Raw genomic sequence first — 133,854 nt, 5'->3', positions numbered from 1 at the left:
TCCTCTGTCCATGGGATTCTCTAGGCAAGAATACTGGAGTGAGTTGCCATTTCCTCCTCCAGGGGATCTTCCCAAGCTGGAATTGAACCCACATCTCTTATGTCTCCTGCATTGTCAGGAGGGTTCTTTACAATTAGCACCACCCTTATTTGCCCCCAAACATGCCATAGTCCCCTTTGTAGCTGTAGAGAAAGCCTGGAGGGGATGGAACCTAGAGCCAAGAAACAGATGCCTCCAAGGCCAACCCCCGCTCCAGCCCAACCCCCAAACTGCTTTCACTAACACCTACCTGTTCATTTCTACTGAGCACGGAACCCTGGGGACGCCTGGCCATGAGGCAGGTGAACTTGCACCAAAGAAGAGGTGAGAGGGACTTCCCTGGTGGTTCAGTGGTTGGGACTACAGCTTGCAACGCAGGAGACGGGTTCAGTCTCCCGAGTTTGGGGAGCTGGGATCCTGCATGCCTCTTGGCCAAACAACCAACGCATAGAACAGAAGCAGTGTTGTAACAAACCAAATAAAGACTTTAAAAATGACCCACATCAAAAAATAAAAAGAGAGAGAGAGGAAGGTGAGAGACCTCAGGGTCTCTGCCACATGGCCATTAATATTTTACTGTCTCTCAGCTTCAGTAGTCAGAGAAGAAAGATACAAGGAGAAGATGCTGAGCTGAAGTGGAGAAGTCATAAGAGCCCCTGGATCTTATCTTAGTTTCCCAGCCTGCACTTGAGCAACTTAAGAGCTATCGGGCCAGAGAAGAATTCAACATTTGGTCACATTAACAGAAGCACACGACCCAGGTCAAAGGAGGAAAGAGTCCCACCTGCATTTCCTGGCCTGCCCTGGGCTGGGAGGTGTAATTTAAGAAGGGCAATGACAAACCAGGCTCTGTGCAGAGGTCTCTGGCAGCCACAGAATGTGACTGTGACCTGGGCTGGTGTGAAACATTTTCTGGCATCTGAAAGGTTCCCTGTGGAGTCGGGGGCAGGGCAGGTCTAGGTGTGATGGATGGGAGTCAGAAGGGCTTAGATGAAGGAAGTGAGGAAGAGAAGCAAACATTTTTCTGCCCACCAGCTGTGAGGTCAACAGAACAGGTTGTCTTCTGAGGCTGACGGGTCATCTGAAAGGGCCAGGTTAATCTAGACCAGAGTCCTCCAGGGTTCACTTTGCTCCAAGATGCCCGATTTAGTAGTGTAGTGTTAGTCGCTCAGTCATTTCTGACTCTTTGCAACCCCACAGACTGTAGCCCACCAGCTTCCTCTGTCCATGGAATTCTCCAGGCAAGAATTCTGGAGTGGGTTGCCATCTCCTCCTCCAGGGGATCTTCCCGACCCAGGGATTGAACCTGGGTCTCCCGCATTGCAGGTGGACTCTTTACCATCTGAGCCACCAGGGAAGCGTGGACCAGAGTCCTCCAGGGTTCACTTAGCTCCGAGATGCCCTATTTAATAAGAGACTAAGGCCCAGATGTGCACTCTGCCCTCCCTGAAGGTCACACCCTGTCCGCAGAGGAAGTTAAGAGCAGGCCTCAACAGCCTCATTCCTCTACAAGCTCTGCTATTTAACTGCATCTCCCAGCCGCTGTCTTTGTGGTAGTGTTTAGTTGTTTGCACGTTCTCCTGGAGTGAGGTTTGGGGGTCTGGGTGGGGGAGGGGGGCCCCTCTGTTTTCAGTGCCGCGTGGGCTCCATCTGCCTTGGGAGCCAGGTGTACAGACTTGGCTGCCAGTGAGAGGGGGCTGCGGTGAGGAGGTTTGCACTCAGCACCTGACTCTTGTTTTGAAGAAGTAACAGAGCATTTATTGCTTTCTGTAGGGCTGTTACAGCAAAATATCCAAAAATGTTTCTTGATTTAGCTATCTTTTGACTAGCAGTTTCACTCATCGGTGTGTATCTTAAAGAAACACATCCCGGCGTGTATCTTAACAAAATGCATCCCAAAGTGATGTGGCATAGAAATATGCATCAGGTTGTTCCTTGGAGTGTTGCCTGTGAGCCAAAAATTGGAATCAATCCAAATGTTCCTTAAAAAGAGCCAGTTAGATCAAATGCTGTGCAAGGGACTCCATGTAACTGTGAAGAAAAGAACCGATGCCTATTCACTGCCATCAAATGATGACCACTACATCTGCATCTATTTTAACATCTGTATGGATTATTCTCTTTTTATTATTTTTTTATTTTGGCTTCACTGTGAGGCACGTGGGATCTTAATTCCCCGATCAGGACTCGAACCTGAGTCCCCTGCAGTGGATGCACAGAGTCTTGACCACTGGACTGCCTAGAAAGTCCCAGATTATTCTCATTTTAAATGTAATACATGGTCACTGTTAAAATTCAAGCACAGATTTTAAAAAACAGGCAAATGTATGTAAGTTAGAAGTCAGGATTGGGTTCCCTTGGTGCAAGGATGATCATGAGAAGGGAGCAGAGGTTTGGGGTGCACATGTTTTGTTTTTCCATATGGGAGCTGGTCCCAGGGGGTATTCAAGTTGTGAAAAGTCATAGAGCTGTATAGTCATGAGATGTCAACTTTCATATTGTGGCTTAGTCACTAGGTCGTGTCTGACTCTTTCGTGATCCCAAGGACTATAGCCCACCAGGCACCTCTGTCCTTGGAATTTCCCAGGCAAGGATACAGGAGTGGGTTGCCATTTCCTTCCCCAGGGGATCTTCCTGACTCAGGGATTGAACCTGCATCTCCTGCATTGGCAAGCGGATTCTTTGCCACTGAGCCACCTGGGAAGCCCTCAACTTTCATATATAGCTATGGAAATAGGTGTACATTATGCTTTTATAAAGAGATATTTTAAAAGTCGAAATACAGAATGTTGCAGAAATGTGTAAAATTGGTATTTGAAAGTTTCTTATTCTTCCAGAATGTACTTTTTTAAAAAATTTATTAAAAGTTCCACATACTTTTTATTTATTTATTAAAAATTCTGTCTTATCTTTTTAAAAAATTTATTTCTTTTTACTTATTTGGTTGTGCTAGGTATTAGTTGCACTATGTGGGAACTTTTAGTTGCAGCATATGAACTCATAGCTGGAACATGTAGGATCTAGTTCTCTGACAAGGAATGGAAACCAGGCCCCCTACATTGGACCACTGGGCCACAGGGAAGTCCCCCTTCATGTACTTTCTAAACCAAAACTTTAGAATCTTATAAAATATAATGTATAATATAAAACATAGAACATAGAATCGTTTTGCTTGATTTTTTTTCTCTAATAATATATCGAAACCTCTGGACATGTTTGTTCCTACATGCATAGAAAAAGGTCTAGAAAGACAGATTCCAAACTGTTAATGACAGTTACACTGGGGAATTTCCATTTCGGCATCATACATTTCTATGGTCTGCGAATTTTTTTTTTTTTACAATAATCACTTATTACTTTTATAATTGGGGAGAAAGAAAAAGCTTGGAAAAAAGAAACAGCCTCTGTTAAAAGAGGCTCTGGTGATTGTAATATTAAAAAACTGGAATCAGTTTAAATAGCTATCAATGAGGGATTTGTTCCTAAATCATGATTTTTAAAAATCTGTACAATGGAAATCAGTGATACATGCTGAGGTGGCTGGCTAACAGGGTCTTACTCTACCAGCTCTATAACCTTGAGCAAGCTATTTGACCTCTGTGAACCTGTTCTTTCCTTTGAAATGGGGGCTCCAGAGGTTATCTCCTTCTTGATCTTGCTGTTGGCCTTGAATGACCACAGATAGGAGGGTCTGGGGCAATGCTGGTTTCCTCCCCTCCCTTCCTCTCAGTGGGAAGCAAGGATGTCCCCCTCCCCAAGTGGAGGCCAAGTTCAAAGGAGGAAGGAGGCTCTCACATCCCCTTCCCTTACATCCTGACTCAGCCCCACCCCCACCGCCGCCGACTGCTCTCTACCTGTAGGAAGTGAGCAACTTGTTTTCAGAACGTGATCCCCGGCCCCCCAGTGTGGGCTGCAGAGCCAATCCGAATCTACCACCCCAGTCAAAGGGAAAGAGAGAAAGAGCCCTCTGTTTAGGGGCCTTTCCAGGTGTGGAGGACAAAAAGAGGTTTCCTCTGTTGCTTCTTGGGAAACCTCCTCAGATGCGTCACCGACACTCCTTGGTGGCTGTGAGTCACTAGTTCCTGGAGTCCTCCTGCTGCAAAGCTCCGCGTATCAACCCCAACTGAAGGAAACCATAGGCCCCAACACTGATGAGTTTGGGATTCCCAGAAATGCGTGTGACACATGTGATTCTTATCAAACCGAAAGCAGAAGTGCTGAAAAGGGCACTGCTCTCCCTGCGAGGTCTCATTGGCTCTCCGGAGGCCTGTTTTTTTTTTTCCATTAACTGACTGCCTTTTACATGCAGGTCCTCATCTTAGGACTTCCCTGGTAGCTCATTTGGTAAAGAACCCACCTGCAATGCAGGAGACCCAGGTTCAATTCCTGGGTTGGGAAGATCCCTGGAGGAGGGCATGGCAATTCACTCCAGTATTCTTGCCTGGAGAATCCCGTAGACAGGGGAGCCTGGCAGGTTACAGTCCAGGGAGTCACAAAGAGTTGTACACTACTTTGCAACTAAACCACCACCCCATCTTACAGTTTAGCTTTAGTTCCTAAATTTGAATGGACACTACCTATATCTCAATTCATATATGATTATTTTTTACTGATTCTCATTGGAGTATAGTTGCTTTACAGTGTCATGTTAGTTTCTGCCACACAGCAAAGTGAATCAGCTATACATACACATGTATCCCCTCTTTTTTGGATTCCCTTCCCATTTAGGTCACTACAGAGCACTGAGTAGAGTTCCTTGTGCTATAGAGCAGATTTCACTTAGTTATCTATTTGTACGTAGTATCAGTAATGTGGTGGTGGTGGTTTAGATGCTCGGTCGTGTCCGACTCGTTTGTGACCCCATGGACTACAGACCACCAGACTCCTCTGTCCATGGGATTTCCCAGGCAAGAATATTGGAGTGGGTTGCCATTGCCTTCTCCAGGGGATCTTCTCAACCCAGGGACTGAACCCTCATCTCCTGCTTGGCAGGTGTATTCTTTACTACTGAGCCCATCAATACTGTATACATGTCAATTCCAATCTCCCAATTCATCTCACCCCTTTCCCCTGTGGTAGCCTTACATTTGTTCTCTGCATCTGTGTCTCTATCTCTGTTTTGCCAAGAGGTTCATCTGTAACATTTTTCTAGATTCCATACATATGCGTTAATAAATGATACTTTTTCTGACTTACTTCACTGTATGTGACAGTCTCAAGGTTCACATATTATTGATTGCAGACCATCTCCCTTCCAGCCCCTCATTTATGTGAAGAAATCACTCAGTCCTCTCTGTGCAGTTTGTGATGCTCTTCCTTAGTCTGCTTGCTGCTGCTACAAATACATTAACTCCAGCACCTTTGTGTGCTGGCCTGCCCTGTGCTGGGATGAAGGGTGGCCAGGGGGACACTGCCCAGCCCTCCAGACTCATGTGTGCTACAAAAGAGGCTCTAGGCTGAAGCCAGTCCTTCATTTCCTCGAGTGAGGAGACCGAGGGCTGTGGGACCTTCTGGCCCTGTCCTGCCACCTGCCCAGATGCTCAGCATTCCCAAGGTCTAGGACCAGAGTCTACGTGAATAAACAAACAAACAAATAAGAGGCTCATCTGGGAGGCCTCAGGCAGTGGGCCATGTCAGTGGGCCAGAAGCACTGCCCTCTCTCTCTACACACCACCCCCAACCTCCACCAGCACCTCTTCTCCTGGAACCCCTACCCAATGCCTCTGGGCATCCCAGGGTGGCAAGGACTCAACTTCTCCACTTTTTCAATGTTTACTGCCAAGTACAATTGACAAACCCCCTGGAGAACACAAACTCAACATATTAGATGCTAATTGAGCACCTAATGTATGCTTGGCACCAACCCTGAGCTTACGTCATCTTTGGGGGCCAGGACAGAAAGAAGGCTAGCACTTGAGTGATGTCAGAGTGAGTGCCTTTGAGGCGTCACTCACTCCACCCTTGAGCTGGCCCTAGACAGACAGTAAACAAGTCACTGGTAAACACCTAGCTGATGGGAACACAAGGCTATGGCATGAATCACATCCTCACGAAAAGATTCATTCTGGGACTTCTCTGGTGGTCCAGTGGCTAAGACTTCACATTCCCAATGCAGGGGGCTTGAGTTCTTTTCCTTGTCAGGAAACTAGACCCCACATGCTGCAACTAAAGATTCTGTGTGCCCAAACAGATGGAGAAATATACCATGTTCATGGATCAGAAGAATCAATATAGTGAAAACGAGTATATGACCCAAAGCAATCTATAGATTCGATGCAATCCCTATCAAGCTACCAATGGTATTTTTCACAGAACTGGGACAAATACTTTCACAATTTGTATGGAAACACAAAAATCCTTGAAAAGCCAAAGCAATCTTGAGAAAGAAGAATGGAACTGGAGGAATCAACCTGCCTGATTTCAGACTGTATTACAAAGCTACAGTCATCCAGACAGTATGGTACTGGCACAAAGACAGAAATGTAGATCAATGGAACAAAATAGAAAGCCCAGAGATTAATCCATGCACCTATGGACACCTTATCTTTGACAAAGGAGGCAAAAATATACAATGGAAAAAAGATAATCTCTTTAAAAAGTGGTGCTGAGAAAACTGTTCAACCATCTGTAAGAGAATGAAACTAGAACACTTTCTAGCACCATACACAAAAATAAACTCAAAATGGATTAAAGATCTAAATGTAAGGCCAGAAACTATAAAACTCCTAGAGGAAAACATAGGCAGAACACCCTCTGACATGAATCACAGCAAGACCCTCTATGACCCACCTCCCAGAGTAATGGAAATAAAAGAAAAAATAAATAATGGGATCTAATTGAACTTAAAAGCTTTTGCATGATGAAGGAAACTATAAGCAAGGTGAAAAGACAGCCCTCAGAATGGGAGAAAATAATAGCAAAAGAAGCAACTGACAAAGAATTAATCTCAAAAATATACAAGCAGCTTATGCAGCTCAACACCAGAAAAATAAACGACCCAATCAAAAAATGGGCCCAAGAACTAAACAAACATTTCTCCAAAGAAGACATACAGATGGCTAACAAACACATGAAAAGATGCTCAACATCACTCATTGTCAGAGAAATGCAAATCAAAATGAGGTACCATCTCATGCCAGTCAGAATGGCTGTTATCAAAAAGTCTACAAACAATAAATGCTGGAGAGGGTGTGGAGAAAAGGGAACTCTCTTACACTGTTGGTGGGAATGCCCACTAACATAGCCACTATGGAGAACAATGTGGAGATTCCTTAAAAGAAAACTGGAAATAGAACTGCCATACGACCCAGCAATCCCACTGCTGGGCATACACACTGAGGAAACCAGAATTGAAAGAGACTTGTATCATTGCCCAGTGTTCATTGCAATGACATGTTTACAATAGCTAGGATATGGAAGCAACCTAGATGTCCATTGGCAGATGAATGGATAAGAAAGTTGTGGTACATATACACAATGGAATATTACTCAGCTATTAAAAAGAAAGCATTTGAGTCAGTTCTAATAAGGTGAATGAAACTGGAGCCTATTATACAGAGTGAAGTAAGTCAGAAAGAAAAACACCTATACAGTATATTAATGCATATACTTAGAATTTAGAAAGATGGTAATGATGACCCTACATGTGAGACAGAAAAAGAGACACAAATATAAAGAACAGACTTTTGGACTCTGTGGGAGAAGGTGAGGGTGAGATGATTTGAGAAAATAGCATTGAAACATGTATATTACCATATGTGAAATAGATTACCAGTCCAAGTTCGATGCATGGAACAGCACTCAAAGCCGGTGCACTGGGACAACCCAGAGGGCTGCAATGGGGAGGGAAGTAGGAAGGGGGCTCAGAATGGGGAGGACACAACATGTACACCTGTGGCTGATTCATATCAATGTATGGCAGAAACCACCACAATATTGTAAAGTAATTAGCCTCTAATTATAATAAATTAATTTTTAAAAAAAGATTCTGTGTGCTGCAACTAAAGACCTGGGTCAGCCAAATATGTAAATAAATAAACATAAAAAATAAAATAAAAGAGTTTTGTTCCTCTGACAGAAGGGTTTGCAGCTGCTCACAGTAGATTTGTGGAGGTCTCTGCGGTTGGGTGGGGGCAAAGTAAAAAGGGGAGGATTTGAAGTGTTGGCAGGTGGCAGAGGCCCCCCTTCCCCAGTGCATCCCCTCCCCCAGCAGCCCCTCAGCATCCTGTGGGCAGAAAGCTGGTGGCTTGGCTAGATCTGCTGTCAGGGGAGGGCCAGGCCGGGCAAAAGGGATGCTGTGATTCCTGTCTCTGCCCCCTCACCACACTCCAGGCCTCAGCCAAGCCTGGGGGGCCCAGGGAGATTGGGGGATAGGAAGAAAAATGACTCCCACAAGAGAAGCAGGCCTTTGTGGAAGACCTTCTCTGGACCCCACTCAAACTCAGAAACTCAGAACCCCATCTCTGGTGGCCCACCCAGTTGTGTGGAGGGTTGAAGAAAGCAAGAAGAAAAGTGCACTGGGGCTCAAACAAGAGCCAGTCTTTGCTCCAACGGCTGTTCACATCTTCCTGTGCCAGGACTCTATTAGCTCAGCCAGCGCATAAGGAGCTAACTCGTGGAAAAAAGAATGATGCCACTGGGGTTTTATCTATGTAATTTCTGATTGAGTGTGCTCCTGTGTGTATGTGGCAAGTGAAGTGGGTCAGTGTATTTGCCATAGAACATATTCCTGATTATCAACAGACAAGGCCTTTCAATAGACAGGTGTCCTCATACTTAAACCTGGTCAGACTCTGCTGATGTCAACACAAAATCTCCCCACTGCCTCCCTACCCTGCCTTTAGTATTCAACCAAACTAAATTAAGACCTTTGTGTGTATCTGTGTGTTTATGAGAGGAGGGCTAATTCAAACTGTTCTCTGTCTCCTGCTATTACCTCTACAGCAAAATTTCATCTTAATAGAATGAGTTGTGACTCCATCATGGTTAAGAATACTACATTTTCCAGAAAATGGAAATCCATCATTTACATACAAACAGTCACTGGGTGAAAATATAAATGCAGGATACCACTCACTGCTGGAGAGGATGTGGACAACCTCAAAGGCATTGCCCATAGTATCATGAAACACTGGAAACTTCAATAAAACAGTTTGGCGGTATCTAGTAACATCTAGTAGTTACGTACAGACATGAGAGTTGGACCATAATGAAGGCTGAGTACCAAAGAATCAACGCTTTTGAATTGTGGTGCTGGAGAAGACTTGAGAGTCCCTTGAACTGCAAGGAGATCAAACCAGTCATTCCCAAAGGAAATCAACCCTGAATACTCATTGGAAGGACTGATGCTGAAGCTGAAGATCCAGTACTTTGGCCACCTGATGCAAACAGCTAACTCATTGGAAAAGACCCTGATGCTGGGAAAGACTGAAGGCAGGAGGAGAAGGGGGCAACAGAGGATGAGATGGTTGGATGGCATCACCAACCCAATGGACATGAATTTGAGCAAATTCCAGGAGATAGTGGAGGACAGAAAAGCCTGGCATGCTGCAGTCCATGGGGCTGCAAAAAGTAGGACACAACTTAGTGACTGAACAAAAGCAACAACAATCTGATAATGTCTAATATAAATGACATACTCTAACTCAGCACTCCTATGAAGTCAAAGCATATTACCTTAGAATAAATGTGTAAAGATGATTATTGCAGTTTCCTTTATTTGGACAAAATAAAAAGCGGAGACAACCCCAAGCTAATGAGTGGGGAATCACTAAATAAATCGTGATCTATCCACACCCTAAAATATCACATAGCCATCAAAAGAATGACTTACAAGAATGCTCTGGCAAGACCACCAGGGATCCTCAGAAAACAAAAACAGAGTGTATTTAAAATATGATGCTAGGATTTCCCTGGTGGTCCAGTGGTTAGGACTCTGCCCTTCCAATGCAGGGGGCACAGGTTCCATCCCTAGTCAGGGAACTAGCTTTCCATGTGCCGCATGGCCAAAAAACCTCAAAAGATCCTATTTCTATAAAGCAAATAATCACCTGTAGAAAACCCTCTACAAACATAGCTGAGCATATGATTGCATGAGGAGCTATCAATAAATGCCACTATAGAAGGACACCTGCCAGACCACCAACATGAGGCACAAGTGCTAAAAAGCACTGAGGAACTAGTTTTATTTCAATAATGAAAGATTTAAACAAAAGTAACCCTCCTTTTATTTTAATTACCTTGACTGTTAAAATTCAATTTCACAATACATCAGAAAGCACCTAAAAATCAATTTTTTTAATTTATTCAGGCACTGCTCTATTTCTGAAAGGATTTGGGGCTGTTTACAAAGCTATATGCAGGGAGGGAACCATAAGAAAGGATGAACCAGCAATGGGATAGAGCTGTGGCAACATCACAGAAGCCCAACTGCCCTTCAGCGTCTCTAAGCCCGCTTATCTGTGCTGGTAAAACTTGATGTTTCTGTGTCCTTCATCCTCAAATGATATCACCTCTTACTTTCCAGCTTTAGTTTTCCAATCACTCCAGGAAACTTATTTTCTCTTCTAAATTTATCTATAATTACAGTTTGCCTCCCCCCCATGGGCTGTGATGCTCCGGCTGTGGGTTCATGGTGTGAACACTCGGGTCGCTCAGAAGCACGGTGAGATGATAGAGCACAATTTCCACTCATCTGTACTTTTTTCCACAGAAGTAGAATTTGTTACTGCAGTAGCTGAACAAGTTTCTGCATTCAAAAAGATGCATTTCGAGCATATTGGTCCAATGAAGTTGTTGACTTACTGAGATATGGTTCTTTGATCCTTTTAAAAAAGTTATTTTTCTAAAAGCTGGAGAATAAAACGTCCCTCATCTCCCCAAACTCTAATTTGGTAACAACAGTTGTTCAGTCACTAAGTGATGTCGGACTCCTTACGACCCCAAGGACTGCAGCACACCAGGCTTCCCTGTCCTTCATGATCTCCTTTTAAGGAGACCCTTAAAAACTCTTTAAAAACTTAAAAATTCTTAGTTTTTAATTTCTCATCAGGGTCCCCGAATCTAGCTGACTTCTCAAAATGTCAGAATCCCTGAGGCTGATCTTTAGTTTTTTTTCTGTGATGACCCTCCACCCCTGGGGACTGGGGGAGCTTAAGCTTTCACAGAAGCTTTGTTGCTGCTTGGTCATGTTCTGAATTTCTGCTTCCTCACCATGATGGCCTGTTTTTCCCATCCTTATGTCCCAACAGAGGGAAAAATTTGCAGAGTTAGAAGAATGTGACTCAATCATATTTTTAGAATCAGAAAGTTTTCTTTCTCAAAAGTGAGAGCATCTCCCACCTGAAGGAAGTGATGGCTACTAGACACATTCTGGTCAATTTACAATTACTAATCCCAATAATTAAAATACAGCGATTCAAAGAACAGACCCCAGTAGATACATGGATTACATTCTACGAGTGGCCTTCACATATACAGGGAGAGAAAGGATTCTATAATATTCTATAATAAAGGGTGTTGAGACAATTGGTAACTATTAGGGAAGAAGGAAGTTTTAGCCTTTTACATCTTGCACCAAAAGAAATTTCAGGTGGTTTCAATAAGTGAATGTTTCAAAAATTAAAGACAAACTTGTTTCTAATATAGACTGAAGTTGTTTAAACAAGTAAACAAAAAATAGGAATTCATTTTTAAAATGCATTTCACCTGATCATACCAGAAAATAATATTCTAGATAGATGAGAATGCTGATAAATGAGCCTAGTAGTATTCCATGGCTCAGAATGCAGACTGGTGCCACCACTGTGAAGGGCAATTTGTTAACATGTATCAGGAGACATAAGCTGTTTATATTTTTTGACCCAATAATTCCATTTCTATGAATTATATCATGAAAAGGTGATTATGGCTACACAGAGGGATTATTAACAGCAAAGATATGCATCATGCTATTGTAAGCATATTGTAAACATGCTAGAAACTTAAATATCCACCAGTGGAGTAAAAGAATACATCCATATACCGTAAAGAGAGCCCCTAAAACGATGCTGTGCAAGAATGCTTAATAACTGGAAAGATATTCACAATATATTTGCTTGTTTTTTATTTTTTATTGAAGTATAGTTGATTTACAATGTTTCACATGTACAGCAAAGTGATTCAGTTATATGTATATACATATTATTTTTCAGATTCTTTGCCATTATAGGTTATTACAAGATACTGAATATAGTTCCCTGTGCTCTACAGTGGGTCCTGTTGTTTATCTATTTTATATATAGTAGTCTGTATCTGTTAATCTCAAATTTCACATCTATCCCTCTCTTCCTTTTTCCCCTTGGTAACCAAAAGTTTGTTTTCTATGTCTGTACCCAGTGTATTTTCAAATTTAAAAATAAGCTCATGGAACATCAAATGTTATAGGAACCCAATCTTGGAGGAGAGGGGAATTATCTGTGTATAAGAAAGACACATTAAAAAGAGAGTCAGAAAGACTATGTGCCAAAATGCTCAGTCAGATTGTTATAGGGCTTGGGGGAGGGGGCAGATTACAGGTGGTTTTTTCCTTCTTGTTTATGCATGTGAATTGCTTCCAATTGCGTACTACATTTATAGCCAGACAAAACAGTAAGCAATTTTAATTTTTTTAAATATATATGAGGAGAATGTATAATGACAAAAGTTACTGCTTAAAAAATTTTTTTAAAAGCTGTGAAGAATTATCAGAGCAACCAGAACATGGTTCCATTTTTAAGACAGAGAACCTCAAAAGTGCCGTAGCAGAGGTTGCCAGTTATATCTCTGGGCATAGAATTGTATGAATATTTTAATTTTCCTCTTCTCTTTGCTTTGCTATATCCTAAATTTTCTTGTAAAAGATACATGACTTTGAAAATAAGAAAATAATGCTTTTTCAGGCTGTACCTATTTAAAACATACTCATTTTAAACATAATTTTAAAAAATACAGACTTTCATACTTACATGTTGGCTGCAAACATCACAGACTCGCCGTCTCCAGCCGCCCTGAAGATTTCATGTCTCTGAGTCCAGGACTGTCAGAAAGGCATCTTACCCTTTAAACTGAGCTCAAAAACAGCATCCCCCACAGCTGCAAAAATCTCCTTTGAGAGGGAAAAAAAAAATCATCAAAAGAAATTTAAAATTTCCAACATATCAATCAATAAGGTTATGGACTTTACGGGCCTCTTTTAAAAAGTTGTCTGTGGGTCTGACCATACTCGTATACACATTTCTACTTGTTTTCAGAGGAGGGTTGCCTGCCTCCAAGCTCATTTAGAGTTTAAAGTTACCAGATGACCCACGTCTTCACACATTGTTTACTGACGTTCGATTCTACCTCAACTGCCAGTCACTATCTCCACTTATTAAGCACTTATGTGCTTGGTGGGGCTTCCCAGGTGGCTCAGTGGTAAAGAATCTGACTCCAGTGTAGAAGACAGGAGACAAGGGTTGGGAACATCCCCTGGAGAAAGAAATGGCAATCCACTTCAGTATTCTTGCCTGGGAAATGCCATGGACAGAGGACCCTGGAGGGCTACAGTCCATGAGGTCACAAAGAGTCTGAGACAACTGCGTGCAAACACACACACACACATGCATGTGCTTGGTACTGTACTGTTCTACCTGCACTGTCTCAACTAACCCCTTACGCACAGACGCATTCTTGCTATTTTATAAGCAGGACACTAAGCCCAAACTCCATCCAGTCCCCAGGCTGGAAAGTAAATGGCAAGAAAGGACTTTACCCAAATACCACCATCCAGGTGTGATGTCCTGTCCCCCACTCCAACCTATAAGACTAGAACAAGAGTGGTTAAACGTGGGTCCTGCATAAACTTACCCAGTCTCCTCACCATACAAAGTCCCAGAGTCCATGCATGATCCCTGCATAGAAGGTATGCTGTGGGCTCCTTCCCTACTTTACTTGTGGCTGAAGCAGCAGAAAACTGCAAGTAAAATTCAAAAATCTTTGCAACTGGTAAAGTCTGATCCTTCAGATATAGATCTCTATGTTGGGAAAGGAACTGAAAGCCCATAGAATTCAGCTTCCAAAATAATACTGGGTTGGCCATAAGGTGTTACAGAAAAACTCAAATGGATCTTTTCAGCAACCCAATACTTGAACACCCTTCACAACAACCTTGCCAAGAGTTTGTCCACCTCCCATTTGAATATCTTCTGTGACATGGATCTCACATTCTCTGGGCAACCCAACTTACATTTAACCAATTCTGCTGGGTAAACACACTGACTGACACTGCCCTTCAGGTCAGGCACCATAGTAACCATTTTTGTGAGTTATTTTATGACAGGAGATCCTGGTAAGGAACACTGAATAAATAAGCCACCATGAACAGGAAGAATTTGGGAAAGGTCAAAAGAAGATGCCACATGTCCTACCACATCCCAGGATCCTTCTCACTGGAGTCCATCTTGGCTGAGCGATATGCACGCCCCCAGGAGGGACCCTGTGTCAGAATGACTGGCCAGAGACAACCAGGAAACCAATCCCATCACCAAAAAACCTGAGACTGTGAGCCACGTTGCAGAGCAGTTCTCCTGGTTCCCTTACCCGGCTGCTCTCCACCCGGGGGTGCCCCTTACCAATAAAGTCTCTTGCTTTGCCTACGCATGTGTCTTCTTGGACAGTTCATTTCCAAGCGTTAGACAAGAGCCTCCTTTTGGGCCCTGGAAGGGGTCCCCCTTTCTGCAACACTTCCACTGGTGGAATTCCTTTTTTCTCAAAGGAAGTCCCTGCATGCTTCAAGAACCCCTCAAAATTCACAGTTATATCCTCATGTGACCATCTCCATGGCTGATGCCCAGTGTGCCAGCTGTCACCCCATATCTTTCTAGCCCACACAAGGAAGCCAACAGCAACGCAAGTGATACTGTGTTATTATATCAAAGAACAATCTTGACCCTGCTCTCCATTTTAGGAAGTGGGTATTTTTAATTGCCACACTTCACACCCAGCAATGACGCAGTAAGCTACCCATACAGAGAAGGCTGAGAAGGTGAGTTGGGGTTCTTTCCATGTGGTAGGGCTTAAGAGATGCACCCAGATATACAGCCACCCTTCCTGGATCATTTGCTTTCCCAACACACCTGTTGGTGTTCCCCTGCCCCAGAATTTTCAATGGTATCACTATGAGTTGATCCGTGGCCCTTGTTTCCTCTTCACTGACAAGCCCACACATGTCAGATTCTCTGAATATTCCATTGTTTGCAAGAAAATCACCACTTTAAAATAACTCTTTGTTTTGTTGATTGGGAGGAGATATATCCATCACCCTGCCACACCACCAGGGTGGTGAGCTGGCTAAGCAGAGGGCAGGTACAACCGCCTCTTCACTCCTGTGGCCCAGATGGACTCTTCCGACAGCTAGTGGCAGAGCTCAGAAGACAATGCAGGCTACCAGCAGCGCCGCTCCCAAAACCACATTTCCTCCTGGGGTTTCAAGGGCACATCAGTATAAGATAAATGAGACTTCTTTAAAAAACTACCTAAAAACATGAGTGCCTCAGCCTGCTGGGTCTACAGAGTTATCAGAGTTTGGGCAAGCTCTCTTGGATGTTTCCTCCAAGAGCTCCAGCCAGTGACATCCCCCCATGCAGGTACGTGCTCCTGTTCATGGCCGAGCAGTGTCCCCTCCCTGAGGACGGGGTCGTGGCTATTCTCGGTGTGACTTTGCGGGTAGCTGACAGACACATGCTGAGTCGCTTGGCCTGACACAGTAAGGGCAGTAGAGAGTGACAGTGGATGGGCAGGAGGTGAACTGACCCCAACGGAGGTGGTCTTTTCTGGAAAGTTCCCAGGCCTCAGTTATGGTCTGCTGATTACTCAGGCTTAGAGGTAGCACCAAGAACGGTCATGGTACTTTTCTTCTCCTGTATACTTTCTGTTGGTTTCTTCCCAGAGGGGTCTGGCCCATGGGCATCAGCCAGTAAGTAGGAGGCTGAGCAGGCTGGAGCTCAGGCTCCCAGGTCAGGGTCTCCCCCAGAGCCCCAGGGCATCATCCACTAGGACAGAGCACCCAGCACATTCTGACTGCAGTGTGATCATGGCTGATCACAGCGACCGCAAGCCAGCCACAAGCCTCTGTCTTTGCGTGCCTGGGGTTTGCTGTGATAGTTAGGGACCCTGCGGCTGCACTTCAGATGAGGTCGGATTAAAATGTGCAAAGGTCCTTGTACCCTGGACTTTTTCCCAAGGGGAGTTAAAAGGAATGACCCAAGGAGTGCTTCGGTGGGGAGGAGGGGATGCTCAAGGCAGGCCATTGCCGCCCACGAGCAAGGGGAGTCAGGTGGAGTTGCTGCCACCCAGAGTCCCACCTGCACACTGGTTTCTTTTATGTGGGGACGTTATGTAGGGCAGCCCCTTCCCCTCCAGCAGCTGTTTTGTAAGAGGAACAAGTTCACTTAGAAGCACAGATGCCGTGTCCCAGTTCTGTCCTCTGTGGCAGGCCCACAGCTGCCTTAGGCACCTTGGAAGGTCCAAACCGACAGCTCCCAAAGAAACCACTCAGACCTTTGAAACCCAGACTGGAGCTCAATCCTCAGGAAAGACTACTCTTGGTATTATTAGCTTTATTTAATATTAGTAACATGGTTCACATGTTTCAGAAATATCAAAACAACACAAATAATTGATGCTAAGAGGACATTTTAATACATTGTGGTCCATTTACTTGGTGGAAAATTATTCAACACTCAACAACTGTCATAAAGATTTTTTTCTAAGAGACTCAGAGTGTTCATGCAAATAACTAATGGGCTTCCCTGGTGACTCAGATGATAAAGAATCTGCATGCAATGCAGGAGACCAGGGTTCCATCCCTGGGTTGGGAAGATACCCTGGAAAAGGGAATGGCAACCCACTCCAGTATTCTTGCCTGAACAATCCCATCGACAGAGGAGCCTGGAGGGCTAGAACCCTTGAGGCCACAAAGAGTCAGACATAACTGAGTGATTAACATTTTCACTTTCTTTCACAATGGAAAAATAGAACACAACATTGCATTTACAGCAAGTAAAGTCTAGATGAGACTGTAGGTAAGAAGCAAAAGAAAGCACGCCCAAGCATACTCTGAAGAATCTAGAATCTTCTTTTCACCCTCTGTGGTGGACCCTGCTCTCCCTTCCTCTCCCCTCCTCTCCCCACAGGACTCCCTCTGTCGACTCCACCCCACAGTGAAATGATGAACCACACCCTCATGACCCTGGGAGGGAATGGGGGAGTGAGAGAATGAGGGATGAGGGAATAGGACTTTTTTTTCTCTTTCTTATCAATCCTTCATCCGATCACTTATTCAGTCTTCACTCACTTGCTGCTCGACCTTGGGCAAGGTGACCTTTGGTCCCTAAGCCTGTTTTCACTCCTACAAATTAGAACAACCGCCTCCCTGCCCTACATTAGTTACTGTACCCACAACCACCCAGCAGTAAATGAAGGTGTGGAACACAGTGGTGATTCTGGACTCAAGGCCATGCCAGGTAAGAGACTGCACTCATCTGTGCCTCAGCCTTGGTGTCAGAGAAAAGGTGTTCCCAGGTCCCTGGACCCAGAGGTCATGCAGGTACAGCGTGTGGCAGTGTGAACTCCCCACATGAAGTAGTAGCATTTGTTCCTAGTCTTGGCTGTGCACTTGGCCAAGCCCCAGACACTTCTCAACTGGGCATCTTCCTCAAAACTCCCACCACACCTAGAATATACCACTATTCCCCCAGTACCCCAGGTCATCGCCCCCAGGACCCCTACACACACACACACACACACACACACACACACACACACACACACACACACACACACTGCCCAAAGACCGCTTTCTCCTCACACTCTGTGCTCCCCTCCCTCTGCCTGGACACCCCAGGGCTCCTCTCTTCCTCCCCTCATCCTAGGGAGTCATGCCTCCCCCACTCATCCTATGACACTTAGGTTTTCCATAAAGCCCCTCTGCAATTCACTGTCTCCACATGGCTCAGCACATAAACAATCTGCCTGCAATGCAGGAGACATAGGCGATGGAGCTGCACATTCGCTCCTTGGGTCAGGAAGATCCCCTGTAGGAAGGCACGGCAACCCACTCCAGTATTCTTGCCTGGGAAATCCGATGAACAGAGGAGCCTGAAGGGCTACAGTCCATGGGGTCAAAGAATCGACACGACTGAGCGACTAAATACAAACACTCAGTGTAGTTCTCATGCTCTGTCTTTCTTTCTCTGTGTTTTTCCTGTTCTCTCTGCCCCACTACACTGTCAGCCTCAAAGACCACATGTGTTTCTTGAGCTGTGGCTCAGTGCTCTGCCTAGCACTACAGTATTTACATAAATGAGCAAAGATGCAATATGTTTAAAAGGAAAATAAATCAGAGACTTGGTCTGAGCTTTGAAAATGATTGGGGATTTTTAAAAAATGATTCTGGAACATAATAAATGTTACATGATTCACATATATGAGGTTCCTGGAGTAGTCAAATTCATGGAGACAGAAAGTAGAACGATGAGGGGAGGGAGGTTAGTTGTTTAGTCGCTAAGTCTTGTCCAGCTCCTTTGTGACTCTACGGGCTGTAGCCCACCAGGCTTCTCTGTCCATGGGATTTCCCAGGCAAAAATACTGAAGTGGGTTGCCATTTTCTTCTCCAGGGGATCTTCCTGATCCAGGGATCGAACCCGAGTTACCTGCATTAGCAGGTGGATTCTTTACCCTTGAGCCACTGGAGAAGCTCAGGGAGGTTAGTGTTCAACGGGTACATGAGAAAATTCTGAAGAATGGTGCTGCCAATGTTGCAGGGTGAATGTACTTAACACCACTGAACTGTACACTGAACAGTTGACGTGGTAGATTTTGTTATATATATTTTGCCACAATTTTTAAAATTTACAATGGTTGTGGGAAAGACATAAATATACTTAACTGGAAAATTCTGAAACAACATATGAATAAATGACACAGACAATATGAAGCAAAAGCAACACATGTACTACTTGATTAAGCACCCCCAAAAGAAAGAAGCCCAGTTCTGAAGGCTGTTTCAGGGTAGAGTGTGGCTTTGTGCTGAGCATCTCTTCCCAAGAAGGGAAGTGAGTTTGTTTTTTTTGTTTAAGTTTTATTTTTTTATTTTACAGATAAAATTTGTAACCCCTTGCTATAACTGGTACTGGTATTTTTGTTTTTTGTTTGTTTGTTTTTGTTTGTTTGCTTGGTCTTTTAGCTTTTTAAATAGGTTTTGGAAGTTATGAACGAAGTTTGAAAAAAGTTTGTTGAGAATGCTAAATTATGTTGGTGGATTTTCCCCCTCATATTTTTTTTAATTTGAATTAGTTAAATTTTTTTTTCATTTATTTTTATTAGTTGGAGGCTAATTACAATATTGTAGTGGTTTTTGCCATACATTGACTTGAATCAGCCATGGATTTACATGTGTTCCCCATCCTGAATCCCCCTCCCACCTCCCTCCCCATACCATCCCTCTGGGTCAACCCCGTGTACCAGCCCTGAGCACTTGTCTCATGCATCCAACCTGGACTGGAGATCTGTTTCACACTTGATAATATATATGTTTCAACGCTATTCTCTCAGATCATCCCACCTTCGCCTTCTCTCATTGAGTCCAAACGTCTGTTCTATACATCTGTGTCTCTTTTTCTGTCTTGCATGTAGGGTTATCGTTACCATCTTTCTAAATTCCATATATATGCGTTAGTATACTGTATTGGTGTTTATCTTTCTGGCTTACTTCACTCTATATAATGGGCTCCAGTTTCATCCATCTCATTAGAACTGATTCAAATGTATTCTTTTTAATGGCTGAGTAATATTCCATTGTGTATATGTACCACAGCTTTCTTATCTATTCTTCTGCTGATGGGCATCTAGGTTGCAAGTGAGAGATTTTTAAGTCTTCTATTTGTAAAAGTAATGTAATCATGGTACTATACATGGCAGAGACTCAAAAACTAGAAAAAAACAGTGAGGAAGAAGCTTCTTGATGTATTTTCATCTAATGCTTTTAAAACATTTTTTAGTTTTAATCACGCCGAGTGTGGGCTTCCCAATGGTAAAGAATCTGCCTGCTAATGCAGGAGACGCAAGAGACATGGGTTCAATGCCTAGGTCAGGAAGATCCCCTGGAGAAGGAAATGGCAACCCACTCTTGTATTCTTGCCTGGAAAATCCCGTGGACAGAGGAGCCTGGGGAGCGCTTGTCCATGGGGTAGCAAAGAGTCAGGCATGACTGAGCATGCACGAGTTTGTGTTCTATACTGTGTATGTTTTTATTAAACATATACTTATATACATATTTTACACATATGTATATTTTATGCATATGTACATATTTTTACACATATGCATATGTGTGTATATTTATACATATGTATATGCATACATATTTTAATATGTTTTATATGGCTTTATTTATTATATATGTCTTTATACTATAAGCAGTTTCTTATTCTTATATAGTTTTATAATTATGATTCATGATTTTAATGCTTAAAATTATATTAACAGATTATCATAGTTTACTTAATGACCCTTTATTTTTGAACATTCCAGTTGTTTTCAACCTTTAACATCTCTGTTCATACCCTACTGTACCAAGTCTAAGATTATATACAATCTGGAGAATTTTTCCAGATTGGAATTACTGGGCATATGGGTATAAATATTTTTTATAGCTTTTAATACTTGGTATCAATTGCTTTTCAGACCATCAACAAGTTCCAATTCTACACCACTTTCATCCACAATAGGTATCATTTCTCCCCCCTGCTGAGTTATGGGTGGTAAATATTTTTTCAGTATTGTTATGATTTGGTATTAGAAGACTGCCACATTTTCCAAAGCCTTTATCTTTTTAGAGCAACTTTAGGTTCACAGCAAAATTGAAAAGGTACAGGGATTTCCCGCATACTCCCTGCCCCAACACATGACTAACCTCTCCTCTTATCAACATTCCCCACCAGAGTGGTGTATTTGTTACAATTAATGAACCTACAGGGACACAACATTATCATTCAAAGTCCATGGTTTACATTAGGATTCACTCTTGAGGTTGTACATTCTATGAAAGTGAAAGTGAAGTCGCTCAGTCATGTCCAACTCTTTGCAACCCCATGGACTGTAGCCTACCAGGATCCTCAGTCCATGGGATTTTCCAGGCAAGAATACTGGAGTGGGTTGCCATTTCCTTCTCCAGGGGATCTTCCCGACCCAGAGATCGAACCCGGGTCTCCTGCATTGTAGGCAGACGCTTTACCGTCTGAGCTACCAGGGAAGCCCATTCTATAGGTTTGGACAAATGGCATATATCCATCATTATAACGTTATGTAGAGCAGTTTCTTCTGGAAGAAGCACAGGCTGGAATCAAGATTCCTGGGAGAAATATCAATAACCTCAGATATGCAGATGACACCACCCTTATGGCAGAAAGTGAAGAGGAACTAAAAAGACTCTTGATGAAAGTGAAAGAGGAGAGTGAAAAAGTTGGCTTAAAACTCAACATTCAGAAAACTAAGATCATGGCATCTGGTCCCATCACTTCATGGCAAATAGGTGGGGAGACAGTGGAAACAGTGTCAGACTTTTTTGGGGGGGGGGCTCCAAAATCACTACAGATGGTGATTGCAGCCGTGAAATTAAAAGACACTCCTTGGAAGGAAAGTTATGACCAACCTAGACAGCATATTAAAAAGCAGAGACATTACTTTGCCAAAAAGGTCCATCTAGTCAAGGCTATGGTTTTTCCAGTGGTCATGTATGGATGTGAGAGTTGGACTGTGAAGAAAGCTGAGTGCCAAAGAATTGATGATTTTGAACTGTGGTGTTGGAGGGTGTTGGAGGGACTCTTGAGCCCCTTGGACTGCAAGGAGATCCAACCAGTCCATCCTAAAGGAGATCAGTCCTGGGTGTTCATTGGAAGGACTGATGCTGAAGCTGGAACTCTGGAACTCCAATACTCTGACCACCTCATGCGAAGAGTTGACTCATTGGGAAAGACCCTGATGCTGGGAGGGATTGGGGGCAGGAGGAGAAGGGGACAACAGAGGATGAGATGGCTGGATGGTATCACCGACTCAATGGACATGAGTTTGGGTAAACTCCGGGAGTTGGTGATGGACAGGGAGGCCTGATGTGCGGTAATTCATGGGGTCGCAAAGAGTCAGACACGACTGATTGACTAAACTAAACTGAGAGCAGTTTCATTACACTAAAAATCCTCTGTGCTCCGTTTCCTTAATCCGTTTCTCTCCCTTTCCTTAATCCCTGTCAACCACTAATCTTTCTACTGTCTCTATAGTTCTGCCTTTTTCAAAATGTTATATACTTGGAACCTTCTCATATTGGCTCTTTTACTTAGTAATGTGTATTTGTTTCCTCATGTCTTGATAGTTCATTTCTTTTTAGTGCTCTTTTTACTTTGTAGTGCTCAATACTATTCCATGTTATGAATGCACCACAGTTTATCCATTCACCTACTGAAGGGTATGGATGTGAGAGCTGGACTATAAAGAAAGCTGAATGCCGAAGAATTGATGCTTTTGAACTGTGGTGTTGGAGAAGACTCTTGAGAGTCCCTCAGAAAGCAAGGAGATCAAACATGTCCCTCCTAAAGGAAATCAGTCCTGAATATTCATTGGAAGGACTGATGCTGAAGCTGAAACTTTGGCCACCTGATGTGAAGAGCTGACTCATTTGAAAAGACCCTGATGCTGGCAAAGTTTGAAAGCAGGAGGAGAAGGGGACAACAGAGGATGAGATGGTTGGATGGCATCACTGACTCAATGGACATGAGTTTGAGTAAGCTCCGGGAGTTGGTGAAGGACAGGGAAGCCTGGCGTGCTGCTGTCCATGGGATCACAGAGTCAGACACGGCTAAGTGACTGAACTGACCTGACTGAACTGAAGTATATCTTGTCTGTTTTAGCCGCTCAGTCATGTCCAACTCTTTGCAACCCCATGGATTGGAGCCTAGCAGACGCCTCTGTCCGTGGAATTCTCCAGGCCAGAATACTGGAGTGGGTTGCCATTCTCTTCTCCAGGGGATCTTCCTGACCCAGAGATTCAACCTGAGTCCCCTGAATTACAGGCAGATTCTGTGTCGTCTGAGCCACCAGGGAAGCTGGAAGGGTATCTTGATTACTTCCAATCAGGCAATTACAAATAAAACTGCTATAAACATCTCTGTGTAGGTTTTTGTGTGGACATGAGCTTTCAACTCCTTTGGGTAAACCCAAGGAATATGATTGCTGGATCATAGGATTAAAATATGTTTAGTTCTGAAAGAAACTGATAAACTGTTTTCCAAAGTGATTGTACCTGTTGCATTCTCACTAGTTGCTCCACATCCTCACCAGCATTTGATGTTGTCAGTATTAATATTTTGGACTTCGGTCTTTTTAATAAGTGTGTGGTGGTATCTCATTATTGTTTCTATTTGCATTTCCTTGATGGTGTATAATGTGGAGCGTATTTTCTCAGGCTAAATTGCCATCTTCATATATTCTTTGGTGAGGTATCTGTTAAGATTGTGGCCCTTATTTTAACCAGGTTGTTTATTTTCTTATTGTTGAGTTTTTAAAGTACTTAGTATAATTTGGATCACAGTCCTTTATCAGACACATCTTTTGCAAATACTTCTTCCGGTCTGTGGCTTGTCTTGGCACTCTCTAGACATTGTCTTAGCAGAGCTGAAGTTTTTCATTTCAATGAAGTCCATCTTATCATTTACTTCTTTCAAGGATCGTGACTTAGAACACAGGGTTTTAAAACTCTGTGTTTCCCAGGTGGAACAGCTTTCCTTGTAGTACACAGATCTTCCTGCTATTGTGTTTATAGACCTAAAGCACAGAACTTATGTTAGAAACAGTGCAGGAACTCACATATGATTATGAGTGATTCCTGGTGATGTACGGCAGAGACCAGCACAATATTCTAACGCAATTACCCTCCAGTATGTGTGCGTGTGTGTGTGTATGTGTGTGTGTGTGTGTGTTAGTCACACAGTTGTGCCCAACTCTTTGTAACTCCATGGACTGCAGCTCTCCAGACTCCTCTGTCCATGGAATTCTCCAGGCAAGAAAACTGGAGTGGGTTGCCATTTCCTTCTCCAGGGGATCTTCCCCATCCAGGGACTGAACCCTGGCCTCTTGCATTGCAGTCAGATTCTCTACTCTCTGAGCCACCAGGGAAACCTGTACTTAAATTACCACTTGCAAATAATCCTGCCCCAAGGATCTGCTAATTTTGTTTCCAGGCACCAGATACCCACCCTAAGGTTTTTTCTTTTTTCCATTTGCTGCATTGCCTGCATACCAAGGAGGGTATCTGGTGCCTGGAAACAAAATCAGCAAGCCCTTAGGGCAGGATTATTCACCAGCGGTAATCTGAGCATAGGGTTACACTGAGTTGCTCGAGGTGACAGCAAGAGTCTTCGCCAAAGTTGTTGGGCAGAACCCCACCCCACCCCAGCCCCACGCAAGCAGAGGGCAGAGGGACAACCCAGAACCTAAGAGCAGTCAGTAGTTCTCCAAAATAAGAAGAAGCAGAGCTGGGAAAGGCAAAAGAATAACAAAGGCAAGATGGGGTTAGCAGTGGGAAGGGAAGGGTGCAGGAAGCAAGGGGCAGAGAACAAGTGCAACCCCACCCCTTTAAGTGGACTCTGCCTTTTCGGAGGGCTGGTTAATGTGGGGGCTTTCCCCTACTGCGCTAAAAGTCTTGCTAAAAGTGAAACTGTGATTTTCCAAGGGTTCTGAAGTGGTTTGCCCTGGGAGGGAAGATGTTCCACTTAGGGGGTCCACACTGGCTTGAAAACAGTCCTCCAGCTTTCAGTTACCAAGCCCTACGGCAGTGACCCCAACTCACCCTGTGTCCCAGAGTGGGCCAGGGGTGAAGGAACCCTGGAGCACTTCAGCTCAAGTGAGACCTGGCGGGCCTAAATCCCAGTTGCTTCATCACCACAAGATGAAGATGGATAATAAAGCTCCCATCCGGTGGGTCCCCCCAGGTGGCAGCAGTTTTAGTGAGCCCTTTAACACGTGAGGAGACTGAGGCTCAGAGAGGCTCCCCAGCACGGTTGAAATCACACAGCGTTTAATGAATCGAAGTGCTAGGATTCAGCCCCCAGGGACCTGACTCCAATGCTTTACCTACTACACACACGTGCCAGAAACAGCCCAGCTGCTCCTTAAGACTTTGAGGAGATGCAAAGCTGTTAAGTTTGGTGGAAAAACTTGGGAGAAGCCTGTGTAACCTGATCAAAGTCTGAGTAATGGAATTATTTGAGAAGAAATTCTCAAATTAATGAATCCTCAACTTCTCAAATTTCAAATTAATGAAGTCCAGCTACACAGACTGGTTCAGGAAAAGAGGTGAGACTGGAAGGGAGTTGGTGGGAACCCTGGGGGCAGACAGAACTGCTCAGTAGTTAGGACAGAGGCTGGTATCTGGCAGACCTGGGCTGCCACGTGATGCTGGGCAAGTGACCCTGGCTATTATTTCTTTAGTTTTATTGAAATAAGATTGACATAAATTATTGTATTCATTTAAAGTATACAATATAATGATTTGATATATGCATATAGTGAAATGATATAAGTCTAGTTAATGTTCCTCATCTCACATAGTTACAAGTTTTTCTATGATAAGAACTTTTAAGGTCTACTTTCATAACAACTTTCAAATACACAGTACAGTGTTGTTAACTATAGTCACAATGCTGCACACTGCTGCTGCTAAGTCACTTCAGTCGTGTCCGACTCCGTGCGACCCCATAGACGGCAGCCCACTGGGCTCCTCTGTCCCTGGGATTCTCCAGGCAAGAACACTGGAGTGGGTTGCCATTTCCTTCTCCAATGCATGAAAGTGAAAAGTGAAGGTGAAGTTGCTCAGTCGTGTCCCACTCTATGTGACCCCATGGACTACAGCCTACCAGGCTCCTCCGTCCATGGGATTTTCCAGGCAAGAGTACTGGAGTGGGGTGCCATTGCCTTCTCCGATGCTGTACACTACATGCCTGGAATTTATTTATCCTTCCATCTGAACATTCATACTTTTTGATCCCCTTCATCCATATTCCCCACTACTGACCTCTAGTAACTGCTAATCTTTTCTTTGCTTTGTTCAGTGTTTTTAGATTCTACATATAAGTGAGATCATACAGTATTTAGCTTTCTCTGACTTACTGCATTTTGTTAATGCCCTCAAGGCCCATCCATGTTGTTGCAAGTGGTAGGATTTCTTTGTTTTCTGTGGCTGAATACTGTTTCATTGCTTATATATACCACATTTTCTTTATCCATCCATTCATTTAAGGACATTTAAGTTGTTTCCATATCTTGACTACTTTCATAATGCTTAATGAACATGGGGACACCAATAACTTTTCAACATAGTGGTTTCGTTTTCTTTGGATAAATACTCGGAAGTGGAATTGCTGGATCTTATTTTTAGTTATTTAAGGAACCATCATATTCTTTTCCATAGTAGTGCACCAATTTACAGTCCCACCAACAGTGTACAAGAGTTCCCTTTTCTCTAAACATCCTCGGCAACACTTGCTATCTCCTGTCTTTTTGATAATAGCATTCTAACAGAAGCAAGGTGAAATCTCAGAGCGGTTTTGACTGCATTTCCCTGATATAGTAACACTGAGCACCTTTTCATGTACCTATTAGCCGTTCATATGTCTTTGGAAAACTGTCTATTCAGTGTTCCTCTGCCTATTTTTTAACGGGATTATTCAATTTTTTTTGCTATTGAGTTGTATGAATTCTTTAAATATGTGTGCTCAGTCACTTCAGCTGTGTCCAACTCTTTACAACCCTATGGACTGTAGCCCACCAGGCTCCTCTGTCCATGGAATCCTCCAGGCAAGAATACTGGAGTGGATTGCCATGTCCTCCTCCAGGGGATCTTCCTGACCCAGGGATCAAACTCATGTCCTCTGACTGAAGGTGAATTCTTAACCACTGGACCACCAGGGAAGTCCCCAGAAATTTAAGAATATTTTGAACTAAATGAAAATGAAAACACAATTTATCAAAATGTGTGGGATACAGCAAAGGCAGTGCTTAGAGGCAAATTTATAACTTTAAATGCATATATTAAAAAGGAAGGAAGATCTAAAATAAAAAGTCTAAGCTTTCACCTTAGGATATAAGAGAAAGAAGAACAATTTCAGCCTAGAGCAAGCAGAAGAAAAGAAATAAAATTAAAGCAGAAATCAATGAAATTAAAAACAGAGAAATAATCGAGAAAATCAAGGAAACTAAAAGCTGGTTCTTAGAAAAGATCAATAAAATTGATAAATCTCTAACCAGGCTAACCAAGAAAAAAGAAGAGCAGACACAAATTACTAATAGAGAAATGAAAGCAAGGTCATCTCTACTGAGCACATGGACCCTAAAGGGATGCTGAAGGAATACTGTAAATCGATGGAACTACTTGTGTCTGACAAGCCAGGCCATTCCTCCTCTTTCTCAGTCCTGAAAAAAAAAAAAGGACTTCAGCTCCCCATACCTTACCCCACTTCCCCAACAACACTCCCTTTATCTGAGGACCATTAGAACAGGAATCTGTCAATTCCAGGAAAATCACATAATCTCACTGGACTTCACTTTTCCCTGTATTTCAGCTCAACCAGTCCTAAAATGTCACTGTTCTTTGTGCATACTAAGTCGCTTCAATAGTGCCTGACTCTTTGCAACCTACTGGACTGTAGCCTGCCTGGCTCCTCTATCCATGGGATTCTCTAGGCAAGAATACTACAGTGGGTTACCGTGCCCTCCTCCAGGGGATCTTACCAACCCAGGGATCGAACCCAGGTCTCCTGTGGCTCCTGCATTGCAGGTGGATTCTTTACCACTGAGCCACTGAGGAAGTCCCCTCACTGTTCTAAGTATGAGTTAAAGAAATCTCTCCCACAATTGTATAAGCTCTGGGCCCCACGGAACCGCTACCCTCTTGTGTACCACACTGAAAGACTTCTTAGGTGCAGGGGCAGCAAGAAGGGAGGCAGTCAGGGTGGATTCACGGTATCAGGTTTGAAAGGATGGATTTTTATTTTTCAAAAAGGTGTTTTATGGCAGAATAAATATAATTGCTGGGCTTCTCAGGTGGTACTAGTGGCAAAGAACGCCCACCAATGCAGGAGACTCGGGTTAGGTCTCTGGGTTGGAAAAATCTCCTGGAGAAAAAATGGTAACCCACTACAGTATTCTTGCCTGGGAAATCCTATGGGCAGAGGAGGTTGGCGGGCTACAGTCCATGAAGCCTCAGAGTCAGACATGACTGAGCCACTGAACACTTACTGCTACTAAACGTAATTCTAAAATGTAAGAGCTGGAAGAGACTAACCTCCACAAATGAAAAGTTAGAAAAAAAGCAGCATAAAGGGGCAAGAACAGACAAGCCACTCACAAAAAAAGAAAACAGAACTGACTAGACCTACAGGAAAAAAAAAAAGGTCAACCTCAATAAAAATCAAAGCAAAAATTTTTTAAAGCATTTGCGATTCTTACTGTCTTATTTATTTGTGTTCTTTTTATAACTTTTGCTGACCATGTGCAGCCAACAGTGTGCATTTGTCAAATCCTTAAGAGGCAAATTTGGTTTTCAAGGCCATTTCCTTCTGAAAATCCAGACCAAGAAAATAACTCAAAATGTATAAAAAGATACATATACCACTATGCATATTTCTTTATCAGCTTAAGAGCCATGTGGTTTTTACACCAATAATATTACTCTAAAATAAGAAAATAAAATGGTCAAAGGGTATAAACTTCTAGCTATAAGATGAATAAGTTTTGGGGAAATACTGTACAGCCTGGTGACTATACTTCATAATACTCTCTTGCATGTTTGAAAGTGGCTAAGAGAGTAGATCTTAAATGTTCTCAATGCACACACAGAAAGAAATGTAACTATATGAAGTGATAAATGTGTTAACTAACTTTATTGTGCTTTTGAAATATATATGTATATCAAACCATCATATTGTTTACATCTTAAACTTACATAACGTTATATGTCAATCATATCTCAATAAAGCTTGAACAAAAAATTTTTAATTAATTAATTAACCCTTGGACTGCAAGGAGATCCAACCAGTCCCTCCTAAAGGAGATCAGTCCTGGGTGTTCATTGGAAGGACTGATGGTGAAGCTGAAACTCCAATACTTTGGCCACCTCATGCGAAGAGTTGACTCATTGGAAAAGACCCTGATGCTGGGAGGGATTGGGGGCAGGAGGAGAAGGGGATGACAGAGGATGAGATGGTTGGATGGCATCACCGACTCGATGGACATGAGTTTGAATAAACTCCGGGAGTTGGTGATGACAGGGAGGCCTGGCATGCTGCAATTCATGGGGTCGCAAAGAGTCAGACACAACTGAGCAACTGAACTGAACTGAACTGAATTGAATTAATATGTAAGGCAGAATCTATTAGAAATATACATGAAAGTGAAAGTGAGGTCGCTCAGTCATGTCCGACTCTTTGCGATCCCATGGACTGTAGCCTACCAGGCTCCTCCGTCCATGGGATTCTCCAGGCAAGAAGACTGGAATTGGTTGCCATTTCCTTCTCCAGGGGATCTTCCTGACCCCGGGATCAAACCCAGGTCTCCCACATTCCAGGCAGACACTTTAACCTCTGAGCCACAAGGGAAGCCCCAGAAATATAAATAGGAACCGGTAAATTCATAAACATATTCTGAAAATTTACAGCTCTTTCAGAAATTAACAAATCAAGTAGATTAAAATCAAGAACATAGCAAATATGTTATATTTGCAAAGAGTATATTTACTAACCTTGATCTAATATAGTTTTGTATTCAGTCAGTCAAAACTATACCTAAAGTTATTTTAAAAATTAACCATCAATCAAAAGCTCAGTAAATTCCAAAAGTGTAAATACAAGCCACATCTTCAGATCACCAGACAATAAAATGAAAAGCAAATGGGAAAAAAATCTACAAACTTAAAAAATTGTAACATTTTCAACAAACATTCAGGATAATTAAAAAACAAAAATTTAAATTACACATTATTTGGAAACCACTGTATCATAATGAACCTAACCTAAATGCCCTACTAACTGGGTGGGGAGTGATTGGGCAAAACATGAGCAGAGTATTATGCAGAGATCAGGTGAGATTCATGAAGAACATGTGAGAAGAGAACTGTGTATGTAAAAGAATTGTAAACAGCATCCTTTTTACAATAGAATAGAAAATATGACAATAATGGGAAATTTTTGGGGGGGGGAATTTTTAAATGTATAAATATAGGATTCAAAGGAAAGACCACAAAATAAATAAATACACCAAAAACATTAAGACAGATTGCTTCCCTGGTGGCTCAGACAGTAAAGAATCTACCTGCAATGAAGGAGACCAGGGTTTGATCCCTAGATGGGGAAGATCGCCTGGAGAAGAGGATGGCAACCCACTCCAGTATTCTTGCCTGGAGAATTCCACGGACAGAGGAGTCTGGTGGGCTACAGTCCATGCGGCTGCAAAGGGTAGATGGGACTGAACGACTCAACAGACACATATAGCTCCATAATGGCACTATGAGCAATTACGTTTTCTTTTGTATTCCTCCCCCTCCCCCAAAAATGTTTTAACCTAGAAGAACAGGCAAACCTTTCGGGGGTTAAATATTGATGGCATCCATCTGGGGCAGAGAGTAATTTAGGGATGTGTCAGTGCAGGGGGGAGGGATGGGGAGGCACCCGCTGCACCCACCTGACCCCCACCCCTTCTCCATTTCTGTATCTAATCAGCTCAGGGTTCATGTCAGCAACCAGACACAGAGCCTGACAGCACCAGAAGAAACAGGCCGGGCCTGCGTACTTGCTGGTTCCTAACAGCAGGACAGGATTTGACCGAGGGTCTCTGGTTCTGAGCTCTGCCCAGACCAGCGCGGGGCTGGGCCTTCCATGTAAACTAAAGCCAAGAGCCGAACGAAATCGGTGAACCGGGCCAAGGAACCTCAGAGAAGCCCTGGCCCCTGTAACCTCCCACCTAGCGCTCTGGACCTTTCCCTTCTCCAGGACCAACCCGAGCCCAGCGCCGCCTACACCTTTGCTTGCACGGCCACCTCGGCGTCCCACGGGCGCAAGCAACTGGGGACCTGCGCTCCACCTGTCCCCAGGACATCCCGAGTCCCTGCCCCATCGATTTCCTGTCCGGTGCCTCCCTCCTTCCTTCCCCTCGGCCCGATCCCCACCCCGACTCAGAGATGCAGGTCCGGATGAGCAGTCGAGAGTACCCCATCCGTGTCCCCTCTGCTCTTATGTCCCGCCGTCTGTGCCAGGGGACCAACAGACAGCGGTCGAGTGGGTCCTCGGCGGAACTCCCAGAGCTGGGGATGACCTAGGATGTACGGTCAGGTCTCTTTTCATTTTTGACAAGTGAGGGAAGGAGATTTGGGAGAACTTGCAGCCTCGCACAGAGAAGAAAGAGGTTCTCAATTTGAGGACTCCTTTCCATCCTTAATGGAAAAGGGCATGGCAGCCCAGTCCGGTGTTCTTGCCTGGAAAATCCCATGGACAGAGGAGCCTGGCAGGCTACACTCCAGAGGGTCACAAAGAGTAGGATACGACTGAAGCGACTTAGCATGCATGCATTCATTCCACCCTTAAAGCATCAACATTTTATTTCTAAGGACAGGGACTTACTGGTAGATATTGAGGGAATGGGGAGGTTAGGAGTCTACAGGAAGCATATCCTGGCCCCCCCTCTATCTGGAGCCAGAAATTCCATCTTTAACCAGTCTTTTGATCCCCAGTCAAATCCAAGTCTTACCCTCCATCCCACTCCACTCCATCCCCCAGGGAAGGAAGAAAACAGGAATTCTAGGGGCCTGTAATAGGACTCCTGGGAGTCGGGGTGGGAATCCTGAGAAAGGTGACGTCCAAAGTCACTGCTGGGAGACAGCTGAGTGGGGGCATTGAAGATGGCTGGTCCCCAGCTGGCTGGAAGGGAACATGAACCAGCTTCAGTTTTGCAGGTGAGCAGGCACGAACTAAATTCAAAATTCTTCCCTCCTTTGTTGTTGTTCAGTTGCTCAGTCATGTCCGACTCTTTGTGACCCCATGGACTGCAGCATGCCAGCCTTCCCTGATCTTCATCATCTCCCAGAGTTTGCTCAAACTCATGTCGAATAAGTCGGTGATGCCATCCAACTATCTCATTCTCTGTTGCTCCCTTCTCCTCCTGCCTTCAATCTTTCCCAGCATCAGGGTCTTTTCCATTGAGTCAGCTCTTCACATCAAGTGGCCAAAGTACTGGAGTTTCAGCTTCAGCATCAGTCCTTCCAGTGAATATTCAGGGTTGATTTCTTTTAGTATTGACTGGTTTGATCTCCTTGCAGTCCAAAGGACTCTCAAGAGTCTTCTCCAACACCACAGTTCAAAAGCATCAATTCTTTGGCACTTAGCCTTCTTTATGGTCCAACTCTCACATCCTTAAATGACGACTGGAAAAAGCATAGCTTTGACTGAAGAGACCTTCATAGGCAAAGTAATGTCTCTGTTTTTTAATATGCTGTCTATGTTTGTCATAGCTTTTCTTCCAAGAGTAAGCGCCCTCCTTCCCCTCCCCAACTCTCAACCAGGCCCAAACTAGAGCAACGCCGCCCCCTGCAGGACAGAGCGGGGCATTAGACTTTATCCTGAGCGAGCAACGCTCGGGCTTGGTAGGCAGCGTCATGGATTACTTGGTCCCGGCTCAGTCGCAGTCTCCTGAATTAAATTGCTCACCCTCCCTGAGCCTCCGATTTTCTTCCTCTATAACGTAAAAATGTGTTGGATGGTCTCTTCTCTGAGCTCACTTCCAGGTCCAGATTCTAGATCCTTCCTTTCTCCTGCCCCCACCTCGGCCCCACCCAGGGCCCCTCAGACGCTTCATCTTTCCGACCGCAGGGTCCTGCCCACCCACCACTGCGCCCCAGTTTCTACCCACGCTGGGCTCTGTGCCCTACGCGTGCAGCCGCACAAGGTCAGGACTTGACCCCGTTTGGGGCCACTGTTTTCCTGGAGTAAGAGCATAAACGTGCTGCCTACCTCTGATCAGGACTGTCTGTCTCCAGAAAGAAAAAAAAAAGGAGTTCTTAGGAGAAACGGTGGAGGGGGATCACCGATTGACCTTGGATCCATCGGCGTGGCTCTTTTAGACTTCTGCCAAGTCTGGCCCAGAGAACTGTACAGAACAGAATGACCAAGAAAAGAAGGGAGCGTGAACCGGCCCCGCCTCCTCTCCAGCATCAACTATGCCTCCACAGCCCTGCCGGGTGCTGGCTTCCCCAGACACGCTGCGAGCTGCTTCGGCCGGCCGTCGGCCTCGGCAACACTGCCTGCCAGCAGCTTGGCTCCCCACCCTCCCCACCCCACCAATCCCGTCACGCCTGCTTCTTCGCCTCCAGGAAGACTGAGTTCAGGCACAGCTGGCTCTGCCGCCCTGATCGCCCTCCCCAGGCCCCAGCCCACCTGACTGGGGGCGGCAGGCGGCTGGGCTCCCAGTGCGCCCGTCCGGGGGCTGCACCCACCACATCCTGGCACCCTCATCGTGGTATCATCACGTGTTCCCTTGTCTGTCCCCACACCCACACCCCAGCTCCCTGTACTTTTCTCCACTGCACAACCGCGGGGGAGGGGGGGGGGGCGCCGCCTCTGCCTTCCCAGTAAGAGCCAGACTGGAGCACAGGGGAGATCGTAGTTCATGCCCCGGTCTCTGGACATAAGCAGGGACATTCCTGAAGGGCGCTTTACCCCAGTGTCTGAGGTGTGGAGTGAGCAGCTCATCTCTCTCCTTCCTGCTAAACTGAGAAGGTGCAAACCGCCCTGAGAAATCCTCTAACCCGCATCATTTGAAACCCAACAAACGCAGAGGACTTGGGGGGCAGGGGAAGCTGGAGGACCAGTAGAGAATGGAGGGGAATGCCTTCAACTTCCCTTATATTTTCTTTCCTTTCCCAGCTCCGCCTTTTCTGCCTTTTCCCCGCCTCTTTCCAGGTCCACTCCTCCCTCCTCTTCTTCCCTGAGAAGGCTCTGATAAATGGGTCACCATGCTGCAGGAGCTGCTGGGGGCCTTTTAGAGGGCCCGCCCTCTGGTTCTGGTGGTTAGCACTGGAAACAGTCATTCTCCCCTCCTGCAATGTTTCCACTGCTTTGCCCTCTGGCTTCCACAGCTCACCCCACGGGTGACCCAAGAACACAACTCAGATCCCCCTGGAAAGTTGCCCGGGGGGCTGACCACCCGCAAAGTCACGGTTTGTAAAATGTGACCATGTAAGACTTACTGGTTGAGCTGAGATTACTTCATGGATGCGCCAAATAAAAGAATTAACCCTCTTGTGTAAAAAGAAAATTTTCCACTGCCTTTTTAAAGTTTCTATTTTGGGTAACCTGTTTCCAGGCAACAAATCATCTCACCAAAAAGAGAAGGAGGAAGAGGAGGTGAAAAAGGAGGAGGTGGGGGGAGGAAGTTGGGGAGAGGAGAGAAAGAAAGGAGCCTTTTAATAGTTTATTTTGCCCCACCAAGTTTTTTGGAAGAGCCTCAACTGTGAATACAGCAGGACTCGGGATTCTGTGAACAGACAGAAGAGCTGAAGTCTCATTTGCTTGTTGAAATTAGTAGTAAACAACTGATTGAAAAGAAAGCAGGTTCTTTAAGCACCAATGAAATTTGCATTTTAAGTGATATGAGTTCTGAAAGGCAGGGACAGCACCTAGTGTGAGGGAGTTCCTTAAACATTGTTGACCCTCAAAGACAAAGAAAGCAAATGGGCCATTTGGGAAAGAAGCTAAACAGCCAACATCTGACAAAAGGTTCAATCTCAACCATATTTAAGGGGATACAGATTGAAACAACAATAAGATACCAACTCACACTTATCAGATTGGTTGAATTGAAAAGACAGGCAAAACCAAGAATTAGAAAGCCTGTGGGTAAACAGAAATTCATCCATAGCTTGGTGTGAGTATAAGCGGGTACCATTACTTTGTGAAATAGCTATGAAATCGCTATTGAAATAGCTGTGAAAGAACTTTTTTAATAGCTATGGGGGCAAGATGGAGTAGGAAATGGCACCCTACTCCAGTATTCTTGCCTGGACAGAGGAGCCTCACAAGCTACAAGTCCATAGGACTGCAAAGAGTTGGACACGACTGAGCAACTGAGCACACACATGGGGGTAAGAGAAGGCGATGCTTCAAGTCATCATTCCTCTCAAGGCCAGTGTCTTTCCTTAAGTCATTCCTTTTCCAGGTGGATACACTAGAGAAAATCAGGTATATGGACTCTAGGGAGTATATATAGACAGATGTTCCCTGCAGTGTTGTTTACAATGGCAAAACCTATAAACAGCCAAAAGGTTCATCAACAGAGGATTAGAAAAATAAAGAGTGGCATTTGTCATCAAATCTTCTCTTCAGTTCAATTCAGTCTTTCAGTCAGTCCGACTCTTTGCGACCCCATGGACTGCAGTACGCCAGGCTTCCCTGTCCATCACCAACTCCCGGAGTTTACCCAAACTCATGTCCATTGAGTCGGTGATGCCATCCAACCATCTCATACTTCTCCTCCTGCCTTCAATCTTTCCCAGCATCAGGGTCGTTTCAAATGAGTCAGTTCTTCACATGAGGTGGCCAAAGTATTCGAGTTTCAGCTTCAGCATCAGTCCTTCCAATGAATATTCAGGACTGATTTCTTTTAGGATGGACTGGTTGGATCTCCTTGCTGTCCAAGGGACTCTCAAGAGTCTTCTCCAACACTACAGTTCAAAAGCATCAATTCTTCGGTGCTCAGCTTTCTTTATAGTCCAACTTTCACATCCATATATGACTACTGGAAAAACCATAGCTTTGACTAGACAGATATTTTTTGACAAAGTAATGTCTCTGCTTTTTAATGTGCTGTCTAGGTTGGTCATAACTTTCCTTCCAAGGAGCAAGTGTTTTTTAATTTCATGGCTACAGTCACCATCATAAGTGATTTTGAAACCCCCCCAAAAAAAGTCTGTCACTGTTTCCACTGTTTCCCCATCTATTTGTCGTGACATGATGGGACCAGATGCCATGATCTTAGTTTTCTGAATGTTGAGCTTTAAGCCAACTTTTTCACTTTCTTCTTTCAGTTTCATTAAGAGGCTCTTTAGTTCTTCTTTGCTTTCGCCATAACGGTTGTGTTATCTGCATATCTGTAGTTATTGATATTTCTCCTGGCAATCTTGATTACAGTTTTTGCTTCATCCAGTTCAGCATTTCTCATGATGTACTCTGCACATAAGTTAAATAAGTGGGGTGACAATATACAGCCTTGACATACTCCTTTCCCAATTTGGAGCCAGTCTGTGTTCCATGTCCAGTTCTAAACTGTTGCTTCTTGACCTGCATACAGATTTCTCAGGAGGCAGGTCAGGTGGTCTGGTATTCCCATCTCTTTCAGAATTTTCAGATCACAGCAGTTTGTTGTGATCCACACAGTCAAAGGCTTTAGCACAGTCAATAAAGCAGAAGTAGATGTTTTTCTGGAACTCTCTTGCTTTTTCAATGATCCAGCAGATGTTGGCAATTTGATCTCTGGTTCCTCTGCCTTTTCTAAATCCATCTTGAATATCTGGAAGTTCACAGATCACCTACTGTTGAAGCCTGGCTTGGAGAATTTTGAGCATTACTTTACTAGCGTGTGAGATGAGTGCAATTGTGCAGTAGTTTGAACATTCTTTGGCATTGTCTTTCTTTGGGATTGGAATGAAAACTGACCTTTTCCAGGCCTGTGGCCACTGCTAGGTTTTCCAAATTTGTTGGCATATTGAGTGCAGCACTTTCACAGCATCATCTTTTAGGATTTGAAAGAGCTCAACTGGAATTCCATCACCTCCACTAGCTTTGTCCATAATGATGCTTCCTAAGGCCCACTTGACTTCACATTCCAGGATGTCTGGCTCTAGGTGAGTGATCATACCATCGTGGTTATCTGGGTCATGAAGATCTCTTTTGTATAGTTCTTCTGTGTATTCTTGTCACCTCTTCTTAATATCTTCTGCTTCTGTTAGGTCCATACCATTTCTGTCCTTTATAGTGCCCATCTTTGCATGAAATATTCCTTTGGTATCTCTAATTTTCTTGAAGAGGTCTCTAGTCTTTCCCATTCTATTGTTTTCCTCTATTTCTTTGCATTGATCACTGAGGAAGCCTTTCTTATCTCTCCTTGCTATTCTTTGGAACTCTACATTCAAATGGATATATCTTTCCTTTTCTCCTTTGCCTTTCATTTCTCTTATTTTCACAGCTATTTGTAAGGCCTCCTCAGACAACCATTTTGCCTTTTTGAATTTCTTTTTCTCGGGGATGATCTTGATTACTGCCTCCTGTACAAAGTCATGAACCTCCACCCATAGTTCTTCAGGCACTCTGTCTATCAGATCTAATCCCTTGAAACTATTTGTCACTTCCACTGTATAACTGTAAGGGATTTGATTTAGGTCATACCTGAATGGTCTAGTGCTTTTCCTTTCCTTCAATTTAAGTCTGATCTGAGCCACAGTCAGCTCCTAGTCTTGTTTTTGCTGACTGTATAGAGCTTCTCCATCTTTAGCTGCAATGAATATAATCAATGTGATTTCAGAATTGACCATCTGGTGATGTCCATGTGTAGAGTCTTTTTCTTGGGGATGTTCATCACCAACTGGAGTGGCAACTATGCAGTGCTGGAGTGACTTTGAGGAGATACCCCATGTCCAAGGGCAGAGAAGCCCCAGAAACATGGTAGAAGGGATGAAATCATGTTTAGAATCAAACCCCATACCCACTTGAGATGCTCAGAGTGCTCAAACAAACCTTGTGTGCACCAGGATCCAGAGACCCCACAGAGACTGAGACAGAATGGTGCTTGAGTGTCTCCTGCAGAGATATGGGTCAGCAGTGGACCGCCACAGGGGCAGGGAATCTGGGTGCAGTAGACCTGGGTATGGCATAAGCCCTCTTAGAGGAGGTCGCCATTAACACCACCATAGAGCCACCAGAACTTACACAGGACTGGGGAAACACACTCTTGGAGGGCACAAACAAAACCTTGGGTGCACCAGGACCCAGGAGAAAGGAGCAGTGACCCCACAAAGACTGACCCAGACTTGCCTGCGAGTGTCCAAGAGTCTCCGGCGGAAGCGTGGGTCGGCAGTGGCCTGCTGCAGGGTGGGGGACACTGAATGCAGCCGTGCCTGCATGGGGCCTTTTGAACGAGGCCACTATTATCTTCATTACCTCCAACCATAGTTTGGCCTCAGGTCAAATAACAGAGGGAACACAGCCCTGCCCATCAACAGAATTAAAGATTCTGTTAACCTTTAATTTAAGGTTTAATTTAAGATGCAATTTAAGATTCTAGTAGATTAAAGCTTCACTGAGCATGACCCACACATCAGAACAAGACCCACTTTCCCTCTCAGTCAGTCTCTCCCATCAGGAAGCTTCCATAAGCCTCTTATCCCTCTCCATCAGGGGGCAGACAGAATGAAAACCACCATCACAGAAAACTAACCAGTCTGATCACATGGACCATAGTCTTATATAACTCAATGAAACTATGAACCATGCCACGTACAGCCAGCCAAGATGGACAGGTCATGGTGGAGCGTTCTGATGAAATGTGGCCCACTGGAGAAGGGAATGGCAAACCACTTTAGTAGTCTTGCCTTGAGAACCCCATGAACAGTATGAAAAGGCAAAAAGATAGGACACTGAAAGATGAATGCCCCAGGTTGGTAGGTGCCCAATATGCTACTGGAGATTGGTGGAGAAATAACTCCAGAAAGAATGAAGAGACAGAGCCAAAGCAAAAACAATACCCAGTTGTGGATGTGACTGGTGATGGAAGTAAAGTCCAATGCTGTAAAGAGCAATATTTCATAGGAACCTGGAATGTTAAGTCTATGAATCAAGGCAAATTGGAAGTGGTCAAACAGGAGATGGTAAGAGTGAACGTTGACATTTTAGGAATCAGCAAACTGAAATGGACAGGAATGGGTGAATTTAACACAGATGACCATTACATTTACTACTGTGAGCAAGAATCCCTTAGAAGAAATGGAGTAGCTATCACAGTCAACAAAAGAGTATGAAATTCAGTACTTGGATGCAATCTCAAAAACGACAGAATGATCTATGTTCGTTTCCAAGGGAAACCATTCAATATCACAGTAATCCAAGTCTATGCCTTGATCAGTAAAGTTGAAGAAGCTGAAGTTGAATGGTTCTATGAAGATCTATAAGACCTTCTAAAACTAACACCCAAAAAAGATGTCCTTTTCATTATAGCGGACTGGAATGCAAAGCAGGAATTCAAGAAATACCTGGACTAACAGGCAAATTTGGCCTTGGAGTACAGAATGAAGCAGGGCAAAGTCTAACAGAGTTTTGCAAAGAGAAGGCACTGGTCATAGTAAACACCCTCTTCCAAAAACACAAGAGAAGACTCTACACATGGACATCACCAGATGGTCAATATCGAAATCAGATTGATTACTTCTCTTGTATCCCCCCAAATATGAAAGACTATGTGCTCCACTCATGAAAAAAAAAATTTGTAGTAAAATACATGAAACATAATATCTACCATACTAACCATTTTTAAGTGTACAGTTCAACGTGCAGTGTGAAGTACATTCTTGTGCAACCATCACCACCATCCATCTTCAGAAGTTTTCATTTTGCAAAACTGAAACTCTGTACCCTTTAAACAATAACTCCCCATTCCCCCTCCCCCCCAGCCCCTAACAACCACCATTCTACTTTCTGTCTCTGATTTGACTACTCCAGGTACTCTGTGGTCTCCTGCACTGCAGGCAGATTCTTTACCCTCTGAGCCAGCAGGGTAGCCCTAAGTGGAGCATACAGTATTTGTCTTTTTGTGATGGCCTTATTTCACTGAGCATAACATCCTCAAGGTTTATCCATGCTGTAGTATATGTCAAATTTCCTTCCAGTTTAAGTTTGCGTAATATTCCATTGTATGTATATGCTACATTTTGCTTATCCATCCACCCATCAATGGACATCTAGGTCACTTCCACATTTTAGCTATTGTGAATGATACTGCTGTGAATATGGTATACTTCTTCACTCAGGTTTAACTTGACATTAAACACTTTCCATCATAAATACTTGTAAAGTATATAATTTCCAACGTGTTGTAAATAAATATTGATTTTTTTTTTTTGGCCATGCAAGTTTTGGAATCTTAGTTCCTCAACCAGAGACTGAACTCTCACCCTTGGCAGTGAAAGCCAGGGGTCCTACCCACTGAACTGCCAGGGAATTCCCCATAAATATTTTAAAATAAAACTTTACATCACCCTTTTTGTTCCTAATAGAACAAATTATATATCAATTTTATTTCACTAATCACCCATTTTGAAAATATAAGAACACACTCTTTAACTTTTGGAAATTTTCCATCATTCTTTTTTCCCCTCAAACTTATGAATTCTATCCCACTTCTTCCATAGACATTTATTCTAATATGGTATGTTCTTATGCTTGAAGAACTTTTATGATCATACTTCTCTGCCCCCACAAAAGCAAACAAATTGAAGTTTTAAATTTCTAGAACCATAAATTCCTAAGTACTAAAAATTTAGATTATGTCACCATTGCAACATAGTACACAATTACTCAAAAATAACAAATTACAAATAAAATTAATTATAAATTATAAAAGTTTAAATTATTAAAGAATAATTATTAAACGTAAAAAGTAACCTTTAGTGATAAAGTACTATAGTTATACAAAATGTTACCAGTAGGTGAAGGATACATAGGATCTGTCTACATTATTTGTTACAATTGCAATGTCAATCTATAATCATCTCAAAATAGTAAACTTTATTTAAAAGTAAATTGGAGGGGAAATTCAGCTCTTAATGAGACGAATAGGGTCCAATTAGTTAATGAACCCATGGGATAATACGACCTGTTGTTATAATGAGATAGGATGCAGCATCAATTAGTTTCCTGTTTGTTTTGTTTTTTCATAGTGTAAGCACTGAGAAATTTTATTCCCACAAATAAATAGTTGGTTTTGTTACAACAGGCTTCCCTGGTGGCTCAGATGGTAAAGAGTCCACCTACAATGTAGGAGACCCAGGTTTGATCCTTGGGTTGGGAAGATCCCCTGGAGAAGGGAATGGCAACCCACTCCAGTATTCTTGCTTGGAGAATTCCATGGACAGAGGAGCCTGGCGGGCTACAGTCAGTGGGGTTGCAAACAGTCAGACTTGACTGAGTGACTAACACTGACACTTTGTTACAGCAGAGTCATTACGTTTTTTTCACTTTTTCCAAAAAGTTTTGGCCAAACAAAATCAACAATAACCCCATAATAGTGATATATCATCAAAATATAGTTTTAATTATCTATTAGTTGCTTCATTAGTTTGCAACTAACAAAGTACCACAAACTAAGTAGCTTAAACAGAGAAATGTGTTATCTCACAGTTCTGGAAGCTAGAATCGCAGGATTGAGGGGTTGGCTACCTTAGTTCCTTCTGAACGTTGAAAGGAAGATCTGTTCCATGACTCTTTCGTAGCTTCTAGTGGGTTGCCGGCTGTCTTTGGGGTTCCTTAACTTGTAAAAAAGTCATCCCATCTATGTCTTTATTTCCACTTGATGGTCTCCCTGGCTGTGTGCCTGTATCCAAATTTCCCCCTTTTTAAGGACACTAGTTAAATTGGATTAAGATCCCTCCTAATGACCTCATATTAACTTAATTATGTATGTGCTCAGTCACTCAGTCATGCCCAACTCTTTGCGGCCCCATGGACTGCAGCCTGCCAGGCTCCTCTGCCCATGGAACTTTCCAGGTAAGAATACTGTAGCAGGTTGCCATTTCCTACTCCAGGGAATCTTCCCAACACAGGGATCGAACCCAATCTTGTGTCTCCTGCAGTGGCAGGCAGAGTCCTTATCACTGGTGCCTCCTGGGAAGCCCATTAACTTGATTTCCTCTGTTAAAGCCTTATCTCCAAAAAAGGTCAACTTCAGAGGTACTGGGGATTAGGACTTCACTCATATGTAAATTTTTCGTGGGTGTCTAGGAGGGGACAGGGAACAAAAGTCAATCTATAACACTTACCAACTCTAGCAGGTCCTCTTTCAGTTGTTTTGGAATCAAAGACTCAGGAAGCACTGACCTACATGTGAATTGGTCATGATCTTTAGACTTATTCACTTCTCAGTTTCTGGAGTCAGTGAAATAGGTTTTATACTATAGCCTCTCAAGTAGCTATTGACAAAGCTACTGTCCCTCTCTCACCGAAAAGCAACTGCCTACCCTGATGAACTTAGAAACAGTTGGGGAAATATAAATATTTTTAATTACCATACAAATCTACCAAAAAATATTTTTATCTTATCAAAGGCTTTCCACCTTGTTTTCACCAAAACTTTGGATCTAAAGCTTTCTCTCATTTGATTCATGGAAAATTAAAAAAAAACTGCCAACTATCCTCATTGGCACAGGCTTCAACGTCAAACCAACTAGCAAATCAGGCTTACCTTCTGTTAAAAAAGAAGTCTGATTCCTTTTGCAATTCCAATGAACATGTTTTTTAAATTAATTAATATATGTATTTTTTGGTTGCACTGTCTTCACTGCTGCATGGGCTTTCTCTAGTTGCGGTGAGCAGAGCACTTCATTACCGTGTTTGGGCTTCTCATTGCGATGGCGTCTCCTCTTGTGGAGCACAGGCTCTAGATGCACGGGTTTTAGTAGTTGTGGCTCTCAGGCTGTATAGCATGGGCTCAGCCATTGTGGTCCCTGGCTTAGTTGCTCTGTGGCATGTGGAATCCTCCCAGATCAGGGATCGAACCTGTGTCCCCTGCATTGTCAGGCAGATTCTTATCCTGAGCATCACCAGGGAAGTTCTACAATGAACATGTTAATATGCATCCCATAATACCTGTCACTCTCTGAACTCCAGCTCTACAGTAGAGGTTGGTAGAGTGATGAGGCTCAGGAGATGGCCATAAAGGAGCTCAGCCTCCAGCATTTCTGCCCAATGTCCTGTTTTCCAGCATCTCAGAGACTCTTCTCAAAAGAAATGCATTCTATGGTAATTCCTAAGCAAATGGACGTTAAATGAAAAATATTTGAGCATAGGGGTGCATGTATCTCTTTTCTTTGATTGCGCCACAGTAAGATGCAGGAGGTTGGGAGGTCTGCTGTTTTGTTTTAAAGCAGGAAAAAAGAGCAATCGTGAAATGTGGAGTGGGCAAAGAATCTGCGAAAACTAGACAAAGGCATTTATTCTTGGGCAGATCCATCTCAGGAAAAAGGATAAATAGGATTTGAGGACCTGGAAAACATCTCCCTTAAAATTATGTGTATACTCTGTGGGTGGGAATGAAAACTAGTGCAGCCACTATGGAAAACAGTATGGAGGTTCCTCAAAAACTAAAAAATTCAACAGAAAACAGACAGGGGGATACATATACTTATGGCTGGTTCACACTGTACAGCAGAAACCAAACACAACACTGTAAAATAATTATCCTCCAATTAAAAATTAAAGACAAAACAAACCAGAAAAAAACAAACAGAAAACCTAAGAAAAAAAAAAAAAAAAGAAAACGTAAGAGTGCAGGAACCGTGAATATCAAACTAGATTTCAAAACAAGGTATCACCAAAGGCAAAGAGGGACATTTTGTAACGATAAAAGGGTCAATCTGCCAAGAAAACAAAACAATCCTAAATGTGTGTGTACCCAACAACAAAGCTTCAAAATATGAGAGGCAAAAAATGGACAGAGTTGAAGGGAAAAACAGACAAATCCAGGAACAGGACTGGAAATGTAACATCCAAATTTCATAACTGATAGACCCCAAATGCTGCTTCTGGACAGGAGGCAAGGTATTTGAGGATGTGCAATTTTACCTGCAATGTTCATCTGAAGCAAATGTGACAAAATGCTAACACATTAGTTTTGAGGGGTGCTTTCTGGGGAGCCTATGGGTGTTTTTATATTATTTGCTCTATTTTTCTGTGTTCAAATGCTTTCTTTAAAATTAAAGGGTGAATTGAAGAAACATTTAAGTGAATGAACAATAAATGAAATCCAGACATCAACATCACCTCATCCAATATTACTCTAGCTCCCTACCCTCTCCAGCCCACCCTCTGCCCCCACCTCCCTCTTTACCTGGGAGTCTTCCTCTGACAGGCGTGTGGGAGTCGATGTCCTTAAGTGGGCCAGGTGCTGAACACAGGCTTACAATCTCTTCCTGCTGCTGGCTGCGTTCAAGTCGTCCCAAGCTTCCATGTCCTCCCAAAGCTCCTTTAAAGCCCAAATCCACAGCAGCCACCTCTCCATAAAGGATTGCCACCTCTTAAACCCCATCCTGAAGTTCCTACACCACCTGAATTACTGCCAATGTTTTCTTCCCTCTCCTTAAAGATGCACCTTCCCTAAAGGTTCAATATCCTCCTTTGCTTCTCCTTTCCGCTCTACCTGCCTTTGCAATCAGACCCAATCTCACAACTTAGATGAAGACAACCTTACACAGGCTGGGTTCCCAGCCCTGGGCCCTCAAACTCAAATCCTGCCTCTTCAGTTGCATTCAGGATGCTTCCGTTTGAACGTTCTTGACATTAAAGATCTGTAGCAAGCTGGCCCCCAACTTGACAGCAAGCATGTGTCTGCACCAAGAGAATGACACAGCATCATTATAAGTTGTCAACAGACGTGTGGGTTTTTCCCGTCACAGATCAGGTTCTTACGCTCTTCACCCCATCCAAGCTGTGACTAAGGCTCTCCCAAGGGTATTTTATATATTATCTCAACTTCTTCTGGCCTCCTGGGCTGCCTTCCTCTCTGTGCTTCTGAAGTCTTCTGGCTCAACTTCGTATGTTCAGAGATGAACATATTTTTACTTATCTTGTTTGGCATTCTGGGAGCCCTTTTGATCTGAGTGCTTGTGTCTTTTAATTGTGGAAAATCTTCAGCCAAGATCTCTTCCAGTGTTCCTTTCCCACACTCTCTTTACTCTCTTCTTTCTGAAATTCTATTAAATATTTCACAGTGCTCATGCGCATCTTAACAGCTTTTCAAACTGTTTCTGCATCTTCTTGCATTGCAATCTGTTAGTTCCTCAGTGCTAGTTTCCATTTTACCAATTATTCCTTCAACTATGTCCAGTGTAGGGTGTATCCTAGTTTATGTCTAAACTATATATAGATTTTATTTCCAGTATCCTCCGTATTTATCATATTCAGTTCTTCTTGCTTAATTTCTGTGTTTTCTATACCTTCTTTTTCTCTGTTTTAAACTCTTTACAGATTGCTCTGTAGTTTGTATCTCTTCTGAAGTGAACTCCCATCCCAATTTTAGTAAGTTATCTTTACATGTATTTTGAATTTTCAGTGTGTATATAATCTCATCTTGAAGGGAACTTTAAAAGTCTCTCTTTTTAGAGAGGGAGAGAGAAGAAATGTGGAACTAAAGGATCAGTTAGGAGCCAGGCTGGGTTTCCATCTCATCTCCACCATTGACTAGTCGTGTAACTGTGGGTAAGTTATTCTCACATCTCTGAACCTCAGTTTCTTTCCTTGAAAAAAGGGAGAACTATACACACTTCAGAGGGTCCATGAGATTTAAAATAAGTTCTGCCAAGTTCTAGACCACTGAGGGTGCTCAGTAAAGGTCAGTTTCTCCTTTTCTCAGCAGCTGTAGGCAGAAATGATGACATTGGTAATAAAGTTCAGTGACACAGTGAAAGTTAAAAAAACAAAAAACAAAATCTCTCTCTCTCTCTCTTTATACTTCATCCTCCTATTTTTTTTTCAGGGCAACAGTCAGAACCAGGCCTTATTCTGGTGGCTCTGGGCTCTGTTCAGTGGTGACACTGGTGATCAGGTGATTGCAGTCTCTGGCCTGCCCTGCCATCACTGTGGGGACACAGCCCCATATGAGCCATGATTATGGAAAAATGCACAGCTTTCTCCAGCCTTTCACTGAGAAATCCTGACCCAACCCCCTGGTTCAAATAGAGAGCCTGGCTTTAGCCTCTCCCCATAGATGAAGCACTTTGGGACCCTGTTAGCTAAAGAAGTCAAACCCTCAGTGCCCCTGCTTCAAGACGGACACTCAAGACATGGGCTCAAGAACAGACCCCCTGGCTCCTGATTTCAGCCCTGGTTCCACCCCTACATTGAAGACATATTCACCTTGCTTTTGAATGAGTCCATCTTCTCCCCTTCCTCCTTCTCCTCCTTCTACCTTCAACAATACCATTACTACATATTAAAACACAGTATCAGCACCATCTTGATTAGGACTCGAATGCCTCCTTCTTCTTTTTTTAACATTTATTTAATTTTTGCTTGTGCTGGCTCTCCATTGCTGCATGCGGGTTTTCTCTAGTTGTGGCAAGTGGGGGTCTACTCTTGGTTGCAGTGCGTGGGCTTCTTGGCTTCCCTTATTGCAGAGCACGGGTTCTAGGCATGCAGGCTTTAGCAGTTGCAGCTCACAGACTTAGTTTTTCTGCAGCATGAGGAATCTTCCCAGACCAGGTATCGAACCTGTGTCCCCAGCATTGGCTGGCAGATTCTTGTCCCCTGTGCCACCAGGGAAATGTGTTAAACACCTCATTGAAAATAACCTCTCTCCCTATTCTTTCTTTATCTATAAGCCAGCCACTTCATAAAGCCTTTCCTGAGCACTCTTACCTGAAATGAACTACCTCCACATCTTCTTGTCTGCTCTCCTCTGCTTTTACCTGCATTTAGCTTTTACCAAACAAGGTTCTTGAAGACCAAGTGTGTAGCACGTCCTGTTAGGCACCATGATAACAACCATGAACAAGATGAGGTCTCTTCCTCAAGGGACCAAGGTTCTGGTCATCAAGCTGGATTAACAAATAAACCACATCTGTGCAGAATAAGTGCTTCAGTCTAGGAATGCTCAAGGTCCAGGTGACACCAAGAAGCCTATGGTCTATACTTCCTAGGAGCAGGGGGAGGGGGTAAGGGACTGAGCCCCAGGAGGAGGAGATGCTTGGGCTGGGACTTGAGGAAGAGGAGATTACTAAGCAAACAGCAGAGCTGAGAACAATCCAGGCTAAAGGAATAGCATGTTTAATGGCACTGAGGTGGAAGGGAGCAAGGTCTCTTTGAGAAACCAAGAGACACCAAGCTTAGGCAGTGTGAAGAAGGAAAACAGGAGAAGATGGAGATGGTACTGCAGAGCCAGGTGTGCAGGGCCCCCAACAACACTCAGGATCACCCTGTGTTCCCCCTGGGACCATAGGAAGCCCCTGTAGGATGGAGCACAGGATTAGCAGGACCAGATTTTCACTAAAAGGGACCAGGAGCACAGGAAGAGGCCAGAGTGGAAGTGGGGTGGTCAGTTAGAAGGTCACTGCAAAATGTCAAGATAAGACATGACGATTGCCTAGTTGAACTTGGGGGCTTGAGGGTAGAGGAAAGTGGGAAAGGTAGAAGTGAGGTAGGATTAACAGGCGTTTGTGATTAAGATAAAGCAAGGCCCTGATAATTCTAGAGTTCAAAAACCCTTCTAGACCCAAGCAAGCTAACTCTTCCAGGAGATGGTATTATTTCCTGGACCAGCAAGGGGAGACAACAGCTAGCTTCCAACACCATGATTCCAGGTTGGTCCTGAGTCAGCATCTTAGGAGCTGGGGCACAGGGGCCTGACTAATCTCCTACCACTACCCCACCCAGTTATACATTCTGAATAGGTCTTTAATTAATGTGTGTGAATATGTGTGTGCATGCTCCATCATGTCCAACTCTTTTGCGATCCCATGGACTGTAGCCCACTAATCTCCTCTATTCATAGGTTTTCCCAGGCAAGAATACTGGAGTGGGTTGCCATTCCTTCTTCAGGGGATCTTCCTGACCCAGGGATTGAACCTGCGCCTCCTGCTTGGCAAGTGGTTTCTTTACCGCTGAGTAGTTCTGTGGTTTACGAACATACACCTTTGGACTTCCCTGGTGGTTCATTGGTTATCATTTTGCCTTTCAATGCAGGGAATGCGGGTTCGATTCCCGGTCAGGGAGTTAAGATTCTACATACCCCATCACCAAAAAAACAAATCATAAAACAGAGGCAATATTGTAACACATTCAATAAAGACTTTTACAATGGGCCACATTAAAAAAAATCTTTAAAAAAATAACCTATGCCTTGAGGAAACAAAGACCTGCTTAAATTCAGCCTAGAAACTGGTGACCTGTTTAAATCAGCATAAAAACTGGTGTTTTCTAAGGGACCATGGAAAGGCCTGGCAGGATGGAGCACAGACCAGGTTAGCAGGACAAGATCTTCACTGAAAGGGGTCAGAAGCCCTGGAAGAGTGCTAGCCTCTCTGTCATAGAAACTGGTGACTCTGTTACCCTGTCACTCTCTGAATGTGTTTAAAAATAAGGAGTTTACTTGAGAGTGAGGCTGCTCCCATTTCTTCATCTACACCATGTGAGTGCCAGTGTGGGATGCGGAGCTCACCTGGCAGTCCTCACCCAGCCCTCTGCACACCTGGCCCTACAGCACACAAGCATCGCCAGAATGTGCACTGTTGCATCTGCTCTGTCTGCGACAGGGCGGATGTCATTGTGGTTATGCCGAAAATCTACCAGTTCTCTGAAAAATAACATTGGGGTCACAGAGCCTCCTCGGTGGGTTTGACATGTTGCCTTGACATCCCCCCATCTTCTGTCATGCTCTGCACAAGGGGGCCACCAGCGCCCTGGTTGACACATTTCTAAGTTGCAAGGCTAGAAGACCTCCAAGCCAGTTACAGCTCACTTCCGGGAGAGTGGAAAAGGATGATTCTATTTTCAAGCTTTGTACCCCAGAATCTGGGCATCGTCATCCTCAGGATCCTGGTCTCCAAGATCCAAATATCTGCAGGTTGACTCTGGCTCCCCTCCAATGCTTCCTCCACCAGCGAGGTGCACCTTCATGGCCAGCCATACTCTTTACCACCCTCGGGACGGCATCCTTTAGCCAAAAGGGCCATTTAACACTCCTGCAGTGGGAACAGAGATGAAGCAAAATGGGAAATTATCTAAAATGAGGATTGCCTTGTCAGTGGCCTATCTGGATTTGGCTGTTTCCTTGTCGCCCTCACTCATGTGAGTTAAGGCGCATGTGAGTCAAGGCTGTGTCTACACAGCCAGGGACACAACACACACACACATTGGTATGCCAGGGGAACCACTGCTGTGTGCCACAGTCATATCCATCATTTCAAAGTGTTTTCCTTCCTCAACCTCCCTAGTCCTCCATTTGAAAATGTTCCATGTACATGAGTGACTGCTCAATGATACAGATGCACTGGATCTACTACAGACTTACTAGTAATTGCAAAAACTGAGAAACAGCTGGGACTTTCCTGGTGGTCCAGTGGCTAAGATTCCACACTCCCAATCCAGGGAGCCTGGGGTTCCATCCCTGGTCAGGGAATTAGATCCCACCTGCTGCAACTAAGACCCAGCACAACCAAATAAGAAAAGAAGTGCTTTTTTAAAAATTGAGAAACTCCTTAAATGTCTGTTAATAGGGAAACTAAATTATGGAACACTCATATAAAATGCTGGAGAAGGAAATGGCAACCCACTCCAGTATTCCTGCCTGGGAAATCCCATGGACAGAGGAACCTGGTGGGCTACAGTCCCTGGGGTCAAAAAAGAGTCTTAAACACGACTAAGCATATTAAAATATACCCCTTTAGAAGTATGGGTGGATCTACAGCTGCTGACATGAAAAGCTTTCCTCTTCTACTGTTAGATGAAAAAATGCAGGTTGCAAAAAATATGTGTATGGTACAACTATGTGTCTAAAATGATGTATAAGCATCTGTGCATAGACTTTATATGAGGGGCACACATAAGTGGTTTTCTCTAGAGAATGGACAATGGGAGGAGAGTTGAGACAGGGAAACGTCCCCATACTCTTTTTTTGTATTGTCTGAAATTTTTCAATAATATATAACTTTTGTAATTTAAAAGACACTTAAAAAAAAAAATCTCTAAATATAAAACGTTAAATGGTGTGTGTTCAAGTACCTCGGACGCCCTGGGTAGAGGGGTGAGGGAGAGGGTTGACATCAAAGTTAGAAAAAAAAAAAATCCCATCCAACACTCAAGCTCAGACTCATGAAGAGGGTTTTGCAGTTTTGCAAACACAGCTCAGCCTGCCGTGATATGACATGTGACGTCTGGGACATAGGCCTCGCCACCGGGCAGAACTCATGGATGGGGCAGACACATGGAACAGATAACACCAGGTGGTTTGTCTCTAGAAACAGGGGGCAGCAGCATGCAGGGCACGCACTGTGGCAGGGTCCCCAACCCCTAGGATCTAATGCTTGATGATCTGAAGTGGAGCTGATGTAATAATAATAATAATAAATAAAATGTGCTTGAATCTTCACCAAACCATTCCCTGCCTCCAGTCAGTGGAAAAGTTGTCTTCCACTAAACTGGTCCCTGATGTCAAAAAGTCTGGGGATCACTGCACTACGGGATGCAAAGTGGGACGACCCGGAAGAAATGAGAGAGGGGACCCACTATGGGGTGGAAGGTTTCAGGACAGCAGCAGACAAAAAAGGAAGGGGCCAAGTGTGTGTCAGGTTCAGACAGGAAGAACCATCTCCACCCAGGCTGACACATGTGCCTGCCAAGCACCCAGAGCCAGAAGAATGAGATTCAGGTCCCAAGGCTTGAGAGCTGGCCAGGAGCTGAAACAGAAGTGCATTCCAGCACGGGGAGCCCACAGTTCAGATCATCAATGGCGCTAGTGATAAAGAATCTGCCTGCCAACACAGGAGACACAAGAGAGATGGATTTGATCCCTGGTTTGGGAAGATTTCCCTGTAGTAGGAAACGGCAACCCACTGGCAGTATTCTTGCCTGGAAAATGCCATGGACAGAAGAGCCTGGCAGCCTACAGTCCACAGGGTCGCCAAGAGTCCCATAACTGACTGAGCGCACCATAAGATAACCCTATGGGCATGTAGTGGGGGGTGAATAGGCAAGACTAGGGCAGGGGCCTGGGCAGGAGGCTGGGCAGGGGGCTGGGCAGAGCCAGCACTCAGAGGCTCCAAGCCAAGGCAGGGCTGAGCTTCCACGCAGACATGCAGGTCACCAGGAGACTTCAAGAGTGACACCATCACATTCCCTTTTGGAGAATACTGTTCACAGCAGTGTGGTTGGGGGACTGGCCAGAACAGGGGCTAGTGTGGAGGCTGCTGCGTGGCCTTGAAGGAACGAGGCTGTGGTGGCCAGGTTTAACGGCTGAGGAAAGAGCGTGAGGAGGAGAAAATCACAAGCCCCACACACTGCTCACCGGCTGACTGGTGGAAATCTCCTCAATGGAAGGAAGAAGGTTTTTTCCTCGGTGGGCACCCAGACTCCCCTGTCCGAGTTCCGCAGACGTGGGCCAGTCACTAACTCCTCTTAGTCTCAGCCCTCAGGGCCCACTTCCCGGGACCTAAAGCCCCAAGTTGCCGGTGCCAGTGCCTCTTTGACTGAGGTCAAAGGAAGTGGACAGTTCTCTCGCCTTCCTGCTCGCTCACCCTCCCTTCTAGAAATCTCTCAACTGTATGTTCTGCCTCTGTCACACCCACAAGAGAGCCCTTCCAAGGGCCACTTCCAACCATCCTTGTCCTTGTTCTCCACCCGGCCAGATTGCCTCGACGGCCCCCATTCACGGACCCCCACACCCCCACCGCTCTCTGGGCTGGAGGGTGACAACCGCGAAAAGGAGGGCGACTCTCTCCTCCGCGGGGCTTCAAGTGACATCACATCCTCCGAATGCGAAATCGGGTTCGGCGGCCGGTCGAAGGGCGAAACTTCCCCGGCCCTGTCGGCGATCCACCGGCTCCTGCGCGCCTCGGAGCTTCCGCGGCGGGGAGCGCGCCATGGCCTCACTCTTGACCGCCCTGATCCTGCCCCTGGCCCTGCTGCTGCTCCGTGAGTTGGCGACCCCTGGGGAAGGCGGGGGCGGGGCTGGCATGGGATGGGGGCGCGGTGGGGAGGGGGGGCGGTGGGGAGGGGGTGCAGCGCGGGGCTCCCGGCTCAGCCTCGCTGCCCGTGTCCCGCAGATGCCGCCACGGTCCTCGGGTCGCTCTCGTTCCGGATGTCGCCGACGAAGAAGGAGACCAGACTGGGCGAGAAGGTGGAGCTGCAATGCGAGTTGCTGCAGTCCGGCATGGCATCAGGGTGCTCCTGGCTCCGCCAGATACCCGGGGACGACCCCAGACCCATCTTCCTAATGTACCTCTCCGGCCAACGGCCCAAGCTAGCCGAGGGACTGGACCGCAAACACATTTCCGGCTCCAAGGTCGGCAGCTCCAGATTCCAGCTCACCCTGAGCAGCTTCCGCCAGGAGGACCAAGGCTACTACTTTTGCTCGGTCTTGAGCAACTCGATCCTGTACTTCAGTAACTTCGTACCTGTCTTCTTGCCAGGTTCGGGCGCCCCGGGTGGGCTTTGGGGTTCACGTCTGAGTCCGTTTTTCACACGGACACCGCTACTTTCGAGTCTCTTGGGGTTCGAGCCTCTGGGGGCTAGAACTGTTCCCAATTCACAGACGAGGAAACTGAGGCTAGGGTGCGACTGCGTAGTAATTCAAGGTGACTTTTTAGGTCTGGTTGCTCTGGGCTCGAGTTCCGAGCTGGTATGATCCTGGGCCAGTCATTGCACTGAGCTTTCCTCTGCTGGTCAGTAGAAGGCGGGTGTCCCACCCTCCCACCCCCGCCTCCTCCAAGCCCTCGAGGTTGCTGGTGGGGCCCTGGAGAGGGGCCGGGCGGAGGGGCACGGGCCTCTGTGTTCATGTCCAAGGCACCCAGTGCGCTCGGACGACCAGGCTGTCTTTCAGCATCTCCTTGCGCTGAGCGCCGAGCTCCGCTGAGCCTCTACGGCTCCGCCAGTGGCTAATCCGGAGGGAGCGCCCCCTTGGCAAAGGCTGGCGGAGAGGTGGGGAGGGTTCGCGGGCACAGCTCCAACGCGGCCCCTAACCACTCTCCGTTGCTCCCGCAGCGAAGCCCGCCACCACGCCGGCGATGCGGCCATCCACGCGGGCGCCCACCATCGCGCCGCAGACTAGGTCTGTTTCTCCGCGCTCAGAGGTGTGCCGGCCCTCGGCGGGCAGCGCAGGTGAGGCGGGCGCGGCAAAGGCCCTCGCCGGGGCCCCACTGATCTTCCTAGCAGCCCAAGCGGTGGGGGAACGAGAGTCGGAACCGGGAAAGGGACGTGCCCGCGCCACAGCGGTGGGATGGGCGGGGGGGAGGGAGGGGTCCCCAGGGTGGGGTTGGGGATTCTGGGCCCTCTCCTAAATGTCCGCGTCTTCTGTGCCGTCAGCGGACGCGAGCCGGCTGGACTTCGCCTGCGATATCTACATCTGGGCTCCCCTGGTCGGGACCTGCGCCGTCCTTCTCCTGTCGTTGGTCATCACAGGCATCTGTTACCGCCGTAAGTCCTGGGAAATCGCGCGGGAAGATTCAGCCCGATTTTTGCATCGCTTTGCTCTAGGCAGACCTTGCGGGCAGTTCAGCTGGGTTCGGATTTCTGGAACTTCGAGTTGCACCGCAGGGCCAGGCACTGCCTATGCCTTTCCTGGAGAGAGAACGCGGGGAAAACCCCTTGTCTTTCCACACCCCAGGAAGTCTTTAGAAAGGGAGAGCCCCATCCCTGGAGCGGCAGCGGCAGAGGTGGGGTGTTCCACCCGCAAAGCCCGCAGGTCTGGGCTTACTACAAACGCCTGGGATGGGGACGGGGGCAGGGCGGGGCCCGGCTGTGGCCCGGGTCCAGTGCCCAGGAGGCCCGCGTTAAAACCACTACAGGCAGTGGTTTATCCTTGGCCCCCTCCTTGCGAGCCCCCACCCCAAATTGGATCCCAGTGCAGGTGGCCATACTAACCCACGTTCACCCACGTCTGTATTTGCAATGATTTTTAAATTGATGTGAAGAAGGGTGGGAAAGAAGACCTCACCTCAGTTCTCGAGTTAAATGCTACTTACTGCATAGCACTATATTCAATATTTTGTAATTATCTATAAGGGAAAAGAATCTGAAATATTTATTTACATATACATGTATATATACATTTACATATATATGTATATGTGTTATTCCCTCAGTCACATCCGACTCTTTGGGACCCCATGGACTGTAGCCCACCAGGCTCCTCTGTCCATGGAATTTCCCAGGCAAGAATACTAGAGTGGGTTGTCATTTCCTCCTCTAGCAGATCTTCCTGACCCAGGAATCAAACCTGGATCTCCTGCATTGCAGGCAGATTCTTTACCATCTGAGCCACCAGGAAAGCCCCATATATTTACATATATATATATTTATATATATTAAACTGAATCACTTTACTGTACATCTGAATCTAACACAATATTGTAAATCAACTATACTTCAAATTTTTACTTTTAATAATAATAATTATTAAAACCATAAAATGTAAATATATTATGCTTTATAGCTTGTGTTTTAGTAAATTAAACTTCTTTTCAGTGTCAATCATTATTATGCACTGTCATTTTACAAATTTACTTTATTATGATGTACTTTTTCCAAATATTTACTTATTTGGCTGCGTTGGGTTTTAGTCAGGGCATATGGGATCTTTTATTAATAGTTTCAGCATGTAGGATATAGTTTCCTGATCAAGGATCTAACCCTGGCCCTCTGCATTGGCAGTGCGGAGTCCTATACACCAGACCACCAAACACCTATGATGTATTTTTTATAATGTTGATGTAGTTATTATTTGCTTTGAATAAAATAGTCATAGCCACACTAGAAAAAAAAACTTATAATCCTAAATAAATAGGAAAAGTGAAGTAGAAATCATGTTTGGAACTATTGGTCATGGTGAGACAGTCATTTTACCCCTTCTTTTTCTTTATCCAGGAAACCGAAGACGTGTCTGCAAATGCCCCAGGTAAGCCTCTTATAATCTCTGGACCTGCTCACCCCAGGCAGCAGATGGTGGGAATCTTTTCCAGACAGAGGCCATGGCAGCAGAGCCCTGAGGTCCAGGGAGTTACCATAGTGTCTGAACAGATGCAGGCAGAAGGCTGACACTGGGGAGGAGATAGAGGCCAAGTTGGGCTAACGGGCAAAGCAGTGTGATTTCAGGAAATGCCCATCTTATTTGGCCTAACCTGAAGAACTCCCACACTTAATCCTATATCCATGCATGCTCAGTCATGTCTGACTCTTTGCAACCCCATGGACACCCGCCAGACTTCTCTGTCCATGGGATTCTCGAGGCAAGAACACTGGAGTGGGTTGCCATTTCCTCCTCCAGGGTATCTTCCCGACTTAGGGCTTGAACACACTTCTGTTTTGTCTTCTGCATTGGCAGGCGGATTCTTTACTACTGCGCCACCTGGAAAGCCCCCAAAGACCCAAGGTTCTTTTATCTGGACGATTCCATCTGAGTCTTGTTTTCTTTCTTTCTTTCATAAATATTGATTTCTTTCTTTTAAAGTTTTTATTTATTTGGCTGCACTGGGTCTTAATTGTGGCACACAGGATCCTTAGCATCGGCATGTGAACTCTTAGCTGCAGCATGTGGGGTCTAGTTCCCTGACCAGGGATCAAACCTGGGTTCCCTGCAGTGGGAGCACAGAGTCTTAACCACTGAACCACCAAGGAAGTCCGAGTCTTGTTGTTTTCTTAAGAAAACTTTTTAATTTTCCCATTGGCTTGGTCTAGCTTTGGGGGGTTGGCGGGGGTGGGGGGGAGTGTCAGTTTTATCACCTGAACTAAAAATCACTTGATTAAAAAAAAAAAAAAAGGCCTCAGTTGCTCATTTCCCTGTGGCAACTCAGGGCCTTGATTTACTGCCAAGGACTGGAGGGGGAAGCAGGGGGAGTCAGGGATAGAGGCAAAGAACTATCTGGCAGTTCAAGTGACTCCCTCATCTAATATCTAGCTCATGATCATTCTGAAATGATCAGGAAAAGACGTAAGTGAAAAACAGTGTCTGAAAGAGAGGCCTCAGCCTCCTTTCTCCTTCCAGCTTAGTCTGAGGCAGCACTGCCCTGACATCTAGCAAGGGCCCTCTCTAGCCCAGCACAGTGATGGGAGTCACACCCAGGGAATTCCTTATGCTCACAGCAACCCCATAGGGGGATACCACAGTGCCATCTTACAGATCACTGGCTCAGAGATCAGGGAAGCTAGCCAAGATGGCAGAGTCATGCCTGCACGTCAGCTAGCAATAATGCTGTTGTTTAGTTGCTCCGTTGTGTCCAAGTCTTTGCGACCCCACTAGACTCCTTTGTCCATGGGATTTCCCAGGCAAGAATACTGGAGTGGGTTGCCTTTTCCTTCTCCGGAGAATCTTCTCAACCCAGGGATCAAACCCATGTCTGCTGCTTGGCACAGGTGGATTCTTTACCACTGAGCCACCCATCAGTAATATTGGGTTGGCCAAAAAGTTCATTTAGGTTTTTCCCAAAACCTAAATGAACTTTCTGGCCAACTCAATCATAACAACCTTAAAGTTTACCAGTGCTTTATATATATGAATATATACAAAGTTTTTAAGTTTCATAACAACCCTTAAAGTAGTCAGTGTGGTTACCATTTTATAGATGAGGAAACTGAGGCTTAGGACCTTAAGTAACTTGTCTGAGGCCATACAGCTAGCAAGCAGGAGAGTTGCAACTTCTGTTCAAAGCCCAGGCTCCTCTTTGTGGTTGCGGGCCAGGGCAGAGGGAGTTAACGATAACCAACTCTATTCACCAGTTCCTTTCTGTAGATGAAAATGTTTCAAATTTTATACCTGAGGCTTTGCCTTTCACACTCCTTGATATTTCTCTGCAGAAACCCAAGTTCAGTGTCTTATACATTGTTATTTTTTAACAATGGAAATGTAATGAACTTCCAATGCATATACTAGAGGTGATATACCAATGGATACTCTTTAAGAGCAGAGAAGGATTTTTTTAGCAGTTTCAATATTGGGAAGTTTTTGGAGGAGAATTATCCCTTATCTCTATCTTTTCTGAAATTTTGAAATGAGTAAGTGAGAGTAAAACTCTGTCCAAAATACAAAACCATGCAGATTAAAACTATGACCAATTCACACACCTGAGTTAATAAGCTCAGTGATGACCAAGGGCAGCTCAGCTTCAACCCAGAGGTTTTGAAGGATGGTGTGTATAGACAAGACATGATGAATCAGCCCATTTAGAAGGTGCTAGCCCAGTAGTGAATTAACACATCAAATTTGGGTTATCAAAGGGACTTTTAGGTAAAGTAGCTCTACTTGACTGACAGATGGTGGTTCATTCACATCCTCCCCTATCGCTGTGATCCTCTCAAGGGCTGAGAATCAACTGAGATGATGGCTTGGTTATCAGCCTGCTCTCACACCTCCATGGGGACCTTGACAAAGTTTCTAAGAAGCTAGACTAACTAGCTTCAGATGCCGGCTCCAGCCCCTCCTAGCTACGTGACCTTGGGCACGTTCTCCAGCCTTTCATCTCAAGATGGCACAAGGAAAGTTCTTGGCAGGGTTGCTGAGGTCCTTCACCCAGTCCCATGCTGGTGGCCTGGGGACAAGTCCTCAGACCCCCATGAAGGCTGGGAAGCTGGTATGGGGGTGGGTGTGGGTAGACATGGGTGGATGCTGCATCAAATTGCAGGGGCTCTTGCTGCACTGACAGTCACCCACCTCTCTTTCAGGCCCATGGTCAGACAAGGAGGCAAGCCCAGCCCTTCAGAGAAATATGTCTAACATGGCGATGGGCCCCGTGCAACAGCCACTACAAGACTTCAGACTGAGAACTCTCCTAATGGAGAGCAAGAATCCTTCCCTTTTGATTTCTCCAGCGCTTCCTTCCTTCTCATTATTATTATTTTTCATGGGGGTGGGGTGGAAAGAGTTACTTCTTCTTTATTATTTACTTCGATACAAAACAAGACTGTCGTGTCTACGGCATACCACAAGGGTTATCATGCTGTTGTGCTCCCATATTGGGGTAGAGGGCGGGCAGGCCAGAGCTACCGCAAGCTGTGTTCTCAGAACCTGGCTGTGAGAACTGGTGGGGGCCTCGGCACCCACTCAGCCCCAGCTTCTCCTCCACCCATTTTACAAAGGAGGATGCTGAGGCCCAGAGATGGGGAACAGCTGGATCAGAGTACTAACAGGGACTCCATACCACTGAGGTCTTTCTTCCGGAGGCCTCTGTCTCAGTGTGGGGAGCTGGATCTCAAGCCTCAAGAAAACTAGTTTTTTCTGAAGTACTTGTGGTAGACCCATGACTGCACCCAGAGCTTCGATGAAGTAATGAAATAGGTCAAGAAAACTTGACAGAGTTCTGTGAGACTGATGAACAGGGTCAGATTATTTTTTTATAATCAGGTGTGAAATGATACAGATGATAGGAATTCTTCCAATGAAGTGCAAGGAGTGAACCGAACTCTGGAAAATGAGCAACCTGACCTCTCAAGAAAATCTCTGGGAAATTCCAGCCTGGAGGCAAGATGGTTCTCCCAGCCCTTGTGTTGCAGAAGGACCCATCAAAGAGGAGAGGCCGCCCTCTGCAAGCGTGATTTGAATGTCAGGAAAGTTGAATGGAGTTCAACTCTCTCTAAACATTGAGATTCTGTATTCAAACATGCTCCTGGGTCATCCGTGAGTTTTTATAGCTTGCAAAAGGAGAATTGTGACCGAGCAGACTGGCATGGTCCATGGCCACCCCAGGCTAGCAGCTGAGGGGATGTGGCAGACAGACTCTGGTGAGGAGACTAAGAGCCCAGCTGCAGCCCTACAAGGCATTTCCTTTCTTACTGTGTTCTGCAAAAAATGCATGCTCACTGGAAGAAAAAATGTAGCTAAGGTAGTAAAGAATCATCCATAATTCTTTACCTCAGGGATAATCTATTGTTAATATTATGGCCTACATTCTTCCTGATTATTTTCTGTGCCTACATATAAAATATATAATTTTTTTTTTTTTAGTTCTACCACTTTATTGTTACCAACCCATTTCCCTCCACCCTCGTGCACACATGCTCAGTCATGTAATCCAATGGACTTCAGCCCACCAGACTCCTCTGTCCATGGACTTTTCCAGGCAAGAATACTGGAGTGGGTTGCCATTTCCTTCTCCAAAATATATAATTTTTAAAAGTGGGATTGCACTATGCTTTTATATGACTTAGCAGCAGTAGCAGCAGCATGCTTTTGTAAGTGGCTTTAATAAACAAACATTTATGGCTTACTTCTTAATAGCAAAGTCGTATTTCATTTTTGGTTGTGCCATTATTTAACCATTACTTGATATTTCATTGTTTCCAATCTTCCACTACTATAATAACAAACACTACTAAAAAGTTGCAGACATCTTGAGGACAAATACCTAAAATTCTTGGGTCGCTGCCCACTTTCACCTCAGAATCCCCATTTTCACATCAATCAAAATCAATTCGTCTCTCCTTGTATCATCTTCCTTCATTTTGTTCTTCCTTGGTAACAGACGAGTTGCTACTCCTCTCGTAATAAATCACAAAATCTTCATTTTGTCCTTCAGGTGAAATAGACATACGGAAAAGTGCACGAACTGTAAGCGTACAATTCCAAGTCATTATTCAGTGAACTCTCACATAGCCAGACCACATCAGAAACAGAACTTTCCCTGCCCTCTAGAAATGGCCTTCCGCAGCCTTAATTTTAAAAAGCAGTCTACTTTTAGAGAACAAAAATCTAGAGGAAGAAGTATTGTGAGTGTGGGAAAGCAGAAGAGAAACTGGGAACATTCCTTCAAGACAAAATCTGGCCCTGACCCCTCCTCCCAAACCTATCAAGCTAACCAGAACGGGGATGGAGGGGGCACACCCCAGGGACAGAGGCCTAGCTTGGGGTGAGTTGCAGGCTCCACGCTGTCTCTGTGCTTCCTGAAAGAGGTGAGGAGGAGCATTCCTCAAAGGGAGGGACAGTAAAAGGGCCACATTCTTTCTGGGCTACATTCTTTTACATTTTTTCTCCAACCTGCAGCTCAGGTGTGAGCAAATGGGAGCCATGAGGCTCCAGAAAGGGTTAAATACTCCCTGATTTTTTTTTCCTGTCCCCCACGGAAGGGTTGGGCTTCCCTGATGACTCAGACAGTAAAGAATCTGTGCCTGGTGGGCTACAGTGCCTGGGATTGCAAAAGGTCAGCACGACTGAGCCACGAACACACATGTGAAAGAATTTCTTCACTCACCACAAATAAAGTGGTAAAACAACAGTTTGGAGATTAAAAATATGAACACAGGAAAAAGCAATCATTAGAACCGGCCCTCGAGACCAGGAAGAAAATACAGCAGCGAGTACAGAGCAGGAGGCCTAGGGCACGCCAGGGGTAAGCTGCGAATCTAGGCTCAGGGCTCACTGGAGACCACAGACATCCAGTCTGCTTGTTCCACACGTGCAGGAGAAGGACGGACAGTTCAGAGCTGGAGGCCTCAGTCCCAACAGTCATTTTTTTTTAACTTGCCAATCGCTAGCCTGAAGCACTGGTTTTTATCAATTTTCCTACATGAAAGATGCCCACAACACATTTTAGGACCCTGAAAAACAGGAACTTAGAGAAATCAATTTTGTACTATGCAGTAAGCTTGGTTCAGCTGGCCAGAATCCAGTTTCAACAATTAATAATGATGCATCCTCTTATCAAGACCATAGCCTAATTGTTGAAGAAAAAGAGAAATTGGTTGTTTCTTTTTTTCAGCTTTTAAACTGCTTTAAGAGAGCCTACCCTACGGAAATCCCCTGAGACATTTCAGCAAATGGGTCAAAGAGAACTCTCTCTCTCTCTTTTTTTTTTTAACCAGCAAGAAGCTGCCCCTCCCTTCTGCACTAGGCCTGTGTGCAAATCCTTCCTGCACATGATTTTACAATAGCCAATTTTATGATAGCTGTGATTTTACGAGCTATTCCTAAAAGCAGACTTGAGTCGTTCTTCTCCACCAAAGGGAACTGCAGGAGGCCTCAATTACCGGAGATTAGGTTAAATGCAGAGGCACTGAAAGCAGCTTCTTGGCTGTACTAGAAATTAACTGTGCATTCTCCAGCAAATGACAATGCCTCGATACCTCAGTTTCCTCACTTGTAAAATGGGGGTAACAATAGTCCGTATCTCAAAAGGTTGTTGGCAAGAATATATATATTTTTTTCAGTGCCTAGAAGAGCTTCTGGAACACAGTAACAAACATATCCTGAAAAAAATGAACGTGTACTAAACTTGTCAAGTTTACTGTTGTACCAGTTACACTCTGAACGCAGCCACTTGTGTCTGATTCTTCCAACTTCTCTTATATATATATATATATATCTATCCATAAAAGGGGTACACAATAGTCATTCCTGAGGGGTCCATGTACTATGTATATGCAGGGATCTCTGTTCCAGGGTTAGGAGAGATACACATACACATCTCACAAGAGGTCAGTCTCAGATGCACACGGCCTCTGCACTGCGTGATGAGCAGCTCCCTTCAGCCTGACATCCTGAGCACCACACCCTCCCTGTGTGGCAAGAGTTTTACCATCCTTGAAACAGTGTAGTTTTCAAGACATTTCCCTCTACAGTTGTAAACTGTAGTGAGCATATGCTTCATTTACTTCCAAAGCAGAAACAGCCGGCTTATAGCACGTGCTTTGTTTCATGTGATGACCTACACTCATTTTAGCAGTCACTTAATATTCTCTAGCAAGGCAGATGTGAAATTGTACAGCAGAAACAGTATGAAAAGCTTGTGCTAAAAAAAGAAAAAAAAAAGAAAAGCTTGTGCTCTACTGTTGGTCATCTCTGCACCTACCAAAGGCCCCGTCCCTGTGAGCCTAGTTCACCTCTGAGACGCCAGCTACAGTCCACATTTTCTGCTCTCTCTGAGCTGGCTATGATTTGCATATGTCATGTGTCTCATGTTTTATTGGCTTAATGAAATAAAACCTACCTACCAGCTATTCAGCATTCACCATGGGCCAGGTATCTCATTTAGGCCTCATCAAAACCATGAGGTGGGGCTTCCCAGGTGAGGTTAGTGGTAAAGAACCTGCCTGCCAATGCAGGAGACATAAGAGATGCAGGTTCCATCCCTGGACTGGGAAGATCCCATCCCTGGACTGGGAAGATGCCCTGGAGGAGGGAGGGCATGGCAACCCACTCCAGGATTCTGGCCTGGAGAGTCCCATGGACAGAGGAGCCTGGCCGGTTACAGTTCATAGGGTCACAAAGAGTAGGATACGACTGAAGCAACTTAGCATGCACACAAAACCATGAGGTAGAAACTATTATTCTACTTTACAGATGGGTCAACTAAGGCATAGATAGGAAGTTTCTTTTTTTTTTTTTTAAGGCATAGACTTTATTTATTTATGGCTGTGCTGGCTCTTCACTGCTGTGCAGGTTTTTCTCTAATGGTAGTGAGTGGACTCTAGAGTGTGGGCTCATTAGTAGTGGCTCACGGGTTTAATCGCCTTACGCCATGTGGAATCTTTCTGGACCGGGGATCGAACCTGTGTCCCTTGCAACGGGAGGCAGATTCTTAACCATTGGACCACCAGGGAAGTTGGATGGAAGTTTCTATCACTTGCCCAAGATCACACAACTGGAATTTGGTGGAGTCAGGATTTGAACGCAGATCTAATCCCATATGCCAAACTCTTAAATGCCCTGCTATATTGATTATTTTATAGTCTGTCTTTAATTTTAAAATTAGGCAAATACAGGCATACTTGAGATAGCATAGATCTGGTTCCAGACCACTGCAATAAAATGAATATCACAATAAAGTGAATCACAAGAATTTTCTGATTTCCCAGTGCATAGAAAAATTATGTTTATACTATACCATAGTCTATTAAATAGACAATAGCTTTATGTCTAAAAAATGCACATATCTTAATTTTTAAAACTTTGTGGCTAAAAAATTTTAACCATCATCTGAACCTTCAGCAAGTAACAGCAGTAACATTCAAGATTACTGATCACAGATCACATAACATATAATAATGAAAAAGTGTAAAATATTGCTAGAATTACCAAAATGTGACAGACACACAAGGTAAGCAAATGCTTTTGGAAAAATGGCACCCGTAAATTTGGAGATGCAGGGTTGCCGCAAACCTTGAATTTGTTTTAAAAAAGCACTGTATCTGTGAAGCACAATAAAGCAAAATACCATAAAACTAGGTCTTCCAATAGAGCATTTAAAAATGATTTAAAGCTTTATAAGCATCTCAAAACCAAGATGCACAATTTTTAACTACACAGGCCAAGATAGAAAACAAAGGTCATCATTGGCTCTGAAATTTGACACATGGCAAGAAGAATGTTCTAGGACAAGTGTAGAATAGGGCTTCTGTCCGTAGTTAGGGTGAAGTTCCTGCTTCTACCATGAATACCACCAGAGGCCAAGAAATGCAGTTCCAGGAGATATTCCAGTAATAGCAAATTCATTTGTCTCACATCTCAGGACAGGTGAGAAGTTGCACTGACTACTGGTGTTGATGACTTAATTCCATTCTGTGAATGAAATTTCACCTGTTACCTGGCTGAGATGCACAGTTAAGTGCATCTTGTGGCAGAGACCACAAGTTACTTTCCTAACAACCATTCACCCCTTCTTCCTTCCTAACAGAACCTTCCTTTTATTATAGGCAGCAATGTGCCTGGCTCAAAGACTACATTACCCAGACTTCCTTGCAGCCAAGTGTGGCTAGTAAGTCACTGGGTAGAGCTTCCAGGATAAACTTCAAAAGGGCTAACCTAGGGGGAAGCTTGTTCTTTCCGCACTTGCTTCCTCATTGCTGCCTGGAACACAGACATGATCAGAGGTGAAACTGAGGCCACACGGCAAGACTGTGGGTCCCTTGATGGCATGAAGCCACCACACAAACCTGATAGCCTACTGCACCTGTGCTACTGATACTCACCAGACACAGGCCCTCAGCCCACATTTCCAGAACCACTTCTCAAAGCTTTCATGACAAGGTAACAATTTCCTGTGGAATTCCTCTGCAGGGCTGATGGGCTCACTGATCTAAATGAACTAAAAGCAACATAGTCTTATGCTACGAAAGGAAACCCGAAATGCATTTTTAAAAAATTGGGTTTTGATGTTGTTTAGTCACTAAGTCATGTCTGACTCTGTGACCCCATGGACTGCAGCACGCCAGGCTTCCCTGACCTTCACCATCTCCCAGAGTGTGCTCAAACTCATGTCCATTGAGTCGGTGATGCCATCCAACCATCTCATCTTCTTGTATTGGTTTTTGCTGTACATGATTCAGCCATATATATATATATATATATATATCCCCTCCCTCTTGAGCCTTTCACCTCCACCCCCATCACAGAGCACTGAGTTGAGCTCCCTGAGTTCTATAGCAGCTTCCCACTAGCTATCTATTTTATACATGGTGATATACACATGTCATTTCTAATCTGTTCAGAAGGGAAAGCTCCCAAAACAGTCTTGAATGCTAACAAATAACATGCTTTTTCTCTAAGGCACATCCTTGCTTCTGACAGGAAGTGACACCAAAGTCCTTCATTTGAAAAGCAGCACTTGCTCGGTGGCTGAATGTGGTCTCCAAATGGAGTGAAAAGGTGAATCCCTACAGGAGACTGGCAGAACATTGCTAAGCTCACATAGTGTAGGAGAGTGTGGAGAAGTTAGAAACTCACCCAGAAAGTGAAGACAATAGGAAGAAATGGGAATGATTTTTAGAACAATCAGAGCAAGGAGTCCCAGCACTTGAGAGACAAGAACACTTTAACGCTTCACTATATTGAGACTTCCGGAGCATCGTATGTGACAAAAACATCATCTTGCTGTATTTTCATTTAATTTCTCTCAGGTTACTCTCATTGAGAGGAGAGACCAAGATTGTCTTATTCACCATGCTACCCACCAGGACCTATTGTGCGCAACAAAAACTCACAGTCAGCTTCATTACCTACCAAACAGGCCCTCCCAGGGTCTAACCTCATCCTCTCCCCAGCCACCTTTATTTCCACTGTGGCCAGAGTGGACCTTAAAAACACATAAATAGCTAGTGGGAACTTGCTATGTAGCACGGGGAGCTCAGCTCGGCGCTCTCTGAGAACCTAAGAGGGGTGGGATGGGGGTGGGGGTGACAAGGAGGCTCAAGAGGCAGAGGAGATATGAACACCTACAGCTGACTCACACTGTTGTAGGGCAGCAACTAACACAACATTGTCAAGCAATTACACTTCAATTAAAACAAATAAGTTAAAAAACTCAAATCAGGAAATTCCCAGGCGGTCCAGTGGTTAGGACTTCAAGCTCCCATGGCTGAGGTCACCGATTCAATCCCTGGTTGGGAAACTAAGATTTTGCACTTGCTCCCACCACCCCCCCCCACCCCCGACTCGCATCATTACATCTCTCCTTTGTTTTCCCTCCCATCATCCTGCAGTAGTTAGGTCACTGGTGGGCATTAACCACACAACAGAATCTTGGTTTTCTTCTACTTTTCTGCACCTATCGGAAGTTCATAAGCTCCTGGAGGCCCAGGACTCTGCTTCTTCCTAATACCTGGCACTTAAGAAAAAAAATACATTCTATGTTGAATGACTGAAGCTGTCATACTATGTTACTTTCTGCATTTCACAGGCACACATCTGCCTAAGGTACTAATGGATTCTGTTGCACAAGCTGATATTTAGCCTGAAGCACTTCGCACTTTTCTGAGCTGGAGGAAAACATAGCTAAGGAAACAAGAAATTTCCTGACACAAAAGCGCCCTTGCTTAAGACAGTGCTTCTAATGTTTAGCTATTTTACATTTGCTAGTATGGAAGACTCACAAGAGCAACACAACCCACTGCAAGCAAAAGGTTTTTGGGAAAAAAAATATATCACCATACATATTAACAGCGATTTCAATGAAGCTTTGTGAATGGATCATTCCATTATCATCCCTTAGTGCAAGGCTTCCTTTTTTATTTTGGCTGTGCCTCATGACTTGTGGGCCTTTGGCAGTGAAAATGCAGATTCCTAACCACTGAACCGCCAAGGAATTCCCAGTGCAAGGCTTTTTAAAAGAGTGGATTCTGACCCATTAGAGTCATGAAATCAATTGTCTTGATAAGCATAAACCAAATAGTAAGCACTAGGTAGTTTTTTGCAGAACTTTTGAGAATTATAAATTTTACATGTATACAGGGTTATACTAATTTCTTACTGGTTGTCAGAAAAAAAGTAGGAAAGAGTGTCCTCTGGGAAGTGACATTTCTGTTTGCTGGGATACTGTTTATCTTCAAGCTTCTCTGGGGGTAGCAGGGGAGGTGAGGGGCATCAAGCTGTTCATTAGAAGGTGCATTTTTCAGTATTTTGCCATGACAAAAGCCCAGTATTTTACATCTTTGGTGCTCATTCTCCCCTGTTTTGGTGGCAAGGGTGGAAAATGCATTTTGCCATGCTGCAAATTTCCAGTAGTCATGTACAGGTGTGAGAGTTGAACCATAAAGAAGGCTGAGCGCCAAAGAATTGATGCTTTGGAACTGTGGTGCTGGAGAAGACTCTTGAAGAGTCTGTTGGACAGCAAGCTCAAACCAGTCAATCCTAAAGGAAATCAACCCTGAATATCCATTGGAAGGATTGATGCTGAAGCTGAAGCTCCAATACTTTGGCCACCTGATGTGAAGAGTCAACTCACTGGAAAAGACCCTGATGTTGGGAAAGACTGAAGGCAGGAGGAGAAGGGGGTGGCAGGAGATGAAATGGTTCGATAGCATCACTGACTCAACGGACATGAGTTTGAGCAAGCTCCAGGAGATAGTGAAGGACAGGGAAGCCTGGTGCGCTGCAGTGCACGGGGTCGCAAAGAGTCGACACAACTTAGTGACTGAACAACAATAAATAAAACAAATAGTCTCTCAGTTACCTGGATGCCTAAAGATATACACTGATTTTTAAGATAACTGTACTAAAAGAGTTCAAAGCACACTAAATTTAACTTTTCTCGATGACTCATAACTTAGTCATCAAGGTTAAATTTTGTCCAGTACACGTGACCCTTAGCTGCCACATTTAAGAGGGAGGATATATAATAATGTCTTCCCTGGTGGGTCGGATGGTAAAGAATCTGCCTGCAATGCAGGAGACCCAAGTTTGATCCCTGGGTCAGGAAGATGCCCTGGAGAAGGGAACAGGTACCCACACCAGTATTCTTGCCTGAAAAACCCCATGGACCAAGAAGCCTGGAGGGCCCCAATCTATGGGGTTGCTAAGAGTTGGAAGACTGAGCGACCAACAAACAATCAATACTTTATAACGGGCTTCCCAGGTGGCATTAGTGGTAAAGACCCCGCCTTTATGCAGGAGATGTAAGAGACGCAGCTTTGATCCAGGAGTTCGGAAGATCCCCTGGATGAGAGCATGGCAACCCACTCAAGTAATCTTGCCTGGAGAATCCCATGGATAGAGAAGCCTGGCGGGTTACAGTCCCTGGGATCAAAAAGAGCTGGGCATGACTGAAGCAACTTAAGCATGCATGCACACACAACACATTAGTGACCAGAGACACATTATAATACGTTTTTGGTTATTGTTGTTCAGTTGCTAAGTCATGTCCAACTCTTTGTGACCCCATGAACTGCAGCACGCCAGGTTTCTCTGTCCATCACTATCTCCCTGAGTTTGCTTTTGTTATCCAAACGTTATTCACTGGAGACGTTTCAATATTCACTTACACAACAAATTGCTGGCCAGTTTGTTAGTTACTGCAAAAACCCCCAGGTCAATGAGACAAAATAAAGGAGCATCCAGGGAACTCCTTGTGAAGAAAGTTTTCTCTGGAGCGCACAGATACGGATTCAGTAGGTCTGGGCTAAGTCCTGAAATTCTGCATTTCTAAAAGCTATCAGGCGATGCTGCTACTGAGTCTTGTTTAGTTGCTAAATTGTGTCCAACTCTTTGCCACCGCATGGACTATAGCCCGCCAGGCTCCTCTGTCCATGGGATTTCCCAGGCAAGAAAACTGGGAGTGGTTTCCATTTCCACCTCCAGGGGACCTTCCCAATTCAGGGATTGAACTCATGTCTCCTGCACTGGCTCATTCTTTACTGCTGAGCCACCAGGGAAGACTGCACTTTGAATCTGGAGAACCCCAAATGCTGCAGGGATAGGTGGCGATGCCAGGTTTCATCTATACCTCCTGGACCTCCTAGCTCCAGATGCCACTGGGTGTGGGATTCATCAGAAAATCTCAGATGAGAATGAGTCTCTCTCAGAAAATACAGAAGCAGCACAAAGAGATTCTGGGTCTCTATCTAATAGGGTGTCATGGAGGAAGACAGACAATGCATCCTCTGTTCCTCCTTGGTAAGCTGGGTGTAGCCACCCTCCTCCATCAGCAGCTGTTTCTGGGCTCATCTGCCCACTGTTTGCTTGGTCAGGGGGTCCCAGGCACCCACAGGATGAGCATGACGGGCAGGAACCTGTAATTATCAACCCAATCCCCCTTTAGAAGTTGGGGACGGTGCCCAACCAACACCTCCTCTCACACTGCTGGTGGCAACAGGAAAAGGATGAGATGGTGACAAAGATATTTTCTTAAACTCTTTACATGCAGACCCTCAGCAAAGGCAGACAGTAATGCTCTCTCACCTCCATGCTCCCTCCCTCCCTCCTGCCTCTGGTACCTGTCACATTTATACAGACTGGTTCCACAAAACACTTTTCAAATGTGCATTTCTTTAATTTTGAAAAATATACACAGGAGAAGCCATGTGTTTTACATAGGAATACACACATTAACAAAGCATATCTTATAGTTTCCCAAAACTCTATTATATGTCTGAAATTTATAAATTAAATATAGCAGAACCTTTTAAGTTAAAATGAGATCCCTGAAACTACCAGATACGCTCGACTTTTTCTCAAGATCAAATGAACAGAGAATGTGAATATGGTTTGTGTTAAATAAGGTTTATTGTTAGCTTTATTGCCTATAGTCTATAAGATGCAACTTTATTGTGCCTTTGCAAACAGAATACATTTCTTAAAAAAAAAAAAAACTGATCAAAATTTTCCATACATATAGCTCTATATGATAGATTACAGTGCAACACTATTGTTACATAATTATAGAAATACTATAGAACCCAAGAGCACAGGGTAAGCAAAAGAAATGCAATCCTGAGCCATCTGAAAAAGATGATCTGATGAATCCTTTTAAGTGTAGGTTTAGAAAACATGGAGGAGGGGAAAAAAATACATGCACACTGCAGTCAGGAGCGAAATACATTAAATACCTGTTCAGCGAGACACAGGTGGGGGCAAATGGTGAATTTCAGACACATGCACACTCACTCATTCTCCCGTTTCTTCTCCTGCTACCCTCCCATCCCCGATACATTCACTCCCACCCCTTCCCAAAAGAAAAACCTCAGGCACTAAGTCCTAGTGAACCCCACATCTGCCTTGCTGGAGAACATTAAGTGACTGCTAAAAGAAGCGTGTAGGTCATCACCCATAACACCAAACAAAGCATGTGCGATAAGCCAATTCCAGCTGTTTCTGCCTCTTTGGAAGTAAATGAAGCATATGCTCACTACAGTTTAAAACCGTAGAGGGAAATGTCTTGTTGAAAACTACGGTGTTTTCTCTCCCTACGTCTTGAAGTAAAATCAACAGCAGAAAAACCTGCCCTAAAACTAATTGCCTCATCTGCAATTAAAATACATTTGTCATTCTATTTTTGGTATCTTTTCAATTCTCCTTCAGTAAGCACAGTGTGTGAAGTTTGTACCTGTTTATGGTAAATACCACTGTGCTGCAAAACACTTGCCATCGCTGGACGGCCTTACAAAGCACCAAATCTCCTGCGTGTTCTTCGCCAATGACATTCCCTCAAGACCACAGCATTCTAGTGTTCCCAAGGATGATGCAAGTAGAGATAAGTAATGAAAGGTATTTGGTTTGTGTCTTCACCTTACACAGTCTAGCGATGAAGTTAACCAAACATGCCTCCATGCCTTCCCTGAAATTAACCTGAGTCAGCTGACTAAGCAGACTGGCCAGCCTGTCAATCCACTTAATCAGAGATTGAGCTGGAAAACCGGAGGGTTAATGTCTACCAGCAGCTTGTCTTGTGCCAATAAACCAAGAGTTCTCGGTTTTTGCAAAATCTACTGTCCCAGAGGGTGAAATCACCGAGGTGGAAAATAACTCACAGCATACAATATACTGAACTTAAACTGCATAACCCGTGGGACTACTTGGAGAGGAAAAAAAGGATCTTCATTCCCCACATAATGAAATGTGGGTTTTAGTGTGTCCGTATACATCAGCTGCTACAGAAAAATCAGTAAGATTTGCTTCATCACTTTCTTAGGTTCAATCAAATGCTCATACACTCACAAGATACTCATACACCCTATGAATATGAGGTGGCTCTTCTCTTCAAAATTTTAAAAATCAAGAGGCACCAATACCCGTTCATTTATGTATTAGAAGTATCATAAAATCACCACTAAAATGACAGAAATGGCATCAGTGATGATCGCACAAAGGAGAAAAAAGATCAAAAGACAAACTTTGCCGCTGCACTTCACTGTGTACTTGAAAGCACAGTGGCTCTAAATCAGATGTAAGGATCTGATAAGGTTTTATTGGTTTAGCATAGTTCCATGGCCTCTGTCGGAGCCTGGGAAATGGAAATAGTTTCCAAGAGATTTAAGAAATCACTCAGATTCTGTTTTAAATGCACACTGTTATCATTAATCTGACTGTAAAAACCTTGGCTCTATCACGACCTTTTGCAGGAGAAAGCAGAGTGCAATGACTGCACTGGCAGTCTCAGTGACGACCTGGTCCTGACACCATTGGGGAAGGTGTTTCTAGAGTTGAAAGGGCAGCATGCTGCATTTCTGTATCTTTGGTTAAGCTCTGGTCTCTTCAAATCCACCTCTTTCCTTCACATTTAGTCACCAGTGAATTTTAAGTCTGTATGTTTAATTATAGAGGGTCACAAGACATCATTTGCATGTTAAATTATCAGATCAACAGTTTCAAATTTTTGGCCCTAACCCTGCCCAGTGGGAACTACAAGGACCCTGCATGGGCAAATGCAAAATCAGATGCTTCCATTAAAGCATATTCTTTCTAAAGTTTCACGAGCTGCACAGAAAACTGTCAGTGGGGCTGCCAACACTGCGAGAGGGACAAAGCAGAGCTTTTTCTGGCTTCTCTTCTTGAAAGGGGCCTAAGCCAGCTGCTGTGGGGTCTGGCTGTCAAAAACACATACTACTGGCCTCCAGAGCAATGTCAGTAATGTAGGAACCTTACACAAAGCCTCAATATTGTGTGGGTGTTTGAGGTGGAAAGGTGAGAATTAAGTTGTAACTAAAACTAAATCTGGCCTAGTGAGCAAAAGGTAAAAAAAAAAATAAAAAAATAAAAAATAAAAAAGACACTCTGGGTTTAACTGAAAGAAAAAAAGATGAATCACTTTTACATCCTCGGCCCAAGTGTTGCCTGGAGTTCTCTACCTTCTCCTGGAGTCCGAGGAGCTACTCTCTGCTCTCTTCCTTCACTGCTTTAGCAGACAGCAGCTTCCAACAGGAGGGCTGTGGAGCTGAGCCGTAAGTTGGCCAAAACAGGAAGTCGGGCAAAGCAAGCCCCGAGCTGACCAATCAAATCCTGGCTCGGCCCCACGGCATGCAGTGACAACCCTCACCGTCAGCCTGACCACACAGCAACCAAGCAGTATCCCCTTCATTTGCAAACAAATCCCAGCTCTCCCTGGTAAACATTTCAGGATGAACCATCCAGGCTGGTATATATGACAGCGAATGCTGCCAGTTTCCAATAACTGAGCACCAAATCCGGTATCACCCTCCTCCCCGCCTGCGCAAACAAAGTCAGTCTGCAGTTTAAAATGTGAAGCGTCACGTTTCTCTTTGCTTCTGTGTCGTCTCCTTTCTTCATTTTCTCGTGGAAGTTTTCCTATATTGATATTCAGTTCTGAGTCAGATGATATAGAGTTGCAAAGTATTTGGTGATTTCCATATGACATTCTCCTCAAAATGAAGTAACTTCATGGGTTTAAGTCAGAATTGCGTCCACAGACGTCTTTTCCTTGTAGTTCATCATACAGAGAAAGATTCTCACGCATGGCTATTTCCGGACAGTGCATTAAATGAAGATACCTCACAAGAGAAATGATCATTATCTGTATCCATCAGAATAATATACAGATTCACAGTCAATGAGATGATACATTTTGCAGAAGAGAGGCATTGAACAGGATGCTACTCAAATACAAAAGAACAGCAATAAACATTCTGCGCTACAGAAAATTTGCTAACTTCTAAGGACTGAAAGTGATGAGTCTGATAACTGCATCTGAGGACTGGAACATGCTTCTTCCCTTCCAGATACACAATGTTTGATGCTGGTGCACATGTATATATCTATGTACACACACATGCACAACACTGTGTCTGCAATGATATACAAATGCAATATACACAGCCAAGTCCTGAAGGCAGATTTCAGAGAAGAGGGCTACCAAGACCAAGAGAGCAAATGTCAACTTAACACTTCTAACATCAGAATTTTGTTTTATTGAACACACTCTTAAAACAAGCATCTCTTGGCAATAAAAGCAAAGAAACAATAGTACTGCTTCCACTCTGTTCTAGTGGAAGACTGGTCACACCGACCTGCTAATAAATTCATTATGGAATTTTGCAACAGGCAGCCTGCTGGGGCTCCCAGCACAGCTCAGGTGCAGGTCTGCTGACTCCTCAGTGAGAGCTGGAGCAGAGGAAAATATCAGAAAGCAAATTTGCAATTTATCACAGCTTTCTTCCTTAAGCAAAACAAAAACAAAACCCTGCAGATGAGTTTCATAACCACAATTCAGTTTATCAAACTTTTTTTTCTGAAGGATTTTCATTTAATTATGTTACATAACAGGAAATAAAACTTCTTCACAAACATTCTCAAGGCTTACAGTTATCAGGAGAATGACCAAAGTAAAAGCAGGAGAACTATTAAACACATGGCAGGAAGGTAAATTTCTGTTTCTGCTCTTAAAAAGTAAAAAAATCACCATATAATTAAGTACAAAAACCTGCATTGAATGACAACTGCTGGTGTATTTACTTGATCAGAAATGAAGACCAAGAATATAATAAAGCCCTATGATAATATCCAACTGGAGCACTCCCCACCGTGTGTACACACTAAGATGTTGGCAAAGTTTCTGGAGCATTAGCTTATAGAAACATGGGAGTCCTTGGTTAGCTGCATTAAATGGAACGTTCTCTTCTGAAATGCACCCTCGATTCAGTTTCACTTACAAATTGCAAACTAAAGTTATTTCTTCAGAAAAATATCTGTTTGGCATCCCCTGGACTTTGTTCCATTGGACAATATGGACATTTTAATCTAAAGACAAGAGAGAAAACATTGAATCAAGAAACAGGATCAGTACTGAGCATTCAATTTTTATCTAGTTACAGAGCATCTTGTAGCAATTACGCTCACAGATATGCTTGCTTGTGCACATCTATAACTGTGCTTTCCCTTAACAGAGCAGCCACGCTTTGAACAGTTAAAAATAAACACCGTCCAAGCCAGACCCTAAATTGCAAGGCTCTTCTTCAGTGGCAATCAGTGAAGAGTATTTTGAAAACAAAACAAAGACAACTGTTCTGAAAACTGTTTTTGGGGTTTCAGAAGCATAGTCAAATTTTTTTTCCTCCAAGGTTTAGCTCACACCTCAGAATGACTTTCAGAGGTACTGGTGTCACAATCCACACACGTGCAGCAAAGCTGACGCCAGCTGCTGGGCCTACACGGCACGCTGTGGGGGCATCAGAGACCAGCGCGGCCTGGACCGAGCTGCCAGCCTCCCGCACTCAGCTGCTGAGAAGGGCACAGCCAGCCTCAGGGCCTTTTCTTCAAAGACAGACTTCGCTGCAATGGGTCTGAAATGAACTCCAATGAGAAATTCTCTAGCTGCCTATGCTAGAAATAGCGTTTTGAGACTGTTTTTTAAAAATCTAATTAATAAATTCTTGAACAAATTTCTCAGTCTTTAAAAAGATCAGATACCACCCACTAAATAAGTAAATCTACATATTTCTAAATTCTAGCTATGTTTATTTATCCTTATTATTTATTGTCCCAACAAGTTCCACATATATATATTACTAACATTTAAAAAGTCAAGACACTTACTTGCTACCATTAAACATTTTATTCAGGGCATCTCTTGATATAATATGACCACAGACCAATTTCATGGGTGGATTGTTGTCTGTTGTTTGCTGACGAAGAATAGGACAGGCAAATATCGAATGATACCAGCACTTTTTACCAAGGTCCACTTCAATCTGTTTTTAAAAAGGTAAAGGACTCAAGTCATATTTCAGGAAACCATCCACATGCCAGTATATACTCTGCAGCAAAGAACATTCATCAAACCTGCTCATACGAGGGTAACTTTTCACAGCACTCTTCTAAACTAACTCAAAGATGGACAGTCTTAGGGACTCAAAGTATTATCTCATCATTCTAAATCAATCTTCAACATTATTTATAACACTATATAGCAAACCAAATTCTAATGCCTGAAAGCAAAGGTCAAAGGCAAGGCAATACTCTGGAAGTTAAACACTCTTAAAGACTCATCAAGATGTATGAAAGAGTAACACCAAGGGACTCCCCTGGCGGTCCAGTGCTTAGAGCTCGTGCCTCCACTGCCGGGGCAGAGGTTCAATCCTTGGTCAGTGAACTAAGATCCCACATGCTGCATGGCATGGCCAAATAAACAAACTCACCAGAAATGCTGGTGGTTTTCACAACACACTGCTACAATTCAGTGTGCTAATTCATTAAAGGCAGACTAAATATTGTTTATTGCTGTGTGGGCTTTAGATCTGGGTTTCCCGTGTTTTGCATGGAACTGTCCAGAGAAACCACCTGAAACAAGGGCTTCAAACTAAATTTCAGCCGGAGAATTCACACCCCATCCATCTGCGCCCATAACACTCTATCAGCTATCTCTCTCTGCAGTGAACAAAACAAAAGCTATGCAATCACCTTAGCATAGTGATTAGCATGTGACAAGAGGCTTCACAAATATCAGTTCTGTTTTCTTTTCTTTTAAATCTCAAATGGCCATCAACAGCAAAGTCTATATTGCCCAGATTCTTCCAAGAAAGTTGGCAGAGTGTAACAATGATCCCGAAATAAAATAACCAAATCATTCCCCTCCACCCCCCAACTGCTTTATTCCCCTGACACACGGACACTGGGTGAATTCAGATTTCGGTGTGCTCTGTTCTAGGCTGCAAGCGTCAGGCACTGACAATACAACTGGGAAACTGCCAGGTTCTCAGCAAAGCGAGGGAAGGCTCGTGTTCTTTTCACTTGTTTCAACGAGCAGCTGCCACGCGGGGTACTGCTTGTGTCCTGACCACACTCAGGGCTGGGCGTGCACCTGTGCCTTTAATCAGAACTGATCTCTGAGAAGCTGAGGCAACCAACTGACAGTTATCAGCTGGAATTACAAGGGAACTGCAGATAAACCTGCACGCAGAGGTGGCAGGAGAAAAGCGAAAAGCTAAATATGTATTTCTGGGCTTTGGGATCCGTGACCAAGTCAGGCAGGAATGAGAATTCCTGTCAAAGATCCAGTGCCTACTATCAGAGGCCTAGTGGAAAAACATAGACACACACACACACACACGATGACCTATGTTATGCTTCCATGTCATAACTCCTATGGCAACAAAACCTGACTACCTACTGTGTGTCCTATATTATTCTAAGCATTCCTCTGTTATCTCTATCTAGCCTTTAACAGCACCATAAAGAGAAGGATGGTCGCCATTTTAGAGATGGACAAACTACCGCTCTGAGAAGAGAGAGGGGCTGGCAAGTGACCAGAGTAGATGCTGACCTTCCAGACCCCCTGAAGGGTAGTGCAGGGTGGAGAACAGGAGTGAGGCACTCTGTGCTCCAGGAAAACTGGTGCAACAGGTCTTCAGACAGTCAAATATTTTCAGGAACTGATTTTATGAGCCCAATCCTTGCATCTCCTCATATCTATCTAAGGTGCTGTCTTCCAGGCTGTGGTTCTCATTCTGTTCCCAATAAAACTTAACTCACAACTCTCATACATTTTTTTTTAAGTTGACAGCACTTACAACACCACACATGCCTCAGTATATCCACCATTCCCCCTTCTGACCTTTTCCTTCACTAGCTGTCGCTGCTGCTCTAAGTCAAAATGGTAAGAAAACTCCAGTGCCTCCAAAATGTACCTATGGCTCAGATAGTAAAGAATCTGCCTGCAATGCAGGAGACTAGGGTTTGAACCCTGGGTGGGGAAGATCCCCCAGAGAAGGGAATGGCAACCCTCTCCAGTATTCTTGCTTGAAGAGTTCCACGGACAGAGCTTGCCTGGCTACAGTCCATGGAGTCAAAGAGTCAGACACGACTGAGTGACTAACACTCCTACCTACCCTGCTTTTACTGTTTAATTATGTCTCCGTACAGATAAAAGAATCCCTGTCAAATGGCTACAATAAAGTTTCCTGGTTAAAAGGCAAAATAAGCATTTAAAGTCCATCGCATCCACATTCTTCTCTTGACAGGAGAGGTAATAACCAATAGGAAACGGCACTCACAGGTAACTCATCTTTCTGGTTCCAAACGCCAGTGCACTGCCTCTGTTCGATCACAGCTTTGATGTTAATTAAAGCTGGCAGCGCCACGCAACCTGCTGAGAAACTGGAGGGCAGAAGAGGAAATGTTAAAGCCAGGCCAGGTGGCAGAAAGCTTGGTCCCAGGCAACACCAATTCCTCCAGACTGCATGCTGTGTGCAGAGGGTCCCACTGGATTCTAGGTATGATAAAGCCATCTGTTTTGCTAAAGTAGTGTTGTCCACACATGCGCATTCTTTTTTTTCTTTCAAGTGTAGGAGAAGAGAGTAGATTTCTTTGCCAGGCAAAGGGGAAACAGCAGGCTAGTACCTCAGGAACTGTGCGCCACCCCCCCCCGCCAAACCCAGAATTCTTAGCATTAATGACACTCTGAAACGTTTCCTTGCACAGCCCCTTCCAGACCTGGATCACCCTGGAGAGCCAGGGCAGAAGTACACACTTTTCAGATCTGCAAGTGCTGGCGGTCAACTTTCTGCTGAGTCCAGTCAACTCCCTGCTGAGTCCCTCCTTCAGGACTGCCCTCACCTGAAGGAAACGACCTGACCCGGGTCACATTCTAAGACAGTTCCACCTGACGATACAAAAATTGCCCCGACTGGGATGACTCCACCGGCCACCGCGGCTCCGGAGTGCCGCAGGGCTGGGCTGAGCCTCTGGTGACGCTGCATCAGAGTCTGGCCGTCCTCTCTGCCTGATCCTGCTGCGCTCGCTCCCTGCAGGGGGTGATCCCAGTAAACCTCCTGCACGTCTGTCCCCCCATTTCAAGTCTGTCCCAGGGAACCTGACCCTGCAGCCCCACAGCACGTTCAAGTGAAGTGCACTGTCTCCTACGTAGGACTCTGACCCCTGTGAACACAGGCTGCACCTGATTCATCTGTGTCCCCACACAATGCCTGGCACGGAGCAGGGATTCAAAACACGAGAGGAATCAAATGAACTGAAGAGCTGCAAGACTCAGTTCTTGAAATAGGTTCTTAAACCTCTTGATCTCAGGACCCCTTTACAGGCTGAAACATTAAGGATCTCAAAGGGTGTTTGGTTCTGTGGGTTCCATCATTATTTATTGTATTAGAAAGTAAAATTGAGACATGTTTAAAATCGAAATGTTTTAAAATGTTGAAAATAATAAATATATTACATGTGATAGATAACATTCTCACAAAAAATAACTATATTTTCCAAACCAAAAATAACCTTGTGAGAAGAGCAACACTGTTCTGTTTTTACATATCTTTCTAACCTCCCGTTTAACAGAAGACAATTGGATTCTTATACCCTCCTCTGCATTCAGCCTGTTGCAATGTATTCTTTTCGGAGGGGGCGGGGGGGAAATCCAGTCTCATACAGATATGTAACACTTTAATTGCCTTTTCATATAATTGTGGATATTCTTCTTTAATGCCTCACTAAAACACCATAAAGTAGCAGTCTGTTAAAAAGGTTAGCTGCAAAGTGGAGTCTGAATCCTTGCTGTTATGTCCAGTATTTTTCGTACTCTGCTCTACTAAAACCCAATGGTCTTGAACTCTGAATGAATCCTTGGCTCATGCATGATTTTGTAAGATCATACTACTCTTCTAAGAGCTAGCACGCTTTATTGTATATCGAAAAATTAAAATTATCACCATCAATTTCATCAGAAATGTCTTTAAGCACTGGGAAGCTGTCAAGCTCACAGTGGTGGGTTCAAGTTTCCCCAAATTTCTATTTTACCTTAAAACCCTGAATTCCATCACTGTGGCAAAAGATACAACCAGTTACTTTCCCTGACATGAGAGGCCCATTTCATTCATCTGAAGAGATGTCTGCCAAAAGTCTGAGTGTGAATAACTGTAGCCTTTCAGTGGATTTTCAAGTAAAAACTGTGTTCTAGGAAAAAGCAACTAGTTCTTTAGCTCATAACTCAAACATTAGACATTTTTCTTTTGAGACATCATCACATTATCTCATGACCTAGCATAAGCTGAAGAGCTTTATTTGAACTTCCCATTCAGGCACACAAATAAAGTGAAAGATTTTTAACATTCTGTCAAGAACATTCTTAAGTAAAGAACTAAAATATCTGCAAGTGTGCAGTGGTGAGGAATACAGCAAGTCTTTGTGGGGTTTGGGACCACTGCCTTCATCTGTGCTAGGGTTGGAGGAGTTTATTAACCTACCATGCGAACACAGAGTTCACACAGGAAAGGTTCTCAGAGACCCTAAAGGATCACAGACCATGTTCTGCTAACTGCTCCTCTAAAACTGTCGCCAAGTGTGATGATCTCCTGAAACACCAACTACAGTCTTCTTTAGAAAGACAAATGTTCTCTCAGCTTTAAACATCAAGAACTAGACCGCAAATTAGGCAGAACTGATCGATGCGGTGAACGTTTCAAAAACAGACAGGTTACATATATATATATATATATACACACACACACAATATTACTCAGCTGTTAAAAAGCACAAAATTGTGCTATCTGCAGAGACAAGGATGGAGCTAGAGACCGTCACACAGAGGGAAGTAAATCAGAAAAACAAATATTGTATATGTAATATATATAATATATAATATATATGTATTATATATAATTTTTATATATTATATATAAATTATATATAATATATACACTGTATATAATGTATATATGTGGAATCTAGAAAAATGGTCGAGATGAGCTTGTCTGCGAAGTAGAAATAAGAGTCACAGGTGTAGAGACCAAACTTATGGATACCAAGGGGGGGAGGGGGGGATGGGATGGACTGGGAAATTGGGATCAACATATATATGCTACTATGCAAAAATAGTTAACAAAGGAGAACCAACTACAGAGCACAGGGAACCCTCAAAAATCAACAACAACCACTAGCCAAGACAGTGTCCATACCTGACACTGAGCGGGGACTCCACGGAGAGCCCCAGGAGGGCACAGGCATCGCGGGTGAAGATGTCACAGATGTCAGCCCACTGGTTCGCGTCAAGCAGGTGAACATACGGTGAGTTCTCAATCCCTTGTCTCAGGTACACGAGGCTCCCCATCAAGACCTGAATGTCTAAACAGAAGCAGCAGCGATTTGGAGGTGTGAATGCTCACACTTGAAACAGAGTTTGCAAGTCATACAATGAAAAAGGCAAGAATTTCCCAGTGGACATGGCATAAAATAACTTATTAACAATGTTTTTTTAAAAATTCTGGTCCTTAAGCTTGCTGTCTTCTAAAGAAACAGCACAGAGAAAAGCAAAAAAAGGAAAGCACTAAATACTGAATGTATAATTATTTTATCCTCACACACAGCACTGTGTGACTGCCATCACCCAGAGGAGTAACCACTGGGTCGTAAATGGGGCCACTACTATCTTTGGCTGTAAAACTAGCCGGTCCCCTACACTGACCCCTGGGGTTCAGTGCGGGCACCCCGGGACGCCTTCAGACATTTGGCTGTGGTGACACAGCTGCACACGGGGGGGCGGGGGGAGTGGTGGAGCACGGACACACTTTGTCTCCTCCTAGTTTACCACAGAATCCTCCAAAATGTAAAGTTTCTTTCTGGCTTTTCAGTTAAGAGACTTTGTTTTTAAGCCTTGCTGCAGGGCTGGTAGAATCGTTGTTTCCTGACTAGGACGGAACCTGGGGCCCTTGGCAGTGAGAGCACAGAGTCCTAACCACTGGACCTTCAGGGAATTCCCTCAATCAAGAGGCTTTAATATTTTACTTCTGTTCTAGAGCCAGTCAACAGCTTTTTTAATTATGTGATTACCATCTACAATTGTTTCCGTTTCTTAGCAAATACATATTACATCTAGTTAAGACAAACAAATTAAAGTGGCAGCTTTAGCCCTGTTTCAACCATTAAAACCCCTCAGATTCTAGACTCACCTTTTTGATGATTTAGGGCAAACGGCTGAAAATTTTTAGCATACTGCAACGCCTCTCTCTGATTTGTAGTTCCACCCATTAACAAGCTAATAAAATAGAGTCTGTGTAGCTTAAATTCCAAGGAGCTGTTTTGGGCTATGAGCATTTCTCGGTTTGATACTGCCCATCTAAAGAAAAAGCAAAAAAAGATTTAACAGTAACAAAAAGCACAGGCATGTATGTTAAAAGTGGTTTGAAACCTAACAACAAAAATGGGTTTAGTCTGCCACCTTGTGGAAGTTGGTGGTAACACCAACCCTTAGGACCAGAGACTTTGTAAAGAAAATAAACAAACTATATACCAAAAGATGCTCTGCAGCCAGTGAAAGAACGAAAAACATTAAATTAGATAACAATTACTATTTAATAAGGTTTTACATCAATACAAGATACGATTTTGACATATTTGGAACTGTACAAGGCCACACGTTAAAGCCGACGTCACTCATGAGATTCACTACTGGCTGTCTAGATCCACTACTCTCCCTGTTAAACTGTTATATTTATAAATGTATCAGAAGATTCTGAAGGAGAATCATCTATGTTTAAATTTTCAATGAAAAGGAAATCCAAAAAAGAGGGGACATGTGTATACATATAGTTGATTCACTTGGCTGAACAGCAGAAATTAACACAACACTGCAAAGCAACTATCCTTCAATGAAAATTTAAAGGAAGCTTTCGTTGCTGCAAGATTTTGTACTACTTGCTTTTAGATTAAAAATAGTAAATATAGACATTCACCCTCAAGGTGCTTTTGATCTAATCAGGCAGATAAAGCTACATAAATATCATGTAGTGTGTCCAGTGCCAAAAAGGCTGTACCAGCAGTGTGAAAGAATAATACGCAGTTCTGAATGATCCAAAGTACAGTGACATCAGCCTCTGCAGTACAAAAAGTTGGAATAACTATCTTGAGCCGGGACTACCAGTTAAAGGTGAGCACTAAAGCAGAAAAGTCTATCAGCCAGCTGTTAAAATCAAATCTGCAAGTGGTAAGAAGCACTGCTTTATTTCTCTAAACATAATAACATGTAGAAGATGTCAGTATCACATTCTTCTATAATCTGATCTTCAGTTAGACAAATATTCCCCATTTAACCCAATTCACTAACGACCCTCAAAAGCTAAAATGAGTTACTCTACTATTGAGTTGGCCAATATGTTTGTTCGGGTTTTTCCATTAAGATGGTAAGGAAAACTCAAATGGACTTATGGGTCAATCCAATAGGAGTGTAAAATGTTTCCAGTTACGTGTAATGAATCAGCTGACTGGCATCAGACTTCCCAGACGGCACTTTCACGGATCCTGCATGGGTGCTTGCTGCACGGTCATGTCCAACTCTCTGCGACCTACTGGACTGTAGCCCTCCAGACCCCTCTGTCCATGGGATTTCCCAGGTAAGAATACTGGAGTGAGTAGCCATTCCCGTCTCCGGGGCATCTTTCCCACCCAGGGATGGAACCCAGGTCTCCTGCATTGCAAGCAGATTCTTTATGTCTGAGCCACAAGGGAAGCCCTCACTGGATTCTATCCTTCCCCAAAGGGCTGCAAATCCATATATCAATATTGTAATCAATCTGTTGATGCAGCCGCATCTTAAGAGTCTAATCAAGAAGCTCCTCTGATCTCAAAATCAAAATAATTTTTAAAAATACTAATCACTTGGATCTTGGAAATATTTACTTAAATTTAAGTAAGCCTTGCATCCTTAACTGGCACTAAGGTCAATGCAGTCCAATTGTAACACCAAGGCAGATTCTTAACCACTAGACCACCAGGGAAGTCTCCAGAATGGCAAAGTTTTTTGGGTTTTTGTTTGCTTGTTTGTTTTTACAGTCTTCAATCCAAAGCAGAAGTAAATGCTCCATCATTTAAACCACAAGCAGCTTTCTGATCCTAGTGCAATTTACATTAGAAGGTGTTGAAGCAACTTCAACTTGGTTTTTACATTCATAGGACTTTTCTTTTTTTTAAGAAAATTATTTATTTATTTATTTGGCTGTATCGGGTCTTAGTTGCAGCATACGGGATCTTTAGTTACTGGATGTGGGATCAAGTGCCCTGACCAGGGATTGAACCCAGGCCCCCTGCACTGGAAGCATGGAATCTTAGCCACTGCACCACCAGGGAAGTCCCCACAGGACTTTTCAATATGCCTCATACCGCAGCTTCATGTAAGTCTAGCTCTCATCCCAGCTTCCCCTTGCTGTCATCATTTTCAAATCATCCTCAATGCCTTCAATTTCACCTCTAGTAATTCACCTCTGTTGACAGCCTATCTTTCAATGACCCCTTTCTGTAATATGTCCCGTGGGCTTATTACCAGGAGGAGAGGAGGCAAGAGAGCCACACCCTTGCTGTCTGAGGGTGAACGGAGTAACAGCTATGCTGTGAGCAAGCACCATGAGACTGAAGGGCAGCGATGTGACCGGCAGTGACCACGCTGCACATCTGTTATCTATGTTGTGATCTATGACTGAAAAGCTGGAGGAGAAGTCTGTGTTTTATGTACCTACTCACAATATACCATGGTGACCGAAATCTGAACTGTGTTGCTGGGGAATTGGTGTTATCTCACTGAACTGTGGTGAAATTTGGGCATGCTGGGAATTGTGCAGCGAGAACTGCCCATAGGTTTGGTAGAGAAAAGAAATAGGAGAGAAAAAAAAGGATTTCAGAGGCAGGAGGTTACTTTACAAGGACAAAGATGGCCCAGAGTGGTACAATGAAGAAAGAAGTTTGAGGAACTGGGTCTATCATCACTGAGGTCTCTGCCCCATCCATTCTTCTTTCTGAGAGGAGGGTAGGCTGGAGGTTATGCAACACAGGAAAGGAGAAGAGCACAGTGGCAGGCCAAACAGGGTGAGTTGGAGGCATTGGTGATGTGGTGTGAAGAATTAAAGGAGGAAATTAAGAGGGTTGCTGAAAACAGAATGGAGGCAGAGAGAAGTGCATGCCAAGAAAAACATGCAAACATATTCAGACAACCTGATGCAGCAACTTGCATCACCATCAACAGCGATGTGTTTAGATGAAGCAAAGCTGGTTTGAAGAGAACGCTTGTTTCTTCCATGAAATGAGAAGCAATGGCCCTTCTCCCAGTGTAGGGGGCAGTTGTATTTTTACAAAAGTACAATGGAATAAACTGAGTAGCTGAGAACAGAACTGAAAAATTCAAGGCCCAGGCTCAATTACCACATTTTCTATAAGTTTCCTAATAATCTCTTCACCCACTGAAATCTAGATGGTTTTTTTCCCAAACCTCTCTCAGCTCTTCACACAATCCACTTGGGACGATGGTCTCTTAAGGCGGGGGTTCTGCCTTGCTCAGCTCGGCACCCCACCTACTTTGAAGGGGCACGAGATAGAGCAGGTCAGTAGAGCCAAATGTCATTGTTGTTACTCGCTAAGTCAGGTCCGACTCTCTGCGACCCATGGACTATATAGCCCGCCAGGCTCCTCTGTCCATGGGATTTCCCAGGCAAGACTACTGTAGAGGGCTGCCATCTCCTTCTCCAAACACGCATGGATTTAAATGCTGGCTCTGCGGTGTGAATCGTGGTGATCTGCTACCTAAAGCACTCACATCCGTTTCCTTACTATAAAATGGGGGCAACTCACAGGGTTATGAGCATTAAATGAGGAGGCAAGTTAAAGCAGTGAGCCCAGAGACAGGCACAAATTGACAATAATAAGCTACTTAAGATGTGTTTACTGAATAGATAAGCATACGACTCTCTAAAGTCATTAATCAGTTCAGTTCAGTCACTCAGTCATGTCCGACTCTGCGACCCCATGAATCGCAGCACACCAGGCCTCCCTGTCCATTACCAACTCCTGGAGATTACTCAAACTCATGTCCATCAAGTTGGTGATGCCATCAAGCCATCTCATCCTCTGTTGTCCCCTTCTCCCCCTGCCCCCTCCCTCCCAGCATCAGAGTCTTTTCCAATGAGTCAACTCTTCGCATGAGGTGGCCAAAGTACTGGAGTTTAAGCCTCAGCATCAGTCCTTCCAATGAACACCCAGGACTGATCTCCTTCAGGATGGACTGGTTGGATCTCCTTGCAGTCCAAGGGACTCTCAAGAGTCTTCTCCAACACCACAGTTCAAAAGCATCAATTTTTCAGTGCTCAGCTTTCTTTATAACCCAACTCTCACATCCATACATGACCCCTGGAAAAACCATAACCTTGACTAGATGGACCTTTGTTGGCAAAGTAATGTCTCTGTTTTTTAATATGCTGTCTAGGTTGGTCATAACTTTCCTTCCAAAGAGTAGGCGTCTTTTAATTCCATGGCTGCAATCACCATATGTAGTGATTTTGGAGCCCCAAAAAACAAAGTCAGCCACTGCTTCCACTGTTTCCCCAATCTATTTCCCATGAAGTGATGGGACCAGATGCCATGATCTTAGTTTTCTGAATGTTGAGCTATAAGGCAACTTTTTCACTCTCCTCTTTCACTTTCATCAAGAGTCATTAATAAGAAAGTGACAATCTAAAAGTTACTTGGGCACTTCCATAAAATACTCAGTGCTACTTTGGTTTTTCTAGAAATAACTCTCTGGGAATCAGCATGTACCACCTAACTCCCTTCAAAAATTTTTGAAGTTTTCTTCACTAGAAGTTCACACTGAATATGTGGGTGTTTGATTCAGTGAGCAGGAGTAAGGGGTAGAAGACAGTCACCACCTTAATTAACCTGAAAACCATCAAATCCAAAAATAATGGAGCACATGAAACAACAAAAACACAAAACTACATTCAGCACCAAAAACTACCTGTCTACACAGCACCCGAAGACACGTGACAGAAAGACAAAGAAACCAGTCAATAAAGGAATGCGGGCTGTACTCTGGCTCATGGCACTTCGGGCAGAAGACTTCTGATCTTTCATTTTTTAAAACACTGCTATTGCTGCGAAGTCGCTTCAGTCGTGTCCCACTCTGTGCGACCCCATAGACGGCAGCCCACCAGGCTCCGCCGTCCCTGGGATTCTCCAGGTAAGAACACTGGAGTGGGTTGCCATTTCCTTCTCCTTTCAAAACACTAACACCCACTAAAGGCAGAGGAACCAGAGATCAAATTGCCAACATCTGCTGGATCCTCGAAAAAGCAAGAGAGTTCCAGAAAAACATCTATTTCTGCTTTAGTGACTATGCGAAAGCCTTTGACCGTGTGGATCACAATAAACTGTGGAAAATTCTGAAGGAGATGGGAATACCAGACCATCTGATCTGCCTCTTGAGAAACCTGTATGCAGGTCAGGAAGCAACAGTTAGACCTGGACATGGAACAACAGACTGGTTCCAAACAGGAAAAGGAGTACGTCAAGGCTGTATATTGTCACCTGCTTATTTAACTTATATGCAGAGCACATCATGAGAAACGCTGGGCTGGAAGAAGCACAAGCTGGAATCAAGATTGCCGGGAGAAATATCAATAAACTCAGATATGCAGATGACACCACTGTTATGGCAGAAAGTGAAGAAGAACTAAAGAGCCTCTTGATGGAAGTGAAAGAGGAGAGTGAAAAAGTTGGCTTAAAGCTCAACATTCAGAAAACTAAGATCATGGCATCTGGTCCCATCATTTCATGCCAAATAGATGGGGAAACAGTGGAAACAGTGAGAGACTTTATTTTTCTGGGCTCCAAAATCACTGCAGATGGTGATTGCAGCCATGAAATTAAAAGACGCCGACTCCTTGGAAGGAAAGTTATGACCAACTTAGACAGCATATTAAAAAGCAGAGACATTACTTTGTCAACAAAGGTCCGTCTAGTCAAGGCTATGGTTTTTCCAGGGGTCATGTATGGATGTGAGAGCTGGACTATAAAGAAAGCTGAGCACAAAAGAATTGATGCTTTTGAACTGTGGTGTTGGAGAAGACTCTTGAGAGTCCCTTGGACTGCAAGGAGATCCAACCAGTCCAACCTAAAGGAGATCACTCCTGGGTGTTCATTGGAAGGACTAATGTTGAAGCTGGAACTCCAATATTTTGGCCACCTGATGCAAAGAGCTGACTCATTGGAAAAGACCCTTATGCTGGGAAAGATTGAGGGCAGGAGAAGGGGATGACAAGAGGATGAGATGGTTGGATGGCATCACCGACTCAATGGACATGGGTTTGGGTGGACTCTGGGAGTTGGTGATGGACAGGGAGGCCTGGCGTGCTTCGGTTGATGGGGTTAAAGAGAGTTGGATGGGAATGAGCAACTGAACTGAACTGAACACCCACCACACTATAACCAGCTTCCCTGGTGGCTCAGATGGTAAAGAATCTGCCTGCAACGCAGGATACTGGGGTTTGATCCCTGGGTCAGGAAGACGCCCGGGAGAAGGGAACGGCTACCCACTCCAGTATTCTTTCCTGGAGAATTCTATGACAGAGGAGTTGGCAGGCCACAGTTCATGGAGTCACAAACAGTCAGACACGACTGAGCGACTAACATTAACAAACACACACACGCACGCACACTATAACCAGCAAGCTAAATGTAACCATTCAGGTAAATTATTAGCTTTACTGTAGTTTCTAAGAAAAAAATTTGCTCCCAAATCTCCCAGGGTTCACCACAACAGCACCTCCAGCTGTGGAACCATTCGGGTTTACAGAAACACTGCAAACCAGACAAAATGACACCCAGTAAGGTCACCCATGTCACAGTTCTGTTCACTGCAGTGCTAATAAAGAGAGCTACTGGGCCTCTTCCATAAAAAGACCCCAAAACACCACCACTTACTTAGGTGATGAAGTCAGAGGCAACCCACACCCACGCAATTATCACACAGAAACGGGAAGTACTCACTATCTTCACTGTCAGGCCTCCAAAGGGACTTGGCCCATTGTTCGTTCCAAGTTTGGCATTTCCTTATTAATCCAAAAATAATTAAAACAAGATTCCACCTTCAAGCGAGCTGTTCCTTCCCAGGACTAACTGACAGCCCTGGTCTGTTTACCCTTCTCCTCCCACCATCCTGCCGGCCTGGGTAGGTTTCTATTCCTGCTTGGTGTTGTTCTGTTGCTAAGTCGTGTGCGACTCTTTGCGACTCCATGGACTGCAGCACGCCAGGCTTCCTTGTCCTTCACTATCTCCCTGAGTTTACTCAAACTCATGTCCACTGAGCCAGTGATGCCATCCAACTACCTCATCCTCCTGCCCTCAATCTTTCCCAGCATCAGTCTTTTCCAATGAAAAATGCCTCTTGCCAGTTCCTACGACACATTCCATTACGATCTTTCAGAGCATTTTTTTTTCCTTTTGAGCTTTTCGTTTTGTTTTGGGGTACAGCTGATTGACAGTGCTGTGATAGTTTCGGGTGAACAGTGAAGGGACTCAGCCATGCATACACATGTATCCATCCCCCCAAATCTCCTCCCACCCGGGCTGCCACACAACACTGAGCAGAGTTCCATGTGCTGAACAATAGGTCCTTGTTGGTTATCCATTTTAAATAAAGCAGTGCGTACACGTCCATCCCAAACTCCCTAACTATCCTTCCCCTCCAGCAACCATAAGTTCATTGTCTAAGTCTCACAGCATTTCTTAAAAGGCTCACAAATATCTCCTTTTTCTGTCTATCTTGGGGCTATCTTCCTGGGGGTAAAAGCGGAAGGGAAATGAGTGGCAGGCGTTTACTCCAAGGGGGAGACTTGGCTAATGTTATTGGTGACCAAATCAAGGGCTTAAAACATTCAGAGATTGGCAAAAACCAAAGTTCAGCCCAAAACAGTGAGGAACCCTATCATTTTGCTCTGAGGTTACTGGCAAATAATAACTCCTCAGGTATGAGTTGAATCCATCGCTGGGCTACTAACATTTCATTCATCTCAGAGCTAGTGTGAACCTCTGTCCTTCTTACATGCTATTTAAGAAACCACACAAAGGGCAATGATTCACATTTGAACCTCTATAAACCATCATATTCACACTTAACTTTTACATGAGGGTCTTAGTCACGCAGAGTGTGGTGGGCATGTTATGTGTGGCCAGCATGTTGGACAGTACAGTTCTGCAGACTGCTGATTTTTTAATAAAGTACTTAAATATGACATTGTCTTATTTAATGCTAATTTCCCACCACAAAACCAAGTGTTTGATAAGCCTAAATTAATAACCCATCAGCATTTTAAAAGAACAAATTCCAGAGTCTCCCTTAGCTCCCCTCCTGGCCCACTTTAGCTCCTTATTCTTTTAAACACTTCCTCTCAGGGATGATTTATTTCAATTTTCCTTTCTTTTAAAAAGAAGATTCTCAGTCTCTCTGTAGTCATGGTTTGCCCACTTGTTTCCAATAATCCTCAAGTCCTTGGTGACGATGGATCCAGATAAGAGATGGCCATGTCTCTTTCTCCTCCTGAGAAGCACTGACTGTCCTTGCAACTTCATGCAAACTTTGGTCAGACAACAGAAAATGATGTCTTCACACCAGAATTTTTTTTTCCCCTTTTGGCCTTTATATTCCATTGACCTTTCTTCTCTCCTGTCTTCTTTCCACTGGGCACCTCTTTCCATTTTCAATTATTTTTTTTAACAGAGTTGCTCTTTCTTCACTGGATTCAGTGCATGGACACAGTGAGTTAAAACTGTATGCCATCCCTCAACTTACCTCTTCGGCCCATTCAGAATTAAAAAGAGCCAGCACTCAGACGATATAGAATCCACCTGCAATGCAGGAGACCCGGGTTCGATCTCTGGGTTGGGAAGATCCCCTGGAGAAGGGAATCGCTACCTACTCTAGTATCCCTGCCTGAGAACTCCCATGGACAGAGGAGTCTGGCAGGCTGCAGTCCATGAGGATGGAAAGAGTCGGACGTGACTGAACAACTAAGCATGCACACACCACTCAACAAAACCAAAAACGAAGAAAACAAATCTGTTGTTCTATGTGGCTATTAAAAGTACCTGAGTCAGCAAGACTGCCACCTGCAGGAAGACAAAACTAATAACAAAACAGACAGCAGAAATAGCTTAATCACTGTTGCTCTCTTTTCTAGTAGTAGTCAAGGCTCCATGACCAGACATCTTGTTGGCTTTTCTAAAACTTTTCTAAAACCTCCATTTTCTAAAACTTTTCTCGGCTTATAAACAGTGTTTTAGTCACTGATACCACAATTTCTCCAATTCCAGCAAGTAATTTCTTCACTTCAGAAGCACTGTTCACACACACCGCCAAGAAACCACAATGGCAAGCTCACCTCACACCCCTCTGTGGTTTTTACTTCTAGCTTCACCTAGTTGGTAGGCTTAGAAATGGAGTCCTCTCATATTTCAAAGCTTGCCTGTACTGTTCATGGCCTGTTCAATCTAAAACTCTGCAGTAGTCCAGACTAAATACTCTTTCTTCTATGAAAAAATTCTAGAACATCTAGAACATTCTAGAACATCTTTCTGCATTATAATCATTCAATTAGTTTGTTTCCTTATGGCATTCCCTGACGCTTTGCAAACAGAACTTCAAATTCCTCTAAACAAGTGCTATGAGGCCCCTGGGCCTGCTTTAGGTGTTTGAGGAAAAAGAAAATGGGTTTCCAAGTACGCAAGGTTGAAAGTCAAATTCTAGACCATGGCAAACCCACCAAGGCAATAATACTTTCTGAAACATCTTTAGGAAGGCAACCATCTGGCTTCCCCTCAAGATAGCACTTTCAAAATGTCAACAACTGGTACATGTCTACAAGGACAGTTTCTATTTTTCTAATTTTCTCCATCTCATCATATTAAGTTACTGCTATTCTCCCATGAACACTAGTTATTTTTGACTTTGCTTCTATCTGCCACATGAAGGAGGAAGTCATGTTTCTTCAAAGTTCTTCTTCAAATTATTCCATCATTTATTGAATGCCTACAATGAAATAAGCACTCTGCGAGGTGCCAAGAGGAACTCAAAAAATAGGGTGATCTGAGTGAGGAGAAAAATCTGCACACAAACTCAGAAATACAGGGGCAGGAACAAAAGAGTACGCAGGATCCTGACTGTATATATAATTAGTTGTTCTTCTGTCGCTTCTCTCAGCCCTAACATCTTTCTTTACCATCTTCTTTCCACTGTCTTTTACTGGTTGCAATTAATAGCTAACAAGGCTCACCAGACTTCCTTTTCATCTAGTCCTTCCATCCAGTCAACTCCAGACATATTAATCTTTCTGGTTGGCCTCTGCCTCAACTGCCGAGGTTGCCTGGAGGAACTGCTGCAGTCTTTCACCTTTTTCTTCCTCTCCTGGATGGTTCCACAATGCTTCCAGGTACAAAGAAAAGATGCCACACATGAAATATGAAAGATTCTCTCCAGTGTTTCTGAACCAGAATCCTGGAAACTCATGTCCCACATTTTTAAATTTTTCATTCAAGCTGAGTACGTGGGTGCTTGCCCACATGGGTGCTATGTGCTCAGTGGCTCAGCTGTGTCTGACTCTTTGCAGTTATGGACTGTAACCCACCAGGCTCCTCTGTCCATGGGATTTTTCAGGCAAGAGTACTGGAGTGGGTTGCCATTTCCTCCTCCAGGGGATCTTCCTGACCCATGGATCAAACCTGCGTCTCATGAGTCTCCTGCTTTGGCAGGCTGATTCTTTACCACTGAGCCACCTGGGAAGTCCAAACCTTGCCCATAAAAGACGCTGAGTAAATATCTGCATCCAACAATAACTGGCAAGAATTGGAAAAGTTTGAGTTTCTGTAACGGATATTGGTATTAAACTAACACTTTCCAAACTTACGGGTCTCCCGCATTTGGAAGAGGATTCTTTACCATCTGAGCCACCAAAGAAACCCCTATAGTTCCACAGATCTCCAATTTTGTGAGTTTTACTTAGTAGGTGTTATTGGGGGTGAAAGGAGAGAAGGATTCTTTGGTTAAATATGCACAGGAAACACGGATTTCACAGAGTTAAATGAGTTTCTTTATCATAGAACTGCAGATGGCCAATCTAGTATGCTAAAGTGAATCTGTTAGAGGAGAGTACTAGAGACTATCACATGAAGCTTTCCTTAATTAAACCTTCTGACTCCATATCCTTTTTTCCCATGGAGCATCTTCCAGGCTCAATTCCTCTTCTATAAACTGAGTACTTACTTATAGGGTTATTATGAGAACTGAATAAGTTAATACATACAAAACGCTTAGAACAACATGAGGCATATATTAATAATAAGCACTCCAAGAGAGATAACTGTAATTATCACTATATCCCACGTGCAGATACTTAACATGGCACTATTCCCAGAAAAATGTAAAAAGAAAATTTTTACTGTACAGTTGGCCTTCAGCATCCACTGCTGCAGAACCGCAAATACAAAGGGCCAAAGGTAACAAGCCATTTTACATAAAGGACTTGAGCATCTGTGAGTTTTGGTATCCATAGAGGTTTCTGGAACCAATGTCCCATGGATACTAAGAGACAACTGCAGAGAAATTTCCACTGTTACTGCCAGGCAGATGGAATAAGTCCTTCTTTTGCCTGAGAGGCACTGCCTAAGGCTACAAATAACAAAAGACATTTACAGAAATAACTGATATATATAAGTATAGTTATCAGTAAGAAACTTGAGATCTTACAGAAAAAGTACACAGTTAAAATGGTCTTATGAATTTTCTGCAGTCTAAAAGGAAAAAACCTTGAGTAGTTTGAGGGCTAAAGCAGTCCAAATACTTAATATAGTCTCTGATACATAGTAATAAGCACTCAATAAAAGTCTGATGAAAAATCTGAGAAATTAATGGATAAATGAATACTACCTCAATTAACAACTTACTATCATTTCTAAATCACTATAAAACAACTGAGAAACCCATCACATTTTTAAATATTTAGGCTCCCTCACTCTCCTTTACAGAGTTTAATCATTTAGATGGAATATGAAAGTAGAGACAAGAGTGACTGCCATATTTTAAGAGGGTGTTTGAGGCATTTGATTAAATTTCCTCTTATAAGGGTGTATCACAATAAAAACTGCTAAAAAAATCAATTATAAAAATAAACTATACAAGTGATATGCATAGTACACAGTGGTGTTGGGTGACATTTATATCTTTAAAGAATTAAAATAAATGAGCTACCTGATATTTATAATTTATACAGAAATTTGTAATTTATAAATTTACATAGGACACTATCTCTGTCAGGGCTTCCCTGATAGCTCAGTTGGTAAAGAATCCGCCTACAATGCAGGAGACCTCAATTCGATTCCTAGGTCGGGAATATCTGCTGGAGAAGGAATCCACTACTCACTCCAGTATTCTTGGGCTTTCCTTGTGGCTCAGTTGGCAAAGAATCCGCCTGCAATATGGAAGACCTGGGTTTGATCCCTGAGTTGGGAAGATCCCCTGGAGAAGGGAAAGGCTACCCACTCCAGTATTCTGGCCTGGAGAAATTCATGAACTGTATAGTCCATGGGGCTGCAAAGAGTCAGACACAACTGAGCAACTTTTACTTCTTACTATCTCTGCCTATTCATCTAGTCTGGTTTTAGAACTTTCAGAGTTTCCTAAGAACTGAGAAATGATGAGAAACAGAAAAAAACTAAGCTATAAAGATTCAAATGGGTTACAGAAGGATAAAAGGTGTATTTTATAAAACTCATCAAGGATCTTCCCAACTATATTTCCCCCCGATAATAATGCTCTCACATATTTCCAGTTTTAAAAATACTACAATTCTAAGGCTGTGCCCTCACAATAATATCACTGCTTCTATTACCCAGATTCTTTCTTTTACTTTGTAACTTTTCTTCCTTTCCTTTCTTCCTTTTTAAAACAAATAAGTGATTATCATCACATTAAAAAATTCCAGGACAGGGGTCACAAACATGGCCACAGGCCAAACAGGACTTGCTGTCTATTTCATATGCCACATGGCCAAGGTGGGTTTTGTTGTTTGGTTTTTTTTTTAAGTTTTTAAATGAAATAAAGAAAAACATTCAACAGAGACCATACGTGGCTTGCAAAGCCTAAAATATTTATCTGGCTCTTTATGAAAAACTTTCCTTGACCCTGTTCTAGGATAATACTTAACAGAGCTAACCCAGTAATTTCATAGAATTCACATCAATGACAAGTTCACAGTGAACTATTTTATGATGGTAATTAGAGTAAAACTCTGCAACGTTTGTTCTCTTCATGTACACCAAACCCCACACATTATGGAAGTTCAAATATCAAATTCAGATCCCCTGAACAACAGTCCTTCAGTTATAAAGCTAGTCTGGCTACAGGAAACCCTCTTCTCTCATGGGAATTCAGACCAACTGATAAGTGAAATGAGTGTTAACCATTTTCTCTAATTGCATATCCCCCAAATTCACTTGACTAAAAGAAATAAAATAATTCTCCCTTGATTACTCTGAAATCTACCCCACATGTGATTAAGAGAGAAAGATCTCAAAATCTTCAATGTGTTTTCTAATTCCTTTCTTACAGAGTTCTCGCAAAGTATTCAAAGGAAAACAAACTCAGTAACTCAGTAACTCACTCCAGAGCAGGTCTCAGAACTCGGACTTTTAACGCTTCTAATATTCGATTTAACTCCACAAATGGTTCTTTCTGGCTTGGGTCTACAGAAAGACCAGACTCCTGAAAAAAATCAAAAGAATTTTTGTTAGCAAAAGTCAGAGTAAAGAGATACCGTAAAAGCATATTCTACATTATAAAATGTGAGATAAATCATTAAAGATAGTTTCTTTTTAACATATACTTCTCTGGCAGAGACTGAGGACTAAGCCCCAGTATCCCTCTTCCTCCTTTCCTGTGATAGTAAACCCCATATTTTAGCTGGGCATGTAAGCATATGGAATAAAGCTGGGCTTTGAAAAATCTAAGTTCTGGCCAATGAAACACAAACATATGTCTTTGCCCCTTCCTGGAAAACAAAGAAGTCAAGCTGGGGTTCTGGCTACCCTGGACCATGAGGACAGGGGTCACCCTTATAAACAGCAGAGCTAAAAGGAGCTGTGATCCCTAAGGGTTTCATGGTGTGTGGCTACCATATATGTCATGGGTGGCTTACTATCTCCTATTTTTGTGTAAGAGAAATAAACTTCATTTTTGTTTAAGCCATTGGTATTTTGGGTCTCTGATACTTGCAAACAAACAATCTTAAATGACACAATTTATTTTAGGAAATTTATATGGACACAGAATCCTGTAATGTACAGAGGAAGACTTGAGTTACTACTTACCTAAATTGTTTAAAATAGCAAAGTCTTAGATTAGAGGTCTGGTTTACAGACTAGCTTTAAATTATTTAAACCATATGGTCCTTCACTCTTCTAAATGGAAAATACAACAGCACAAAGTGTAAGCCACAGAACAGAGTCTGAAGACACGTGAACTGGAACTGAATCCAAGTTCCTCCACTATGAACCTGTATGGCCTTGGGCAGGTTATTTCTCTAGACCTCAGATTCCTCATCTGTAGAATGGGGGAAATAATTGCTTCTTCACAGGGTTGCAGTAAGGAGTAAAGGCAGGGCTTGGCTGGTGGTAAATACTTAATACATATTATGCTGAAATTATGACTATGTGGTATTGGTAAACTGTTCTAAGTTCATGTCTAATAGGAATAAAAGACAAAAGCTGCTCACTTAAAAGTAAATTTTAGCTTGAAATTCATTTGATAAAGTTCTTTAAATTGGGCCAGATTAGAAGAGCAAATACAATCCTCTTTGTCCTCTTCTCTGGTATACTAACTTTCCTATCAAAGAGATGCTTTATGGCACTAGTGGTAAAAAAAAAAAAAAAAAAAAAAAAACCCACCGACCAATGCAGGAGACGTAAGAGAAAAGGATTCGATCCCCTAGGTAAGGAAAATCCTCTGGAGGAAGAAATGATAACCCACTCCAGTATTCTTGAAGAATCCCATGGACAGAGGAGCCTGGTGGGCTACATACAGTCCACAGGGTTGGAAAGAGTCAGACGTGACTAAAATGACTGAGCATACACAGTACTATATTTAAGAGGTAACAAGTAGGAACCTACTGTATACCACAAGGAACTCTATTTGGTGCTCTGTAATGACCTGTACGGAAATGGAGTCTGGAAAAGAGTGGCTATACATACGGCTGACTTACTTTGCTGAACAGCAGAAACTAATGCAACACTGTAAATCAGCAGTACAATAATTTAAAAAAAAAGATTTAAAAAATTAAGTAAAATGCACTGGCTCCCTCCCAAAAAACAAAAGAGGAGATGTTTGGAAAAGCAGCATCACTTCTGACCCTTGACTGATGACCTGGGACCAACATTCTGGGGCAAGAATAAGGAAATAATTTGAATAGCAAGTTCTAGGACTATAATTTTTAACCAAGTTTAAAAAAAAAAAAGAGAGAGAGACTTCCTTGTAAACTGAGGTCAGCACTGGTGATTAAAATGTAACAGTCTACCTACCGCTAGAAGACTTAACACTGCAAGAATCTCCCTTGTTTTCATTCCATCCTCACCTGGCAGAGCTCCTCAGCAACATCCAGCATTCCTTGTCTGAAGAAGTGCTCCACCATCACCTCATTGAGGAGCCTCTGGCTGTCTGCCTGCCAGCAGCCGTCTATCCCCACACTGCTGATGTCGGAATCGAAATTCTGAAAGACAAGATAGCGAGCCATGAAATGACCAGGATGCATCACTTGATACGTTTGCACCCCGCCTACCTTAACAGAAACCACCACCTTTGTTTAACTCTGCGACACCTCCAATAAGCCCCCAATTCCAATTTGTCTGCAGCCTGTGACAGGAAGCAGTCTTTCCACTGTTCTTTTCTGAAACCCCCACTCTATTTCATTATTGCTGCAAGGGTAAAGTTTTTCACTTTTTGAGGGTATTTTGGAAAAATAAACTTTATAATGATTCTGTAAATAAACTGATTTCTAGGCATTATATGACAGCAATATTTTCACAGGTGTGCAGTGATAATTGTAAAAGCATGTTCAATGCAGCATTGTCTAACAGGAAAAAAAGAAGAGCCATTATATCCAACATGGGATTATTCAATAATCCTCGGCCCATCCCAACAACTGCAATGCCAAGCGGAGGGGTTGGGGAAAAGAGACTGGACAGATTGCTCAGAGAGCAGGCTCTGGAGCCAGTCCACCAGGGTCTGGATCCTGGTTTCATCTAACTAGCTGTGTGATCTTGGCTAAATCACTCAAGGTATTTGAGCCTCAGCTTAAAGAGAGAAAATACATTTATGGACTTAACTGTATCCTCTCACAATCCCGGTGTTCAAGTCCTAACTCCCAGCACCTTATAAAGTTAAAATGAGACCATTTTGAGCCCTAATCCAATACGACTCTTGTCTCAGGTGGCATGAGTGGTAAAGAACCCGCCTGCCAATGCAGGAGACTTAGAGACACAGGGTGGATCCCTGGGTCGGGAAGATCCCCTGGAGGAGGAAATGGCAAACCCACTCCAGTATCTTTGCCTGGAGAATCCCGTGGACAGGCGGGCTACAGTCCACAGGGCTGCAAAGAGTCGAATATGACTGAAGCGACTGAGCATGCACGCACACAGGGCAGACAGGTGCAGAAGGAAGACCACCTGTCACAGGCCGATGTCTCTGTCCCTCCCAAATTCCTACTTCAAAGCCCTAGCAACCAGTGTGGCTGTCTCTGGAGACAGAGTCTGAGAGAAGGTAATAAAGGTTAAATGAAATAAGGGTGGGGCCCTCATCCAGTAGGGTCAGCGTTCTTATGAGACAAGGAACAAACACCAGGGCTCGCTTGTTCTCTCTCCACCACGTGAGGGCCCAGGGAGAAGGTGCTCATCTGCCAGCCAGGAAGAAGGCTGCCTGCCCTCAACAGGCAGCGAACTGCCCAGCACCTTGATCTTGGATTTCCCAGTCTCTACAACCAGAAGAAAATAAACTTTTGTTGTTTAACTGGAATTTTGTCATGGCAGCCCAAGCAGATAAAGATACCACGTGGTAACACGAAGAAAAGATGGCTATCTACAAATCAGGGATAAAGGCCCCAGAAGAAACCAACCCTGCCTGCCACACCTTGATCAGGAACTTATAGTCTCCAAATCAGTGGGGAAAAGAATGTCTGTGTAAGCCACTCAGTCTGTGGTAGTCTGTCATAGCAGATCTTGGAAACTAATATGCTCCCTTTTTGGTGCTTCCCTGGTGGCTCAGACGGTAAAGCATCTGCCTGCAATGCTGGAGACCTGGGTTCGATCCCTGGGTCAGCAAGATCCCCTGGAGAAGGAAATGGCAACCCACTCCAGTATTCTTGCCTGGAAAACCCCACGGAGAGAGGAGCCTGGTGGGCTACAGTCCATGGGGGTCGCAAAGAGTTGTACACAACTGAGCGACTTCACTTCACTTCACTTATTGGTGCAATGAAATGGTAGTTGCTACTCTGTTAGTATTACTATTAACAATTTAAAAGTAAGGTTCATTGCTCTGTATCTACTAACATAGAAAAACGTTCTTACCCTTAAGTGAAAAAAAAACCAACTTCTACAAAAATTATGACACCATTTCTTTTTTTTAATGACACCATTTCTGTTTAAAAAAAAAGCTTACAAATGCTCACAGAACAAATGTGAAAAGAATATATAAAGTACTAGCAGAGATTATCACTGGAGATAACCACTCCTACACAAATAGCAAACATTCCTTTTATAGCAAGCTAAAGGATTTCGTCAAAATCTATTACAAACAGAGAAGGTGTTGAAGGTTCTGGTTTTGGGTAAGATCAAGCAAGTACACCCCACTCTGTCTCTCTGAATGCAGTTCCAAAATCAGGACTGAATGGATTGGCTACTCAAGGCCAACTCTGAACAGCAGTAAGTGGATTGGGGAAGAAGGCAAAGAACTGAAGGTGAACTTACTACTTTCCTCCCTCCAACATCTATCTCTCAGTCTGGAGGTAGTAGAACCAAAACCCACAGCAGGGCGGGCACCTCCAGAAGCCCTCCAGGGCTCGCGTGAGGAACCAGGAGTGGGTTTTCCTATCACATAGAAGGGGATGGAAATAAATCACATGCTTTTCTCCCTCCATTTTCTTGCACCCCTAGCTCAAGGCAGTCTGCAGTTAAGCTTCTGTTTTGAGTAAGGAGCATTTGTGAGCTTTTTTTGTGACACAGAAATGGTGTCATAAAGAAAAGAAGAAATGGTGTCGTAATTTTCACAGCAGTGCCTAGATTATGTTTGACTGAATAAGTAGGAAACAAGACTCGGCAGATCTTCAGAACTCTGCACGTGTTAAGTCAGTCATGTCCGACTCTTTGCAATCCCATCGACAGTAGTCCACCTGGCTTTTCTGTCCATGGGGGTTCTCCAGGTAAAAATACTGGAGTGGGTTGCCATCCCCTCCTCCAGCGGATCTTCCCGATCCAGGGATCGAACCCACTTCTCTTACGTCTTCTGCACTTGCAGGCAGATTCTTTACCACTAGCACCACCTGGGAAATCCACCACAGTAGGCAAGTTAAAACTCTGAGGGAAGGGATCTTTTCTCTCCAATCAGAGGAGCGATGGTCCCAAGAAGGAGGGGCCAAAACTTCTCTCGCATCTTTTCTCTCTGTCCCTCTACCTCGTAGCCCCAGATACAGGCAGAATTATGATAAAATACAGGTGATCAGGGTATATCACCTGATGCAAAGAACTGACTCATTGGAAAAGACCTTGATGCTGGGAAAGATTTGAAGGCAGGAGAAGGGGATGACAGAGGATGAGATGGTTGGACGGCATCACCGACTTGATGGACATGAGTTTGAGTAAGATCCGGGAGTTGGTGATGGACAGGGAAGCCTGGCGTGCTGCAGTCCATGGGGTCACAAAGAGTTGGACACAACTGAGTGACTGAACTGAACTGATCAGGGTACACAAAGCCCGGTTCTCTGGCTGGATGACTAAATAGGAAGCTCCCAAGAACCCTAAAGTAGCAGGGAGATCAGAGAGAGGAAGAAACTCAGAAAAGTAACACTCCCATCCAGAACTCTTTATGAACCCCCAGGCTTGCCCTCAAGTGGCACAGGCATGGGTCTGACCCTCAGCATAGCACAGACTTTGAAAGAGGAACTAGGAGTCAGATCTAGCTTCCAGGTCCTAGAATAACAAGACATATCTGAACAGCTCTGTAAAGGCTTTGGAAATAAGCTGACATTGAAACTACAACTCAGAGAAGACTCATCATAACTTATAGTTTGAGCCCAACCAGGTAGTGACCACTAAAACAAAACTTAAACTCAGTGGATGGGGACTTCCCTGGTGGTCCAGGGGCTGGCTACAACTCCTTGTTCCCAATGCAAGGGGCCTGGGTTCAATCCCTGGTTAGGCAACTAAGGTCTCCCATGCTGCAACTAAGACACAGCACAGTCAAATAAATAAATATTTTTTTAAAAAACTTCACAGGAAAACAAAAAAATAAACCCTCACAGGATGTACTTAATGGCAGAATAGAGGTGAATAGCACAAAAGCCAGTGGAGATCCATAGAAATGATCTAATTTGAACAACCAAATAAAAATTGAAAAACAAAAAAACCCAACAAAACAATGAATAGGACCTCAGGAACCTGTAGGACAACAACAAAAGATCTAACATTATGTCAGTGATTTGCTAGATGAAGAAGAGTGTAGTGTAGGGAAAAAAAAAATTTTTTTTTTTTTAACATTTCCCAACTTTGTCAAGACATAAATCTACAGATTCAAGAAGCTCAGCAAATTCCTAAAAGGATAAATTCAAAGAAATCCAAACTCAAACATCTCAGAATCAAAGTGCTAAAAATTAAAGACCAAGAAAAATTTTGAAAGTAGCTAGGGAAAAGTGATACATTGCTTATAGGGAAACTATAATTCAAATGACTACAGATTTCTCAACTAAAAATCTTAATTTAATATATAGTGGAACCATATGCAACTTTGTTCTGTATTTTCCAAGTCTCCTGTAAAGGTATTATCATACTTTAATATTTTAAAAAAGAAAAAAGGACTACAGATTTCTCAACAGAAACCATGCAGAAACCAGAAAGTGGTGACACATTTTTCAAGTACTAAAAGAAAAGAACTGACATCCCAGAATTTTATATCAAGTGAAAATATCCTTCAGGAATGAAGATGAAATAAAGACATTCTCAGATGAAGGGAAGCTGAATTTGTTGAAAGAAGACCTGCTCTAAAAGAACTGCTCAAGTTCTTCTGACAAAGGGGAAATTACCCCAGTAGAAGGCAACTCAAAACATCAAGAGTAAATAAATTGGCCAATCTACCTCTGAAAGCTTTCTCTGCCCAATTTTACTTCCACTCCCTTTGCTTTCATAGGTGTTAACCCTGATAAGCCTCTTGAATTGTTTTTAAGCACATAAATTTAATTAATTTATGTTTAGATTAAACTGAAACTATTAATTCAATCCTTAGTTAATCATTGCTTAAGCATGGTACAAGCAACACAGGGTTATTTTACAGCACATGTTAAGAACAGGTGGTAAGTAATCCACAATAGAACTGCAAACCACATACTATTTACAATCACACAACACAGCACAGCTCTCCTCTCCAAAATTCAGCCCACTTTTCTTTAAAGATCTATCTATTCTTAGATGTCAAGTCAGTAGCCTAAAACTAAATATACACATTTAACATTTGGAATTACTCAACACAAAAACAAAAAAGCAAAATTACTCTCAGAATCTTAAATTTTTATTCCTTCTCTCTCTCTTTTTTTTAATTCCTTCTCTTTTTATAGACCTCTTTCTTGGCCTGGTACTTAATCTAAAGAGTGAAATAATACAGAGTACCTAGATGCTAAGGCAATAGCATCCATGCTCATATTGAATAGACTGTATCTAGCACTGAAAAAAGTCAGAATTGCTTGGTTGTGGCTCTCCACTTTCCTCATCCAATCTGCTTACCAGATTCTGCCTGTTGAGAGGTGATTTTACAGCAGTTTATCAGTACCTTTAAGCTGATTATTACATCTTTATGCTGCTTGTGACAGCCGGAACACTAGAGGTAAAGATGCTGCGACCTTGTTCCTCCTCTGGACTGGGTGGGACACAGGCCTACAAGGGTGACTGATGGTAAGCGGAGCAGGACCCAAGGGCCTCGCCCCCCATGTCCTCAGCCTATCTTTTGCCTATGGAAAAACTTTAGCCAAAGAATTAAGTTTAATCAGAGAAGCGAGAAAATGCAGAAACAAAGGAAAACAGTCAAAGGAGACCAAATAATAACAGTTTAGTCATTAAGCACAGTCAGAAACCTTTAGTTTCTTTTCAAAGGCTATGGATAATATTCTGAGCCATGTCCTGTGAGCTGTCCTTGCAGATACTGAGACCACTCCAGGTAGGGAAGTTAACCACACGATGACCAGACTGTAACCATGCCACAGCTGCCCAATTCCAAGAACTGGCCTCAAGGAAATGGGAACAAACCAATCCTGGAATGGAAGACTTACTGTTCTTAAAACAAGGAAGACGATGCTGATTAGACCACTGATGATCAAGATGACTGTCAGAGCTGATGGTGCTGTTTCTTCACGGAGCCCCTCCCTCTGTCTATAAAAGCAAAGCTCTTGCTCCTGATTGGGGGTGGGGAGTCAGCCTTTGGACAAGCATTCCCCACCTCCCACTGCCAGCATCCAAAATAAAGCAAACTTTCCTTCTCACCAACCTGGCCTCCTTACTGGGGCACAATCAGACCTGGGTTCAGTAACAATGTCACAGATTTCTCCCATATTTTATTCCCCCAGATAAAAGGCTAATCAGATGAATAAAGGAATGGGTATCAGAGGATGACAGAATTTATTACCAACTCAGGAATCTATCTATAACTCTCTACATGTCTGAATGCACTCTACAGGCAAGAATCATTGAGACTTAAGATTTCTCACTAATTTATCAAACTCATTCAATCCATACACAACCTTCAGATTTCTACTGATTCATTTACTGATTATTCCCCAATCACATCAACCCCCAACAAATCAGGTGTCTATTATTCTGCAGGAAAGAAAGAAATAACTTTGGAAGACACAATGGTCAACTTCAAAGCACAGCCCATATGAAAATAGTTGTTTTCAGCAGTATATGTTTACATTTAGTCATAATTCTAATAGCTACCACCAGACAGTAACTGGTCAAACAAAACGATTCCTCTAAATCTTTCCTTCATACACTTACCAAAAGTAAATTTTGCCCATCTAGAAAAATTTAAAACAGTCTAACATTTAAACAAATGTAAACACTTTCTTTTACAATCATGCTCTTCATATAATTTTATTTCACTACTACACTGGTGGTAAGAAATATCAAAAACCTTTACACTCAAGACATCTGTATGACATTCAAGTTCTAGAACTTATTTGCTAGTCTTGGAAAACACAACTAACCATGACTAAGCAAAGCATTAGATGAAAATTTCTGAGCTCCCTTCTATCATTTAGATTTTGCAGTTTAAACCACTAAAGTGGATGAGTTAATTTTTTTTAGCTCACATGTAGTAAAAATTAAAGCTAAAATTGTAAAAAGAGGTCGAGGAAATGCAATATAGTATGAGAACTCCTTTTGTTATAACTGCACGTTCTTAGAGTTGCATCAGAGCAAGGATCGGTTCCAGGCCCTGTTGCTAGGTGACCAAACTCATCTGCATGGCTGCCCAGGAAATCAGCAGCATCGCAAACCAGCCAAGAAGTAGATAGTGAAGAGAAACACCTGTCTATTAGCACTTCTGTTTTACTACATTTTTCCTTTTATAAAGGAAAAGAAAAGAAAAAACATGGAAGGATGTTCTTAAAGTGAAGGCACATTCTCCAAAGATAAAAAGCACATATTCAAGGGTGTGTCTGTCTAGAGAAGATATTACAGCTTAAAAAGAGAAATCCAGGACACACAAATTTGTATACCATCTCATGTACTTTTAATATCATTCACATTTTTAATGGATTAAAGGTTTTAAAATCTGGAAGCTAGGCAAAGGAGAAGTAAATAACTTGGACAATCCTCACAAGACTATGAAATCTAAACAAACCATCCTATCTGTTTGCTTAAACATGCTTACGAACTGATTAGATTTAAGGACTGCCTTTCACTGTTTACCATCCAAAATCAATTCCTTTCTGAAATACATTTTATGAAATTATAATTATTGAGTAAGTAGTGACAAAAGAAGTACATGATAAAACTCAGTATTTGATTTAATGCCTAAGTGCCAATTCTTTTTTTTTTTTTTAATATTTAGTTATCTGACTACATCAGGTCTTAGTTGCAGAATGAGAACAATTAAGTTGTGGCATGTGGGATCCAGTTCCCTGACCAGGGATGGAACCCAGGCCCCCTGCATTGGGAGCAAGGAGTCTTACCCACTAGGCCACCAGGGAAGTCCCTGGCAATTCTTTAATACTGCTAATTTTTTAAAAACTTCTCCATTGACTTTGGTAGAAAAACTGGTATGTGACCCTAACAATGTGCTCTTGTTGCACCTACCAGGAATCAATTTCCCTTCCAAGCACCTAGTTAATCTGGTTTAGAAGTAAAAGGGGTACTGCAGAGAACATTTAACTGAGAAGACGACGACCTGGACTCTGGCTCCAAGCAGCTTGGGAAAAGTTATCTACTACTTCACACAAAACAAAAAAAAGATACTATGCAAACACTGGACAGTGGCAAGTAAAAGAATGAAATTAGAACACTCTAACATCATACACAAAAATAAACTCAAAATGGATTAAAGACTTGAATGCACCAAGGCCAGATACTATAGAACTTAAGAGGAAAACACAGGCAAAACACTCTGGGCATAAATCATAGAAAAATCTTTTTCAATCTACTGCCTAAAGTAATGAAAATGAAAACAAATGGGACCTAATTAAGCTCAAAAGTTTTTGCAGAGAAAAGGAAACCAAAAACAAAGGGATAACCCTCAAAATGGGAGAAAAAATGAGATTTTTACTAAATGTATTACTAGTAACTTTTTTAGGGGGTGTGGTTAGTCTGTTTTATTTTACTTTTAGGGAATTCATTCCTAGCTTCTAATCACTGGGCTCTTTTTACAGCTTTGTTATCCATTTCTTTTCAGTAATTATGAAAATCCTACCCAATACATGTATCAAACTATCTGCCTATATTTCAAACTCAGTTCTTTTTCTCCTTGCTCAGAGTAAGCTTTCTAGACTTTTTCATTTCCCTCCTTGATGAACGGTAACTTCTCTCTACTACATAAGGATTTATCCATACATACTAATAGTACTTGAGAGTTAGCTGACCTCACCCATTCTAACTATTGTTTAAGGCTAAACGCAAAATATTTTCTCCTGCCATTACTTTTTTCTCCCCTTACACCCCAGTAAGACCTACATAAAAGGCTCACTCAGAACTATTTTATAATGTTCTCTATTTCATTTTTTATAGCCTTACGCCATTTTTTTTTTTTTTAAAACAGAGTCATCATTTTGCCTCATCAATGCATATGCTCCATCTAGTGGCAGAAGATCAGTCTAGGAAAAGTGGTTTATAAAAAGGGTTTTTTAAAACCATTATTTGCCGCCTTAAAACATTACCAGCCCTGCAATGGCCTGATTTCCTAGTACAGTACAGTGTTTAAGAACAAACTCTTGAGTGAAACCTTTTCCCGAACCTTGATCTACCACTTGGATACCTTGGGGTACGTTACTTAATATTTCTGACACTTAGTTTCCTCACGTGTGAAAAGGGAATAATGTGCTTGTGTCATGGGCTACTGGCAAAGGGAATGGCAACCCAGCCCAGTGTTCTTGCCTGGAGAATTCCATGGACAGAGGAGCCTGCCAGACTACAGTCCATGCAGTTACAGAGCCGGACACAACTGAGCAACTAACACACGTCATGGGCTATGCGTGTGTGTGCGTGCTAAGTCGCTTCAGTCGTGTCCGACTCCTTGCGACCCTGTGGCCTATAGCCCATCAGGCTCCTCTGTCCATGGGATTTTCCAGGCAAGAATACTGGAGCGGGTTGCCATGCCTTCCCGATCCAGGGATCACACTGGAGTTTCTTATGTCTTCTGCATTGGCAGATGGATTCTTTTAATACTAGCGTCACCTGGGAAGTCTTCTAAATGTATGTAATGCTCTCAGCTCAGTGTGTGGAACATGGTCAATACGCCGTAAGTGAGAGCTATATTTTCTGCCTTCTCCTTGGTCTAATTTCATCCTATTTAAGGAGGGTATGCAAATCCTCAAATGTTTTTTTTATCATTCCCTCCCTTTTTCCCCTAATCTCCTTGGATCAAATCTTTAGGCCTTCCATCACTGCCTTTTCCCCAGCCTGACCTTGCCTGACAGGGGCAGCCACTCCTATCAAGTCAGTCCCTCAGAGTCTTCAACAGGAGTCCAGCATTTTCTCAGCTGTTCAGTTCCTTTCCTGGCCCCACAGAAGACCACACCTCACTGCTCTGCTGTGCTAAATCTTACCCACTCTCACAAATCGAATGAAAAAATATCAACTCCAGGGACTTCCCCAGTGGTCCAGTGGTTAACATGCTGCCTTCCAAAGCGGGCGGGGGGGGGGAGAGAAGGTTCAATCCCTGGTCAGGGAACTAAGATCCCATATGCCTTGCGGGGTGGCCAAAAAAATAAACAATTTTTTAAAAATTAAAAACAACAAAATGGAACTTCCCTGGTGGCAGAGTGGATAGGAATCTGCCTGCCAATGCAGGGGACACAGGTTCAATCCCTGGTCTGGGAAGATTCCACATGCCTCAGAGCAACTAAGCCCACGTGCCACAACTACTGAGCCTGCATGCTGCAACTACCGAAGCCCGAGTGCCGAGAGTCCGTGCTCTGAAACCAGAGAAACTGCCGGGCCAGCTGGCTAAGGAACAGGTCGAGGACGCAATCACCAGAGCACCTGAGAAAATGAAAGACTAGGAAAGATGGGGTTGACAGGGACGGAGTCAGCTTGTGACTGATTCCGACAACTTTATTGAGGGGTAACATACATATATATGCTCACAGGACTCACCAAATTTTAGATCAAAGACATGCATACGTGCAGAACTGCAGACACTAGTTTCAGCTCATGAATTTTATCTCAACTCTTTAAGACTAGCAGAGAATGGCACTGGGTCTTACAATCAGTTAAAGATTCACAGGAGCTTGATAATCTTGTCAGAGTCAGGAGAATGGGCAAATGGTGGCTGCAGCAATTTCCTTGAGGGAGGTGAGAAAGGCCAATTTGCACTTTAATAAATCAGGGGTGGCGGGACAGAGAGAGACCCTTTTGATCTCTCTCAGGGCCGAGAAGGGGCCTGAGCAGTCAGGCCGGCTCCCCGCAAGAAACCACCACAATGAGGAGTCCTCACACCACAATGAAGAGTAGCCCCCACTTGCTGCAACCAGAGAAAGCCACTCGCAGCAACGAAGACCACCCAGAGCAGCCAAAAATAAATGAATGAATAAATAAAATATCAACTCTACAACCTTAATCAAGAACTCAGTGATTATCTCTTTACTTTTTATTAGTAAGCAGAGTCTGTCCTAAGCAAACTTAATGTTGCCTCAGAATCTTTCCAGTTCTTTGACATGTACAAAAAGCACCCTTACATGAATGAACCACACCACAGTTTTCTAAAGAACATGTAAAGTGTTTTTCGCTTTCAATTGTCCCACAGCAAATATTACTTAAATCTTAGCATTATTTCATCCACCCACACACAAAAAGTCTAAAGCAGTAATTATGTTTACTGACTTTTCTTACTTAGGAATTAAGCTTAAAAAAAGTCAGAAGACTAAGTAAAACACTAAATAAAATATCCTAAATAGGAAACAATTCTAGATTTTCTTAAAAATAGAGAAGGAAATAAAAAACACATTTGGTTTTACTAAAAGAAAAAAACAAAACATTTTTTTGGCTACACAACCCAGTGGTTAATATTTATTTTAAATTGTGATTATACTATAGACATCTGAAAACTGTTAACACATTAAAGCAGAAATCTTAAATAATTTTTTATGTTGGCAATAATTAAAAGCCAGAAAGTGTCTTGCCTAACATCATAAACTTTTCTGCATACGTTTTCAGGGAAGTGATGACTAAAAAAGTTTAAAGGAAGCATTGAAACATTAAAGGAAAAAATAAATTTTTTAAGCATGTCAAAAATTTACTCAAGATCCTCACTCAACAACCAGCTTGCTCATATACGAGTCACCAGCTTCCTTATTGTCCTCCTCCCGGCAGGGTGGGAACATGTGCCCACAACATGGTGCTCACAGGCTGCCGGACGACATTCCAGTTTATTACTCAAGGTTGCTTACTGTGATACTTAAAGGCTTAAGCCACAGTGGCTTCAGCTTCATCCTGTTTGTTCGCCAACGCACGAGTCCACCCAGCCTTTGTGACAGGTGGCCCCAGAAGCTTGCACAAATTTACGAGGTGCAAGCTAGAAGGGCAGGAAGACTTTACAAACCAATGGAATCATGGACAACATCAGTCAACACAGAATTCCTCAGGTGCTCGAGAAGCTCATGTACAAGGTCTAGGTAGTTCTAGTGGGGTAACAGCTTCCTTTACAGCTACGGCTAAGTAGATGCCGCCCCTTAACCCCCACAAAAGGGAAGAGAATACACTGAAAAACGTTATAGAACTCCGCTAAGACATCCAAGCTTTCGGCTGTGCCTCAGGACTATAATCCAACAAATGACCCCAGGATCAACTTAATGGTGTTATTTCATGATAGATCAGAAGAATCTAGAAGTCAGGTTACCTAGAACCTAAACTACTTTCACAGGAACATATAAAACTACTCCCCCTCCAAAATTACCTGTAAAAGCCCTTATAACTTCCAAGTACATGAAAAATATACTCAAAAGAGAAATTAATACATTAAAATATTTAATCAGCAATATTCACCTCAAATACCTCCCCACTAAAAAGGTCAGAATGTAGGTTGTTATTCACTATGTGGATACCTTGTCGTCCACTTTCAAAAAGATACTTCCATTTTCAGCGCCAAATACATTTAAATGCTTTGTCTCAAAAATTAGCCAAAACAAGACAACCCTTACGATTATGTATAAAGACTTGCCACATCGGGAGGAAGATATGTTTAGCAAGTCACCAATAGCTGGGGGACAAGAGTAAAAGAGAGCTCTGATGATAACTGGCTTCCCGGGGGGCTCAGATAGTAAAGAATCCACCTGCAATGCAGGAGACCCAGGTTCAATCCCTGGGTCAGGAAGATCCCCTAGAGAAGGGAATGGCAACCCACTCCAGTATTCTTGCCTGGAGAATTCCACAGACAGAGGAGCCTGGCGGGCTACAGTCCATGGGATTATAAAGAGTCAGACAAGATGGAGGGACTAACACTGCTGGTAACTAGGATCGGACAAGACATAAGCTAGGAAATGAGGACACATGGCCCCCTGACCAGTGGCACCACACAAAGCCCCATATCCCAGATCTTGAAGACCACACACGAGGCATGACTGCAAGGCCATCCCCACCTATTCCGGAATCTGGTGTCTTTTCTCTGACTGGCTGCTTCGGAGGCTTCAGCTACTCTCACTGTCCTGGCATCTTCTGGTCCTGCTTGTCCCCACACTGTCATAACTGCGGGTAGCCCAGTGCTCACTGCCAGGAACCTCTTGGGGTCTGAACCATCACTAGAATGCCTTGGTCACTGGCAGCCACCAATATCTGAAGCTTCCTAAACACCACCAGTAGTTACTTCACCCTAGCCACAGAGGGTTCCTCACTCACAGTAATTTAAGATCATCTCTGAAGCACCCCCAACCCCACTCTTCCAGAAGGGCCTTGAGTCAGTACACAGCAGTAATCACTGCAGGCACCAACTGAAGACATCCGACGCCACAGTCTCCACAAAGTCTGAAGCCGAAGCCACTTCCAAAGCTCTGCTTACATCCTCAGAGTTAACAGACAGGCCCCACAACCTCGGAGCTATCTCAGAGGACACTCACTACCTTCCAGCCTCTGCTGGCAACCGCCATCACAGATCCAAAAATGGGGCCGCTGCAGCCAACACCACTTCTCTGGCCTCTTTCGCTGAGTCAAAGCCCTCAGCACACTGGGAGTGGTGAGAGCTCTCCCAAAGGTCACCAACACTTCTGAAGGCCCAGCTACCTAAAGCATCTGCAGAGTCCCAGCCATTCAGTCCTGTCATACTGTACCTACAAGTTAGCAATACTTCCTTAAAAGCATCCATGTTACAATCCTCACTCTGGCTGCCTTGAGTCTAGCCGGCCAACACTACCACTTTGTCAGATTATTTCTAACAGTTAAGCTTGTGCATGAGTTAACAGCCATTCTCTGGATTCCACGAGTTTCCATGTTACAGCTACTGTCCTCATGCATACAGATGGAGCAGCTCATAAGACATGTTTTGCTACAAAAAGCTCTCCCCAAAATTTCTTCCTACTCTCCCAGAAGTTTATAACATGTGAACAAAAATGTCCACAACCAGTCACACACTCCCCAATAGCTTAAACATTCCTAGGTATCACACAGTAACCTTAAGCCACTTCTCTTGGACTCTACTAAGACTAAGAACTCCAAGGGCAAAACTGCCCCAGTGCTAAAAATGGTAACTGCTTATAAGCAAACCTCCAAGTCAAAGATTTAAGAGATGTCACAAGAAAATCACTCAACTCAAGTGGCCGGCTCTGCTGGCTAGCAACCAACCCACTCACAGGGTAAACAAAACTGAAGCAAAGTGACCAGCAAGCTCACAGGAAGACAAGGAGAGTAGGATGACGCAGGGCAGACTGACGCAAGCTTTGCTACCCCAATCATCCCGTAACAGAGGCCGAGTCACACCCTGGGAATTACTCAGGAAGTAGGAAAAGTTACTTCTATAAACAAACTCCCTCAGAGTAAGTTAAAAATTTGGAAACTGACTCACCTTGACACTAGGAGAGGTCATCACACAAGAAAATGGGTTTAAAAAAAAAAAAAAGGCTATAAAGAGAGAAGGGTTTTGGTTTGCTTTTATTCTTGTTTTTTGAAATAACAGCAACACGGAACTTTAAGAGGACCATAGTAACGCCATATTACTAAAAGCAAGGATGAAAGAAACAGTATAAACAATGAGAAAGCTAATGTGATGAAAGCAGTCATGGGAAACGGTAGATGAAGATAGAACATACCAAACACTCCTGACAACACCATACCTTATCAATGGCTTTTCCAACCCGAGAAACGCTGCTGTGGATGTCTTTGTGGTCAGAGGCCAACTTCTGAACAGTATCCTTTATTCTCTTACAGCACTGTGTCAAGACAAGTGAAAGTGTCCCTGATAATTCAGCATCTTGACCTATAAAAAAAGAAAGAAAGAAGACTGGCTGTTCACAAAAGCAAACCCAAGGATGGCAAGTTATCACATTGGCCCTCTGGAAGACGAAAAGGTAGACGTGAAGAAAAATCAACTGTCCACTTTGAAACAGACAGTAACATCCACAGGTGCTATTTTTCAAATGAATAGTAAGAAAGCTATTTTAATTTTTGTATCATTTGGAATACATTTTAAAATATTACTATGACATAAATCACTTATGTAATTACTAAATTGAATAATACTGTCAAGGCATTTTTAAGAAAATATGTCTAAGTGAATAAACTCACATACTCAATCCATTTAAATTGTCCAAGTCATTCTCACAACATTTTATTACTAAATTTCCGAAGAAGAGAGAAGTCTTAATTGCTTTATGTTCTACATAAAGAAGAAAAAACAAACTTTTTTGGATAACATGAAGAAACAGTGAACATAGCAGAAAAGAGTTTATATACCCCCACCTGTAAGCCTCAGTGAGCCATCCCTACCACTCAGGGTGGGAGGAACTCTCTGGAACTTCGAGTCCCCAGATGCTGGCCAAGGGCCCACCCTGCAAGCAGGTCTTTCTAAGAATTAGCAGCCTCAGACTGGCTTGCAAGGTTGGTCTCTGGTGGGCATCTGGGAGTTTGGATTTCAGGAGGGTTCCTACCACTCTAATGGGTTAAGAATGGCTTGCTGTGCCTAAACTGTTTGTAAAACGTGGTGTGTGCTGAACTGCTTTTCTTCTGGGAGGCTGGAATTTTGGTATCTGCTAAACAGAGGGTGCCTACATGACAGTACCCAGTAAACACCAGACGACTATGTCTCCAAATGAGCCTCCCTTGGAGATAAACACTTCACGTTGTTGTTGTTTAGCCACTGTATCCGACTCTTTGTGACCCCATGGGCTGTATCTGGCCGGGGTCCTCTGTCCTCGGGATTTCCCAGGCACGAATACTGGAATGGGTTGCCACTTCCTTCTCCAGGGGATCTTCCCTGACCCTGGGCTCGAACCTGCGTCTTCTGTGTCGGCAGGTAGATTCTTTCCCACTGAGTCACCAGGGGAATACCATAACACTTCATACTTGTTAGTGTTTGATGCTAGAGGAATTAAGTATGCCCTATTTGACTCCACTGGGAGGGGACTCTCTGCAGCTTTCTCTTGATTTCCTCTAGACAATGCCCTGTGTGCTTTTCTCCCTGGCTGCTTGTCTCATACCTTTTTGCTGTAACAAATATTAGCCATGAGTATGAGTGTGACTACTTGCTGAGTCCAGTGCCTCCTCCTGTATTACTGGAATCTACAGTAGTCTTGGACTGCAAGGAGATCAAACCAGTCAATCCTAAAGGAAATCAACCCTGAATATTCATTGGAAGGACTGAGGCTGAAGCTCCAATACTTCGGCCACCTGATGCAAAGAGCCAGCTCATTGGAAAAGACCCTGGTACTGAGAAAGACTGAGGCCAGGAGAAGGGGGCAACAGAGGGTGAGATGGTTGGATGGCATCACTGACTCAATGGACATGAGTTTAAGCAAGCTCTGGGAGATGGTGCAGGACAGAGAAGTGGGGTGTGCAGGAGTCCATGGGGGTCACAAAGAGTCAGACACGACTTAGGGACTCAACAACAACAAAGTAGTCTTTGGGACACTTTTTCCTTGATAAATCAACAGAAAGTTACTACAGCTGATAGCCTCTTTCCTTGTGCTACCTCCTCAGGAAAAGGCAGCAGGAGAAAGAGAAGTCCAAAAAGAGATTGTTCTCTTTATTTGTTTTCTCTTTATCTCTCTGAATTTGTATTCAGTTATACTTGTCAAGTTACCTCAAGTATAGACCTACACATCCACACCTGTAAGCAACAGACCTAGCTCCTGAAACCTTACTGAGTGGTTCTTAAAACTATAATTTACATCAGAGTGACCTGGAGGTCTAGTTAAGACAAACTAGATGGATCCACATCCCAAGTTTCTGATTCAAGAGTTCTGGGATAGGGCCCAAGAATTTGAAAGAGAATAGCCCAAAAGTAAAAGCAGTCTTAGGATCTTCATTCATCTAACAGCTACTTATTGAGCATTCAATTATATGACAGGTACAGCTGTGTCCAGGCAAAAATCCCAGCAAACCATAACTTCTGGTGAGCAAGATAAATATGAAGTCGGTCAATTACACAATATGACAAAGAGGATACGTGCTCCTGGCAGGGGCAAGGGAGCAGAGTAAAACAAATGGAGAGTGTTTGTGGGTTGAGCCACTGTAATCTTAAACAGGTGGACGTGGTAAGCCTCACTGAGGAAGTGACATCTGGGCAAAAACTTGAAAGAAGCGGGGGAAGGGTAGCAGAATATGCCACCCCAAAATAGCCTTTTGGCATAAGGATGATCTTGAGCTGATTACTTCTGAGAAAAGGAGAAGCTCTGAAAACAGAGCAGAAGTTACCCTTTTGTAAGGTAAATTTAAATGTATAAAATAAACCTCCATTTCTAAGGGTATCTCTGTATGAGGAAGAGAAGAATGACTGCCATGTCCAACTCTGTGCAACCCCATAGACGGCAGCCCACCAGGCTCCTCTGGGAGCCTGTGATTCTCCAGGCAAGAATACTGGAGTGGGTTGCCATTCAGTTCAGTTCAGTCGCTCAGTCATGTCCGACTCTTTGTGACCCCATGAATCACAGCACGCCAGGCCTCCCTGTCCATCACAAACTCATGGAGTTTACTCAAACTCATGCCCATCGAGTCGGTGATGCCAGCCAGCCATCTCCTCTGTCGTCCCCTGCTCCTCCTGCCCCCAATCCCTCCCAGCATCAGGGTCTTTTCCAATGAGACAACTCTTTACATGAGGTGGCCAAAGTATTGGCATTTCAGCTTCAGCATCAGTCCTTCCAAAGAACACCCAGGACTGATCTCCTTCAGGATGGACTGGTTGGATCTCCTTGCAGTCCAAGGCACTCTCAAGAGTCTTCTCCAAACCACAGTTCAAAAGCATCAATTTTTCGGTGCCCAGTTTTCTTCACAGTCCAACTCTCACATCCATACATGAACACTGGAAAAACCATAGCCTTGACTAGATGGACCTCTGTTGGCAAAGTAATGTCTCTGCTTTTTAATATGCTATCTAGGCTGGTCATAACTTTCATTCCGAGGAGTAAGCATCTTTTAATTTCATAGCTGCAGTCACTATCTGCAGTGATTTTGGAGTGCAAAAAAATAAAGTCTGACACTGTTTCCACTGTCTCCCCATCTATTTCCCATGAAGAGATGGGACCAGATGCCATGATCTTAGTTTTCTGAATGTTAAGCTTTAAGCCAACTTTTTCACTCTCTTCTTTTACTTTCATCAAGAGACTTTTTAGATCCTCTTCACTTTCTGCCATAAGGGTGGTGTCATCTGCATATCTGAGGTTACTGATGTTTCTCCCAGCAATCCTGATTCCAGCTTGTGCTTCTTCCAGCCCAGCGTTTCTCCTGATGTACTCTGCATATAAGTCAAATAAGCAGGTTGACAATATACAGCCTTGACATACTCCTTTTCCTATTTGGAACCAGTCTGTTGTTCCATGTCCAGTTCTAACTGTTGCTTCCTGACCTGCATACAGGTTTCTCAAGAGGCAGATCAGGTGGTCTGGTGTTCCCATCTCCTTCAGAATTTTCCACAGTTTATTGTGATCCACACAGTCAAAGGCTTTGGCGTAGTCAATAAAGCAGAAATAGATGTTTTTCTGGAACTCTCTTGTCTTTTTGATGATCCAGCGGATATTGGGAATTTGATCTCTGGTTCCTCTGCCTTTTCTAAATCCATCTTGAGCATCTGGAAGTTCTCGGTTCACGTATTGCTGAAGCATGACTTGGAGAATTTTGAGCATTACTTTACTAGCGTGTGAGATGAGTGCAATTGTGCAGTAGTTTGAGCATTCTTTGGGATTGCCTTTCTTAGGGATTAGAATGAAAATGGACCTTTTCCAGTCCTGTGGCCACTGCTGAGTTTTCCACATTTGCTGGCATATTGAGTGCAGCACTTTCACAGCATCATCTTTCAGGATTTGAAATAGCTCAACTGGAATTCCATCACATCCACTAGCTTTGTTCATAGTGATGCTTCCTGAGGCCCACTTGACTTTGCATTCCAGGATGTCTGGCTCTACGTGAGTGATCACACCATTGTGATTATCTGGGTGGTTGCCATTACCTTCTCCTAAATCACAAGAAATTTTTATGAAAGCTCAGACTTAGATATAAAAAACCTTACCCCTGTTTACTGTGCTTTTCCTGCTAACTTCCCCATTACTGGCCTATCCACACCTACCTTTGCCTTTAGCTGAAGCTGTCTGTAAGCCTGAGTTCTAAGCCACCTCTCTGAGTTACTCACTAATCCCTGGAATACTGAGTGCATCTCCCACATGCACATGAAGTATGCGTGTTAACAAACAGCTTTTCTCTAGTTAGTCTGTTTTTTTATTATAGGAGTCTTAGCCAAGAACTGGCAAGGGTAGATGTAAAATTACATTTTCCTTCCCTACAGAGGAAAAGCATTCCAGCATTTATGACAACCACTGAGAGAAGTAAAAAAATAAGTGAACAGAAGAATGTATCCATAAGGTACCCAATTCAATATGGGATGGCCAAAACAGAAATTGCCCTTATTTCCAAACACAACTACACAAAGTATGTATCAGGTACTTCCAATTTCTAGTGATGGAGTTTAGGCTAAGGGAGACCTGGTAAGCCAGGAAAAAATTTTAAATCTGTCTAAAACATGTCCTATACATACTTTGGGCCAAAAGAACCTAATTGCTTCAGTAAGCTCTGTTCTGGCCATTTCTTCTCTTTCTGTGTCTAACCCTTATCTAACCTCAATGGCTTTATCTTCTCTTTGAACTTCTCTGCCCACAGACTTACTCAGTCTTCTCAATTCCTAATGAATTCTGTTTTCACCACCACTCCTCTGGCACAGACTCAAACACCATTTAACAATTTCAGATATATACACCATCATCAGTCTCAACTAGATGTAAGAAGCAAAGGGAAGACAAGTTCTTAAACTGTATACTCCACAGTCTTATATACCCTGCTCATTTGCAGGTGCTATTAATATAAGTATATAGATTGATGGTAAATAAAGTAAGGGGGAGAAAACAGTTAAAAAGGAAGTGATACTCAACAAATGGTGCTGGAATAACTAGCTACTCATTTGCAAAAAAAAAATCATATCATAGACAGAAATTAACTCAAAATGGAATGAAGATAGAAATTAAAAGCTGAAACTATCAAACTCTTGGAAGAAAATGGGTTTACTCTTGACCTTGGATTGGGTGATAGTTTCTTAGATATGACACCAAAAGCAACCAGACAAAAAGATAATTAAATTGGACTTCATCAAAACAAGGGCTTCCCTGTGGCTAAACTGGTAAAGAATCCGCCTGCAACGTGGGAGACCTGAGTTCGATCCCTGGGTTGGTCAGATCCCCCAGAGAAGGGAAAGGCTACCCACTCTGGTGTTCTTGCCTGGAGAATTCCATGAACTATACAGTCCATGAGGTCGCAAAGAGCTGGACACGACTGAGCGATTTTCTTTTTTTTTTTCTTTTACTTTATTTTTTTTTTATTCTTTTTTTTTTTTATTAGTTGGAGGCTGAGCGATTTTCACTTCATCAAAACTTAAAACTTTTGTGCTTCAAACACTACCAAGAAAATGAAAAGAGAACCCACAGAATGGGAGAAAAATATCTGCAAATCATACATCTGATAAGGGTCTAGTATCTAGTATACAAAAAGAATTCTTACAACTCATCAATATCAGGATGAATAATCCAATTAAAAATAGGCAAAGAATTTGAATAGATTTTTTTTTTTCCAAATAAGATATAATGGGAATTCCTTGGTGGTCCAACGGTTAGGTCTTGGTGCTTTCACTGCCACGGCCAGGTTCAATTCCTGATCATGGAACTGAGATTCCACAAGTCGTGTGGCATGGCCAAACAAAAGATATACAAATAACCAATAAGCACAGGAAAAGGTATCATTAATCAATAGGGAAATGCAAACCAAAACTGCAGTCAGAAACTACTTCACACCCACTGGGATAGCTATAATGAAAAAAGGTAGACGACAACAATAAGTGTTGGCAAGAATGTGGAGAATTTAGACCCACATATATTGCTGAGAGGTGGTGCAAAAGCTGTAGAAAACATTCCTCAGAAAGTTAAACAAAGTTACCTTATATAAACCAAGAATTCCACCTGTAGGTACATACCCAAGAGAAATGAAAACATACATCCATACACAAACTTGTACATGTTCACAGCAGCATTTAAGAGCCCCAAAATAGAAACAATTCAAACACCCAAATGATGAACGGATAAACAAAATGTGGCAAAACCATACGACAGAGTATTATTCAGCTATAAAAAGGAAGGAAGCACCAATATATGCTACAAAATGGATGAACCTTGAAAACATTAAGTGAAATACGCCACACAAAAGGCCACATATTGTTTGATTCTACTTATGTGAAATGTCCAGAACAGGCGAGGATATTCATAGTTGCCAAAGCTGGAGAAGTGTGGAATGGAGAAGGACTGTGAATGAGAGGTTTCTTCCCAGAGCGAAGAAAATGTTCTCAAATCAGATAATGGTTATGGCTACACAACTCTGAATGTACTAAAAGCTAGTGAATTTCACACTTTAAAGGGTGATCTTGTGGTATGTGAACTTTAATATTTTAAAAAGCCTAAAAAATGCAAACCGTAACATCTGGACATGTTTATTTCTACAGTCAGTAGACAACAAACAAAAGGTTAAGGAACACAAGAGCAAAGCTCAAGCTGGAGAGAGATCATTTGGGATTTGCCAGTTGAACTTCTATACCCCGACCTCAAAATCCATTGACATTTTTGAATTTTAGTGACTCAGTTTTGTGACGTTTATAAATCATAGATGTGAGGAATAGAAGGTCAATTAATTAACACTGAGTTTTCAGTGTGCCCCAAGGAGAATAAATTCTACCAAGTATTTGGAAGCACAAGAAAAGTATAATGGCATAATCTGAAAGAGAACCCCAGGAAAGCCCTGTTCAGAGAGGATTCCACTAATGCATTTTCAAATGGATTTGGTGGAAAGCAGCCAAAGGTAAAAACAGGTTTGGAAATCACTGTAATCACCAAACTGACGGAGACCAATCTTCTAAGTCCTAAAGGGAGAGGCCTCATGTTCTTTCCATTTACTTGTCTGAAAACAAAACCTGCTTCTAAGAGAAATAGAAACCTGCTTCTCTATGAAAGAAAACTAACTGGATTCAGTTCCTAGAAGGAAAGCTGGGCAGTTACTGTGGCAGCCATCTTTACCGTAACAACCAGAGCTGAAGGTGAACGCTGGGATCCATGCTGGCCACTAGGAGAGTGGTCACTTTTTACCCAGGATGAAATTCTGTGCCAAGTGTGGCTGGCAATGAGATAAACCTCCCTGGACTCAGGACTCATACACAAGTATGAAAAGAAATCACTCACCTTTTACTGTCCCACAAACACTTTTTTTTCAAAGACTATTTTTCAAGATCAGTTTTATACTTACAACAAAATTGAGAGGGAGGCACTGAGATTTCCCCGTATACCCTGACTCCACAAATGTACAGCCTGAAAGTTCTTTTCTTTTCTTTTTATTTAGTCCATTGTCTGGGTATAACCACACTTTAGCCATTCATCTACTGTAGGACATCTTGGTTGTCTTCAAGTTTTGGCAATTATGAATAAACCTGCCATAAACATTCAGGTCCAGGTTTTTGTGTGGAGATAAGTTTCAACTCCTTTGGGTAAATACCAAGGAACACTGACTATTGCCTTTTATTGTAAGAATAATATTTAGTTTTGTAAGAAAACACCAAACCATCTTCCAAAGTGGCTGTAACACAAAAGTACTATTTTTAAGGTCACTTTCATCATTTGACTTGATTCAACAAGCAAAATTATTAGTATGGCAATAATCGATCTTAAATCCAAAGAGTCAACACACACAGTTGGTCTAAGTTAAAGATACTCTTCCTTTTAGGGCAATAGAATAGTACCTTTTACAAACAAAATTTAAGCATGATATTCTCAGAAATTAGAATAGGCATGTGATGTGAAGTCACTCAGTCGTGTCCGACTCTTTGCGACCCCACGGACTGTAGCCTACGAGGCTTCTTCACCCATTGGATTTTCCAGGCAAGAACACTGTAGTGGGTTGCCATCGCCTTCTCCAAGAATAGGCATGGTCTCCTCCAAAATCAGACATCTGCCAAACTAAATTACACATATGCCAGCTAACTCCTAAATTGATTTTACCTTGCTTTCCGGGTGGTACAGTGGTAAAGAATCTGCCTGCAATGCAGAAGACACAGGAGACGTGGGATTGATCCCTGGGTCAGGAAGATTACTTGGAGAAGGAAATGACAACCCACTCCAGTATTCTTGCCTGGAGAATCCCATGGACCGAGGAATCTGGCTGGCTACAGTCCACAGGGTGACAAAGAGTCACACACTACTGAGCAACTAAGCATACAACACTAATTGTTTTTATAGAACCCAGTTAAGACTTCAAGCTCTGCCCTTAGCTTCACTGCCTATCCATTTCAGGGTTTATGTCCATTAGTTACCTGGAGACAGTAAATTAGAAAAATATTTGCTTGCATAGCTTCTTGTACTTCTCTACCAGGGTTTCACACTACACTGTAAATATTTATTTGTCTCTCACCCCCATGAAATTACTTGAAGGTAGAAAACATAGGTATTTAATTTCCCAAGTTTAGCATGGAGGCCAGCACATATTAGGCATTCAATAACTATTTACTGAATGAATAGAAAAACAATAGATTGTGTACTACACCATCTCAATTTCAAGGACAGGACTGATTCTAAAGAAGTCATTGACACGGTGTAAAACAGGCAGCTAACTGGAAGCTGCTGCATAACACAGGGAGCTCAGCCTGGTGCTCTGGCTCTGTCATGACCTAGAGGAGGATGGAGGCAGGGTTGGAAGGTAGGTTTAAGAGGGATGGGATATATGTATACTTGTGGCTGATTCATCGTAAATGTACGGCAAAAACCAACACAACACTGTCAAGCAATTATCCTCCAATTTAAAAAAAAAGAAGTCATTGACAAGGTAAACATGGATATGCTTGCAAGATATTAAAACAGAAAAACTTGAAACTCTAAAAAGTAAGGTTGGTATTAAAAATAACAATAAAGGGCAATAAAGGGCTATTTCATACTGTATGTAGCAAACCATAGTTAGTGTCAGTTGCTCAGCTGTGTCTGACTCTTTGTGACCTCAAGGACTGTAGCCCAACAGGCTCCTCTGTCCATGGAATTCTCCAGGCAAGAATACTGGGGTAGGCAGCCATTTCCTTCTCCAGAGGATCTTCCCAACCCAGCGATTGAATCCGGGTCTCCTGCATTGCAGGCAGATTCTTTCCAGTCTGAGCCACCAGGGAAGCCCGAGTAGCAAGCCAAACTGTCGCCTACTGAGGTTCTGGGCTTCTCATGAGCTACCTCGGCACTTAGGACTCAGTAACCACTCAACAGAGATACACTCAGAGGAAGCAGGAAAAGGCACAAATAGAAAACACTCTCTTTTTTTTTTCCCCTAGAGGAAGTACACCCTGAAAACAAAATAAACTTTTTGGTATATTAACAGCTGGCAAATGTATATAGTAAAGGGAAGTATAGCATTTGTTCGTCCACCCCAAAGGCAGATTCACAGATGGGTATTCGGATCCACTGCACCAAATCACAGCCGAGGGGGCTGCAAGTCCAAACACAAGAGAAAACAAATCACCTCAGTTTATCTTTAAGAGCTAACTGACATGGCACAGACTAACAGCCCCCTCCTGGAGCAGAGAGCCAGACCAGTGTGATGGGCACAGGGAAGAAACGGGGGCTCCACAGTAGTCTGTGAGGTAAGACCTGGCCAGAGAAGAGGAGAGGGAAGATGTAGGAACAAGTTTCTAAATGTCTGCTAGATATTTTTAGGGGCTTCCCAGGCGGCTCAGTGGTAAAGAACCCGCCTGCCAATGCAGGAGACTCGGGTTCGATCCCTGGGTCGGAAAGATCCCCTGGAGAAGAAAATGGCAACCACTCCAGTATTCCTGCCTGGAGAATCCCATGGACAGAGGAGCCTGGCGGACTACAGTCCATGGGGCTGCAAAGAGTCAGACACAACTTAGTGACAAATACTAACAAGATATAACTAATACAACAAGATATTTTGAGAGAGCCTGTTCACTTCCTTCAAATTCGAAATATAGAGAATTAATCGAGACATCTATTTATCTCTGATATGAATGGTGAACCAGAGAGGGCTTCTTATAGCATTTGAATGTGGATTTCTTATTTAAAAATCAAACCCAAATTTCTACCTTCCCCTCTCCTGAACTTCCCATTTCCTTCCTGGTTCTATAATTGTCTGTCATTTATACTCAGAACCCTAGATGAACCTTTGATTTTTCCAGCCCTTCTCTCCTATTCTGCACCAAGTCCTGGTAATTTCTTCCCTCAGGAGACTCCACGCCTGGGTCTCTACATCTCTACCACTACCCCAGGTAGTGAATAGGCCCCTATTTCATCAGTCGCACATTGACAAGGGACCTTAACTCGTCTTCTTGCCTCTAGTCAAACTTCACTCCCAACTCCAATCACCCAAAATGCTAACCAGTCTCAGATCATGTCCCTGACCTTTCCCTGTTCACCACCTCCAACCCAAGTCTTTCAGTATCTTCTCAGTTTACCACCTTCCCTGACAGCCCTGACTCTACAAAACCTGAGTCCAACTTAATTTTCATCCTTCTATTTCCTACCTCCCCACTCTGATCCCTGTTCCCAGGATGCCTCTTGTACTCTCACTCCTCTGCATCCTTGTTCTTGCCGACCTCCTCTCCTAGCACCCCATCTATCTTCCTCCTCTCCTCACTCAGTCTCTGTTACTGAAACTGCCCACAGGTCAGAAGAGCCTGTCCCTGTCTCAAATCCCACCCTGTCGTTGGTATCCTTCAATCAGCATTTACCGTATACACGGCCTCACACTATAAAAACATACCGGGCTCACCTCCCCAACTACTCAGAATGTGCTCAGAGCATAAGGATGACTGCCTGTCCTCTGTAACTCCCACAAGATTGAGCCCAGTTTCACATATAACTGGGGATGAGTAACTACCGACCAAGTGCTCTACAGTGGAACTGAAACAGCCCACCCTAAGCAGTTCGTTCTAAGGGCTCCTTCTCTTCCCATTCTTCTAAACTGACAGCATTTACACCAATCAGAAGCACTATTATCTAATAATATTAACTGGGCTGTGTGCTTAGTCACTCAGTCATGTCCAACTCTTTGCAACCCCAGGCTCCTGTCCATGGGGATTCTCCAGGCAAGAATACTGGAGTGGGTTGCCATACCCTCTTTCAGGGGATCTTCCCAACTCAGGGATCAAACCCAGGTCTCCCGCATTGCAGGCAGATTCTTTACTATCTGAGCCACCAGGGAAGCCCTTTGATATTATGCTGTGGACTATTCCACGGCCATGATTTTTTCCCTCTCAATTGTAAAACTCTGGCCTCATTATCCAAATAAAGTTCCTTAAACACTGTTATGTAATACTTTTTGAATATTCCTTACAGTGTTAAGCAGACCGCTGGACATAATGGTAGTTAACATACACCAGTAATAAAGATATCTAAATCCAGTGTCTCAATTAAGACACTGCTTAAAGGTACAGACCTTAAAAATAATAAGTAAACCTTGTTTTACAGAGTTCAAAGCCCTCATACTATCTAATTTCCACAACCCATGACATAACCTATCAGTCTACTGAGGAGGAAAGAGGTTAAGTGAGATTGTAGAAGCAGTGAGGGCTTTCCAGGTGCTGCTGGTGGTAAAGAATCCACTTGCCAATGCAGGAGACACAAGAGACGCGGGTTCCATCCCTGGGTCAGCAAGATCCCTGGAGAAGGAAACGGCAACCCACTCCAGTACTCTTGGCTAGAGAATCCCATGGACAGAGGAGCCTGATAGGCTGCAGTCCATAGGGTGGCAATGAGCTGGATGCAACTATGCACAGATGTGCACACGTGCACGCACACACACACAGAGGCAGTGAAGTGATAGAACAAGGACTCAAATCCAGATCTCCTGAGCTCAAGGACAAAACTTTATGTTTTTCTCCACAAGCACAGACACATCTTGTCTCCTCAACGAGCCTCTACCTTCCTGGTGGACTGAGGCCATGCATACCATGCTTCTTTTTTAAAAAGTCTCTCTTTATCTCCTCCCAAACATCTTCGCGGACCAATAATAAGATATTAAATCTATATGGATTGAACAGATACAGCAAACTCATCAAAGAGAACATACTGTGCCCCAGGCCTCCTAGGTGGAGAAAGCCTTGGCAAGAGAAGCCGTATGAATTTCCCAGTGTTCCCAAAGAACCACTTTGAGCTCAGCCATACGATCACTAAACCCAAACAGAGTGGAAGCTTATTTCTAAAAGCCTCAAGTGCTGCCAGAGATTCTAGTCTCTTGCTCTCTGAGCCGTTAGACTAGCACGTAATCTAAGAAGGCCAGAAGAAATGCCCCGTGGAGAGTTATCACCTCCCCAGCATTCAACTTTGGGGAGTGACATGGAGTACCTCCGTGCACAGGTCTCCAAGTACATAGCTTACGGCCAGGACTCCTCAGGTCTCCCCACAACTGCCTCTTGGGGTCATTTTCAAAGATTTTACAGGTGATGAAGCAGGGCCCCAAATAAAAACAAGTAAGTTTCAATATCCCAAATGAACAGCAGTCTGCCTAAAACACCACTTTCACTATGCTAACTACCAAGTGACTACAACATGAAAACAACGGAAATTTCTCTATTAACTCTAGTAAGATAGTATCACAGAAGTGCTGGCAAGTTTCCCCCTTACCGAGGTTATTACCAGAATTAGAAACTACTCAGGAGATAAGATAACCTTAGGAAAATGATTTTATTATACCAAGCATTAAAGTAATTTCAAGTAAGTTCCCAAAGGTAACATGAATCAAGCTGTAGTCCCAGAGTCTACACATGAAGTCATACCAGCAACTCAGGGTTTGAATTATCTGAATGTTACAGTTTAGAAGTCAAGGCGAAAGCTGAGAAATAAAGATTGGGCTAATCAAGAAACCATCTCAAAGAATACTGTTATCGACATAACTTGCAGCTGGCTCAGCTATAGTGGGCATCTATCACTTCTGTCTGGCGCAAGTCTTCTTTTCTAGAACGCTCTCCTTTCTTTGAGCAACAGCGGGTCCCATGGTCATGAATCTGACACTGGGGAAGCACAGACCAAGGTGGCTAATGGACTCCACCCAGCAGCCCGTAATTGATCTGAACTAGGACAATAAAAACAGACAACAGGCATGTTCCTGTCCCTGGGATTACAAGCAGTATAAGAATGACACAAGTCCACGGGCCATCTTTGCTTCCACGTGGAAAAAGCTCTGCTGTGGATGAAGCCAACCGTAGAGGAAAGCATAGCCGAGACAGGAAGAGAACAAAATCAGTCCTCATGACACCCTCTGTGCCCCGGGAGCCGCTGGCCTAACCTCAGCCTTTTTAGTTATGAAGTCAACAAATTCCATTTTAATTAAAACCATTCTGCCACCTGCAACCAAAAGGATCCTGAGTGATACAGCAGTCTGAATGAGTAAGGTGCCAAATGACAGAGTTAGCTCCTAAATGAGCCTGGAAAGGAATGGCTGACAAAGTTAAATCTGCTTCTAAACCCAACTGGAAACACCAACGCTAGCCTATTATTATTATGCTTCTCACCATCTATAAAACAGCACAAGTAGATCGGTGACTGGTCTATTCTCTTCTTTGAGTTTTTAAACAATGGCTATTGTTAATTCATACAAACTTTTTTGACCTACTTATCTTGCTACTTTCCAGATTAGATGCTAAATGCAGATACCAAATTTTATTCAAAACTTGAACAGTTTATGCTTTCAAGAGTGTCTTGTACTTAGCAAAAAGTTTAGTTAACAAATGGGGGACACCAAGCTATGCAGCCTACTCAAAGTACACCAAAGAACAAGGATGACTAAGTAAGACAAACCATTAGTCCACCAAACCCTGATCCTTTTACAATTAGTTCAACACAGACACTCAACACTGGTAGACAGTGAAAAGCAGAGAATCTGCATATATAAATAAACCTACTTTTCAATATATATATGTAATACATACAATTCAAATTCTAGAATGTAAAGTTAGTTATACCTAACATGTAACCCTGGACCTCTGGTTTTTTTGTCTACTGACCCAATATTACATCACAAAAATTAGTTTAAAATGTGACCATCTAATTTGTTTTTTCTTTCATGTTTAATTGCTTACTTCTCACTTATCACTCTCAAATTAAAAAAAACAAAAAAAGAGGCAATTCTGCAATTAGTAATTAAATTCTTTGATTCACCAAAGAGATAAAGGTAGAAGATCATACTCTAAGTGTTAGACCACACAGAAACACACAGAGTTTTAGCTGATAATATATATTAACTGTACCCACAAATGAAACAATCTCTACCAACTTGCAAATTGTGATAATACAATGCTAAGCCTAAATCACAGTATGTAGAACTACATGTCCAATGCCTTAGAGAAAAAATAAACAGTGATAAATTATCATTTCCCTGAATCTTCTTAAAATTTTTTCTGGAAACAGCCAAATCTTTGGCTGCAAGATGGATAACTAGGTGGTCTGAGAATAAGAAGGACTGAGAGGGAGATTTTTTTTTTTTACAGGATATCCTTTTCATTATTTGAATTTATACCATTTAAATGTATTATCTACTCAAAAGAAATACAATTTTAAATTTAGAAAATTCCTTGACAATCACTTTCAGAAACCATATTCAAACTCCCTTTAATGACAACCCCCAAATAACAATTCCATTAAATACTGTACATCCTTTACACTTACAAACACTGTAATTTTTTTCAAGTATACTATATACATGTAATAAAACAGTTACCTAGTTGTAACTGTACCCAGCCTAATTTTCTATCACCAAACATGAATTTAGAATATCAGCAATACATCATTTATGGTTCTTTTATGTTCTCCTTTCCACCACAGAAGTGCTAATGATTAACAAAATATAAATACACTTGCCCTCCCCCAAAAGTTAACAATAAATAACCACAAGGCAAATCACCAAAATGTATCTAATACCACTTATCTGTTAATCAAGGGCTGTCCAAAGTGCGGTTCCCTACCAATGATGTGAATGGTGACTTTAGTTGTATGTGAAGTATTTTAACATATTTAATATAAGGTTGATTATACCTAACATACCACATCTATGACTTCACAATTATTGCCCAGAATGAGGATAAATCTACTGAAGTGAAACTGTGAATCTATCTGAAAAAAAAAAGTGTGCATGTGTGAGTGAAGTTTGAGAAGAACCAGGGCATCACCCAAATGAGATCAAGGGCAGAGTGAGAACAATCACCAACAGCATCAACTGTATTAAATCTTTAGGAGCAAACTTCACGCTCACAGGGAAACTCTCACTGGAAAGATGACTAAATGGCAACAGCGCTCTCCTCTTCCCTCAGTTAGGGAAATGCCATGTGGGGCAGTTTAGAGCAGATGAGCGAGATCTTAGGGGAGATCAAGCAAGCCCCCTTTGGGTAGAGTGCACATCACTATCTGGAACAAGGGTGGTGCGAGTGGACCACGGTTGTCAATGGGTTTCCTTTGATGGTTGATCAGTTTCTACCACAAGCCATCCTAACCATCCTCACGTGGTATAGCTGTCTGCTCACAACTTTAGAAAAGAGAAATTTAAACATGAGAAAATGTAATTCAGCCTCAAAAACTGACCTGATCCCCTGGCCCTCACTAAAGAACACTACTGAATCAGGCAGTCACTCACCAACAGTGTGACAATGTTGGGGGATCTGTACAGTCCTCAAGATTCTACTTTATTCGTATCACATTCTTACAAGAATATCACCACAAATGAACCCAAAGAATGAGCTTATTATAATAAACCTAATTATAGAGGGTGCCAACTGGAGCCCCTCCACCAGGTCATGAGAAACCACCAGATCACTTGCCCAGACAGGCATATTCAGAGCTTTGAAAACTTCCTTTAAACTTGAAAATGGAGTTCCAATATGGAACTATATGGAGTTCAGTCCATATAGCTTTAAGAGGGGTATACTTAAGATTCAGTGTAATACCCACATTGTCTGCAGAGAACTTTAGAAATCATCTGCTTTGAAAAATACCATCTCCCAGACACCAAGGCATGATATCTGTTATCATCATACAATAGAATATCATAAGAAAGAAGATTTTATTTTGAAAACTAGACCTAGTACTTGTGGTATTTATTTTTCTTTCATGTTTTATTGCTGCCTTTAGTGTCTTAGGAGCTTTCCTGGTGGCTCAGACAGTAAAGAATCTGCCTGCAATGCAGGAGACCAGGGTTCGATCCCTGGGTCTAGAAGATCCTCTGGAGAAGGGCATGGCAACGCACTCCAGTATTCCTGCCTGGAGAATTCCTTAGTCTCTTAATCCTATTCTTAAAGAATTAAAAAAATCAAAGAGATTATCAATATAAAACTGCAATTTGTTAGACAAGAAGGTAAAAAATAGGCAGGAACGCCATAATTCACATCAGACTGTTTGAACAACACAGCAAACTCTGTAGCTAATACCCCTCTGACCATAAGTTCCTCGAAATGTCCCAAGCAAAGAGGTCTAAAACACATTCCTGCTTCAGCAAGTTCTCAAAATTATTTTATCCATCTGGAATGGGCCCCAAACCCCCTAAAACAAAGTTCAAATCACATTTGCCTTCAGTTAATACACTCTCTCTCTCATGGAAGAAAGGAAATTTTTTTAATAGTTTCTATCTTCTCTCTCTAACTCTGCAAGCCCTTAACATTCAACCTGTTCCCTAAAAATGAAATCATTCCTTCCACCTCTCCAAGTCTACACCCTTCAGCTACTCCTACCTTTTTCAGTCTTTGCATGTGAAGCATGTCCAATCCTTGGGACCCTATGGACTTTAGCCCACCAAGCTCCTTGGATTCTCCAGTCAAGAATACTGGAGTGGGTTGCCATACCCTCCTCCAGGGGATCTTCCTGGCTTGGAGATCGAACTTGCGGCTCTTCTGTCCTCTGCAATGGCTGGCAGAAGCCACTAGCACCACCTGGGAAGTCCCTTTTCAGTCTTTAAGGATACAAAAAGATTGTCTCCAGATAAGGGGCGGAGGGGGCACACCTTCAGCCCCCTTACTTAAGCAGCCACCCTCACCTCAATCTGTATTATTTTTCTTAACTCCTAGGCATCTAGTATAACAATTCTATGAAACTGCTTGCAAACAGGGTCACTGACTCCCAATAGCCAAACACCAGCTGACCAACCTCTCTAAGCCTGTCCTTTCTGTTTCTGCTGGCACCTCCAGGACCTCCACTCTTCAAGGGGAGTTCAAGGCTATGGTTAGACCCTACTGTCTTTCCTCTGTGCAACCTAATGATCTCCTGCACTCTCCTTTATAGAAGGACACCAGGACACCATCTTAAACCTTAAGTTGCTCCCAAACTCCATCAACGCATCTTCAGCCAACAGGAAACATGATGCCCCTGACTATCTTCATTGGTTCTTCAGTTTCTCACTTGTCCCTAACCAAGTTCACCAGAGCCTCCCCAGGAGTCCCATCCTACCCCACACCTACCTCCCCCTTGCAAGCAGCCGTCTAGGCCTGCTCATTTTTCCATATTCATATTTCAAGTCCTAACCCCACTATCAGAGAAGGAAATGGCAACCCACTCCAGTGTTCTTGCCTGGAGAATCCCAGGGATGGGGTAGCACAGAGTCGGACATGACTGAAGTGACTTAGCAGTATCAACAGCAGTAACCCCGCTATGGTCATCGGGTTTGATTTTTTCCTGGAGTTCACAGTGACTGCCGTGTCCAGGATGAGATGCTGTTATAAGACTCCCTCACCATGGCTGGGGCTTCCCAGGTGGCTCAGTGGTAAAGAATCCACCTGCCAGTGCAGGAGACGCGAGTTCAATCCCTGGGCCGGAAAGATTCCCCAGAGGAGGAAATCGCAACCGACTCCATTACTCTTGCCTGGAAAGTTCTCCATGGACAAAGGAGACTGGTGGGCTACAGTCCATGGAGGCACAGACTCAGACATGACTGAGCACGCACCCAGGCACCATGGATGAGCCCTAACTCTCGGCTGAAAGCAGTCTGGGAAAGAAAAGTGTACAGGAAGGAAGAAGTGGACAGAAGTTCAGCCAGCGCCACTGTCCTCAACCACACTTGCTCCAGGGTCCACATGTGACCCCAGCTACCAAACCTTCCTTATCAAAAATTTCTGTTCAACCTCTGAGTTGAGCAGGGCCCCCAAACTCCCCAACATAATCCATTCCATGAAGTCCATTATTTGTTGCTCAGAAGGAATCATCACTACGGATATTTTAACCTAAAGAATACCAGACTTTTTATGTTATTTAAATAACCCAAAACCAAAGAATCCCACCCAGCTTCCACAAGTTAACTGCAGCTAAGTATCTTCCCCCAGGGCCTAGGGCTATAATAATAGAGAAGAAACACCTATTGAAAACCTGCCTTCTGAAAGGAAAACAAGTAAAAACTTGACCAGGTAACGCACCAACAAACAACTTGCTCCACAATGGGTTTCTGGGGAGGTTGCCTCCCGTCTCATCGCAGGCTGCAACTGGGAGAGCTTAACAGTTTGATTTAGCTAGTTTCTTAGGAATCACATCAGTGCCGCTGCGGAGTTGAAAGGCAGGCTTCTTCTACAGAGAGTCAAATTAGGGAGTTGAAGCAGCGGTTGTTTTGTTAACTCACAGCTAAGAATAACATGCGAGTTTCTAATTTTAAAAAAATGAAGAAAAACGAGGAAAGTCAGTCCCTGGCTAAATGTTTGGGGCGAGGAGGAGGAGGGGTGGGGTTCTCTGCACTGACCCTCTCTTCGCCCGGATCCTCGGGCCCAAGGCAATTAACTAGGGGCGCCCACCCCAGGAGGGAAGCAGTTTGCAGGTGCGACGAGTCGGCCCGGCTCCCGGGTTCAACCCTGGATGAAACCCGTGGCTCCAGAATTGGTTTCCAGATGGGTTCGCGCTCACTTTTAATTAACAACCAGGTCGGGGTAGGTTCGAGACAGATCGGGGGGAGAGGAGGAAAAGTCACAGGGGCCTGGGGATCTCGGCGCCCGGGGGAAGGCCGGTCTGGCCGCCCGGAGGCACCCTCCTGGCCCGCCTGGGCCCGAGGGGCTCGGGGTGGGTGGGCCCGTTCCCGCGCGACCACCCGGGCCGCCTTACCGTGGCTCTGCAGGATCTCGTGCTTGAGGCCGCCCGTGTAGTCGATGAGCTCCTCCAGGCCGCGCTCGCACAGTTGCCCATAGCCCGAGAACTTGTGCAGCACCTTCTCCAGCTCGCGCTCCACCGTCACGCACTGATCCATCCCGGAGGCGGCGGTGGCGGTGGTCGGCTCCCCGGGTCCCGAGTGTCCGCAGCCGTTCGGCCCGGGCCCGGCCGAGGCCGCGTCCTGCTCCTCGTCCCCCAGGCGGGCGGCGCAAGAGGCCAAGGCGGCGGAGGCGCTAGCCCCGGCGCCAGAGGAGCCTCGAGAAGCCCGCGCCCGCCTGCCCCATAGCGCCCCGGCCCCGGCGCGTAGCCACTGCTCTCGCTCGCTGGTCCCACCCGGCCCTGCACCTCAGCTTCCCCGCTCGCAGCGTTCGGCTCCCGGCCGCGGCGCCGCCGATTGTTTTTGTTTTCACGGGAACGGACCGATGACCTGGTTCTCCCGGGCGGCACCAAGCGCCACCGACCCGAGGGGGGCAACCACCCCAGCTAGAGAAGGAGGCGGCGCGGGCCGTACCAAGCGCACCGTCGAGGGGGGTCAGCCCGGCGAGCGCGAGCAGAGGAACACATCCGCTCGCGCCGCCGCTCTAAAGGTGTGGGCCGTACCACGCGGGAGGCGTGCGAGGGAGCGGGAGAGGGTGGGGCCAGCGCCTAATTGGTCCAAAGAGCTAAATTGGGAACTTTAGAGACAGCCCCAGAGCTCCGAGAGCGCTACAACTACGCGCTCCGTAAACAAGTGGGCGGAAACCGGTCCTAACAACTCCGCCCAGAAACGGGGAAAACGAACCAATGGGCGCCGGGAACATGTAAGGACCCAACGTCCTCCAATCCCTGGCCGAGGCGTAACCCTTCAGCCAATCCGGGACTAAGGGCCAAACCAATAGACTCGTTGTTGGAGGGGGTGACTTGGAGAGCATCCCGGGAAGCTAGGCGTTTTGGGGAAGCCATGAGGGAAAACAGGGCAGAAATAAAGAGATCTGTTTCCTGTAGGACTTCGCCCTAGCCTTGTATTATTTCACCTCCCCATCACTCAAGGGGGTACGGTCGTTCCGAAGTTTTGGACGACGGATTCGCCGCCCCGGGGGGGGGGGGGGGGTTGGAATCCAGCCAGGCCGGACGGGGTGGGAGGTGCTACGGGCGAGGGTCTCTAACGAGAATGAAAGGCGGCGGTGGTTGTGGGGCTGGAGAGGCGGGTGCCTGGTGGTCCGGCGCAGTGCGCGGTGCTCCCTCGACTCTTGCGACACTAGGAGGTCACACGCCTCGCCCCCCACTCCCCCCGCAGGCCTCGCCCCTTTGGCCCTGGGGCCTGGAGCCTCTCCTGACCGGTTGCTTCACCCCGCGTGTAAGACGTGTAGCTTCGCGGAGAGGAAACTCGAGTCGGAGGTTGGGGGAATCTGGCCCCTGCCTCTTCGGCGCCTTTTTCCATTGAATAGATTGGAGTTACCCCTTTGCGTAAATCCTTCCCTGACTTGGCGATGGTGCCTCCAACCTTGGCCTATACCTACTCGCTGACTGAGCTGCAGCTGAGGACGAGCCAAGCTGCTTCTTGCCTCGGGGCCTCTGTACTTGCATTTTCTTTGGCCTGGAAAACTCTTCTACCTTCTCATCCTAAAATTAGCTCCCTTGTCCCACTGAGGGCCCTCCCCAGACTGCACTACTGTATTCTCTACCCGCCAGCACTCCCTCCATTGCTACGTCATTTATTGTAATACCAATTGTATTATCAGTTTTATTCTTTGCGCACCATTATTAAAATCTGAAATAATCTGATTCAATTATTTATTTTTTTTACATAGGTGAGCCTTTATTCGTATTGAATGGCTTATTCTTTTTCATTTTTATTTAGTATATTATTTTAGCAAAAGCAGCAGCATTTTAACAACTTAAAATGTTATTCCGAAGATTAGGTGACATAATAATTTATTTAATCTGAAAATTAAACTCTTTGAGAGTTGGAAACTTTTAATTCAGACAATCAACTAATAAATACCGATTCCCGGAATTGTTCCAGTTGTAGAAGGGAAAAATGCTCACAGCGTGCTTTTATTTTTAGTACTGATGTTGGGGAATAATTTGTATTCCATTGGTTCTCAAGTAAAGAATGCGAAATGAAATAAAAAAGACCTTTTCCTAGTTTTATTCGTTTACTTTTCTGTCTGTAGCTCTTCAATAAATTTCCAATAAGGCAGACCCTTGCTTGTGTTTTCTGTTCTGGAAACAGTGCCTGGAGACATGGTGTGCTATCTTCTTTTTTTAATTTAGGTAAAATCTCATTGAGCCTCAATTTCCTTTTTTTATAATTTGAAAGTAATTAGGATTAATAATACTTAACTCCATTGTTAGGAAAGTTAAGTGAGACAATTTATGAAAACACCCAGAAAGCAGCACATGATAACCACATGATGAATGGTGGTGGTTGTTACTATTGATGTCAGTTCCCAGGAATAAATCAAGAGAGGCCAGTTTAGTCAGAGAATCATGTTGATCTTGCACCCAATCCTTTATTTCTCGGTGATTCTCAGGGCAGCCCCAACTGTGGCTGTTACATACCTCCTTTCTCTTCCCTCCCTTGCCCATTTTCCTTTCTCTCTTTCTTGGCAGGTGACCCTGAGTTCTGCTTCACTGAGAATCCTCTCCTGAAAATACGTCTACTGATACCATCCATTTTGTGAACTGTTGTCAAGTATCAGAACGAAGCAGAGTCCCTTCTCCCTTCCTAAGCTGTCACCTGACCTGGTAATGTAGGGGGAACCTTCATTTACGCCTTCTCAATCTGTTTCCCTTTTCCTCAGTTCTTTCTGAGGAAAGTCTTTCAAGGTCAAACTGCCCAAACAAATCCTCTACATGTGTTCCTCCTGTTTCTCCAAGGATCACCTTGATAAGCTCAGTCATCCTTTTCTCACTCTTGTTTCCTTTGATCTCACTGCAACACATGAAAATTATGACTCACCATCACCATTAAAGTCCTTCCTTGATCTCCAGGGCATTGCCATGGTATGGTTCAGTTGCCCCTTCTCCCTACTGGCTCTTCTTTCTCATTTAGTCACCTATATAGATGGGCGTTTGCCCCAGGTTCTGTTCTCAACCTTGTTTTCTCTCTACCTGCTGTCTTGTGAGAGCACATTAAAATTAAAATTGTCCTGATCTGTTCTCATAAACTAGCTTCACATTCCCCCCAACTAGCAAGACATCATCATCCAGGGAACTCGTTACCTCCACCAAACATGTCAAAAACGGAATCCATATTTCCCTTCCAAAACTGACTCTCCTCCTCTTGACTCTTCATTTTTTGTCAGCATTACCGTTACTTTCCCATGTTCCTATGCCACCTCACCATCTTCATCTTTAACTTACCTCGTGTGTGTGTGTGTGTGTGTGTGTGTGTGTGTGTGTGTGTGTGTGTGTGTGTGCGTGCTCAATTGCCCAGTCGTGTCCAACTCCTTGCAACCCCATGGACTGCAACCCACCAGGGTCCTCTGGCCATGGGGTTTCCCAG

The 133,854-nt window shown here is 43.6% G+C and overlaps 2 protein-coding genes across 2 annotated transcripts; one reads left to right on the top strand and one right to left on the bottom strand.

Annotated features, from left to right (window-relative positions):
* The first annotated feature begins 51,784 nt into the window (after positions 1–51,784).
* On the top strand, positions 51,785–59,332 carry CD8A (CD8 subunit alpha). The gene is made up of 6 exons (XM_065927288.1): positions 51,785–52,067; positions 52,199–52,564; positions 53,136–53,252; positions 53,457–53,567; positions 55,017–55,047; positions 57,807–59,332. The coding sequence occupies exons 1-6, from the start codon at positions 52,016–52,018 to the stop codon at positions 57,856–57,858; spliced, it is 729 nt and encodes a 242-aa protein (XP_065783360.1). The 5' UTR covers positions 51,785–52,015; the 3' UTR covers positions 57,859–59,332.
* Positions 59,333–69,045: 9,713 nt separating this feature from the next.
* On the bottom strand, positions 69,046–130,950 carry RMND5A (required for meiotic nuclear division 5 homolog A). Its single transcript, XM_065929161.1, has 9 exons — positions 130,320–130,950; positions 110,817–110,959; positions 96,168–96,302; positions 94,203–94,303; positions 80,685–80,851; positions 79,695–79,860; positions 76,788–76,890; positions 74,332–74,486; positions 69,046–73,536 (listed from the first exon to the last, which is right to left on the bottom strand). The coding sequence occupies exons 1-9, from the start codon at positions 130,459–130,461 to the stop codon at positions 73,473–73,475; spliced, it is 1,176 nt and encodes a 391-aa protein (XP_065785233.1). The 5' UTR covers positions 130,462–130,950; the 3' UTR covers positions 69,046–73,472.
* Positions 130,951–133,854: the final 2,904 nt, after the last annotated feature.

The sequence above is a fragment of the Muntiacus reevesi genome, chromosome 3 (assembly GCF_963930625.1).
Source record: "Muntiacus reevesi chromosome 3, mMunRee1.1, whole genome shotgun sequence".
NCBI classification, from domain to species: domain Eukaryota; kingdom Metazoa; phylum Chordata; class Mammalia; order Artiodactyla; family Cervidae; genus Muntiacus; species Muntiacus reevesi.
The sequence above is the reverse complement of the archived record's forward strand: the minus strand, read 5'-3'. Positions and strand labels throughout refer to the sequence as shown.

What these genes read in the sequence shown, in the direction of transcription:
- CD8A (XM_065927288.1), top strand. Translation starts at nt 52,016, where the DNA reads ATGGCCTCACTCTTGACCGCCCTGATCCTGCCCCTGGCCCTGCTGCTG. An exon ending in GCCCTCGGCGGGCAGCGCAG is followed by an intron (nt 53,253 to 53,456) that starts GTGAGGCGGGCG and finishes CTGTGCCGTCAG; the next exon opens with CGGACGCGAGCCGGCTGGAC. An exon ending in CACAGGCATCTGTTACCGCC is followed by an intron (nt 53,568 to 55,016) that starts GTAAGTCCTGGG and finishes TTCTTTATCCAG; the next exon opens with GAAACCGAAGACGTGTCTGC.
- RMND5A (XM_065929161.1), bottom strand. Translation starts at nt 130,461, where the DNA reads ATGGATCAGTGCGTGACGGTGGAGCGCGAGCTGGAGAAGGTGCTGCAC. An exon ending in CGAGATCCTGCAGAGCCACG is followed by an intron (nt 110,960 to 130,319) that starts GTAAGGCGGCCC and finishes CTTTTTTTATAG; the next exon opens with GTCAAGATGCTGAATTATCA. An exon ending in ACCAGAAAGATGAGTTACCT is followed by an intron (nt 74,487 to 76,787) that starts GTGAGTGCCGTT and finishes TTTTAAAAACAG; the next exon opens with ATTGAAGTGGACCTTGGTAA.